The following is a 123,599-nucleotide window of genomic DNA, read 5'->3' as shown; positions in this document are numbered from 1 at the left end:
AAGCTGTGTAGGTATGTATATTTGCGTGTGTGGACGTATGTATATACATGTGTATGGGGGTGGGTTGGGCCATTTCTTTCGTCTGTTTCCTTGTGCTACCTCGCAAACGCGGGAGACAGCGACAAAGTATAATAAAAAAAAAAAAATATTTATTATTATACTTTGTCGCTGTCTCCCGCGTTTGCGAGGTAGCGCAAGGAAACAGACGAAAGAAATGGCCCAACCCCCCCCCATACACATGTATATACATACGTCCACACACGCAAATATACATACCTACACAGCTTTCCATGGTTTATATATATATATGGTATATATATAATATATATATATATATATATATATATATATATATATATTTTTTTTTTTATACTATTCGCCATTTCCCGTGTTAGCGAGGTAGCGTTAAGAACAGAGGACTGGGCCTTTGAGGGAATATCCTCACCTGGCCCCCTTCTCTGTTCCTTCTTTTGGAAAATTAAAAACGAGAGGGGAGGATTTCCAGTCCCCCGCTCCCTTCCCTTTTAGTAGCCTTCTACGAGGCGACTAAAAGGGAAGGGAGCGGGAAATCCTCCCCTCTCGTTTTTAATTTTCCAAAAGAAGGAACAGAGAAGGGGGCCAGGTGAGGATATTCCTTCAAAGGCCCAGTCCTCTGTTCTTAACGCTACCTCGCTAACACGGGAAATGGCGAATAGTATAATTCCTTCAGGTTCCATCCCTGCCAAAATCCACCCCCAGATATCTAAAACACTTCACTTCCTCCAGTTTTTCTCCATTCAAACTTACCTCCCAATTGACTTGACCCTCAACCTACTGTACCTAATAACCTTGCTCTTATTCACATTTACTCTCAACTTTCTTCTTTTCACACTTTACCAAACTCAGTCACCAGCTTCTGCAGTTTCTCACATGAATCAGCCACCAGCGATGTATCATCTGCGAACACCAACTGACTCACTTCCCAAGCTCTTTCATCCACAACATACTGCATATTTGCCCCTCTTTCCAAAACTCTTACATTCACCTCCTTAACAACCCCATCCATAAACATGGAGACATCACACACACCTGCCGCCAACCTACATTCACTGAGAGCCAATCACTTTCCTCTCTTCTTACACGTACACATGCCTTACATCCTCGATAAAAACTTTTCAGTGCTTCTAACAACTTGCCTCCCACGCCATATATTCTTAATACCTTCCACAGAGCATATCTATTAACTCTATCATATGCCTTCTCCAGATCCATAAATGCTTCCTACAAATCCATTTGCTTTTCTAAGTATTTCTCACATACATTCTTCAAAGCAAACACCTGATCCACACATCCTCTACCACTTCTGAAACCACACTGCTCTTCCCCAATCTGATGCTCTGTACATGCCTTCACCCTCTCAATCAATACCCTCCCATATAATTTACCAGGAATACTCAACAAACTTATACCTGTGTAATTTGAGCACTCACCTTTGTCCCCTTTGCCTTTGTACAAAGGCACTATGCAAGCATTCCGCCAGTCCTCAAGCACCTCACCATGAGTCATACATACATTAAATAACCTTACCAACCAGTCAACAATACAGTCACCCCCTTTTTTTAATAAATTCCACTACAATACCATCCAAACCCGCTGCCTTGCCGGCTTTCATCTTCCACAATGCTTTTACTACCTCTTCTCTGTTTACCAAATCATTTTCCCTAACCCTCTCACTTTGCACACCACCTTGACCAAAACACCCTATATCTGCCACTCTATCATCAAACACATTCAACAAACCTTCAAAATACTTACTCCATCTCCTTCTCACATCACCACTACTTGTTACCACCTCCCCATTAGCCCCCTTCACTGAAGTTCTCATTTGTTCCCTTGTCGTATGCACTTTATTTACCTCCTTCCAAAACATCTTTTTATCCTCCCTGAAATTTAATGATACTCTCACCCCAACTCTCATTTGCCCTCTTTTTCACCTCTTGCACCTTTCTCTTGACCTCCTGCCTCTTTCTTTTATACATCTCCCACTCATTTGCATTATTTCCCAGCAAAAATTGTCCAAATGCCTCTCTCTTCTCTTTCACTAATAATCTTACTTCTTCATCCCACCACTCACTGCCCTTTCTAATCTGCCCACCTCCCACGCTTCTCATGCCACAAGCATCTTTTGCGCAAGCCATCACTGCTTCCCTAAATAGATCCCATTCCTCCCCCACTCCCCTTACCTCCTTTGTTCTCACCTTTTTCAATTCTGTACTCAGTCTCTCCTGGTACTTCCTCACACAAGTCTCCTTCCCAAGCTCACTTACTCTCACCATTGTCTTCACCCCAACATTCTCTCTTCTTTTCTGAAAACCTCTACAAATCTTCACCTTCGCCTCCACAAGATAATGATCAGACATCCCTCCAGTTGCACCTCTTAGCACATTGACATCCAAAAGTCTCTCTCTCGCACGCTTATCAATTAACACGTAATCCAATAAAGCTCTCTGGCCATCTCTCCTACTTACATACGTATACTTATGTATATCTCTCTTTTTAAACCAGGTATTTCCCATCACCAGCCCTTTTTCTGCACATAAATCTACAATCTCTTTACCATTTCCATTTACAACACTGAACACCCCATGTATACCAATTATTCCCTCAACTGCCACATAACTCACCTTTGCATTCAAATCACCCATCACTATAACCCGGTCTCGTGCATCAAAACCACTAACACACTCATTCAACTGCTCCCAAAACACTTGCCTCTCATGATCTTTCTTCTCATGCCCAGGTGCATATGCACCAATAATCACCCATCTCTCTCCATCAACTTTCAGTTTTACCCATATCAATCTAGAGTTTACTTTCTTACACTCTATCACATACTCCCACCACTCCTGTTTCAGGAGTAGTGCTACTCCATCCCTTGCTGTTGTCCTCTCACTAACCCCTGACTTTACTCCCAAGACATTCCCAAAACACTCTTTCCCCTTTACCCTTGAGCTTCGTTTCACTCAGAGCCAAAACATCCAGGTTCCTTTCCTCAAACATACTACCTATCTCTCCTTTTTTCTCATCTTGGTTACATCCACACACATTTAGACACCTGAATCTGAAGCCTTCGAGGAGGATGAGCACTCCCCGTGTGACTCCTTCTGTTTCCCCTTTTAGAAAGTTAAAATACAAGGAGGGGAGGGTTTCTAGCCCCCCGCTCCCTTTAGATGCCTTCTACGACATGTGAGGAATGCGTGGGTAATATTCTTTCTCCCCTATCCCCAGGGATATATATATATTATTTATTTATTTATTTTGCTTTGTTGCTGTCTCCTGCGTTAGCGAGATAGAGCAAGGAAACAGACGAAAGAATGGCCCAACCCACCCACATACACATTATACATACACGTCCACACACGCAAATATACATACCTATACATCTCAATGTATACATATATATACACACACACACACATATACATATATACACGTACATAATTCATACTGTCTGCCTTTATTCATTCTCATCGCCACCTCACCACACATGGAATAACAACCCCCTCCCCCCTCATGTGTGCGAGGTAGCGCTAGGAGAGACAACAAAGGCCACATTCGTTCACACTCAGTCTCTAGCTGTCATGTAATAATGCACCGAAACCACAGCTCCCTTTCCACATCCAGGCCCCACAAAACTTTCCATGGTTTACCCCAGACGCTTCACATGCCCTGGTTCAATCCATTGACAGCACGTCGACCCCAGTATACCACATCGTTCCAGTTCACTCTATTCCTTGCACACCTTTCACCCTCCTGCATGTTCAGGCCCCGATCACTCAAAATCTTTTTCACTCCATCTTTCCACCTCCAATTTGGTCTCTCACTTCTCCTCGTTCCCTCCACCTTTGACACATATATCCTCTTGGTCAATCTTTCCTCACTCATTCTCTCCATGTGACCAAACCATTTCAAAACACCCTCTTCTGCTCCTTCAACCACACTCTTTTTATTACCACACATCTCTCCTACCCTTTCATTACTTACTCGATCAAACCACCTTACACCACGTACTGTCCTCAAACATCTCATTTCCAGCACATCCACCCTCCTCTGCACAACTCTATCCATAGCCCATGCCTCACAACCATATAACATTGTTGGAACCATAATTCCTTCAAACATACCCATTATACTTGATCGCTGTTTCCCTCATCAGAGAGGTAGCCCTAGGAAACTAACGAAGAATGACCCATTCAGTCATATACAAACATATATACATAAATGCCCATACTTGCACATATGTATACACATTCATATCACCATATGTACATACATACATATATACAAACATAAATAAACATGTGTGGAAGTCGAGAACATTATCTCGGAAAGCAAAAATGGGTATGTTTGAGGGAATAGTGGTTCCAACAATGTTGTATGGTTGCGAGGCGTGGGCTATGGATAGAGATGTGCGCAAGAGGATGGATGTGCTGGAAATGAGATGTTTGAGGACAATGTGTGGTGTGAGGTGGTTTGATCGAGTAAGTAACGTAAGGGTAAGAGAGATGTGTGGAAATAAAAAGAGCGTGGTTGAGAGAGCAGAAGAGGGTGTTTTGAAATGGTTTGGGCACATGGAGAGAATGAGTGAGGAGAGATTGACCAAGAGGATATATGTGTCGGAGGTGGAGGGAACGAGGAGAAGAGGGAGACCAAATTGGAGGTGGAAAGATGGAGTGAAAAAGATTTTGTGTGATCGGGGCCTGAACATGCAGGAGGGTGAAAGGAGGGCAAGGAATAGAGTGAATTGGAGTCATGTGGTATACAGGGGTTGACGTGCTGTCAGTGGATTGAATCAAGGCATGTGAAGCGTCTGGGGTAAACCATGGAAAGCTGTGTAGGTATGTATATTTGCGTGTGTGGACGTGTGTATGTACATGTGTATGGGGGGGGGGTTGGGCCATTTCTTTCGTCTGTTTCCTTGCGCTACCTCGCAAACGCGGGAGACAGCGACAAAGTATTAAAAAAAAAAAAAAAAAAAAAAAAAAAAAAAAAAAAAAAAAAACATGTACATATTCATACTTGCTTGCCTTCGTCCATTCCTAGCACTACCCTGCCCCACAGGAAACAGCATTGCTATCCCCTGCTTCAGTGATGAAGAGCCAGGAAAACTAGAAAAAAAAAAAAAAAAAGGCCACATTCAGTATAGCTGTCATGTGTAATGCACCATAACCTATCCACATCCAGGCCCCACAGGCCTTTCCATGGTTTACTCCAGATGCTTCACATGCCCTTGTTCAGTCTGTTGACAGCCTGTCAATCCGGGTATACCAAATTGTTCCAATTTACTCTATTCCTTGCACACCCCTCACCTTCCTGTATGTTCAGGCCCCAATCACTCAAAATCTTTTTCACTCCATCCTTCCACCTTCAATTTGGTCTCCCACTTCTTGTTCTCTCCACCTCTTAACACACATCCTCTTTGTCAGTCTTTCCTCACTCATTCTCTCCATATGTCCAAATCATTTCAACACACACTCTTCTGCTCTCTCAACCACACTCTTTTTATTACCAAACATCTCTCCTACCCTTTCATTACTCACTCGATGAAACCACCTCACACCACATGTTGTCCTCAAACATTTCATTTCCAACACATCCACCTTCCTCTGCACAACTCTATCTATAACCCATGCCTCACAACCATATAACATTGTTGGAATCACTATTCCTTCAAACATACCTATTTTTGCTCTCCAAGCTAATGTTATCCCTTTCCACACATTCTTCATAGCTCCCAGAACCTTTGCCCTTCATGTATGTTTGCTTGAATGGATGCTTGATAAAATATACAATACAGACAAGTGCTAAATTTGTGTAAAAACACCACAGGCAATGCTAAATTTGAGTTCATGATAGAATTTGTTTATTACAAATTTCATTCATGTCAAAAAATAAACAATGCAGAAGATTCTAACATGTAGGCCTTCATGATTTAAATGTTAAGATTGTATTGTGTTATCTAGTGCTAACTGAATTTCATATGGTTTTTATGAGGCTACTTTGAGAAAGTTGTCAGTAAGCATGTAACTTTATTGTCACTAGAGTGGATATTATAGGACATCCATTTTTAAAACTTCAATATTTACAAGATTTAAAAGGAAAGTTTATTGCATATAATACATGAAATAAATTTCCATTCACTATGTTTTATAAAAGCCCTTCCTCCTGAAAAGTATGACACCCATGAATGTTTTGAATAACGTAAACACAGTCAACAGTAAGCCTTGCAAACTACAAACTAACTCGAATTCTCTATTCTTTTTCCTTGGGTAACACCATGATATTATTTTCTCCGTTTTAGCTTTTATTTTCTTAACATATTTTTAAACACAAACTTCAATAAATAATGCTCCTGTCCTATCTTTTTGCATCTCCTAAATACATGTTTATAACCAGAAAAATAGTAATAGATGAACAGGACAATTTTGCGTCCATGCCCAAAGTCACGAAAAATACATATGACATTTGTACTTGTCAATCCTAAATTACAAATATTATAGAAATTTGCTACTTGGATCTCTTGTACTTTAACGAAAGAATATCTTGGTCTTTTCACATAGGCATAAAAGCAGCTTTAGCCAATATATTTTGTACCAATCCTGCACAACTAAATGTTGTCCTTAAGGCAATAGCATTGCTGATAGTTTCTTTGATGTCATAATTTAGTAAAATTATTTACAAAGCTGATATCCAAAGTAGAGCATATCCTGAATATTTGCAATAGATTTCCAGTAGTCAGATATTTCATTCTATGATAAGTTAGAACAATTTTCTCAAAATAAGCACTATTTTCTCTGCACTTATAAAGCTGATAATTGCAAAAACCATAGTTGTGTGAGCACAAATTCAAAACATACTAATACCACAAGTAATACCAGTCAATGCAAAACCATGTACTTTTAAAATGGAAAACAAATCCATTTTAATTGAAAATACCTGAAAAATAAGTACTAACTAGTATTTCTGGTACAAGGATATAATTACAATCTGGTTATCACTTGCTCTGTGTATTATAGCTATAAAAAAGTAGCACTTTGAATATCAAAGTAATTTTGTATAAAGATGTCTTCTCTGTAAATTGGAGGTGATTTCCTAATGAACATTAATTCTTAAGAGATAACATATCTCAATATATATATATATATAAACCATCAAACTTGACAGGTTAACAATTTAGATAATGAAATCCCTCCCATTTTCTTTCAAAACCAACAACACCATTCTTTGACAACCAACTGCTGCTTATAGAAAAGATGCACTAGTGTGCGAGTAAATTCCTTTTTACATTAAAAGATTTTGTCATCTTGATCATATTACATATTTCAGTCATCTTCATCCACTTCCATACTTATGCTCATAAAATGAGTCATATCTATTGTTGGATCACGTGCTGAAGTTTCAGATGCTTCTGATGGCAGCATACCACTCAGGGCAATGTTGCTGAGGCCAAGGTTAGCAAGAGATAATGGTCCTCCAGTCACATGGTCTCCATGGTACACCATTGCATCCAATACTGATGGATAAGCAGATTTTCTTCCACCTTCACAAAGAGCAAGATGCCGTGCTGTGGTAAGAAAAACATCAAATAATGAGAAAAGGCAAAGTTCCACCATACATTTGACAATCATATCATCTCAATGTGTTCTCAGAAAATCTTCTTAATTCATAAAATTCACAATCCTCTCAACCTGAAGCAAGATCTGGAAATCATGTGTTCTTTACATATAAAAATAGATGAGGAAAAAGAACCATAAATTTACAAAAACTTATTACAGCCACAAGATAGTAATTCTTAACAGCATGTTTATAAATTTTTGAGATTTCTTAATTTCTATTTCCTCCCTTATAAGAACTTAGTGTTATCTTTTGTTGCCATATAATATCATACCCTCAGGATAAAGGGAAGTTTAAGGGCACCTACGCACTTATAATGAATGATATGAAAAACACATACATCTTTGCTCAACTAGAATTTCTCTACTTGTTTATGTTACAACTTCCTTTATTTGCTTTCAGTGCCCTTATATGCTCTATGATCTCTTAACCTCTCTAAAACCCATGATGCAACTACCAAATACCCTTCATCGCAATGACTTCATTAACCTGTCATAACTTCCTTCACTATACATCCACATGTTGGGAATCCAAAATCCTAGGGGGTAAGATGTGTTTTGGAACTTGGAATTTTTCTGTTTTTGGATTATCAGCATAATTACTGCGGCTACACTCAGTGGGGTTCCACACTTTGTCCTTGATTTTCTGATAAAATCACAGAATGATTTTCCTTGCTAAGCAAAAGTCTCGTTTTTGAAAACCCGCTCTGAACCACCAGGAACTATCCAAAATAAAATCAATTAAACATTTGAATGGATTTTTTGTCCTTCGTTCCACAAGTTGTGTTTTTTTTTTTGTTCTTGTTCACTTGTCACAAAGACTTGTGAAGTGGCAAAGATTCAAATACCTGAAATAGTTCTCCAGAACCCTCATTTGAAGCTTATTAATCTTTCTGATCAAGCCAAATCTCTCACTCCACCATGCTTCCTTCATCCATTTGGTGGCTTAGCTAACATTCTTGACAGGTTGAAAATAAGTAGATAAATAGCAAAATTTTACCTATTGAAAAAAATAATAACGGACTACTATATTCTGCAAAACACACCTCCAGTAAAAAAAAAAAATATGAAATCATACACAGCACATTTGGTAACATTATATATATAGATGCTCCCTAACATATGCAAGGGTTACGATCCTGTTTATGGTAAATACAGATTTCATTTCCAGAAGGTGAAAACCACGTAATTTCACCCAAACTGCCACTGCCAAGAATAGTCGAGCCTCCCCTCCCAAGATACTAGTTTGTTTTCGCTCTTACAATGTCATGCAGGTGCCTGTTTTCTATAGCTATCAGAGGCCACACACACAACTAAACTTGCCCACCACACTTATAACACCCAAAACTCCAGACTACACCATCATCACATTTAAAACATCACAACAATGAGCAACAGATATATGGGAAAGAAATTACTTACTACAAAAAAGAATCATGAAAGAAATTATTGAACCAGAAAAAATTCCACTTAACAATTTAGAAAATAGCACAAGCCTGAAATCAACTGAATCATCCATGATAGGCAACAAATGACTGTACTTTCCTTTAACGTCTTTAAAAGGATTTAGCCTTTACTTATATTACAATGAGACTTGCAATACACATCACTAAATCTGATCTTCCATCCACAAAGTCAGCAATTTCTCTATCTCATAGATAGTACCAGTTTGCTTCTTGCTTATGACAGCTGATTTTAAGGGAGTCAAAACTTTTACATGTTCTTTAATGAACTAAATGTCTTAAAATTGCTCATTGTTGAGGAAGCCAACCCAAGCTCACCTGTGAAAAAATAGGGCGTTTTCCTGACTGTGCTTTACGCTATTCATATTCATCTCTAAATCAATCACATTATATTTGTGAGGAGGTCCTCCTTAAATCATCTCTCAGTCATTTTGCAGTCATTATGAATTCAAAAGAAGGGTGAGATTATAACAAAAAGTCACTGAAAGTTTCAGAACAATGTGGCAGAGATAGGCACAGAACTACTACAAGTGAGTCATTGTTTATGTAAGATGCGCAACTTAGTAAAGATGCTGCCCACCTAACACATCCCACCACCGCACTCCTCTGCACGTGCTACATAGTGTTTCTGTTACTAATGCATTTTTTTCCTTGTCTTGAAAAAATAATGCATTTGAGTTTTGGGAAAATTTGCTAAAGTAGGATTTCCATAGGTCAAGTTTAATGTAAACTGGGGAGCCTATGTATTCCCACCAGTTCTTATTTTCAAAGAATCAATAATTTCATTATATACTTCAAAAAATATTAAATGTTCCTTTACAATGAACTGAATAACAATCATGGACAAAACAATCTAATGTTATCATATCCAAGGGATTTTAGATTGTTCAAAGCCATGTCCATGCACAATGTGATTTAGTAATGAATTCATTTGGGAACATCAAAAATAATTGATGTATTTAGCCAGGAAAGAAAATTTTGAAAGGCAATGTGTGCTGCATGCCACAAATTTGTCTCAAGAGCCACTTGGGCACATGTGCCATGGGTATGCCAGTCCTACCCCAAACAATGTATCCCTTATCAGCTATTTACTGAAATAAATGTGTGCAGACGATTCTTTACAGAAATACAATATTTGTTTACAAATGCACAACATTTTCAGTCACACTGTATGGTTACATTTTTAGAATAGAACCAAATGGTCATTTGCCTTTCACTGATTTTGAGGTTTTATCTATTGTTTGTTATCCCTGGGGATAGGGGATTAAGAATACTTCCCACGTATTCCCTGCGTGTCGTAGAAGGCGACTAAAAGGGGAGGGAGCGGGGGGCTGGAAATCCTCCCCTCTCGTTTTTTTTTTAATTTTCCAAAGGAAGGAACAGAGAATTGGGCCGGGTGAGGGTAGTCCCTCAGGGGCTCAGTCCTCTGTTCTTAACGCTACCTCGCTAATGCGGGAAATGGCGAATAGTTTGAAAGAAAAAGAAAATCTATTGTTTGTATACTGAAACATTTAGATTTGCTGAGATTTTATAGGTAATAATGATAACACAAGAATGGATGCATTAAAATAACTCAGCAATTTAGGGGAAGATTGAATTCAAAGTCAGTATCATGCAAAATAATAAGTTTTGTACAGCTATACACAAATAGAAGACTTAACATTTTCCATCTACAAAGCTAAATACAATCAATGCAGTATATTAATGCAGTATATAACATTTGGCTTCAGGAACCTGTGGAAGAAGGTTCACTGTCATCATCAGCCAGGACATATGAAGATGAGCCAGGAACTGAATTGTCTTGTGATGAAGGAGCAGTGTGAAGGGTGGCCTTTTTGAAAAAATGTTCCCATGTTGTTTCTGTCCAAGCAGTCTCCCTCTCATTGAATAAACTGCCATAGTCTCTTACTCACTGATAAATGCATGTTGTTCAAGGCCATCATTTAACATTTCACATACATTCACCATATCATCTATGGGTACTTTTTCAACTGTGTTCACAATATCATCATCAGTCCTTTCCCCTTGTTTGATTTAACTTCAATTCAGCAATCTTCTGATCACTCAAAAATGCAACACGGAACATCCTTTTCAATATTCAACACTTCTCCAATGTCCCATCAGTCTTCATCTGGTGGATCATCTTTGTTACACATTGCCGAAAGCAAAGCATAAGCAGCTGCATAGATGGCTTCCCTAATGCTAAACTCTTTTTTAAAAACTTGCACTCCATGCTCATAAAATTCCTTTGTTACAAGGCTGAGTTAAAGATGTCACATTGGTAGGAGGTAAATGCAGAAAATGTTAGTTTTCTTTCAAACTTGCTTCCCAACAATGAGGTTGTGCCACTGGTTAAGTGGTTGTTGAACCAGTAAGAAAATATGTCCCTTGATTATCCATGCTTCCTTATTGGTATAATAAAGAATAGGTTAACTTTGTACACGCTTAAAGCACCTTGCACATTTGCTTTTCCTCACCACTAGCCATTTACATTAATACATACCTGCTGCATTTGCACACCAAAAAACAGTTAGCCTGTCCTTCGTGTTCTTAATTCCAGATGGTGCCCATTCATCAGCCATTGTTAAAACATTTGCAGTCACCTTCAATTTCCAGTTCATGATATATCTTAGTTTATTTCATGATGGACATACCATTTAAAGTCAGAGGCAAATGTTCATGCCTAAGCTGATGAATGCACTCTTTCAACAACATAAAGATCATCATTTTTTGCCCTATGCAATGTTTTCTTGTTTTTCACTCATTTCTGTTCATCACTTTCAGCATAAAACTTCAAAATCTTGTCTTTTTCTTTAAATCATAAACTGTGGTAATTCCCGGTCCACACTCCACAGTCGGATGCCTCACAGAAACACCACAATCAAGTTTCTGCAGTAACTCCATTTTCCTCGCTATTGGTAATGAAGGAATGCTTTCTTTTCTTCTCTGTTATCCAAAGGGATATATATATATATATATATATATATATATATATATATATATATATATAAGAGTGAGTGCACAAATTACAGAGGTATAAGTTTGTTGAGTATTCCTGGTAAATTATATGGGAGGGTATTGATTGAGAGGGTGAAGGCATGTACAGAGCATCAGATTGGGGAAGAGCAGTGTGGTTTCAGAAGTGGTAGAGGATGTGTGGATCAGGTGTTTGCTTTGAAGAATGTATGTGAGAAATACTTAGAAAAGCAAATGGATTTGTATGTAGCATTTATGGATCTGGAGAAGGCATATGATAGAGTTGATAGAGATGCTCTGTGGAAGGTATTAAGAATATATGGTGTGGGAGGCAAGTTGTTAGAAGCAGTGAAAAGTTTTTATCGAGGATGTAAGGCATGTGTACGTGTAGGAAGAGAGGAAAGTGATTGGTTCTCAGTGAATGTAGGTTTGCGGCAGGGTTGTGTGATGTCTCCATGGTTGTTTAATTTGTTTATGGATGGGGTTGTTAGGGAGGTGAATGCAAGAGTTTTGGAAAGAGGGGCAAGTATGAAGTCTGTTGGGGATGAGAGAGCTTGGAAAGTGAGTCAGTTGTTGTTCGCTGATGATACAGCGCTGGTGGCTGATTCATGTAAGAAACTGCAGAAGCTGGTGACTGAGTTTGGTAAAGTGTGTGAAAGAAGAAAGTTAAGAGTAAATGTGAATAAGAGCAAGGTTATTAGGTACAGTAGGGTTAAGGGTCAAGTAAATTGGGAGGTAAGTTTGAATGGAGAAAAGCTGGAGGAAGTGAAGTGTTTTAGATATCTGGGAGTGGATCTGGCAGCGGATGGAACCATGGAAGCGGAAGTGAATCATAGGGTGGGGGAGGGGGCGAAAATTCTGGGAGCCTTGAAGAATGTTTGGAAGTCGAGAACATTATCTCGGAAAGCAAAAATGGGTATGTTTGAAGGAATAGTGGTTCCAACAATGTTGTATGGTTGCGAGGCGTGGGCTATGGATAGAGTTGTGCGCAGGAGGGTGGATGTGCTGGAAATGAGATGTTTGAGGACAATATGTGGTGTGAGGTGGTTTGATCGATTAAGTAATGTAAGGGTGAGAGAGATGTGTGGAAATAAAAAGAGTGTGGTTGAGAGAGCAGAAGAGGGTGTTCTGAAATGGTTTGGTCACATGGAGAGAATGAGTGGGGAAAGATTGACCAAGAGGATATATGTGTCTGAGGTGGAGGGAACGAGGAGAAGTGGGAGACCAAATTGGAGGTGGAAAGATGGAGTGAAAAAGTTTTTGAATGATCGGCGCTTGAACATGCAGGAGGGTGAAAGGCGTGCAAGGAATAGAGTGAATTGGAACGATGTGGTATACCGGGGTTGACGTGCTGTCAATGGATTGAACCAGGGCATGTGAAGCGTCTGGGGTAAACCATGCAAAGTGTGTGGGGCCTGGATGTGGAAAGGGAGCTGTGGTTTCGGTGCATTATTACATGACAGCTAGAGACTGAGTGTGAACGAATGGGGCCTTTGGTGTTTTTCCTAGCGCTACCTCGCACATATGAGGGGGGAGGGGGTTGTTATTCCATGTGTGGCAGGGTGGCGATGGGAACAAATAAAGGCAGACTATGAATTATGTACATGTGTATATATGTATATGTCTGTGTGTGTATATATATGTGTACATTGAGATGTATAGGTATGTATATTGTGCTTGGGTGGACATGTATGTATATACATGTGTATGTGGGCGGGTTGGGCCATTCTTTCGTCTGTTTCCTTGCACTACCTCGCTAACGCAGGAGACAGCGACAAAGCAAATAAATAAAATAATTTCTTTCTTTCATACTATTTGCCATTTCCCGCATTAGCCAGGTAGTGTTAAGAACAGACGACTGGGCCTTTGAGGGAATATCCTCACCTGGCCCCCTTCTCTGTTCCTTCTTTTGGAAAATTAGAAAAAAAATGAAAGGGGAGGATTTCCAGCCTCCCGCTCCCTTCCCTTTTAGTCGCCTTCTACGACACGCAGGGAATATGTGGGAAGTATTCTTTCTCCCCTATCCCCAGGGATATATATATATATATATATATATATATATATATATATATATATATATATATATATATATATATATATATTTTTTTTTTATTTATTTATTTATTTATTTTGCTTTGTCGCTGTCTCCCGCGTTTGCGAGGTAGCGCAAGGAAACAGACGAAAGAAATGGCCCAACCCACCCCCATACACAATGTATACACACACACACGTCCACACACGCAAATATACATACCTATACATCTCAGTGTACACATATATATACATACACAGACACATACATATATGCCCATGCACACAATTCACACTGTCTGCCCCCACTCACTCCCATCGCCACCTCGCCACACATGGAATACCATCCCCCTACCCCCTCATGTGTGCGAGGTAGCGCTAGGAAAAGACAACAAAGGCCCCATTCGTTCACACTCAGCCTCTAGCTGCCACGCAATAATGCCCGAAACCACAGCTCCCTTTCCACATCCAGGCCCCACACAACTTTCCATGGTTTACCCCAGACGCTTCACATGCCCTGATTCAATCCACTGACCACGTCAACCCCGGTATACCACATCGATCCAATTCACTCTATTCCTTGCCCTCCTTTCACCCTCCCGCATGTTCAGGCCCCGATCACACAAAATCTTTTTCACTCCATCTTTCCACCTCCAATTTGGTCTCCCACTTCTCCTCGTTCCCTCTACCTCCGATACATTTATCCTCTTGGTCAATCTTTCCTCACTCATTCTCTCCATGTGCCCAAACCATTTCAAAACACCCTCTTCTGCTCTCTCAACCACACTCTTTTTATTTCCACACATCTCTCTTACCCTTACATTACTTACTCGATCAAACCACCTCACACCACACATTGTCCTCAAACATCTCATTTCCAGCACATCCACCCTCCTGCGCACAACTCTATCCATAGCCCACGCCTCGCAACCATACATGTTCACCCCTATCCCCAGGGATAGGGGTGAACATGTATATGATTATCAATTCATGCATTACATATGAACCTACTGAAAATAATCATATAGATAAAATATATAAAACAGAATTTACCTTATCATTCACATGGTAAAAGATGTGCTTTGGAGTGAAAAATGACCCCCAACTGTATGATGCTGTACTGAACATATTTCTCTATGTAAGGTACTTTTAGTGTACAAATTAGTCAAGAACATATTAAAGAAAACTGTTGAATAAATATATAAAAACACACTTTACCATATCATAGGGGTTTAGGGCCAAAAGGCAAAATTGCTGGAAATAATTCTCAAAAACCTTTTGTACACAACTGAAATGATATACAGTACTGTGCAAAATAATACACTAAATATCGAATAAATAAAAATAATATAAAAAAAAACATGCAGAAAATAATCGTCAGCTATTGTTTCTGCCCCTATTTTCAAACTAACTTATCATCTGGCCTAAACTCTAAAGCCAGCATCAGTTTGGGATGTGACAAACCCTGAAATATGCCAAAACCAGCTTAAATGTAAAGAATAACAAAATGTAAGCAATCTAAATTGCCTAGGTTTTGTTAAAATGAGCTTGTAGAACAATGTTTGATAGGGGGAAAAAAGTAACCAAAGAAAAAGTAATAATTTTACTTTAATACCCTAACCAGAATGGTCTCCCACACATCAATCAATGCAAATCTTTAAGAAAAAAAATCCATAAAAGAAGTTATATCATAAGCCTAAACATAACCTTGGAGAAATGAAAATCTTGTGGTGGTAGCATAATGGTAAAAAAGCATCAAAAATTTCACTGTGCTGACATGTCTCCCAAAAGGTCATTTGCCTACTGTGGTATTATCATATGCAGTTTCAAGTATACATTCTCAAGAAAGTGTATACCATTTTGCCAACTATGGCATGTAGTTCTAAGTACTTATATTTATTTATCATACTTAGTTGCTGTCTCCCACATTAGCAAGGTAGCGCAAGGAAACAGACGAAAGAATTGCCCAACCCACCCACATACACGTATAAACATAAAATGCCCACACACGCACATATACATACCAATACATTTCAACGTATACCTACAAAGACATATATACACATGCACATATCCATACTTGCTGCCTTCATCCATTCCCGTCACCCCCCCCCCCCCCCCCCCCCCACACACACACACACACACACACACACACCACACACGCACATTTGTTCACACTCAGTCTATAGCTGTCATGTGTATCACACCAAAACCACAGCCCCCTTTCAAAATCCAGACCCCACAAAATTTTCCATGGTTTACCCCAGATGCTTCACATGCCCTGGTTCAATCCATTGACAGCACCTCAGCCCCGGTATACCACATTGTTCCAATTCACTCTATTCCTTGCATGCCTTTCATCCACTTCTCATTCCCTTAACCTCTGACACATATATCCTCTTTGTCAATTTTCCTCACTCATTCTCTCTATGTGACCAAACCATTTCAATACACTCTTCTGCTCTCACAACCACACTCTTTATTATCACACATCTCTCTTATCCTTTCATTATTTACTCGATAAAACCAAATATTGTCCTCAAACGTTTCATTTCCAACACATCCACCCTCCTCCACACAACCCTATCTTTAGCCCACACCTAGCAACCATAACATTGTTGGAATGACTATTCCTTCAAACATACCAATTTTTGCTCTACAAGATAACGTTCTCGCCTTCCACACATTTTTTAATGCTCCTAGAACCTTTGCCCCCTCCCCCTCCCTGTGACTCACTTCCGCTTCCATGGTTCCATCTGCTGCTAACTCCACTCCCAGATATCTAAAACAATATGTGGTGTGAGATGGCTTGATCGAGTAGGTAATGAAAGGGTAAGAGAGATGTGTGGTAATAAAAAAGAGTATGGGTGAGAGAGATGAGGATGTTTTGAAATGGTCTGATCACATGGAGAGAATGAGTGACGAAAGATTGACAAAGAGGATATATGTATCAGAGGTGGAGGGAACGAGGAGAAGTGGGAGACCAAATTGGAGGTGGAAAGATGGAGTGAAAAAGATTCTGAGTGATCGGGGCCTGAACATGCAGGAGGGTGAAAGGCACGCAAGGAATAGAGTGAATTGGAACGATGTGGTATACCAGGGTCGACGTGCTGTCAATGGATTGAACCAAGGCATGTGAATTGTCTGGGATAAACCATGGAAAGTTTTGTGGGGCCTGGATGTGGAAAGGGAGCTGTGGTTTCGGTGCATTATACATGACAGCTAGAGATTGAGTGTGAACGAATGTGGCCTTTGTTGTCTTTTCCTAGCGCTACCTTGCGCACATGCAGGGGGAGGTGGTTGTCATTTCATGTGTGGCGGGATGGCGACGGAAATGAATAAGGGCAGACAGTATGAATTATGTACATGTGCATATATGTATATGTCTGTGTGTGTGTGCATATATATGTATATGGTGAGATGTATAGGTATGTATATGTGCATGTGTGGACATGTATGTGGGTGGGTTGGGCCATTCTTTTGTCTGTTTCTTTGCGCTACCTCGCTAACGTAGGAGACAGTGACAAAGTATAATAAATAATAAATCTTCAGTAAATATGGAGAAATTTTATTAGCACCATGAGCTTAGTATGGGTTATGACCTTTCAGAATTCTGCTAAGTCTTTTCTGGATATCTTGGTGTTTTCTAAACCCTCTTACCCATTCCATTAACTAATGTTGGGGCTACAGAGTCCTCCACTATGAAAATCCTTTTGAATTTGCCATTCAGTTCCTTACATCATCTACAATTCTTCTCTCTCAGACTCTTAGCCTGATCACTTGCTCTATAACTGCTAAATTATTCCTGATAAAATGAAAGAAAAGTTTTGGATCTTCTCTGGTCTTGTCAACAATATTCATTTTAAAGTTACTCTGTTCCTCCTTTCTTATCCTCCTATACTCATTCCTTGCAAATGCTGGCTAGATGAAGTGAGCAATAACCTATCCATACACTCTGGGAAGGGAGTTCTAGTCACAGGATCTAGCCTCTTAAATTTTTTCTATAATCAGATGACATTCTACACACCTGTATGCTGTCCACTCAGGTTTACTCCATTCATCCAGTACTCTAAAATTAACCAAATACTTTTCTATATCTTTTCTAACAAGATTCTTTAATTTCATGTTATGGCTGCTCTATTCCTGCATCTTTCATAGAACTGTTCACTATCTACTTCATCAAGTTACGTGCATGTTTGTAAGAGTATGTACAAGAATGTGAAGAATAAGTAGGTCGAGACAGGAGGGATTTTTTTTAATACATATTCGCCACCTCCTACATCAGCGAAGTAATATCAAGAACAGATAACCGAGCCTAAGAGGGAAAAAATCCTCACTTGGCCCACTTCTCTGTTCCATCTTTTGAAAAAGTAAAAACAGAAGGGGAAGATTTCTAGCCCTCAGTTCTCACTCCTTTTAGTCGCCTTCTATGACACGCAAGGAATACATGGGTAGTACGCCTTCTCCCTATCCACAGATAAGCAGAGGATGGGTAGTTATCTGGTTATAAATTAGACAAGCAGAAAACTAATTCAAAGTATTGCTTCAACAAAACTCTCACCAAGATGATTGCCACTGCGAGTGCTGAATCCACAGATGCAGAATAACTGTCGAGGAAGCGTAATTGGTGGACCAATTGTGTAGTATCCTCGTTTGCTTCTTCCAGCAGGATGAAATACTTGTGCATGCTTGCTAATCATATTTCGGCAACATGTTGCATAGTCACACTTAGTGCACTTTTGATAAGCCCTGATGGGAAAGATAAAAAATTGATAAAATATGACCCTGAACATGTTCATCAAGGTTCAATAAAACTTCACTAGTTATTAGTATCATTAATTTGTAAATCAAGGAGAACTGAACTAAAAAAAAATTCCCAGCAGTCTGAAAACTTTACAAAAGGTTCATTACTCCTAAGTGTTTCAGCAAGTTGTATATAACAGCTAGAGAGGTTGGGTGAAAATGACATCATTGTTCAGCTGTTTATACTACCTCTTTAAGACAGGAGAAGCAACTGGGAAAAAATGAATATATTTACTATCTTAGCTGCATAAGTGCACTTTTGATTAGTAACCTAGATTTACACAGTATGTGAAAAAGTATGTACTTTTATATTCTTACTGTAGATGTGAAATTGACTGCCAGTAAAACAATCAAACAGATACATATAACCCGGTGAGTGTTGAGCTTGATATCATGGGTGAAAGGCCTGCAAAGAGTGTTGTTGGGACCATAAGATGGAGAAATATTCAGAGGGATCTCTCTCTTTCTCACTATGCTTTCTCTTTTGATCAGAAGAGCAAAGGAGATACAAAAAGATTTAAGACACAATCTACAAGTGGGCAGAGGTGAACCAAATGGAATAAAAAATGAGCATAAATGTATCTTTTTATCTATATCTTTGATGCCCATTCCCTTGGGAAACTTCCTCAAAGTGGAGGCCACAGCAAGTCTCCATAACTGAACTCCAATGCTGCTTCTTAGCCTTTAAGGGTCTAATTCTTAACTAGCCAGAGGCACAGGGAAACTAGTACAGTCTTCAAAGGTTCCTGCTTAAAGTTGCAACTGATTACTTCTACATGCTGTATCTACCTAATGCTACTGCCTGATGTTCCAACCTACTTCTACCAAATGCTCGTATCTAATGTTCTTACTACTTCTATCTATTGCTCCTACCAGAGAGAGAGAGAGAGAGAGAGAGAGAGAGAGAGAGAGAGAGAGAGAGAGAGAGAGAGAGAGAGAGAGAGAAAGAAAGAGAGAGAAAGAAAGAGAGAGAAAGAGAGAGAGAGAAAGAGAGAGAGAAAGAAAGAGAGAGAGAAAGAAAGAGAGAGAGAGAGAAAGAAAGAGAGAGAGAGAAAGAAAGAGAGAGAAAGAAAGAGAGAGAGAAAGAAAGAGAGAGAGAGAAAGAAAGAGAGAGAGAGAAAGAAAGAGAGAGAAAGAAAGAGAGAGAGAGAGAGAGAGAGAGAGAGAGAGAGAGAGAGAGAGAGAGAGAGAGAGAGAGAGAGAGAGAGAGAGAGAGTTTCCAGCCCTCCTAGTCCCACCCACTTTAGTTGCCAAAGAGAGAGAGAGAGAGAGAGAGAGAGAGAGAGAGAGAGAGAGAGAGAGAGAGAGAGAGAGAGAGAGAGAGAGAGAGAGAGAGTGAGTTTCCAGCCCTCCTAGTCCCACCCACTTTAGTCGCCTTCTACAACACATAGGGAATTAGTATACTTCTTTCACTCATACTTAATGATACAACATCAAGAGAAAACTGAGCCTTAGAAAAATGATCATTGCTTGACTCTGTTCTCTGTTCAAAGGAAATACGGATATAGATGAACAACTTTTTCAGTCAAAAATCTGTGACATCCAATTTACCCCACACTTCTTCAACACTTGAAAAACATTTTCCTTTTCTCCAAGATCTTCCATCAATTTGCAGTATTTATCTATTCATTATACTTATTCGCTGTCTCCCACGTTAGTGAGGTAGCACAAAGAAACAGACGAAAGAATGGCCCAACCCACCCACATACACATAACCCGCCCACATATACATAAACGCCCACACACGCACATATACATACCAATATATTTCAATATATACAAATATATACATACACAGACATATACACATATACACTTGTACATATTCATACTTGCTGCCCCATCCATTCCTGTTGCCACCCTACCACAAATGAAAAAGCATCCCCCTCCCCCCGTGAGCGCACGAGGTAGCGCTAGGAAAAGACAACAAAGGCCACATTCGTTCACACTCAGTCTCTAGCTCTCATGTGTAATGCACTGAAACCACAGCTCCCTTTCCACTTCCAGGCCCCACAAAACTATCCATGGTTTACCCCAGATGTTTCACATGCCCTGGTTCAATCCACTGACAGCAAGTTGACCCAGGTATACAACATCGTTCCCATTCACTCTATTCCTTGCACACCTCTCACCCTCCTATATGTTCAGGCCCCGATCACTCAAAATCTTTTTCACTCCATCCTTCCACCTCCAATTTGGTCTCCCACATCTCGTTCCCTCAACCTCTGACACATATATCCTCTTTGTCAATCTTTCTTCACTCATTCTTTCCATGTGTCCAAACCATTTCAGTACACCCTCTTCTGCTCTCTCAACCACATTCTTTTCATTACCACACATCTCTCTTACTCTTTCATTACTTACTCGATCAAACCACCTCACACCACATATTGTCCTCAAACATTTCATTTCCAACACATCCACACTCCTCCGCATAACCCTATCTATAGCCCACGCCTCGCAACCATATAACATTGTTGGAACCACTATTCCTTCAAACATACCCATTTTTGCTCTCTGAGATAAAGTTCTCACCTTCCACACATTCTTCAGCACTCCCAGAACCTTCGCCCCTTCCCCCACCCTGTGACTCACTTCCACTTCCCATGATTTCATCCGCTGCTAAATCCACTCCCAGATATCTAAAACACTTCACTTCCTTCAGTTTTCTCCATTCAAACTTACCCCCCAATTAACTTGTCCCTCAACCCTACTGAACCTAATAACATTACTCTTATTCACATTTACTCTCTGCTTTCTCCTTCACACACTTTACCAAACTCAGTCACTATAAGGATACATAACAGTTTTGACAAAAATGTTATATTCATCCTGCTTTCATATGTCTGTAGAACACTTTAGGCATTAAAATTCATTAGTTTCATCAATTTCAGTGAATGCAATGGAAATTGACAATTAGCAGGAAAAAATCATTACAAAGTTTCTGATGTCGTATTAGTAAAATTCAAAAAACGTTAAAAAATAAATCAAGAACATGCTATATAGTAAAAATAATATCAAATAAAGACTTTCATATCATGGGGATAATTGGTCATTTTGAGATAACCTCCTGAAATCTCTACAGTGAAAGGATTAAAGATAACATACAAGGGCTAACTACATAAGCATTCAACACTTTTCTAAATCATAAAGCACCTACTTGAAATGATTTTCAAACATAAGATTTGCATCACACTCAATGCAATAGTAGCTGGAATCTTCACCAGTTACTATCTCTAGGTTATCCATTATCTCAATGGTTGAGGATATAGCCACAATATTATTTGATCGACTGCTTGCAAAGAAAGTTACATTCTGATTTGGTGTTGTGGATGGCTGGCGTTTCACCCAAGGTCTAAACATAATTCGATTCTGGCTTGCAGGTACTTTATAACGTTGCAGACCTGAAAAGATAAAAAGGAAACAATTCAGTTCTGAATTTCTTAAACATAAAAACTTACAGGATATTCATCTGAAACAACAACCTAGTTTTCCTTACCTGTGACAAGAGAACGACTGACATGATCCCTTTTTTTGTGTTCATCAAGGAGGTATTTACTATAAAAGCTCAGCACACAGAACTTGCATTTCCCTTGTTGCGTAGAATGTTTCTGAGGAGAAAATAAGAAAGGATCAAATTCATCATCAAATCCAAATGTGCTACAGACGACGAAATGATAATCCTGACCTATATATACTTGTCTCTGAAGTTTACTTAAAAAAAAGAAAAAAAAAATAGACAAAAACAAGTTATCATGTGATGCAACAGTTTGCCAAGTATTGCATGGTCTAGCTAGGAATGGGTGTATACAAACGGCCAGCTCTTGGGAGCAAAAACCAAAATAATACCTACTGAAAAGGGAAAAATAATCAACATTGGGCATAGATCATGTGGGTCAACTTGTGAAGTTAGCCTACGAAAGTCAGTATGTTGAACGGCTTTTGACACAACTCTGACATGTAAGGAGGCAGAGTTCAAACCATCCCAGATGTAAGAGCAGTACTCCATACAAGGATGGGTCAATCCTTTGTACAAACTCAGAATTGCTAAGTGGAGCAACTGTTTGGAAGGAAAGAAATTCTAACATCTAAACAGGACTCCCAGTTCCTTAAGAGGCAGACTTAGCTATTTATGTAATGTGGGGTTTCCAAGGTAGTGTGGATATTCATCATATAATACCCTGGACCCCTTTCACAGGGTTCTTGCAGCTTTAAGGCTGTACTAAAATCAGAAGCATTGAAGGTGGGCTCCTTCAGAGCAAAAAGTTCCTTGGCAAGACTGGTATTCCCTTTTGTCAACTTACAATAACATGGCCCCACCCTGATCCTCAGTTCTTTTGTGAATGATTAACGAGTGACTATTAAGACCCCACCCCCTCCCCAGTTCTGTAGTACAAGTACACCACCGAATTTCTGGCAACTGATGGTCTGGCATCTTTTGTCTGGACAAAATTACGTGAGGGAACTTGAAATTACTACAGTCACCAGACTAGGTTACTGGGCAGCCACAGATGGCATTGTGTGTTGGGCACACTTATTAACATTCTTTTACACTGCACTTGGATACCACAATTCTGAGAGATTCTTAGCTTATTTTGCTTAAATCTAACCCTGGCTATGATTTCTAAGACATATGAAAGTGTCAGTCATGGTGTCAAATTTAAACACCATTCCATATTGATCCAAGATAAAGGAGAGCTGTTGAAAAAAAATGGACCCTGGTGTTTTGGTGTGTAAGCTGTGTGATATCTACAGTATTGGTTCATCAACTGTTTATGATATAAAGAAGTAAAGGGAGAAAACATTGAAATTCTATGCAGACAGCGATTCCAAGAAGCAAAGGACGATTAGAAAAACTATGAAAAGATGGTAAGAGTACTGAGCACAATCGAGTGATGATGGAATGGTTTCGACAGTGTCAGAGTGATGGAGTGGACTCATCAGGTAGCATGATAATGGACCACACTAAGTTGTTCCATAAAGAACTTAAATTACAACATGAGCATGGCTATATAGTGAAGGATAGTGTTATGAAATTTCCATGAATAAAGTGTGCAGAGAAAAGCGGTTTGCAAACCACAAAGGAGCTGCCAAGTATGTGGACGAATTTGCGAAATTTGTAGCTGACGAGCACCTCAGTCCTAAGCAAGTGTACAAGTATCTGTATTTCATTCATTCATTTAATTTACATTTAATATTTAATTCAAATTTCTAGCAGTCCATGGTATACTTTAGACATATGGAAGATGTATAATTAGTGGGTTAGAGGTGTGTTGATGAATTATCATTGCGTGACCATGGTTGGTCCAGCAAAATAGTTAATCCAGCAAGGCTTTGGAACCAAGAGTGCCGGAAAATAAGTGGTGTACCTGTATCTCATCTGTATACCTTCAACTGAAAGGCTGCCTGAATTCAACAAGATGTTCTTTCATTCCAATTAGTCATTCATTCATAAAATCCACAGAGATCCTTTGAGGAAGGTATTATCAATATATGGTGTGGGAAGAAAGCTATCAGATGCAATGAGGAGTTTTTACCATAAGTCTAAGATGTGTGTGCGAATTGGTAGAGAGGAGGGTGAGTGGTTTCATCTGCAGCAAAGGCATGTGATGTCAACATGGTTGTTTAATTTGTTAATTGATGGGGATGAGGAGGATAAATACAAGGGTCTTGGAGAGAAGGGGAAGTATACAGCCTGAAGGGGGTAAGGAGGCCTGGCAAGTTAGTTAGTTGTTATTTACTGATGACAGAACTGGTGGCAAATTTGAGTGAGAAACTGTAGAGTTGGCATGTGAGTTTGTGAGTGGATGTGAAGGGAGGAAGTTGAGTTACTAGTAAAGTGACTAAAAGTATGTGTAGCAGTACAGAGGGACAAGTTAGGGTGCGAGATTGAATGGAAAACATTTGGAGGAAGTGGGGTGTCTTGAAAACCTGGGAGTGGACTTGACAGTAAACAAAATCATAGAAGCAGAAGTGAGTCATACAGTAGATGAAGGCAAAGGTTCTAAGTGTACTGAGGAGTGTATGGAAAGACAGGTCATCTGGTATGGTAAAAATAGGTATGTTTCAAGGTATAGTAGTCCCAACGACATTGTATAAAGTATGTATGAGAATGTACGGAGGGGAGCTCATGTGGTGGACATTAAAGTTTAGGATAATAGTGATGTGAGGAAAGTTGACCGAGTAAGGAATGTTTGTCTAACATAATGGTATGGTAATAAGATGGGTGTGGTAAAGAGAGATACATAGGGTGTGTTGATATGGCTTGGACGTATGGAGAGAATAAGTGGGGAGAAGGTAATAAAGAGGATATATGCACCAGAAGAGGTAGACAAGATGAGAGATGGAGAGATTGAGTGAAAAAGATTTTTGATGCTTGGGGCCTGAACAAGAAGGAGGGTGAAAAATGTTCATGGGATAGAGTAAACTGGAGCTATGTGGTATATAAGGGTTGAAGTTCTGTCAATGGATGGAACCAAGGTATATGAAGAAGCCACAGGAAACCATGGAAAGGTCTTTGAGGCCTGGTTGTGGATAGGGAGCTGTGGTTTGGTTCCTTACACATGACAGCTGGAGAAAATGGGTATACATATAGGTATAATATTTCTAATGATGTTATATAAGGGTAATGATGAGAATCTGTGGAGGGGGTGCATGTGTTGAAAATGATGTGTTTGAGACAACATGAGGTTTGAGGAAGGTTAACCGAATAAGTAATGTTAGGGTAAGATAGAGGTGTGGTAATAAGAACAGTGTAGTTTACAGAGCCAGAGGGTGAGAATGAATGGGGAGAGACTAAGAAAGAGGATATATGTGTCAGAAGTGGATGGGAATGGAGAAGGGGTACATTAAATATGAGATGGAAGGAATGAGCAAAAAAGATTTTGAGTGCTTGAAGCCTGAACGGCATGCATGGGATAAAGTAAACTGGAGTCATGGAGTATATCCAGGTTGGCGTGCTATCAATGGACGGAACTAGGCCATGTGAAGCAGCCAGGGGAAACACTGAAAGGTCTATGGGGTCTGGTTGTAGGGACCTGTGTTTTTGGTTCATTATACATGAAGGCTAGAGAACGGATGTAAGTGAATGAGGCCTGTGCTTCTAGCTATACCTGCTAATGCAGAAAATGGCAAACGAGTGTGAAATAAAAATCACATATATCGTAGTTAGTCAAGCTTGTGTCATTCTCAGAAGGTTAATGATGGAGTTTCCAATGGAGCACTTCCTTCTCTCACCCTCTACAATTTCTTCTAACATTACCTCCCATTACCACCATTAGACCACAGTGCAAAAGTCCTCTCATGTACAAATATCCTCACCACCACATTACAGGACCTCAACTCTACTCAAGCAGCACTACACCACAATCAGAACACTAGGAAACCAATAACATATTGGATGCAGCCCTCCAGAAATCCACAGTTACCCTCTTAATCCAAAATGGACATGAATCCAGCCTACAACTTCCCATCACTCCAAATGGTCAATCACTCCCACTTAAAATGGTACCAACAATTCTACATATCACATCAGAAGCACAACATTCACTCCTAACACTACAAACATCAATATGGATGCAATAAACATTTTTAGTATCACATCAGTGAGAAGGAGATGGAGTGAGTATTTTGAAGGTTAATTGAATGTGTTTGATGATAGAGTGGCAGATATAGGGTGTTTTGGTTGAGGTGGTGTGGGAAGTGAGAGGGTCAGGGAGAATGGTTTGGTAAACAGAGAAGAGGTAGTGAAAGCTTTGCGGAAGATGAAAGCCAGTTTGGATGGTATTGCAGTGGAATCTATTAAAAAAGGGGGTGACTGTGTTGTTGACTGTTTAGTTAGGATATTCAATGTATGTATGGTTCATGGTGAAGTGCCTGAGGATTGGCAGAATGCATTCATAGGGCCAGTGTACAAAGACAAAGGGAATAAAGGAGAGGGTTCAAATTACAGAGGCATAAGTTTGTTGATTATTCCTGGGAATTTATATGGGAGGGTATTGCCTGAGAGGGTAAAAGCATGTACAGAGCATCAGATTAGGAAAGAGCAGTGTGGTTTCATAAGTGGTAAAGGATGTGTGGATCAGGTGTATGCTTCGAAGAATCTATGCGAGAAATACTGAGAAAAACAGATGGATTTGTACGTAGCATTTAGGGATCTGGAGAAGGCATATGATACAGATGCTCTGTGGAAGGTATCAAGAGTATATGGTGTGGGAGGTAAGTTCCTAGAAGCAGTGAAAAGTTTTTATCAAGGATATAAGGCATGTGTACGAGTAGGAAGAGTAGAAAGTGATTGGTTCTCGGTGAATGTCAGTTTGCAGCTGGGATGCGTGGTGTCTCCATGGTTGTTTAATTTGTTTATGGATGGGGTGGTTAGAGAGGTGAATGCAAGAGTTTTGGAGTGAGGGGCAAGTATGCAGTCTGTTGTGGGTGAGAGGGATTGGGAAGTAAGTCAGTTCTTGTTCACTGATGATACAGCACTGGTGGCTGATTCAGGTGAGAAGCTGCAGAAGATGGTGACTGAGTTTGGTAAAGTGTGTGAGAGAAGAAAGCTGAGAGTAAATGTGAATAAGAGCGAGCTTATTAGGTTCAGTAAGGTTGAGGGACAAGTTAATTGGGAGGTAAGTTTGAATAGCGATTATGTATAATGATATATATATATATATTATTATTTTTTTTTTTATTATACTTTGTCGCTGTCTCCCGCGTTTGCGAGGTAGCGCAAGGAAACAGACGAAAGAAATGGCCCAACTCCCCCCATACACATGTATATACATACGTCCACACACGCAAATATACATACCTACACAGCTTTCCATGGTTTACCCCAGACGCTTCACATGCCTTGCTTGAATCCACTGACAGCACGTCAACCCCGGTATACCACATCGCTCCAATTCACTCTATTCCTTGCCCTCCTTTCACCCTCCTGCATGTTCAGGCCCCGATTACACAAAAGCTTTTTCACTCCATCTTTCCACTTCCAATTTGGTCTCCCTCTTCTCCTTGTTCCCTCCACCTCCGACACATATATCCTCTTGGTCAATCTTTCCTCACTCATCCTCTCCATGTGCCCAAACCACTTCAAAACACCCTCTTCTGCTCTTTCAACCACGCTCTTTTTATTTCCACACATCTCTCTTACCCTTACGTTACTCACTCGATCAAACCACCTCACACCACACATTGTCCTCAAACACCTCATTTCCAGCACATCCATCCTCCTGCGCACAACTCTATCCATAGCCCACGCCTCGCAACCATACAACATTGTTGGAACCACTATTCCTTCAAACATACCCATTTTTGCTTTCCGAGATAATGTTCTCGACTTCCACACATTCTTCAAGGCCCCCAGGATTTTCGCCCCCTCCCCCACCCTATGATCCACTTCCGCTTCCATGGTTCCATCCGCTGCCAGATCCACTCCCAGATATCTAAAACACTTCACTTCCTCCAGTTTTTCTCCATTCAAACTCACCTCCCAATTGACTTGACCCTCAACCCTACTGTACCTAATAACCTTGCTCTTATTCACATTTACTCTTAACTTTCTTCTTCCACACACTTTTCCAAACTCAGTCACCAGCTTCTGCAGTTTCTCACATGAATCAGCCACCAGCGCTGTATCATCAGCGAACAACAACTGACTCACTTCCCAAGCTCTCTCATCCCCAACAGACTTCATACTTGCCCCTCTTTCCAAAACTCTTGCATTTACCTCCCTAACAACCCCATCCATAAAGAAATTAAACAACCATGGAGACATCACACACCCCTGCCGCAAACCTACATTCACTGAGAACCAATCACTTTCCTCTCTTCCTACACGTACACATGCCTTACATCCTCGATAAAAACTTTTCATATATATATATATATATGAAAAGTTTGTTTTCTAAATTGTTTCTTACATTTTTCATATGTATATATATGTATGTGTGTGTGTGTGTGTGTATGTGCGTGTGTGTGTGTATGTGTGTGTGTGTGTATATGTATATATATATGTATATTATCCCTGGGGATAGGGGTGAAAGAATACTTCCCACGTATTCCTCGCGTGTCGTAGAAAGCGACTAGAGGGGACGGGAGCGGGGGGCCGGAAATCCTCCCCTCCTTGTATTAACTTTCTAAAATGGGAAACAGAAGAAGGAGTCACGCGGGGAGTGATCATCCTCCTCGAAGGCTCAGAGTGGGGTGCCTAAATGTGTGTGGATGTAACCAAGATGTGAAAAAAGGAGAGATAGGTAGTATGTTTGAGGAAAGGAACCTGGATGTTTTGGCTCTGAGTGAAACGAAGCTCAAGGGTAAAGGGGAAGAGTGGTTTGGAAATGTCTGGGGAGTGAAGTCAGGGGTTAGTGAGAGGACAAGAGCAAGGGAAGGAGTAGCAATACTCCTGAAACAGGAGTTGTGGGAGTATGTGATAGAATGTAAGAAAGTAAATTCTCGATTAATATGGGTAAAATTGAAAGTTGATGGAGAGAGGTGGGTGATTATTGGTGCATATGCACCTGGGCATGAGAAGAAAGATCAGGAGAGGCAAGTGTTTTGGGAGCAGCTGAATGAGTGTGTTAGCGGTTTTGATGCACGAGACCGGGTTATAGTGATGGGTGATTTGAATGCAAAGGTGAGTAATGTGGCAGTTGAGGGAATAATTGGTATGCATGGGGTGTTCAGTGTTGTAAATGGAAATGGTGAAGAGCTTGTAGATTTATGTGCTGAAAAAGGACTGATGATTGGGAATACCTGGTTTAAAAAGCGAGATATACATAAGTATACTTATGTAAGTAGGAGAGATGGCCAGAGAGCGTTATTGGATTACGTGTTAATTGACAGGCGTGTGAAAGAGAGACTTTTGGATGTAAATGTGCTGAGAGGTGCAACTGGAGGGATGTCTGATCATTATCTTGTGGAGGCTAAGGTGAAGATTAGTATGGGTTTTCAGAAAAGAGGAGTGAATGTTGGGGTGAAGAAGGTGGTGAGAGTAAGTGAGCTTGGGAAGGAGACCTGTGTGGGGAAGTACCAGGAGAGACTGTGTACAGAATGGAAAAAGGTGAGAACAATGGAAGTAAGGGGAGTGGGGGAGGAATGGGATGTATTTAGGGAATCAGTGATGGATTGCACAAAAGATGCTTGTGGCATGAGAAGAGTGGGAGGTGGGCTGTTTAGAAAGGGTAGTGAGTGGTGGGATGAAGAAGTAAGAGTATTAGTGAAAGAGAAGAGAGAGGCATTTGGACGATTTTTGCAGGGAAAAAATGCAATTGAGTGGGAGAAGTATAAAAGAAAGAGACAGGAGGTCAAGAGAAAGGTGCAAGAGGTGAAAAAAAGGGCAAATGAGAGTTGGGGTGAGAGACTATCAGTAAATTTTAGGGAGAATAAAAAGATGTTTTGGAAGGAGGTAAATAGGGTGCGTAAGACAAGGGAGCAAATGGGAACTTCAGTGAAGGGCGTAAATGGGGAGGTGATAACAAGTAGTGGTGATGTGAGAAGGAGATGGAATGAGTATTTTGAAGGTTTGTTGAATGTGTCTGATGACAGAGTGGCAGATATAGGGTGTTTTGGTTGAGGTGGTGTGCAAAGTGAGAGGGTTAGGGAAAATGATTTGGTAAACAGAGAAGAGGTAGTAAAAGCTTTGCGGAAGATGAAAGCCGGCAAGGCAGCAGGTTTGGATGGTATTGCAGTGGAATTTATTAAAAAAGGGGGTGACTGTATTGTTGACTGGTTGGTAAGGTTATTTAATGTATGTATGACTCATGGTGAGGTGCCTGAGGATTGGCGGAATGCGTGCATAGTGCCACTGTACAAAGGCAAAGGGGATAAGAGTGAGTGCTCAAATTACAGAGGTATAAGTTTGTTGAGTATTCCTGGTAAATTATATGGGAGGGTATTGATTGAGAGGGTGAAGGCATGTACAGAGCATCAGATTGGGGAAGAGCAGTGCGGTTTTAGAAGTGGTAGAGGATGTGTGGATCAGGTGTTTGCTTTGAAGAATGTATGTGAGAAATACTTAGAAAAGCAAATGGATTTGTATGTAGCATTTATGGATCTGGAGAAGGCATATGATAGAGTTGATAGAGATGCTCTGTGGAAGGTATTAAGAATATATGGTGTGGGAGGCAAGTTGTTAGAAGCAGTGAAAAGTTTTTATCGAGGATGTAAGGCATGTGTACGTGTAGGAAGAGAGGAAAGTGATTGGTTCTCAGTGAATGTAGGTTTGCGGCAGGGGTGTGTGATGTCTCCATGGTTGTTTAATTTGTTTATGGATGGGGTTGTTAGGGAGGTAAATGCAAGAGTCCTGGAAAGAGGGGCAAGTATGAAGTCTGTTGGGGATGAGAGAGCTTGGGAAGTGAGTCAGTTGTTGTTCGCTGATGATACAGCGCTGGTGGCTGATTCATGTGAGAAACTGCAGAAGCTGGTGACTGAGTTTGGTAAAGTGTGTGGAAGAAGAAAGTTAAGAGTAAATGTGAATAAGAGCAAGGTTATCAGGTACAGTAGGGTTGAGGGTCAAGTCAATTGGGAGGTGAGTTTGAATGGAGAAAAACTGGAGGAAGTGAAGTGTTTTAGATATCTGGGAGTGGATCTGGCAGCGGATGGAACCATGGAAGCGGAAGTGGATCATAGGGTGGGGGAGGGGGCGAAAATTTTGGGAGCCTTGAAAAATGTGTGGAAGTCGAGAACATTATCTCGGAAAGCAAAAATGGGTATGTTTGAAGGAATAGTGGTTCCAACAATGTTGTATGGTTGCGAGGCGTGGGCTATGGATAGAGTTGTGCGCAGGAGGATGGATGTGCTGGAAATGAGATGTTTGAGGACAATGTGTGGTGTGAGGTGGTTTGATCGAGTAAGTAACGTAAGGGTAAGAGAGATGTGTGGAAATAAAAAGAGCGTGGTTGAGAGAGCAGAAGAGGGTGTTTTGAAATGGTTTGGGCACATGGAGAGAATGAGTGAGGAAAGATTGACCAAGAGGATATATGTGTCGGAGGTGGAGGGAACGAGGAGAAGAGGGAGACCAAATTGGAGGTGGAAAGATGGAGTGAAAAAGATTTTGTGTGATCGGGGCCTGAACATGCAGGAGGGTGAAAGGAGGGCAAGGAATAGAGTGAATTGGAGCGATGTGGTATACAGGGGCTGACGTGCTGTCAGTGGAGTGAATCAAGGCATGTGAAGCGTCTGGGGTAAACCATGGAAAGCTGTGTAGGTATGTATTTTTGCGTGTGTGGACGTGTGTATGTACATGTGTATGGGGGGGGGGGGGAGACAGCGACAAAGTATATATATATAAAAAAAAAAAAAAAAAAAAAAAAAAAAAAAAAAAATATATATATATATATATATATATATATATATATATATATATATTTTTTTTCATACTATTTGCTATCTCCCGCGATAGCGAGGTAGCGTTAAGAACAGAGGACTGGGCCTTTGAGGGAATATCCTCACCTGGACCTCTTCTCTGTTCCTTCTTTTGGAAAAAAAAAAAAAAAAAAAAAAAAAAAAAAAAAAAAAAAAGAGAGGGGAGGATTTCCAGCCCCCCCGCTCCCTTCCCTTTTAGTCGCCTTCTACGACACGCAGGGAATACGTGGGAAGTATTCTTTCTCCCCTATCCCCAGGGAAATATATATATATATATATATATATATATATATATATATATATATATATATATATATATATATATATATATATGTATGTATATATATATATATATATATATATGTATATATATATACATATATATATATATATCCCTGGGATAGGGGAGAGGGAATGCTTCCCATGTGTTCCCTGCGTGTTGTGGAGGGCGACTAGGGGGGAGGGGAGCGGGGGGCTGGAAATCCTCCCCTCTCATTTTTTTTTTAGTTTTCCAAAAGAAGGAGCAGAGAGGGGGCCGGGTGAGGTTGTTCCCTCAGAGGCCCAGTCCTCTGTTCTTGGCGCTACCTCGCTGGTGCGGGAAGTGGCGAATGGTGTGAAAAAAAAAAAAAAAGTTTGAATAGAGAAAGACTGGAGGAAGTGAAGTGTTTTAGATATCTGGGAGTGGATTTAGCACCAGTTGGAACCATGGAAGCAGAAGTGAGTCACAGGGTGGGGGTGGGGGCAAAGGTTCTGGGAGCACTGAAAAATGTGTGGAAGGTGAGAAGGCTATCTTGGAGAGCAAAAATGGGTATTTTTAAAGGAATAGTGGTTCCAACAATCTTATAATGGTTGCAAGGCATGGGCTGTAGTTAGGATTGTGCGCAGGAGGGTGTATGTGTTGGAAATGAAATGTTTGAGTACAATATGTGGTGTGAGGTGGTTTGATCGAGTAAGTAATGGAAGGGTAAGAGAGATGTATGGTAATAAAAAGTGTGGTTGAGAGAGCAGAAAAGGGTGTGCTGTAATGGTTTGGTTATATGGATACAATGAATGAGGAAAGATTGACGAAGAGGATATATATGTGTCACAGAGGTGGAGGGAATGAGAAGTGGGAGACCAAATTGGAGGTGGAAAGATGGCGTGAAAAAGATTTTGAGTGACCGGGGCCTGAACATAAAGGAGGGTGAAAGGTATGCAAGGAATAGAGTGAACTGGAACAGTGTGGTATACTGGGGTCGACGTGCTGTCAATGGATTGAACCAGGGCATGTAAAGCGTCTTGGGTAAACCATGGAAAGTTTTGTGGGGCCTGGAAGTGGAAAGGGAGCTGTGGATTTGGTACATTACACATGACAGTTAGAGACTGAGTGTGAACGAATGTGGCCTCTGTTGTCTTTTCCTAGCACTACCTTGTGCATGCACAGGGGGAGGGGGGTGTCATTTCATGTGTGGCAGGGTAGCGACGAGAATGGATGAAGGCAGCAAGTATGAATATGTACAAGTGTATATATGTATATGTCCATGTATGTATATGTATGCATATATTGAAATGTATAGGTATGTATATGTGTATGTGGGCGTTTATGTGTATCATGTGTATGTGGGTAGATTGGGCTATTCTTTCGTGTTTCCTTGCAATACCTTGTGAACGCAGGAGACAGTAACTAAGTAAAAAAAAAAAAAAAAAGGAACACACCATTCACTTACAACACCACTAACATTAACAAGGATACTATACACATTTTAGGTATCACTTAAGAAACAACATTTACACCCAACACGACAAATATAAATAAGGATGCCATAAATATCTACATATTTACTAGGAAAACATTCACTTCCAACATCATTAAGGATGCCATAAACATTCTAGGCATAACACAAGAAACACATGAAATTCATTCCCAACATCATTAAGGATGGAATAAACATTCTGAGTATTGCATGAGAAAAATATAACATTCACTCCTAACACTACCAACATAATAAGGATACCATAAACAAACAAAATGCCCTAACACTATTTACCAACACTATACCAATCTACAGGATATGCCTGGTGAGCACAAAATTTAATCCCCGTTATGGGCAAATTGGTGCTGTAAGAGAGTTGTGAAAAATTAATGTCTTGGAAAAAAATACCTGTAAGTGTTGGAACATCCGCTGAGAAAAGGTGCTTGCTGAGGACGAGTTAATGGACTTCACACTAAGACAGTAGTGGCACTGCACATAAGGTGTATCTTTGTGTTCCTGTTGACAAAAAACAAAGAACATTAAAAACATCTTGTAAAACTACAGAATACCTAACATTATTCCCATCAACCCATATTGCGTCAACTTATGGCACAACTGCTATTTACATAATTTCATTCATGAACTAAACTAATGAGTAAGAAATCCTAAGTATTCCAATCATGTGTAATGCACCGAAACCACATCTCCCTATCCACATCCAGGCCTGACAGACCTTTCCATGGTTTAACCCAGACGTTTCATTTGCCCTGGTTCAGTCCATTGACAGCACATCAACCCCAGTATACCACATCGTTCCAATTCACACTATTCCTTGCACTTCTCTCATCCTCCTGTGTGTTTAGGCCCTGATCACTCAAAATCTTTTTCACTCCATCCTTCCACCTCCAATTTAGTCTCCCACTTCTCCTTGTTCCCTCTACCTGACACATATATCTTCCTTGTCAGCCTTTCATCACTCATTCTCTCTATATGTCCAAACTATTTCAACACACCCTCTTCTGCTCCCTCAACCATACTCCCCTTATTTCCACGCATCTCTGTTACCCCTTCATTACTTGTTCGATCAAACCACCTAGCACGTATTGTCTTCAAACATCTCCTTTCCAACACATACACCCTTCTCCATATAATCCCATCTATAGCTCATGCTTCACAACCATATAACATTGTTGGAACTACTATTCCTTCAAACATACCCACCTCTGCTCTCCGAGATAACGTTCTCTCCTTCCAAACATTCTTCATCACTCCCAGAACCTTTGCATCCTCCCCCGCCCTGCAACTCATTTCCGCTTCCATGGTTCCAATCACTGCTAAGTCCAATCCCAGATATCTAAAACACTTCACTTCCTCCAATTCTTCTCTATTCAAACTTACTTCTCAACTAACTTGTCCCTCAACCCTATTGATCCCAACAACCTTGCTTTAATTCACATTTACTCTCAACTTTCTCCTTTCACACACTTCTCCAAATTCAGTCACCAACTTCTGTCATTTCCTGCATCAGCAAGGTAGCCCCCAGGAAACAGACAAAGAATGGCCCAAACACTCGTATACATATACATATTTTATCATTATTTATTATACTTTGTCGCTGTCTCCCATGTTAGCGAGTTAACACAAGGAAACAGACGAAAGAATGGCCCAACCCACCCACATACACATGTATATACACACACGTCCACACACGCACATTTACATATCTATACATCTCAACGTATACATATATATACACACACAGACATACAAATATATACACATGTACACAATTCATACTGTCTGCCCTTATTCATTCCCATCACCACCCCGCCAAACATGAAATAACAACCCCCTCCCCCCACTTGTGTGCGAGGTATCACTAGGAAAACACAACAAAGGCCACATTCATTCACACTCAGTCTCTAGCTGTCATGTATAATGCACTGGAACCGCAGCTCCCTTTCCACATCCAGGCCTCACAAAACTTTCAATGGTTTACCCCAGACGCTTCACATGACCTGGTTCAATCCACTGACAGCATGTTGACCCCGGTATACCACATTGTTCCAATTCACTCTATTCCTTGCATGCCTTTCACCCTCCTGCATGTTCAGGCTCTGATCGCTCAAAATCTTTTTCACTTCATCCTTCCACCTCCAATTTGGTCTCCCATCTCTCTTCATTCCCTCCACCTCTGACACATATATCGTATTTGTCAACCTTTCCTCACTCACTCTCTCCTTGTGACCAAACCACTTTCAAACACCCTCTTCTGCTCTCTCAACCACACTCTTTTCATTACCACACATCTCTCCTACCTTTTCATTACTTACTCGATCAAACCACCTAACACCACATATTGTCCTCAAACATCTCATTTCCAGTACATCCACCCTCCTCCGCACTACTCTATCTATAGCCCATGCCTCGCAACCATATAACATTATTGGAACCACTATTCTTTCAAACATACCCATTTTTGCTTCCCAAGATAACGTTCTCGACTTCCACACATTTTTCAACGCTCCCAGAACTTTCTCCCCCTCCCCCAACCTCTAAGTCACTTCCGCTTCCATGGTTCCATCCGCTGCCAAATCCACTCCCAGATATCTAAACCACCTCACTTCCTACAGTTTTTCTCTATTCAAACTTTCCTCCCAATTGACTTGTCCCTCAACCCTACTGTACCTTATAACCTTGCTCTCATTCACATTTACTCTCAGCTTTCTTCTTTCACAGAGAAGAGGTAGTAAAAGCTTTGCGGAAGATGAAAGAGGTAGTAAAAGCTTTGCGGAAGATGAAAGCCGGCAAGGCAGCGGGTACTGCAGTGGAATTTATTAAAAAAGGAGGTGGCTGTATTGTTGACTGGTTGGTAAGGTTATTTAATGTATGTATGACTCATGGTAAGGTGCCTGAGGATTGGCAGAATGCTTGCATAGTGCCATTGTACAAAGGCAAAGGGGATAAAAGTGAGTGCTTAAATTATAGAGGTATAAGTTTGTTGAGTATTCCTGGGAAATTATATGGGAGGGTATTGATTGAGAGGGTGAAGGCATGTAAAGAGCATCAGATTGGGGAAGAGCAGTGTGGTTTCAGAAGTGGTAGAGGATGTGTGGATCAGGTGTTTGCTTTGAAGAATGTATGTGAGAAATACTTAGAAAAGCAAATGGATTTGTATGTAGCATTTATGGATCTGGAGAAGGCATATGATAGAGTTGATAGAGATGCTCTGTGGAAGGTATTAAGAATATATGGTGTGGGAGGCAAGTTGTTAGAAGCAGTGAAAAGTTTTTATTGAGGATGTAAGGCATGTGTACGTGTAGGAAGAGAGGAAAGTGATTGGTTCTCAGTATATGTAGGTTTGTGGCAGGGGTGTGTGATGTCTCCATGGTTGTTTAATTTGTTTATGGATGGGGTTGTTAGGCAGGTGAATGCAAGAGTTTTGGAAAGAGGGGCAAGTATGAAGTCTGTTGGGGATAAGAGAGCTTGGGAAGTGAGTCAGTTGTTGTTCGCTGATGACACAGCGCTGGTGGCTGATTCATGTGAGAAACTGCAGAAGCTGGTGACTGAGTTTGGTAAAGAGTGTGAAAGAAGAAAGTTAAGAGTAAATATGAATAAGAGCAAGGTTATTAGGTACAGTAGGGTTGAGGGTCAAGTCAGTTGGGAGGTAAGTTTGAATGGAGAAAAACTGGAGGAAGAAAAGTGTTTTAGATATCTGGGAGTGGATCTGGCAGCAGATGGAACCATGGAAGTGGAAGTGGATCATAGGGTGGGGGAGAGGGCGAAAATCCTGGGAGCCTTGAAGAATGTGTGGAAGTCGAGAACATTATCTCGGAAAGCAAAAATGGGTATGTTTGAAGGAATAGTGGTTCCAAAAATGTTGTATGGTTGCGAGGCGTGGTCTATGGATAGAGTTGTGCGCAGGAGGATGGATGTGGTGGAAATGAGATGTTTGAGGACAATGTGTGGTGTGAGGTGGTTTGATCGAGTAAGTAACGTAAGGGTAAGAGAGATGTGTGGAAATAAAAAGAGCGTGGTTGAGAGAGCAGAAGAGGGTGTTTTGAAATGGTTTGGGCACATGGAGAGAATGAGTGAGGAAAGATTGACCAAGAGGATATATGTGTCGGAGGTGGAGGGAACGAGGAGAAGTGGGAGACCAAATTGGAGGTGGAAGGATGGAGTGAAAAAGATTTTGTGTGATCGGGGCCTGAACATGCAGGAAGGTGAAAGGAGGGCAAGGAATAGAGTGAATTGGATCGATGTGGTATACCGGGGTTGACGTGCTATCAGTGGATTGAATCAGGGCATGTGAAGCGTCTGGGGTAAACCATGGAAAGCTGTGTAGGTATGTATATTTGCGTGTGTGGACGTATGTATATACATGTGTATGGGGGTGGGTTGGGCCATTTCTTTCGTCTGTTTCCTTGCGCTACCTCGCAAACGCGGGAGACCGGAAAAAAAAAAAAACATATATATGTAAGGGGAGTGGGGGAGGAATGGGATGTATTTAGGGAATCAGTGATGGATTGCGCAAAAGATGCTTGTGGCATGAGAAGAGTGGGAGGTGGGTTGATTAGAAAGGGTAGTGAGTGGTGGGATGAAGAAGTAAGAGTATTAGTGAAAGAGAAGAGAGAGGCATTTGGACGATTTTTGCAGGGAAAAAATTAAATTGAGTGGGAGACGTATAAAAGAAAGACAGGAGGTCAAGAGAAAGGTGCAAGAGGTGAAAAAAAGGGCAAATGAGAGTTGGGGTGAGAGAGTATCATTAAATTTCAGGGAGAATAAAAAGATGTTCTGGAAGGAGGTAAATAAAGTGCGTAAGACAAGGGAGCAAATGGGAACTTCAGTGAAGGGCGCAAATGGGGAGGTGATAACAAGTAGTGGTGATGTGAGAAAGAGATGGAGTGAGTATTTTGAAGGTTTGTTGAATGTGTTTGATGATAGAGAGGCAGATATAGGGTGTTTTGGTCGAGGTGGTGTGCAAAGTGCGAGGGTTAGGGAAAATGAGTTGGTAAACAGAGAAGAGGCAGTAAAAGCTTTGCGGAAGATGAAAGCCGGCAAGGCAGCAGGTTTGGATGGTATTGCAGTGGAATTTATTAAAAAAAGGGGGTGACTGTATTGTTGACTGGTTGGTAAGGTTATTTAATGTATGTATGACTCATGGTGAGGTGCCTGAGGATTGGCGGAATGCGTGCATAGTGCCATTGTATAAAGGCAAAGGGGATAAGAGTGAGTACTCAAATTACAGTGGTATAAGTTTGTTGAGTATTCCTGGCAAATTATATGGGAGGGTATTGATTGAGAGGGTGAAGGCATGTACAGAGCATCAGATTGGGGAAGAGCAGTGTGGTTTCAGAAGTGGTAGAGGATGTGTGGATCAGGTGTTTGCTTTGAAGAATGTATGTGAGAAATACTTAGAAAAGCAAATGGATTTGTATGTAGCATTTATGGATCTGGAGAAGGCATATGATAGAGTTGATAGAGATGCTCTGTGGAAGGTATTAAGAATATATGGTGTGGGAGGCAAGTTGTTAGAAGCAGTGAAAAGTTTTTATCGAGGATGTAAGGCATGTGTACGTGTAGGAAGAGAGGAAAGTGATTGGTTCTCAGTAAATGTAGGTTTGCGGCAGGGGTGTGTGATGTCTCCATGGTTGTTTAATTTGTTTATGGATGGGGTTGTTAGGGAGGTAAATGCAAGAGTTTTGGAAAGAGGGGCAAGTATGAAGTCTGTTGGGGATGAGAGAGCTTGGGAAGTGAGTCAGTTGTTGTTCGCTGATGATACAGCGCTGGTGGCTGATTCATGTGAGAAACTGCAGAAGCTGGTGACTGAGTTTGGTAAAGTGTGTGAAAGAAGAAAGTTAAGAGTAAATGTGAATAAGAGCAAGGTTATTAGGTACAGTAGGGTTGAGGGTCAATTCAATTGGGAGGTGAGTTTGAATGGAGAAAAACTGGAGGAAGTAAAGTGTTTTAGATATCTGGGAGTGGATCTGGCAGCGGATGGAACCATAGAAGCGGAAGTGGATCATAGGGTGTGGGAGGGGGCGAAAATTCTGGGAGCCTTGAAGAATGTGTGGAAGTCGAGAACATATCTCGGAAAGCAAAAATGGGTATGTTTGAAGGAATAGTGGTTCCAACAATGTTGTATGGTTGCGAGGCGTGGACTATGGATAGAGTTGTGCGCAGGAGGATGGATGTGCTGGAAATGAGATGTTTGAGGACAATGTGTGGTGTGAGGTGGTTTGATCGAGTAAGTAACGTAAGGGTAAGAGAGATGTGTGGAAATAAAAAGAGCGTGGTTGAGAGAGCAGAAGAGGGTGTTTTGAAATGGTTTGGTCACATGGAGAGAATGAGTGAGGAAAGATTGACCAAGAGGATATATTTGTCGGAGGTGGAGGGAATGAGAAGAGGGTGACCAAATTGGAGGTGGAAAGATGGAGTGAAAAAGATTTTGTGTGATCGGGGACTGAACATGCAGGAGGGTGAAAGGAGGGCAAAGAATAGAGTGAATTGGATCGATGTGGTATACCGGGGTTGACGTGCTGTCAGTGGATTGAAGCAGGGCATGTGAAGCGTCTGGGGTAAACCATGGAAAGCTGTGTAGGTATGTATATTTGCGTGTGTGGACGTATGTATATACATGTGTATGGGGGGGGGGGTTGGGCCATTTCTTTCGTCTGTTTCCTTGCGCTACCTCGCAAACGCGGGAGACAGCGACAAAGTATAATAATAAATAAAATAACATTTTTTTTTTTTTTTTTTTTAATACTTTGTCGCTGTCTCCCGCGTTTGCGAGGTAGCGCAAGGAAACAGACGAAAGAAATGGCCCAACCCCCCCCCCCATACACATATACATACACACGTCCACACACGCAAATATACATACCTACACAGCTTTCCATGGTTTACCCCAGACGCTTCACATGCCTTGATTCAATCCACTGACAGCACGTCAAACCCTGTATACCACATCGCTCCAATTCACTCTATTCCTTGCCCTCCTTTCACCCTCCTGCATGTTCAGGCCCCGATCACACAAAATCTTTTTCACTCCATCTTTCCACCTCCAATTTGGTCTCCCTCTTCTCCTCGTTCCCTCCACCTCCGACACATATATCCTCTTGGTCAATCTTTCCTCACTCATTCTCTCCATGTGCCCAAACCATTTCAAAACACCCTCTTCTGCTCTCTCAACCACGCTCTTTTTATTTCCACACATCTCTCTTACCCTTACGTTACTTACTCGATCAAACCACCTCACACCACACATTGTCCTCAAACATCTCATTTCCAGCACATCCATCCTCCTGCGCACAACTCTATCCATAGCCCACGCCTCGCAACCATACAACATTGTTGGAACCACTATTCCTTCAAACATACCCATTTTTGCTTTCCGAGATAATGTTCTCGACTTCCACACATTTTTCAAGGCTCCCAAAAATTTTCGCCCCCTCCCCCACCCTATGATCCACTTCCGCTTCCATGGTTCCATCCGCTGACAGATCCACTCCCAGATATCTAAAACACTTCACTTCCTCCAGTTTTTCTCCATTCAAACTCACCTCCCAATTGACTTGACCCTCAACCCTACTGTACCTAATAACCTTGCTCTTATTCACATTTACTCTTAACTTTCTTCTTCCACACACTTTACCAAACTCAGTCACCAGCTTCTGCAGTTTCTCACATGAATCAGCCACCAGCGCTGTATCATCAGCGAACAACAACTGACTCACTTCCCAAGCTCTCTCATCCCCAACAGACTTCATACTTGCCCCTCTTTCCAGGACTCTTGCATTTACCTCCCTAACAACCCCATCCATAAACAAATTAAACAACCATGGAGACATCACACACCCCTGCCGCAAACCTACATTCACTGAGAACCAATCACTTTCCTCTCTTCCTACACGTACACATGCCTTACATCCTCGATAAAAACTTTTCACTGCTTCTAACAACTTGCCTCCCACACCATATATTCTTAATACCTTCCACAGAGCATCTCTATCAACTCTATCATATGCCTTCTCCAGATCCATAAATGCTACATACAAATCCATTTGCTTTTCTAAGTATTTCTCACATACATTCTTCAAAGCAAACACCTGATCCACACATCCTCTACCACTTCTGAAACCGCACTGCTCTTCCCCAATCTGATGCTCTGTACATGCCTTCACCCTCTCAATCAATACCCTCCCATATAATTTACCAGGAATACTCAACAAACTTATACCTCTGTAATTTGAGCACTCACTCTTATCCCCTTTGCCTTTGTACAATGGCACTATGCACGCATTCCGCCAATCCTCAGGCACCTCACCATGAGTCATACATACATTAAATAACCTTACCAACCAGTCAACAATACAGTCACCCCCTTTTTTAATAAATTCCACTGCAATACCATCCAAACCTGCTGCCTTGCCGGCTTTCATCTTCCGCAAAGCTTTTACTACCTCTTCTCGGTTTACCAAATCATTTTCCCTAACCCTCTCACTTTGCACACCACCTCGACCAAAACACCCTATATCTGCCACTCTGTCATCAGACACATTCAACAAACCTTCAAAATACTCATTCCATCTCCTTCTCACATCACCACTACTTGTTATCACCTCCCCATTTACGCCCTTCACTGAAGTTCCCATTTGCTCCCTTGTCTTACGCACCCTATTTACCTCTTTCCAGAACATCTTTTTATTCTCCCTAAAATTTACTGATAGTCTCTCACCCCAACTCTCATTTGCCCTTTTTTTCACCTCTTGCACCTTTCTCTTGACCTCCTGTCTCTTTCTTTTATACTTCTCCCACTCAATTGCATTTTTTCCCTGCAAAAATCGTCCAAATGCCTCTCTCTTCTCTTTCACTAATACTCTTACTTCTTCATCCCACCACTCACTACCCTTTCTAAACAGCCCACCTCCCACATATATATATATATATATCGAGGATGTAAGGCATGTGTACGTGTAGGAAGAGAGGAAAGTGATTGGTTCTCAGTGAATGTAGGTTTGCGGCAGGGGTGTGTGATGTCTCCATGGTTGTTTAATTTGTTTATGGATGGGGTTGTTAGGGAGGTAAATGCAAGAGTTTTGGAAAGAGGGGCAAGTATGAAGTCTGTTGGGGATGAGAGAGCTTGGGAAGTGAGTCAGTTGTTGTTCGCTGATGATACAGCGCTGGTGGCTGATTCATGTGAGAAACTGCAGAAGCTGGTGACTGAGTTTGGTAAAGTGTGTGGAAGAAGAAAGTTAAGAATAAATGTGAATAAGAGCAAGGTTATTAGGTACAGTAGGGTTGAGGGTCAAGTCAATTGGGAGGTGAGTTTGAATGGAGAAAAACTGGAGGAAGTGAAGTGTTTTAGATATCTGGGAGTGGATCTGGCAGCGCATGGAACCATGGAAGCAGAAGTGGATCATAGGGTGGGGGAGGGGGCGAAAATTCTGGGGGCCTTGAAGAATGTGTGGAAGTCGAGAACATTATCTCGGAAAGCAAAAATGGGTATGTTTGAAGGAATAGTGGTTCCAACAATGTTGTATGGTTGCGAGGCGTGGGCTATGGATAGAGTTGTGCGCAGGAGGATGGATGTGCTGGAAATGAGATGTTTGAGGACAATGTGTGGTGTGAGGTGGTTTGATCGAGTGAGTAACGTAAGGGTAAGAGAGATGTGTGGAAATAAAAAGAGCGTGGTTGAGAGAGCAGAAGAGGGTGTTTTGAAGTGGTTTGGGCACATGGAGAGGATGAGTGAGGAAAGATTGACCAAGAGGATATATGTGTCGGAGGTGGAGGGAGCAAGGAGAAGAGGGAGACCAAATTGGAGGTGGAAAGATGGAGTGAAAAAGATTTTGTGTGATCGGGGCCTGAACATGCAGGAGGGTGAAAGGAGGGCAAGGAATAGAGTGAATTGGAGCTATGTGGTATACCGGGGTTGACGTGTTGTCAGTGGATTGAATCAAGGCATGTGAAGCGTCTGGGGTAAACCATGGAAAGCTGTGTAGGTATGTATATTTGCGTGTGTGGACGTATGTATATACATGTGTATGGGGGTGGGTTGGGCCATTTCTTTCGTCTGTTTCCTTGCGCTACCTCGCAAACGCGGGAGACAGCGGAAAAAAAAAAAAAAATATATATATATATGGAGGGAACAAGGAGAAGAGGGAGACCAAATTGGAGGTGGAAAGATGGAGTGAAAAAGATTCTGTGTGATCGGGGCCTGAACATGCAGGAGGGTGAAAGGAGGGCAAGGAATAGAGTGAATTGGAGCGATGTGGTGTGCCGGGGTTGACGTGCTGTCGGTGGATTGAGGCGGGGCATGTGGGGCGTCTGGGGTAAACCATGGAAAGCTGTGTAGGTATGTATATTTGCGTGTGTGGACGTATGTATATACATGTGTATGGGGGGGGGGGTTGGGCCATTTCTTTCGTCTGTTTCCTTGCGCTACCTCGCAAACGCGGGAGACAGCGACAAAGTATAATAAATATAAAAAAAAAATAAATATACATATATATATATATATATATATATATATATATATATATATATATGGGGAGGTGATAACAAGTAGTGGTGATGTGAGAAGGAGATGGAGTGAGTATTTTGAAGGTTTGTTGAATGTGTTTGATGATAGAGTGGCAGATATAGGGTGTTTTGGTCGAGGTGGTGTGCAAAGTGAGAGGGTTAGGGAAAATGATTTGGTAAACAGAGAAGAGGTAGTGAAAGCTTTGCGGAAGATGAAAGCCGGCAAGGCAGCAGGTTTGGATGGTATTGCAGTGGAATTTATCAAAAAAGGGGGTGACTGTATTGTTGACTGGTTGGTAAGGTTATTTAATGTATGTATGACTCATGGTGAAGTGCCTGAGGATTGGCGGAATGCGTGCATAGTGCCATTGTACAAAGGCAAAGGGGATAAGAGTGAGTGCTCAAATTACAGAGGTATAAGTTTGTTGAGTATTCCTGGTAAATTATATGGGAGGGTATTGATTGAGAGGGTGAAGGCATGTACAGAGCATCAGATTGGGGAAGAGCAGTGTGGTTTCAGAAGTGGTAGAGGATGTGTGGATCAGGTGTTTGCTTTGAAGAATGTATGTGAGAAATACTTAGAAAAGCAAATGGATTTGTATGTAGCATTTATGGATCTGGAGAAGGCATATGATAGAGTTGATAGAGATGCTCTGTGGAAGGTATTAAGAATATATGGTGTGGGAGGCAAGTTGTTAGAAGCAGTGAAAAGTTTTTATCGAGGATGTAAGGCATGTGTACGTGTAGGAAGAGAGGAAAGTGATTGGTTCTCAGTGAATGTAGGTTTGCGGCAGGGGTGTGTGATGTCTCCATGGTTGTTTAATTTGTTTATGGATGGGGTTGTTAGGGAGGTAAATGCAAGAGTTTTGGAAAGAGGGGCAAGTATGAAGTCTGTTGGGGATGAGAGAGCTTGGGAAGTGAGTCAGTTGTTGTTCGCTGATGATACAGCGCTGGTGGCTGATTCATGTGAGAAACTGCAGAAGCTGGTGACTGAGTTTGGTAAAGTGTGTGGAAGAAGAAAGTTAAGAGTAAATGTGAATAAGAGCAAGGTTATTAGGTACAGTAGGGTTGAGGGTCAAGTCAATTGGGAGGTGAGTTTGAATGGAGAAAAACTGGAGGAAGTGAAGTGTTTTAGATATCTGGGAGTGGATCTGGCAGCGGATGGAACCATGGAAGCGGAAGTGGATCATAGGGTGGGGGAGGGGGCGAAAATTCTGGGGGCCTTGAAGAATGTTTGGAAGTCGAGAACATTATCTCGGAAAGCAAAAATGGGTATGTTTGAAGGAATAGTGGTTCCAACAATGTTGTATGGTTGCGAGGCGTGAGCTATGGTTAGAGTTGTGCGCAGGAGGATGGATGTGCTGGAAATGAGATGTTTGAGGACAATGTGTGGTGTGAGGTGGTTTGATCGAGTGAGTAACGTAAGGGTAAGAGAGATGTGTGGAAATAAAAAGAGCGTGGTTGAGAGAGCAGAAGAGGGTGTTTTGAAGTGGTTTGGGCACATGGAGAGAATGAGTGAGGAAAGATTGACCAAGAGGATATATGTGTCGGAGGTGGAGGGAACGAGGAGAAGAGGGAGACCAAATTGGAGGTGGAAAGATGGAGTGAAAAAGATTTTGTGTGATCGGGGCCTGAACATGCAGGAGGGTGAAAGGAGGGCAAGGAATAGAGTGAATTGGAGTGATGTGGTATACCGGGGTTGACGTGCTGTCAGTGGATTGAATCAAGGCATGTGAAGCGTCTGGGGTAAACCATGGAAAGCTGTGTAGGTATGTATATTTGCGTGTGTGGACGTATGTATATACATGTGTATGGGGGGGGTTGGGCCATTTCTTTCGTCTGTTTCCTTGCGCTACCTCGCAAACGCGGGAGACAGCGACAAAGTATAAAAAAAAAAAAAAAAAAATATATATATATATATATATACATATATTATTTCTATTATATATATATATATATATATATATATATATATATATATATATATATATATATATATTTCTTTTTCTTTTAAACTATTCGCCATTTCCCGCGTTAGCGAGGTAGCATTAAGAACAGAGGACTGGGCCTTTTTTGGAATATCCTCACCTGGCCCCCTCTGTTCCTTCTCTTGGAAAATTAAAAAAAAAACGAGAGGGGAGGATTTCCAGCCCCCTGCTCCTTCCCCTTTTAGTTGCCTTCTACGACATGCAGGGAATACGTGGGAAGTATTCTTAATACTCTATCCCCAGGGATAAATATACAAACATATATAAAAAAGTCATCAAAAACACATATAAGAACACACACACACACAGACCTATATATGTATACATTATTTTTTATTTATATACTTTTTTTATTATACTTTGTCGCTGTCTCCCGCGTTTGTGAGGTAGCGCAAGGAAACAGACGAAAGAAATGGCCCAACCCCCCCCCATACACATGTATATACATACGTCCACACACGCAAATATACATACCTACACAGCTTTCCATGGTTTACCCCAGACGCTTCACATGCCTTGATTCAATCCACTGATAGCACGTCAACCCCGGTATACCACATCGCTCCAATTCACTCTATTCCTTGCCCTCCTTTCACCCTCCTGCATGTTCAGGCCCCGATCACACAAAATCTTTTTCACTCCATCTTTCCACCTCCAATTTGGTTTCCCTCTTCTCCTCGTTCCCTCCACCTCCGACACATATATCCTCTTGGTCAATCTTTCCTCACTCATTCTCTCCATGTGCCCAAACCACTTCAAAACACCCTCTTCTGCTCTCTCAACCACGCTCTTTTTATTTCCACACATCTCTCTTACCCTTACGTTACTCACTCGATCAAACCACCTCACACCACACATTGTCCTCAAACATCTCATTTCCAGCACATCCATCCTCCTGCGCACAACTCTATCCATAGCCCACGCCTCGCAACCATACAACATATGTATACATATGTACATATTTATACTTGCCTTCATCCACTCCTGGCACTACCCCAACCCACAGGAAACAGCATTGCTACCCCGTTTCAGCAAAATGGCATCAGAAAAATAGACAAAAGAGGCCACATTTGTTCCCACTCAGCCTCTAGCTGTCATGTGTAATGCACAAAGTATGAGCAGCCATATGTTTTGTCACCTATATTACGACAGTAATGATGAAAGCATAAAATCTGCAGGCATTTATAATATCAGTCAATCAATAATGTCTTTGAACTGATTACAAAATAAAGGCTATTTCACACTTACTGAATTGAAGTGGTCAATGACACTGAAGTAAATAGATGTGGCAAAGTTGCAGACCTCACAACGATATGGTAGTTCACTCTCATAATGCTTTTTTGCCATGTGGTTCACTAACTGGTATTCTCCAGTGAAACCTTCTGAGCAGATTCTGCACCAAGTATATCTTGAATCCAACTGCATATGCTTCTGAAAAATATAAGAAAGGTACAATGTTACTTCTTAGTTAACAGGTTAAACTTTAATCACTAGATCTGAACATAAATCTAAAGATATGTACAGTTTGTATTTACTAATCTTTTTTGCCTTCATCCCTCACCCTCCCTGACATTTGCCTCCCCTTTTGTATCAATCTATCACTTGCATAACCTCTTTTACTTTCAAAATTCTCATGAATTCCAAAGCATCTCTCACTCTTAGACAAAAAGTAATACTCAGAATCTAAATAAAATAAAGGAACACTTGGGGAATCATGGTCTCATTAGGGACTTTCAACATGGGTTTACAAATAGGAAGTCATGTCTCAGTAAACTTCTCTCATTTAATTAAGTTTTTGAAACTGTTGATCAGGGTAAGAGTTATGATATTGTATACTTTGACTTAACTAACACTTTTGGCAGAGTACCTTACGAGCATCTGCTTAGAAAAATGGCAGCACACATAGGGGGTTGGGCATTTAATCGGATCAGGGCATGGCTCACCAACAGAAAACAAAGGGTATGCATCACTGGAAGCACATCAGACTGGGGTAATGTAGCTAGTGGTATCCTTCAGGGGTCAGTCTTGGGACCGCTCTTGTTCATTACATATATTAACGATTTGGACACGGGAATAACCAGCAACTTAAGTAAATTTGCCGATGATACAAAAACAGGGGCCGTAATTGACTTAGATGAAAATTCAGTAAATTAGCACATGGACTTAAATCAGAATGAGCAAGTACATGGAAAATGGATTTCAGAACACTTGGCATGGGTAAAGACAGGGTCACTAACTACAAACTGGATAATATTACTACTGGTAAACAGAATGCAAAAGATATTTAGGAGTACTGGTAAGCAAGGATCTTAGGCTGCAGTAACAATGTATTAAAGAGTGTAATAGGGCTAAAAGGATGTTATGATTCATATTAAAGAGTGTAATAGGGCTAAAAGGATGCTAGGATTCATTAATATTACTGTTAGCAATAAAATTTCTACAGTATTATTGCAACTTTATCTTGCATTGGTGAGACCACATATGGATTATGCAGTACAGTTTTGGGCTAAGTACTATGCAGTTGATATAAATTGTTTGGAGAGAGTACAAAGGCAAAAGACATAAATGATACCTGGAATTAGAAACCTTACTTGTGAAGAAAGGTTAAAAAGACTGAATTTACACTGACTTAAGAGGAGGAGGGCTAGAGGTGAAGAGCATTAATAAAGGTAACCTGAATAAAGTCCTTAGAATGGCACCACCAGATTGGACTAGAAATACTGGATTTAAAAGAGCATTAATAAAGGTAACATGAATAAAGTCCTTAGAATGGCACCACCAGATTGGACTAGAAATACTGGATTTGAATTGGGAAAAAAATAGATTCTGGTCAGATGAGGGTAAGTAGTGGAAGGTAGGTCTTTAGATAGCTTCAAACAAAGGTTGGATGTGTTTATGGGTTCAGGCACTTGGTTGAAGGGTGGACAGACTCTGGATATGCCTAACATGGACCAACAAGCCTCCTGCAGTGTCCTCCCTTCTTATGTTAACTCACACAAAGTTAATAGTGGCAAACAGAACTATGTCTGAGGATGTCATATTTCAGGTAACACAAGAAACAGTATTAACTTCAAAGCATTTTATAAAAATGATGTCCAACAACAACAGCAATATAAAGGAAAACATATTAAGAACCTTTGTTGATGAACAAGGCTCATTTCTTCCCCCACAAGCACCTGACAAATAAGGCTCCTTGCCTCTCCCACCAGTACCAAAGTAAAAAAGTTTCTCACCTCCCCATCAGTATCAGAGGAACAAGGCTTCTCACCTTCCTTACCAGTACCAGAGAAACAAGCCTCCTCACCTTCTCCACCATATTAGTACCTGAGGAACACAGATAATTGCTACCCCATAAGTACCAGAGTAGGGCTCCTTGCCCCTCCCACAGGTACCTAAGAAACAAGGATTCTCACATCCCCCACCAATTCCAAAGGAACATGGCTCCTCGTCTCTCCTAACAGTAACTAAGGAAGGTTTCTCACCTTCACCACCAATACCAAAGGAACAAGGCTGGTTCATCACCTCCCCCTTTATGATGTGAATGTTACACTAATTAATGCTACAATGGTGAGAAACAGCTGAAGAGCTAGAGCCACACTCAAGTTTATTCAGTATCTTTGAACAGGCTCATTTGCAGTAGGAGTACTTGCTGGATGCTTAGGCATAGTGGAGCCTGGTTCAAGTGGTAAGAAGGAGAAATGAATGACTGGTAAAATATGTCCTTGCTTTGTGAACTCTACCAGAGAAATGACGAGGCGGATAACCTAGCAAGGACAGCTTTGGCACCATGCACCTGGCTAGACTCGAGTTATATTGCAACAGTTCATGTTATGGAGGGAGCGGGGGGCTGGAAATCCTCCCCTCTCGTTTTTTTTTTAATTTTCCAAAAGAAGGAACAGAGAATTGGGCCAGGTGAGGGTATTCCCTCAAAGGCCCAGTCCTCTGTTCTTAATGCTACCTCGCTAACGCGGGAAATGGCGAATAGTTTAAAAGAAAAGAAAAAGTTCATGTTATGTATAAACATGTGTATGTGGGTGGGTTGGGCCATTATTTTGTTTGTTTCCTTTCTTTGTGCTACCTCGCTAACGTGGGAGACAGCGACTAAGTATAATAAAAAATATATATATATGTGTTATTTATTTTATTATACTTTGTCGCTGTCTCCCGCGTTAGCGAGGTAGCGCAAGGAAACAGACGATATGAGAGAGGGGAAAAGAATACTTCACACATATTCCCGCGCGTCGTAGAAGGCGACTAAAGGGGATGGGAGCAGGGGGCTAGAAACCCTCCCCTCCTTGTATTGAAACTTTCTAAAAGGGGAAACAGAAGGAGTCATGCAGGGAGTGCTCATCCTCCTCGAAGGCTCAGATTGGGGGTGTCTAAAAGTGTGTGGATGTAACCAAGATGAGAAAAAAGGAGAGATAGGCAGTATGTTTCAGGAAAAAAACCTGGATGTTTTGGCTCTAAGTGAAACGAAGCTCAAGGGTAAAGGGGAAGAGTGGTTAGGGAATGTTTTGGGAGTAAAGTTTGGGGTTGGTGAAAGGACAAGAGCAAGGGAGGAATTGCACTACTCCTGAAGCAGGAGTTGTGGGAGTATGTGATAGAGTGTAAGAAAGTAAACTCCAGATTGATATGGGTAAAAGTGAAAGTGGATGGAGAGAGATGGGTGATTATTGGTGCCTATGCACCTGGTCATGAGAAGAGAGATCATGAGAGGCAAGTGTTTTGGGAGCAGCTGAGTGAGTGTGTTAGCAGCTTTGATGCACAAGACCAGCTTATAGTGATGGGTGATTTGAATGCAAAGATGAGTAATGTGGCAGGAGAGGGTATAACTGGTGTACATGGGGTGTTCAGTATTGTAAGTGGAAATGGTGAAGAGCTTGTAGTTTTGTGTGCTGAAAAAGGACTGGTGATTGGGAATACCTGGTTTAAAAAGAGGGATATACATAATTATACATATGTAAATAGGAGAGATGGCCAGAGAGCGTTATTGGATTATGTGTTAATTGATAGGAGTGTGAGAGGTAGACTTTTGGATGCTAATGTGTTGAGAGGGACAGTCTGATCATTATCTTGTGGAGGCAAAGGTGAAGATTTGAAGAGGTTTTCAGAAAAGAAGTGAGAATGTTGGGGTGAAGAGAGTGGTGAGAGTAAGTGAGCTTGGAAAGGAGACTTGTGTGAGGAAATACCAGGAGAAATTGAGTGCAAAATGGAAAAAGATGAGAGCAAAGGACGTTAGAGGAGTGGGGAGGAATGGGATGTATCTAGGGAAGCTTGCACAAAAGATGCCTGTGGCATGAGAAAGGTGGGAGGTGGGCAGATTAGAAAGGGTAGTGAGTGGTGGGATGAAGAAGTAAGATTGTTAGTGAGAGAAGAGAAGCGACTGGACGATTTTTGCAGTGAAGTAGTGCAAATGGCTGGGAGATGTATAAAAGAAAGTGGCAGGAGGTCAAGAGAAAGGTGCAAGAGGTGAGAAAAGGGGCAAATGAGATTTGGAGTGAGAGAGTATCAATAAATTTTAGGGAGAATACAAAGATGTTTTGGAAGGAGGTAAATAACATGCATAAGACAAAAGAACAAATGGGAACATCTTAATGGGGGCAAGGGGAAGGGATAACAAGTAGTGATGAAGAAGGAGATGGAGTGAGTATCATGAAAGTCTGTTGAATGTGTTTGATGATAAGAGAGGCAGATATAGGGTGTTTGGGTCGAGGTGGTATGGGAAGTGAGAGGGTCAGGGAGAATGGTTTGGTAAACAGAGAAGAGGTAGTGAAAGCTTTGCGGAAGATGAAAGCTGGCAAGGTGGTGGGCTTGGATGGTACAGCAGTGAAATTTATTAAAAAAAAGGGGGGTTACTGTGTTGTTGATTGGTTGGTAAGGATATTCAATGTAGGTATGGTTCATAGTGAAGTGCCTGAGGATTGGCGGGATGCATGCATAGTGCCAGTGTACAAAGGCAAAGGGGATAAAGGGGAGGGTTCAAATCACAGAGGCATAAGTTTGTTGAGTATTCCTGGGAAATTATATGGGAGGGTATTGATTGAGAGGGTGGAAGCATGTACAGAGCATCAGACTGGGGAAGAGCAATGTGGTTTCAGTAGTAGCAGAGGATGTGTGGATCAGGTGTTTGCTTTGAAGAATGAATGTGAGAAATACTTAGAAAAACAGATGGATTTGTACGTAATATTTATGGATCAGGAGAAGGAATATGATAGGGTTGATAGAGATGCTTTATGGAAGGTTTTAAGAGTATATGGTGTGGGAGGTAAGTTGTTAAAAGCAGTGCAAAGCTTTTACCAAGGATATAAGGCATGTGTATGAGTAGGAAGAGAGGACAGTAATTAGTTCCCATGGTTTACCCCAGACGTTTCACATGCCCTGGTTTAATCCACTGACATTATGTCGATCCCAGTATACCACATTATTCCAATTCAATCTATTCCTTGCACGCCTCTCACCCTCCTGTATGAATATTGATGAGCAATAACGTAACTGCAGAAATAAATCATATGAAAAAAGCCGCTTAAAAAATTAACGAACAATCCATGTTAATCAGGCAATAACAACTACAGTCAGTGAAAAAATCAGTTTACACCACTTGAAAGAGAACTAAATATATCAGTTAATTCAGCTATGATAAACACATACAAGTACCAATAATAAAAGTTCAGATATGAGAATGTTGACATCGATCTGCATCTAAATGTCAAGTACTGTATACGGCATTTCATAATTCATAGTGCATTACTTTGCTTCACCAAAGATTATAATTGTGCTTATGATTTTTTGCTAACAAAGATATGCTTTTTCTTTACATTGCGTTAAAAGTACAAATACTCGATCAACCAGAAAACTCCCTCAACTGGAAGGATTCCAGTCCTAACTGATCTGGATAACCAAGACTTCAATGCATTCCCTAATTTTCATTTTCATTAAACTCTCCTGCAGTCTTTCATCCTTTTACTCTGATGCACTTACTCATCTACATTCTCTCTCTTTCAGATATATTTGGAATAATAATAAAAAAAAGTATACTTACAAATTTATGGTGGTAGTCTCTTTTTTCTTCAGTTTCAAAATGCTCCATACAGTAACTGCAGCAGTACTTGAGGCTTGCATTCATGCTGCGATTCACATTCATGCTGCGATTCAAGTGAAACTTCAAATGTGTGTAAAACTGCACATTACTAGTGTAAACTTCCTGGAAAAACAAGGGAGAAAAGATGTCTTTTCTGACATTAATCAAGTACCTAGCATGAAAACTTACAAAAAAGTTTTATCATATGGCATTCAACTAACCAGAAAATTCTCGTATCCTGAATCCCTAATATCTCCAAATACAAAAACATAATAATGTAGTAACTAATATACACATGATACTATTTAGCATGATTTAGTCAGCTATTAATGCTGGTTTGCTAATGTACTGTACATGTTGAACCTTTATAATCCAACAACTTCTGAACCAAACCAGATATCTTTATATCATATAAGGGAACTCTTTACATCCTAATGTGTTGGAGTAGTTCCACAATTCAACCTTTTTGACCCATATGAAGATAAGTACCTAAAAAGTGTGGAAAAACAAGCTAACAGTGAGAGGAAGATGCAGAAGACAGTATGACACCCTTTGGTCTCGTACCCATTCTCAGCATAGTCCTGGATACCACACCCCACTCTACCCTTTCAAGTTTTCTTAAACATTAATCAGCAATTTCTACACCAGTATACAGTAATAACTTGCTTAAGCAGGATTACTGCAGTGGATCTTTATACTAATAAACTTACTGCTTACTCAAGGTTTTGGGTTGATAGAAGTTTTTCTGCTTTTTTTTTTTTTTTTTTTGTCGCTGTCTCCCGCGTTTGCGAGGTAGCGCAAGGAAACAGACGAAAGAAATGGCCCAACCCACCCCCATACACATGTATATACATATGTCCACACACGCAAATATACATACCTACACAGCTTTCCATGGTTTACCCCAGACGCTTCACATGCCTTGATTCAATCCACTGACAGCATGTCAACCCCGGTATACCACATCGCTCCAATTCACTCTATTCCTTGCCCTCCTTTCACCCTCCTGCATGTTCAGGCCCCGATCACACAAAATCCTTTTCACTCCATCTTTCCACCTCCAATTTGGTTTCCCTCTTCTCCTCGTTCCCTCCACCTCCGACACATATATCCTCTTGGTCAATCTTTCCTCACTCATTCTCTACATGTGACCAAACCATTTCAAAACACCCTCTTCTGCTCTCTCAACCACGCTCTTTTTATTTCCACACATCTCTCTTACCCTTACGTTACTTACTCGATCAAACCACTTCATACAACACATTGTCCTCAAACATCTCATTTCCAGCACATCCATCCTCCTGCGCACAACTCTATCCATAGTCCACGCCTCGCAACCATACAACATTGTTGGAACCGCTATTCCTTCAAACATACCCATTTTTGCTTTCCGAGATAATGTTCTCGACTTCCACACATTCTTCAAGGCTCCCAGAATTTTCGCCCCCTCCCCCACCCTATGATCCACTTCCGCTTCCATGGTTCCATCCGCTGCCAGATCCACTCCCAGATATCTAAAACACTTCACTTCCTCCAGTTTTTCTCCATTCAAACTCACCTCCCAATTGACTTGACCCTCAACCCTACTGTACCTAATAACCTTGCTCTTATTCACATTTACTCTTAACTTTCTTCTTTCACACACTTTACCAAACTCAGTCACCAGCTTCTGCAGTTTCTCACATGAATCAGCCACCAGCGCTGTATCATCAGCGAACAACAACTGACTCACTTCCCAAGCTCTCTCATCCCTAACAGACTTCATCCTTGCCCCTCTTTCCAAAACTCTTGCATTCACCTCCCTAACAACCCCATCCATAAACAAATTAAACAACCATGGAGACATCACACACCCCTGCCGCAAACCTACATTCACTGAGAACCAATCACTTTCCTCTCTTCCTACACGTACACATGCCTTACATCCTCGATAAAAACTTTTCACTGCTTCTAACAACTTGCCTCCCACACCATATATTCTTAATACCTTCCACAGAGCATCTCTATCAACTCTATCATATGCCTTCTCCAGATCCATAAATGCTACATACAAATCCATTTGCTTTTCTAAGTATTTCTCACATACATTCTTCAAAGCAAACACCTGATCCACACATCCTCTACCACTTCTGAAACCACACTGCTCTTCCCCAATCTAATGCTCTGTACATGCCTTCACCCTCTCAATCAATACCCTCCCATACAATTTGCCAGGAATACTCAACAAACTTATACCTCTGTAATTTGAGCACTCACTTTTATCCCCTTTGCCTTTGTACAATGGCACTATGCACGCATTCCGCCAATCCTCAGGCACCTCACCATGAGTCATACATACATTAAATAACCTTACCAACCAGTCAACAATACAGTCACCCCCTTTTTTAATAAATTCCACTGCAATACCATCCAAACCTGCTGCCTTGCCGGCTTTCATCTTCCGCAAAGCTTTTACTACCTCTTCTCTGTTTACCAAATCATTTTCCCTAACCCTCGCACTTTGCACACCACCTCGACCAAAACACCCTATATCTGCCACTCTATCATCAAACACATTCAACAAACCTTCAAAATACTCACTCCATCTCCTTCTCACATCACCACTACTTGTTATCACCTCCCCATTTGCACCCTTCACTGAAGTTCCCATTTGCTCCCTTGTCTTACGCACTTTATTTACCTCCTTCCAGAACATCTTTTTATTCTCCCTAAAATTTAATGATACTCTCTCACCCCAACTCTCATTTGCCCTTTTTTTCACCTCTTGCACCTTTCTCTTGACCTCCTGTTTCTTTCTTTTATACGTCTCCCACTCAATTTCATTTTTTCCCTGCAAAAATCGTCCAAATGCCTCTCTCTTCTCTTTCACTAATACTCTTACCTCTTCATCCCACCACTCACTACCCTTTCTAATCAACCCACCTCCCACTCTTCTCATGCCACAAGCATCTTTTGCGCAATCCATCACTGATTCCCTAAATACATCCCATTCCTCCCCCACTCCCCTTACTTCCATTGTTCTCACCTTTTTCCATTCTGTACTCAGTCTCTCCTGGTACTTCCTCACACAAGTCTCCTTCCCAAGCTCACTTACTCTCACCACCCTCTTCACCCCAACATTCATATACATAAGTATACATAAGTATACTTATGTAAGTAGGAGAGATGGCCAGAGAGCGTTATTGGATTACGTGTTAATTGACAGGCGCGCGAAAGAGAGACTTTTGGATGTTAATGTGCTGAGAGGTGCAACTGGAGGGATGTCTGATCATTATCTTGTGGAGGCTAAGGTGAAGATTTGTATGGGTTTCCAGAAAAGAAGAGTTTCTGCTTCTATATCTTAGTTTTATTTTATCATCTTCATGCACCTGGTTTAAATGAAACTTATAATATTAACTGGAAATAGTAACTACAGTCAAATAAAAAATTACTCATTTCCATAACAGTATTCAATAGAAATCAGAAATTATTCATTACACTGACACCAAAAATGTTCATACTTTTAAGACACTTACTGTGTGCAATAGTACAAGAGTAATGCTTTTTATGCATATTCTGCTTATATATTTGATAATTCTATTTCTTACATTTTTCATATAAATATATATCATATTATTATTATTATTATTATTATTATTATTATTATTATTTTGCTTTGTCGCTGTCTCCCGCGTTTGCGAGGTAGCGTAAGGAAACAGACAAAAGAAATGGCCCAACCCACCCCCATACACATGTATATACATACATGTCCACACATGCAAATATACATACCTATACATCTCAATGTACACATATATATACACACACAGACACATACATATATACCCATGCACACAATTCACACTGTCTGCCTTTATTCATTCCCATCGCCACCTCGCCACACATGTAATACCATCCCCCTCCCCCTCATGTGTGCGAGGTAGCGTTAGGAAAAGACAACAAAGGCCCCATTCGTTAACACTCAGTCTCTAGCTGTCATACAATAATGCCCGAAACCACAGCTCCCATTCCACATCCAGGCCCCACACAACTTTCCATGGTTTACCCAAGACGCTTCACATGCCCTGATTCAATCCACTGACAGCACGTCAACCCCGGTATACCACATCGATCCAATTCACTCTATTCCTTGCCCGCCTTACACCCTCCTGCATGTTCAGGCCCCGATCACTCAAAATCTTTTTCACTCCATCTTTCCACCTCCAATTTGGTCTCCCACTTCTCCTCGTTCCCTCCACCTCCGACACATATATCCTCTTGGTCAATCTTTCCTCACTCATTCTCTCCATGTGACCAAACCATTTCAAAACACCCTCTTCTGCTCTCTCAACCATGCTCTTTTTATTTCCACACATCTCTCTTACCCTTACATTACTTACTCGATCAAACCACCTCACACCACACATTGTCCTCAAACATCTCATTTCCAGCACATCCACCCTCCTGCGCACAACTCTATCCATAGCCCACGCCTCGCAACCATACAACATTGTTGGAACCACTATTCATTCAAACATACCCATTTTTGCTTTCGGAGATAATGTTCTCGACTTCCACACATTCTTCAAGGCTCCCAGGATTTTCGCCCCCTCCCCCACCCTATAATTCACTTTCGCTTCCATGGTTCCATCCGCTGCCAGATCCACTCCCAGATATCTAAAACACTTAACTTCCTCCAGTAAACAACCATGGCGACATCACACACCCCTGCCACAAACCTACATTCACTGAGAACCAATCACTTTCCTCTCTTCCTACACGTACACATGCCTTACATCCTCGATAAAAACTTTTCACTGCTTCTAACAACTTGCCTCCCACACCATATATTCTTAATACCTTCCACAGAGCCGGCTTTCATCTTCCGCAAAGCTTTTACTACCTCTTCTCTGTTTACCAAATCATTTTCCCTAACCCTCTCACTTTGCACACCACCTCGACCAAAACACCCTATATCTGCCACTCTATCATCAAACACATTCAACAAACCTTCAAAATACTCACTCCATCTCCTTCTCACATCACCACTACTTGTTATCACCTCCCATTTGTGCCCTTCACTGAAGTTCCCATTTGCTCCCTTATCTTACGCACTTTATTTACCTCCTTCCAGAATATCTTTTTATTCTCCCTCAAATTTAATGATACTCTCTCACCCCAACTCTCATTTGCCCTCTTTTTCACCTCTTGCACCTTTCTCTTGACCTCCTGTCTCTTTCTTTTATACATCTCCCACTCAATTGTATTTTTTCCCTGCATGCGTGCATAGTGCCATTGTACAAAGGCAAAGGGGATAAGAGTGAGTGCTCAAATTACAGAGGTATAAGTTTGTTGAGTATTCCTGGTAAATTATATGGGAGGGTATTGATTGAGAGGGTGAAGGCATGTACAGAGCATCAGATTGGGGAAGAGCAGTGTGGTTTCAGAAGTGGTAGAGGATGTGTGGATCAGGTGTTTGCTTTGAAGAATGTATGTGAGAAATACTTAGAAAAGTAAATGGATTTGTATGTAGCATTTATGGATCTGGAGAAGGCATATGATAGAGTTGATAGAGATGCTCTGTGGAAGGTATTACGAATATATGGTGTGGGAGGCAAGTTGTTAGAAGCAGTGAAAAGTTTTTATCGAGGATGTAAGGCATGTGTACGTGTAGGAAGAGAGGAAAGTGATTGGTTCTCAGTGAATGTAGGTTTGCGGCAGGGGTGTGTGATGTCTCCATGGTTGTTTAATTTGTTTATGGATGGAGTTGTTAGGAAGGTGAATGCAAGAGTTTTGGAAAGAGGGGCAAGTATGAAGTCTGCTGGGGATGAGAGAGCTTGGGAAGTGAGTCAGTTGTTGTTTGCTGATGATACAGCGCTGGTGGCTGATTCATGTGAGAAACTGCAGAAGCTGGTGACTGAGTTTGGTAAAGTGTGTGAAAGAAGAAAGTTAAGAGTAAATGTGAATAAGAGCAAGGTTATTAGGTACAGTAGGGTTGAGGGTCAAGTCAGTTGGGAGGTAAGTTTGAATGGAGAAAAACTGGAGGAAGTGAAGTGTTTTAGATATCTGGGAGTGGATCTGGCAGCGGATGGGACCATGGAAGCGGAAGTGGATCATAGGGTGGGGGAGAGGGCGAAAATCCTGGGAGCCTTGAAGAATGTGTGGAAGTCGAGAACATTATCTCCGAAAGCAAAAATGGGTATGTTTGAAGGAATAGCGGTTCCAACAATGTTGTATGTTTGCGAGGCGTGGGCTATGGATAGAGTTGTGCGCAGGAGGATGGATGTGCTGGAAATGAGATGTTTGAGGACAATGTGTGGTGTGAGGTGGTTTGATCGAGTAAGTAATGTAAGGGTAAGAGAGATGTGTGGAAATAAAAAGAGCGTGGTTGAGAGAGCAGAAGAGGGTGTTTTGAAATGGTTTGGGCACATGGAGAGAATGAGTGAGGAAAGATTGACCAAGAGGATATATGTGTCAGAGGTGGAGGGAACGAGGAGAAGTGGGAGACCAAATTGGAGGTGGAAGGATGGAGTGAAAAAGATTTTGTGTGATCGGGGCCTGAACATGCAGGAAGGTGAAAGGAGGGCAAGGAATAGAGTGAATTGGATCGATGTGGTATACCGGGGTTGACATGCTGTCAGTGGATTGAATCAGGGCATGTGAAGCGTCTGGGGTAAACCATGGAAACCGTGTAGGTATGTATATTTGAGTGTGCGGACGTATGTATATACATGTGTATGGGGGTGGGTTGGGCCATTTCTTTCGTCTGTTTCCTTGCGCTACCTCGCAAATGCGGGAAATGGCGAATCGTATGAAAAAAAAAATATATATATATATGCATTATCCCTGGGGATAGGAGAGAAAGAATACTTCCCACGCATTAATCACGTGTCGTAGAAGGCGACTAGAGGGGACAGCAAAGGGGGGCCAGAAATCCTCCCCTCCTTGTATTTTAACTTTCTAAAATGGGAAACAGAAGAAGGAGTCACATGGGGAGTGCTTATCCTCCTTGTAGGCTCTGTTTGGGGTGTCTAAATGTGTGTGGATGTAACCAAGATGTGAAAAATGGAGAGATAGGTAGTATGTTTGAGGAAAGGAACCTGGATGTTTTGGCTCTGAGTGAAACGATCCTCAAGGGTAAAGGGGAAGAGTGGTTTGGAAATGTCTTGGGAGTAAAGTCAGGGGTTAGTGAGAGGACAAGAGCAAGGGAAGAAGTAGCACTACTCCTGAAACAGGAGTTGTGGGAGTATGTAATAGAATGTAAGAAAGTAAATTCTAGATTAATATGGGTAAAACTGAAAGTTGATGGAGAGAGATGGGTGATTATTGGTGCATATGCACCTGGGCATGAGAAGAAAGATCATGAGAGGCAAGTGTTTTGGGAGCACCTGAATGAGCGTTAGTGGTTTTGATGCACAGGACCGGGTTATAGTGATGGGTGATTTGAATGCAAAGGTGAGTAATGTGGCAGTTGAGGGAATAATTGGTATACATGGGGTGTTCAGTGTTGTAAATGGAAATGGTGAGGAGCTTGTAGATTTATGTGCTGAAAAAGGACTTGTGATTGGGAATACCTGGTTTAAAAAGTGAGATATACATAAGTATACGTATGTAAGTAGGAGAGATGGCCAGAGAGCGTTATTGGATTACGTGTTAATTGACAGGCGCGCGAAAGAGAGACTTTTGGATGTTAATGTGCTGAGAGGTGCAACTGGAGGGATGTCTGATCATTATCTTGTGGAGGCTAAGGTGAAGATTTGTATGGGTTTTCAAAAAAGAAGAGTGAATGTTGGGATGAAGAGGGTGGTGAGAGTAAGTGAGCTTGGGAAGGAGACTTGTGTGAGGAAGTACCAGGAGAGACTGAGTATAGAATGGAAAAAGGTGAGAACAAAGGAGGTAAGGTGAGTGGGGGAGGAATGGGATGTATTTAGGGAAGCAGTGACGGCTCGCGCAAAAGATGCTCGTGGCATGAGAAGCGTGGGAGGTGGGTTGATTAGAAAGGGTAGTGAGTGGTGGGATGAAGAAGTAAGATTATTAGTGAAAGAGAAGAGAGAGGCATTTGGACAATTTTTGCAGGGAAAAAATGCAATTGAGTGGGAGATGTATAAAAGAAAGAGACAGGAGGTCAAAAGAAAGGTGCAAGAGGTGAAAAAGAGGGCAAATGAGAGTTGGGGTGAGAGAGTATCATTAAATTTTAGGGAGAATAAAAAGATGTTCTGGAAGGAGGCAAATAAAGTGCGTAAGACAAGGGAGCAAACAGGAACTTCAGTGAAGGGGGGTAATGGGGAGGTGATAACAAGTAGCAGTGATGTGAGGAGATGGAGTGAGTATTTTGAAGGTTTGTTGAACGTGTTTGATGATAAGAGTGGCAGATATAGGGTGTTTTGGTCGAGGTGGTGTGCAAAGTGAGAGGGTTAGGGAAAATGATTTGGTAAACAGAGAAGACGTAGTAAAAGCTTTGCGGAAGATGAAAGCCAGCAAGGCAGCAGGGTTGGATGGTATTGCAGTGGAATTTATTAAAAAAGGGGGTGACTGTATTGTTGACTGGTTGGTAAGGTTATTTAATGTATGTATGATTCATGGTGAGGTGCCTGAGGATTGTCGGAATGCATGCATAGTGCCACTGTACAAAGGCAAAGGGGATAAGAGTGAGTGCTCAAATTAAAGAGGTATAAGTTTGTTGAGTATTCCTGGTAAATTATATGGGAGGGTATTGATTGAGAGGGTGAAGGCATGTACAGAGCATCAGATTGAGGAAGAGCAGTGTGGTTTTAGAAGTGGTAGAGGATGTGTGGATCAGGTATTTGCTTTGAAGAATGTATGTGAGAAATACTTAGAAAAGCAAATGGATTTGTATGTAGTATTTATGGATCTGGAGAAGGCATATGATAGAGTTGATAGAGATGCTCTGTGGAAGGTATTCAGAATATATGGTGTGGGAGGCAAGTTGTTAGAAGCAGTGAAAAGTTTTTATCGAGGGTGTAAGGCTTGTGTACGTGTAGGAAGAGGGGAAAGTGATTGGTTCTCAGTGAATGTAGGTTTGCAGCAGGGGTGTGTGATGTCTCCATGGTTGTTTAATTTGTTTATGGATGGGGTTGTTAGGGAGGTGAATGCAAGAGTTTTGGAAAGAGGGGCAAGTATGAGGTCTGTTGGGGATGAGAGAGCTTGGGAAGTGAGTCAGTTGTTGTTTGCTGATGATACAGCGCTGGTGGTTGATTCATGTGAGAAACTGCAGAAGCTGGTGACTGAGTTTGGTAAAGTGTGTGAAAGAAGAAAGTTAAGAGAAAATGTGAATAAGAGCAAGGTTATTAGGTACAGTAGGGTTGAGGGTCAAGTCAATTGGGAGGTAAGTTTAAATGGAGAAAAACTGGAGGAAGTAAAGTATTTTAGATATCTGGGAGTGGATCTGGCAGCGGATGGAACCATGGAAGCGGAAATGGATCATAGGGTGGGGGAGGGGGCGAAAATCCTGGGAGCCTTGAAGAATGTGTGGAAGTCAAGAACATTGTCTCCGAAAGCAAAAATGGGTATGTTTGAAGGAATAGTGGTTCCAACAATGTTGTATGGTTGCAAGGCGTGGGCTATGGATAGAGTTGTGCGCAGGAGGGTGGATGTACTGGAAATGAGATGTTTGAGGACAATGTGTGGTGTGAGGTGGTTTGATCGAGTAAGTAATGGAAGGGTAAGAGAGATGTGTGGAAATAAAAAAAGCGTGGTTGAGAGAGCAGAAGAGGGTGTTTTGAAATGGTTTGGGCACATGGAGAGAATGAGTGAGGAAAGATTGACCAAGAGGATATATGTGTCAGAGGTGGAGGGAACGAGGAGAAGTGGGAGACCAAATTGGAGGTGGAAAGACTGAGTGAAAAAGATTTTGAGTGATCGGGGCCTGAACATGCAGGAGGGTGAAAGGCGGGCAAGGAATAGAGTGAATTGGATCGATGTGGTATACCGAGGTCGATGTGATGTCAATGGATTGAATCAGGGCATGTGAAGCGTCTGGGGTAAACCATGGAAAGTTCTGTGGGGCTTGGATGTGGAAAGGGTGCTGTGGTTTCAGTGCATTATTACATGACAGCTGGAGACTGAGTGTGAACGAATGAGGTCTTTGTTGTCTTTTCCTTGCACTACCTTGCACACATGAGGGGGGAGGGGGTGGTTATTCCATGTATGGCAGGGTGGCGATGGGAATAAATAAAGGCAGACAGTATGAATTATGTACATGTGTATATATGTATATGTCTGTGTGTGTATATATATGTGTACATTGAGATGTATAGGTATGTATATTTGCATGTGTGGACGTGTATGTATATACAAGTGTATGTGGGTAAGTTGGGCCATTCTCTCGTCTGTTTCATTACGCTACCTCGCTAATGCGGGAGACAGCGACAAAGCAAAATAAATAAAAAAATAAGTAAATTTAATATCACACTGAAGTTTTACATCTTATCTGCCTCTTCATAAAACCAAACTTCTACATATAAGCCAATGAGATGAATAATTTTAGTATCATTATCATCCAAAACCAACTTTACAATTTCTTACATGTTTATCCTCTCAATTCTTTTTTCCAATTTTTACTTAAAACAATAGTGAATGCTTCAGTGTTATGTTCAAACAATTCCTTGCACTCTGTTGTATGGTGTACTTACATTACAAAGGTGACATGTGAAAGAATATGAATTGATTTCTCGTCCCAAAGATGAATCTCCTAGGATCTGACCATAGTAAAAAGGCTCCAGTTCTACCGCCTCTGGTTTCAGAGAAGCTGGTACTATTGGAACCTTATTTGCTGGTACTCCTAATGGGGAGCTGAAATGAAGATAATAACTAATAATACAAATTCATTTATAATCACACCAAGACTTATATCTATGAAAGAGTCCTGATGTTACCCATGACCTTTGTGAAGGTTCCTACTTCCAGAGGCATAGAAAAGCAAAATCCTTTAAAGTGAGAAATTCTTTGTTGAGACTGTACTCCCAATGATACAACCTTGCCCAAGGTGACTTTTCACACATGGTGTAATATCATCCATGCAAAGCCAGTACAACCCAATAACATGTATAATAGGATACACACATATAAGTGAGAATATATATATATACTATTTTCTTGCTGATACAAGGAGCCTTTCTATCCCAAAGAGGCTCCTGCAGCAACCAGGAAGCTGGCTACACCCAATGCTCAAGACCATAGGTCATAAAGTATTGTGATAAGTGCATTTATGGGCAAAGAGTGCAAGACAATTGAAAAGTGCTTGGTGTCTTCTTCAAGGAAACTGCATCATGTAGTGAAGAGTTTTGGGTTATGCTGAAAAGGTGTCTGTACTGTTGTAGAGATGTGTGATGTCCAGAGTGTAAGCAGGAGAATGTGACTTGGTGTTTGTCTCAAAGTTGCAGTTTCCGATGGCTGTATGTCTGATGGATTGGACACTGAGTGGTGAGGTCAGCTGTTTAATGCTTGTAAGGATATTTCAGGGTGTATGTGTTTTATCAGTCATATTTGTTGAGGTGGCAGGATCTGTGAGTACAGGTTACTAAAGTGTGAGGCAGGGGTGGGTAGGTGGGAGTGTGTTTATCTATTTCTTCATATTTGTTTGCTGCTCCTGTGTCAGCAAGGTAGCACCAGGAACACACAAAACTGTTTCATATTCTGTTTCATGGTTTTCCAAGTTACTCATATGCCCTGCTTTAGTCTACTGACCAAACATTGCATCCTGTTTACCACATTGCTCCAGTTCACGCAATCCTGCGCATGCCAATCACCTCTTGCATGCTGAGGCCCACAACAATCAAAATCCTACTTCTTGTTCCTTCAACTTCTGACAATCATCATCTTTGTCAACCTCTCCTCACTTATTCTCTCAAGTCAAAACCATTTCAGCACAGTCCTCTCTCTCTCTCTCTCTCTCTCTCTCTCTCTCTCTCTCTCTCTCTCTCTCTCTCTCTCTCTCTCTCTCTCTCTCTCAGCTTTGGTGGCTGATTCAAGTGAGAAACTGCAGAAGTTGGTGACTGAGTTTGGAAAAGTGTGTGAAAGGAAAGTTGAGAGTAAATGTGAATAAGAGCAAGGTTAAGAGGTTCAGTAGGGCTGAGGGACAAGTTAATTGGAATGTAAGTCTAAATGGAGACACATTGGATGAAGTGAAGTGTTTTTGATATCTGGGAGTGGACTTAGCAGTGAATGGAACCTTGGAAGCGGAAGTGAGTCACAGGGTTGGGGTGAGGGCAAAGGTTCTGAGAGCGATGAAGAATGTGTGGAAGTAGAGAATGTTATCTTGTAGAGCAAAGATGGGTATGTTTGAAGGAATAGTAGTTCCAACAATATCATATGGTTGCAAGGCATGGGTTATACATAGGGGTATAAGGAGGAGGGAGGATGTGTTGGAAATGAAATGTTTGAGGACAATATGTGGTGTGAGGTGGTTTGATCAAGTAAGTAACAAAAGGGTAAAAGAGATGTGTGGAAATAAAAAGTGTGTGGAGAAGAAATCAGAAGAAGGTGTGTTGAAAAGGTATGGACACATGGAGAAAATGAGTGAAGAAAGACAGACAGAGGTGGAGGGAACGAGGAGAAGCAGGAGACCAAACTGGAGGTGGAAGGATGGAGTAAAAAAGATTTTGAGTGATCGGGGCCTGAACATACAAGAGGGGAAGAGGCAGGCAAGGAATCGAGCAAACTGGAACAATATGGTATACAAGGGTTGATGTGTTGTCAATGGACTCGGTCACCAACCTCTGCAGCTTCTCCCTCAAATCAGCCATCAGAGCTGTATCGGCCAACAACAAATGACTCACTTCCCAGACTCTCTCATCCCCAACAGACTGCATACTCGCCCCTCTCTCCAAAACTCTTGCATTTACCTCCCTAACCACCCCCTCCACAAACAAATTAAACAACCATGGGGACATCACACACCTCTGCCACAGACCGTCCTTCACTGGGGACCAATCACTCTCCTCTCTTCCAACTCAATACACATGCCTTACATCTTTGGTAAAAACTTTTCACTGCTTCTAGCAGCTTTACTCCAACACCACGTACTCTTCTACAAAGTATCTCCATCAACCCTATCATATGGCTTCTCCAGATCTATAAATGCTACATATAAATCCAACTATTTTTTAAGTATTTCTCAGTCTCTAGCTGTCATGTGTATATGCACCATAACCCCAGCTCCCTATCCACATCCAGGCCCCTCACATCTTTCCATGGTTTACCCCAGACGCTTCTTCAATACCCTTGGTCAGTTCCATTGACAGCTTATCGATTTTGGTATACCTCATTCTTTCCAATTCACTCTATTCCTTGCAAGTCTCTTACCTCCTGTATGTTCACGCTCCTGATTTGCTCCAATATCTTTTTCACTCCATCTTTCACCTCCAATTTGGTCTCCCACTTCTCCTTCGTTCCTCCTCCTCCGACACATATATACTTTGGGTCAATCATTTCTCACTCTTTCTCTCCATGTGACCAAACCTTTCAAAAACACCCTCTTCTGCTCTCTGCAACCATGCTCTTTTTATTTCCACACATCTCTCTTACCTACATTACTTACTCGATCAAACCACCTCACACCACACATTGTCCTCAAACATCTCATTTCCTGCTATCTTCCACATCTCCGGCGCACAACTCTATACATTGCCCACAGCCTCGCTAACATTACAACATTAGTTGGAATCACTATTCCATTCAAAAACATACCCATTTTTGCTTTCGGAGATAATGTTCTCGACTTCCACAATTCTTCAATGGCTCCCAGGATTTTTAGCCCCCTCCCCCTCCCTATAATTCACTTTCGCCTTCCAAGGTTCCATACGACTGCAGATCCACTCCCAGATATCTAAAAACACGAACTTCATCCAGTATCAACCATGGCGACATACACAACCCTGCCACAAATTCCTACATTCACGGAGCAAACAATCTCTTTCCTCTTTCCATCACGTACACATGTCCTTACTTCTCGATAAAAACTTTTTCTACTGCTATTTTAAAACTTGCCTCCCTCACCATTTATTCTTTAAAAACCTTCCACAGAGCCGGCTTTCATCTTCCGCAATGCTTATTCTAATTCTTCTCTGTTTACCAAATCATTTTCCCTAACCCTCTAACTTAGCACACCACCTCGACCAAAACACCCTATATCTGCACTCTACATCAAAACAACATTCATCAAACCTTCAAAATACTCCTCCATTCCTTCTCACATCACCTCTACTTGTTTATAACCTCCCATTTGTGCCCTTCTCTGAAGTTCACATTTGCTCCCCTTTCTTACGCAATTTATTTACCTCCTTACAGTTATCTTTTTATTTCTCCCTCAAATTTAATGATACTCTCTCACCCCAACTCTCATTTGCCCTCTTTTTCTCTCTTGCACCTTTCTCTTGACCTCCTGTCTCTTTCTTTTATACTTCTCCCACTTCAATTTGTATTTTTTCTGCATGCGTGCATTGTGCCATTGTACAAAGGCAATGGGGATAAGAGGGAGTGCTCAAATTACAGAGGTATAAGGTTGATGAGTATTCCTGGAAATTATATGGGAGGGTATTGATTGAGAGGGTGAAGGCATGTACAGAGCATCAGATTGGGGAAGAGCAGTGTGGTTTCAGAAGTGGTAGAGGATGTGTGGATCAGGTGTTTGCTTTGAAGAATGTATGTGAGAAATACTTAGAAAAGTAAATGGATTTGTATGTAGCATTTATGGATCTGGAGAAGGCATATGATAGAGTTGATAGAGATGCTCTGTGGAAGGTATTACGAATATATGGTGTGGGAGGCAAGTTGTTAGAAGCAGTGAAAAGTTTTTATCGAGGATGTAAGGCATGTGTACGTGTAGGAAGAGAGGAAAGTGATTGGTTCTCAGTGAATGTAGGTTTGCGGCAGGGGTGTGTGATGTCTCCATGGTTGTTTAATTTGTTTATGGATGGAGTTGTTAGGAAGGTGAATGCAAGAGTTTTGGAAAGAGGGGCAAGTATGAAGTCTGCTGGGGATGAGAGAGCTTGGGAAGTGAGTCAGTTGTTGTTTGCTGATGATACAGCGCTGGTGGCTGATTCATGTGAGAAACTGCAGAAGCTGGTGACTGAGTTTGGTAAAGTGTGTGAAAGAAGAAAGTTAAGAGTAAATGTGAATAAGAGCAAGGTTATTAGGTACAGTAGGGTTGAGGGTCAAGTCAGTTGGGAGGTAAGTTTGAATGGAGAAAAACTGGAGGAAGTGAAGTGTTTTAGATATCTGGGAGTGGATCTGGCAGCGGATGGGACCATGGAAGCGGAAGTGGATCATAGGGTGGGGGAGAGGGCGAAAATCCTGGGAGCCTTGAAGAATGTGTGGAAGTCGAGAACATTATCTCCGAAAGCAAAAATGGGTATGTTTGAAGGAATAGCGGTTCCAACAATGTTGTATGTTTGCGAGGCGTGGGCTATGGATAGAGTTGTGCGCAGGAGGATGGATGTGCTGGAAATGAGATGTTTGAGGACAATGTGTGGTGTGAGGTGGTTTGATCGAGTAAGTAATGTAAGGGTAAGAGAGATGTGTGGAAATAAAAAGAGCGTGGTTGAGAGAGCAGAAGAGGGTGTTTTGAAATGGTTTGGGCACATGGAGAGAATGAGTGAGGAAAGATTGACCAAGAGGATATATGTGTCAGAGGTGGAGGGAACGAGGAGAAGTGGGAGACCAAATTGGAGGTGGAAGGATGGAGTGAAAAAGATTTTGTGTGATCGGGGCCTGAACATGCAGGAAGGTGAAAGGAGGGCAAGGAATAGAGTGAATTGGATCGATGTGGTATACCGGGGTTGACATGCTGTCAGTGGATTGAATCAGGGCATGTGAAGCGTCTGGGGTAAACCATGGAAACCGTGTAGGTATGTATATTTGAGTGTGCGGACGTATGTATATACATGTGTATGGGGGTGGGTTGGGCCATTTCTTTCGTCTGTTTCCTTGCGCTACCTCGCAAATGCGGGAAATGGCGAATCGTATGAAAAAAAAAAATATATATATATATGCATTATCCCTGGGGATAGGAGAGAAAGAATACTTCCCACGCATTAATCACGTGTCGTAGAAGGCGACTAGAGGGGACAGCAAAGGGGGGCCAGAAATCCTCCCCTCCTTGTATTTTAACTTTCTAAAATGGGAAACAGAAGAAGGAGTCACATGGGGAGTGCTTATCCTCCTTGTAGGCTCTGTTTGGGGTGTCTAAATGTGTGTGGATGTAACCAAGATGTGAAAAATGGAGAGATAGGTAGTATGTTTGAGGAAAGGAACCTGGATGTTTTGGCTCTGAGTGAAACGATCCTCAAGGGTAAAGGGGAAGAGTGGTTTGGAAATGTCTTGGGAGTAAAGTCAGGGGTTAGTGAGAGGACAAGAGCAAGGGAAGAAGTAGCACTACTCCTGAAACAGGAGTTGTGGGAGTATGTAATAGAATGTAAGAAAGTAAATTCTAGATTAATATGGGTAAAACTGAAAGTTGATGGAGAGAGATGGGTGATTATTGGTGCATATGCACCTGGGCATGAGAAGAAAGATCATGAGAGGCAAGTGTTTTGGGAGCACCTGAATGAGCGTTAGTGGTTTTGATGCACAGGACCGGGTTATAGTGATGGGTGATTTGAATGCAAAGGTGAGTAATGTGGCAGTTGAGGGAATAATTGGTATACATGGGGTGTTCAGTGTTGTAAATGGAAATGGTGAGGAGCTTGTAGATTTATGTGCTGAAAAAGGACTTGTGATTGGGAATACCTGGTTTAAAAAGTGAGATATACATAAGTATACGTATGTAAGTAGGAGAGATGGCCAGAGAGCGTTATTGGATTACGTGTTAATTGACAGGCGCGCGAAAGAGAGACTTTTGGATGTTAATGTGCTGAGAGGTGCAACTGGAGGGATGTCTGATCATTATCTTGTGGAGGCTAAGGTGAAGATTTGTATGGGTTTTCAAAAAAGAAGAGTGAATGTTGGGATGAAGAGGGTGGTGAGAGTAAGTGAGCTTGGGAAGGAGACTTGTGTGAGGAAGTACCAGGAGAGACTGAGTATAGAATGGAAAAAGGTGAGAACAAAGGAGGTAAGGTGAGTGGGGGAGGAATGGGATGTATTTAGGGAAGCAGTGACGGGTCGCGCAAAAGATGCTCGTGGCATGAGAAGCGTGGGAGGTGGGTTGATTAGAAAGGGTAGTGAGTGGTGGGATGAAGAAGTAAGATTATTAGTGAAAGAGAAGAGAGAGGCATTTGGACAATTTTTGCAGGGAAAAAATGCAATTGAGTGGGAGATGTATAAAAGAAAGAGACAGGAGGTCAAAAGAAAGGTGCAAGAGGTGAAAAAGAGGGCAAATGAGAGTTGGGGTGAGAGAGTATCATTAAATTTTAGGGAGAATAAAAAGATGTTCTGGAAGGAGGCAAATAAAGTGCGTAAGACAAGGGAGCAAACAGGAACTTCAGTGAAGGGGGGTAATGGGGAGGTGATAACAAGTAGCAGTGATGTGAGGAGATGGAGTGAGTATTTTGAAGGTTTGTTGAACGTGTTTGATGATAAGAGTGGCAGATATAGGGTGTTTTGGTCGAGGTGGTGTGCAAAGTGAGAGGGTTAGGGAAAATGATTTGGTAAACAGAGAAGACGTAGTAAAAGCTTTGCGGAAGATGAAAGCCAGCAAGGCAGCAGGGTTGGATGGTATTGCAGTGGAATTTATTAAAAAAGGGGGTGACTGTATTGTTGACTGGTTGGTAAGGTTATTTAATGTATGTATGATTCATGGTGAGGTGCCTGAGGATTGTCGGAATGCATGCATAGTGCCACTGTACAAAGGCAAAGGGGATAAGAGTGAGTGCTCAAATTAAAGAGGTATAAGTTTGTTGAGTATTCCTGGTAAATTATATGGGAGGGTATTGATTGAGAGGGTGAAGGCATGTACAGAGCATCAGATTGAGGAAGAGCAGTGTGGTTTTAGAAGTGGTAGAGGATGTGTGGATCAGGTATTTGCTTTGAAGAATGTATGTGAGAAATACTTAGAAAAGCAAATGGATTTGTATGTAGTATTTATGGATCTGGAGAAGGCATATGATAGAGTTGATAGAGATGCTCTGTGGAAGGTATTCAGAATATATGGTGTGGGAGGCAAGTTGTTAGAAGCAGTGAAAAGTTTTTATCGAGGGTGTAAGGCTTGTGTACGTGTAGGAAGAGGGGAAAGTGATTGGTTCTCAGTGAATGTAGGTTTGCAGCAGGGGTGTGTGATGTCTCCATGGTTGTTTAATTTGTTTATGGATGGGGTTGTTAGGGAGGTGAATGCAAGAGTTTTGGAAAGAGGGGCAAGTATGAGGTCTGTTGGGGATGAGAGAGCTTGGGAAGTGAGTCAGTTGTTGTTTGCTGATGATACAGCGCTGGTGGTTGATTCATGTGAGAAACTGCAGAAGCTGGTGACTGAGTTTGGTAAAGTGTGTGAAAGAAGAAAGTTAAGAGAAAATGTGAATAAGAGCAAGGTTATTAGGTACAGTAGGGTTGAGGGTCAAGTCAATTGGGAGGTAAGTTTAAATGGAGAAAAACTGGAGGAAGTAAAGTATTTTAGATATCTGGGAGTGGATCTGGCAGCGGATGGAACCATGGAAGCGGAAATGGATCATAGGGTGGGGGAGGGGGCGAAAATCCTGGGAGCCTTGAAGAATGTGTGGAAGTCAAGAACATTGTCTCCGAAAGCAAAAATGGGTATGTTTGAAGGAATAGTGGTTCCAACAATGTTGTATGGTTGCAAGGCGTGGGCTATGGATAGAGTTGTGCGCAGGAGGGTGGATGTACTGGAAATGAGATGTTTGAGGACAATGTGTGGTGTGAGGTGGTTTGATCGAGTAAGTAATGGAAGGGTAAGAGAGATGTGTGGAAATAAAAAAAGCGTGGTTGAGAGAGCAGAAGAGGGTGTTTTGAAATGGTTTGGGGCACATGGAGAGAATGAGTGAGGAAAGATTGACCAAGAGGATATATGTGTCGGAGGTGGAGGGAACGAGGAGAAGTGGGAGACCAAATTGGAGGTGGAAAGACTGAGTGAAAAAGATTTTGAGTGATCGGGGCCTGAACATGCAGGAGGGTGAAAGGCGGGCAAGGAATAGAGTGAATTGGATCGATGTGGTATACCGAGGTCGATGTGATGTCAATGGATTGAATCAGGGCATGTGAAGCGTCTGGGGTAAACCATGGAAAGTTCTGTGGGGCTTGGATGTGGAAAGGGTGCTGTGGTTTCAGTGCATTATTACATGACAGCTGGAGACTGAGTGTGAACGAATGAGGTCTTTGTTGTCTTTTCCTTGCACTACCTTGCACACATGAGGGGGGAGGGGGGTGGTTATTCCATGTATGGCAGGGTGGCGATGGGAATAAATAAAGGCAGACAGTATGAATTATGTACATGTGTATATATGTATATGTCTGTGTGTGTATATATATGTGTACATTGAGATGTATAGGTATGTATATTTGCATGTGTGGACGTGTATGTATATACAAGTGTATGTGGGTAAGTTGGGCCATTCTCTCGTCTGTTTCATTACGCTACCTCGCTAATGCGGGAGACAGCGACAAAGCAAAATAAATAAAAAAATAAGTAAATTTAATATCACACTGAAGTTTTACATCTTATCTGCCTCTTCATAAAACCAAACTTCTACATATAAGCCAATGAGATGAATAATTTTAGTATCATTATCATCCAAAACCAACTTTACAATTTCTTACATGTTTATCCTCTCAATTCTTTTTTCCAATTTTTACTTAAAACAATAGTGAATGCTTCAGTGTTATGTTCAAACAATTCCTTGCACTCTGTTGTATGGTGTACTTACATTACAAAGGTGACATGTGAAAGAATATGAATTGATTTCTCGTCCCAAAGATGAATCTCCTAGGATCTGACCATAGTAAAAAGGCTCCAGTTCTACCGCCTCTGGTTTCAGAGAAGCTGGTACTATTGGAACCTTATTTGCTGGTACTCCTAATGGGGAGCTGAAATGAAGATAATAACTAATAATACAAATTCATTTATAATCACACCAAGACTTATATCTATGAAAGAGTCCTGATGTTACCCATGACCTTTGTGAAGGTTCCTACTTCCAGAGGCATAGAAAAGCAAAATCCTTTAAAGTGAGAAATTCTTTGTTGAGACTGTACTCCCAATGATACAACCTTGCCCAAGGTGACTTTTCACACATGGTGTAATATCATCCATGCAAAGCCAGTACAACCCAATAACATGTATAATAGGATACACACATATAAGTGAGAATATATATATATACTATTTTCTTGCTGATACAAGGAGCCTTTCTATCCCAAAGAGGCTCCTGCAGCAACCAGGAAGCTGGCTACACCCAATGCTCAAGACCATAGGTCATAAAGTATTGTGATAAGTGCATTTATGGGCAAAGAGTGCAAGACAATTGAAAAGTGCTTGGTGTCTTCTTCAAGGAAACTGCATCATGTAGTGAAGAGTTTTGGGTTATGCTGAAAAGGTGTCTGTACTGTTGTAGAGATGTGTGATGTCCAGAGTGTAAGCAGGAGAATGTGACTTGGTGTTTGTCTCAAAGTTGCAGTTTCCGATGGCTGTATGTCTGATGGATTGGACACTGAGTGGTGAGGTCAGCTGTTTAATGCTTGTAAGGATATTTCAGGGTGTATGTGTTTTATCAGTCATATTTGTTGAGGTGGCAGGATCTGTGAGTACAGGTTACTAAAGTGTGAGGCAGGGGTGGGTAGGTGGGAGTGTGTTTATCTATTTCTTCATATTTGTTTGCTGCTCCTGTGTCAGCAAGGTAGCACCAGGAACACACAAAACTGTTTCATATTCTGTTTCATGGTTTTCCAAGTTACTCATATGCCCTGCTTTAGTCTACTGACCAAACATTGCATCCTGTTTACCACATTGCTCCAGTTCACGCAATCCTGCGCATGCCAATCACCTCTTGCATGCTGAGGCCCACAACAATCAAAATCCTACTTCTTGTTCCTTCAACTTCTGACAATCATCATCTTTGTCAACCTCTCCTCACTTATTCTCTCAAGTCAAAACCATTTCAGCACAGTCCTCTCTCTCTCTCTCTCTCTCTCTCTCTCTCTCTCTCTCTCTCTCTCTCTCTCTCTCTCTCTCTCTCTCTCTCTCAGCTTTGGTGGCTGATTCAAGTGAGAAACTGCAGAAGTTGGTGACTGAGTTTGGAAAAGTGTGTGAAAGGAAAGTTGAGAGTAAATGTGAATAAGAGCAAGGTTAAGAGGTTCAGTAGGGCTGAGGGACAAGTTAATTGGAATGTAAGTCTAAATGGAGACACATTGGATGAAGTGAAGTGTTTTTGATATCTGGGAGTGGACTTAGCAGTGAATGGAACCTTGGAAGCGGAAGTGAGTCACAGGGTTGGGGTGAGGGCAAAGGTTCTGAGAGCGATGAAGAATGTGTGGAAGTAGAGAATGTTATCTTGTAGAGCAAAGATGGGTATGTTTGAAGGAATAGTAGTTCCAACAATATCATATGGTTGCAAGGCATGGGTTATACATAGGGGTATAAGGAGGAGGGAGGATGTGTTGGAAATGAAATGTTTGAGGACAATATGTGGTGTGAGGTGGTTTGATCAAGTAAGTAACAAAAGGGTAAAAGAGATGTGTGGAAATAAAAAGTGTGTGGAGAAGAAATCAGAAGAAGGTGTGTTGAAAAGGTATGGACACATGGAGAAAATGAGTGAAGAAAGACAGACAGAGGTGGAGGGAACGAGGAGAAGCAGGAGACCAAACTGGAGGTGGAAGGATGGAGTAAAAAAGATTTTGAGTGATCGGGGCCTGAACATACAAGAGGGGAAGAGGCAGGCAAGGAATCGAGCAAACTGGAACAATATGGTATACAAGGGTTGATGTGTTGTCAATGGACTCGGTCACCAACCTCTGCAGCTTCTCCCTCAAATCAGCCATCAGAGCTGTATCGGCCAACAACAAATGACTCACTTCCCAGACTCTCTCATCCCCAACAGACTGCATACTCGCCCCTCTCTCCAAAACTCTTGCATTTACCTCCCTAACCACCCCCTCCACAAACAAATTAAACAACCATGGGGACATCACACACCTCTGCCACAGACCGTCCTTCACTGGGGACCAATCACTCTCCTCTCTTCCAACTCAATACACATGCCTTACATCTTTGGTAAAAACTTTTCACTGCTTCTAGCAGCTTTACTCCAACACCACGTACTCTTCTACAAAGTATCTCCATCAACCCTATCATATGGCTTCTCCAGATCTATAAATGCTACATATAAATCCAACTATTTTTTAAGTATTTCTCAGTCTCTAGCTGTCATGTGTAATGCACCAAAACCCCAGCTCCCTATCCACATCCAGGCCCCACACATCTTTCCATGGTTTACCCCAGACGCTTCACATACCCTGGTTCAGTCCATTGACAGCATATCGATTTTGGTATACCACATCTTTCCAATTCACTCTATTCCTTGCAAGTCTCTTACCCTCCTGTATGTTCACGCCCTGATTGCTCAAAATCTTTTTCACTCCATCCTTCCCCCTCCAATTTGGTCTCCTGCTTCCCTTTGTTCCCTTCAACTCCGACACATATATCTTCTTTGACAATTTTCCTCACTCATTCTCTCCATACGTCCAAACCATTTCAATACACCCTCTTCTGCTCTATCAACCACACTCTTCTTACTACCACACATCTCTCTTACCCTTTCATTATTACTCGATCAAACCACCTCACACCACATATTGTCCTCAAACATTTCATTTCCAAGACATCCACCCTCCTCTGTACAACTCTATCAACAGCCCATGCTTCGCAACTATATAATATTGTTGGAACTACTATTCCTTCAAACATACCCATTTTTGCTTTCCGAAATAACATCCTCTCTTTCCGCACATTCTTCATCACTCCTAGAACCTTCACCCCCTCTCCCAACCTGTGACTCATTTCCACTTACATTGTTCCATTTGCTGCCAAGTCCTCTCCCAGATATCTATAACACTTCACTTCCTCCAACCTTTCTCCATTCAAACTTACATAACAGTTAACTTGTACCTTAACCCTATAGAACCTAATAACCTTGCTCTTATTCACATTTGCTCATAACTTTCTCCTTTCACATACTTCTCCAAACTCAGTCTCCAACTTCTGAAGTTTCTCACTTAAATCAGCCAACACTGCAGTATCAACAGTGAACAACAACTGACTCACTTCTCAGGCCCTCTCATCCCCATCAGACTGCATACTCACCCCTCTCTCCAAAACTCTTGCATATACCTCCCTAACTAACCCATCAACAAACAAATTAAACAACCATGGAGACATCACACATTCTTGCTGCAGACCGACATTCACTGGAAACCAGTCACTCTCCTCTTCCTACTCATATACATGCCTTACATCCTTGTTAAAAACTTTCCACTGCTCCTAACAGCTTATCTCCCACACCATATACTCTTAAAACCTTCACAAAGCATCTCTATCAACCCTATCATACACCTTCTCCTCATTGATAAATGCCACATACAAATCCATCTGTTTTTCTAAATATTTCTCACACATTCTTCAAAGCAAACAACTGATCCACACATCCTCTATCACTTCTAAAACCACACTGCTTCTCCACAATTTGATGCTCTGTAAATGCCTTCATCCTCTCAATCAATACCCTCCCATACAATTTTCCAGGAATACTCAACAAACCTATGCCTTTGTAGTTTGAACACTCACCTTTATCCCCTTTGCCTTTGTACAATGGCACTATACATGCCTTCTGCCAATCCTCAGGCACTTCACCATGATCCACACATACATGGAATATCCCTAACAACCAATCAATAACACAGTCAACACCTTTCTTAATAAATTCAACTGCAATACCATCCAATCCTGCTACCCTGCCCTGCCCTACCCTGCTACCCAAACCATTCTCCCAGACCCTCTCACTTCGTACACCACCCCAACCAAAACACCCTACATCTACGACTCAATCATCAAACGCATTCAACAAACATTCAAAATACTCACTCCATCTCCTTCTCACTTCCTCACTACCTGTTATCACTTCCCCCCTTGCCTCCTTCACCGATGTTTCCATTTGTTCTCATCTTTTGCACATTATTTAGCTCCTTCCAAAACATCTTTTTATCCTTCCTAAAGTTTAATGATACTCTCTCACCGCAACTCTCATTTTACCTCTTTTTCAACCCTTGCACCTTCCTCTCGAACTCCAGCTGCTTTCTCTTATACATCTGCAAGTCATTTGCACTCCTTCCATGTAAGTACTGTCCAAACGTCTCCCTTTTCTCTTTCACTAGCAACTTTACTCCTTCATCCCACTACTCACTACCCTTTCTAATCTGTCCACCACCCACTATTCTCATGCCACATGCATCTTCTGCACATGCCATCAATGTTTCCCTAAATACATCCAATTCCTCATCCACTCCCCTCACTTCATTTCCTCTCAACTTTTTTAAATTTACATTCATTGAAACAAGTCTCCTTTCCAAGCTCACTTACTCTCACCACTCTCTTCTCCCCACCATTTTGAAAACCTCTAGAAGTCTTCACCTTTGCCTCCACAAGATAAACATCAGACATCCAACCAGTTTCCCCTCTCAGCACATTAACATCCAAAAGTCTCTTTTACATGTCTATCAATTAATACTTAATCTAATAATGCCCTCTGACAATTTCTCTTACTCACATATGTATAATTGTGTATATATCTCTCTTTTCAAACCAGGTATATCCAATGACCAGTCTTTTTTCAGCACACAAATCCAAAAGCTCTTCACCATTCCCATTCATAACATAATACCCCATGCACACCAATTGTACCCTCAAATGCCACATTACTCACCTTCGCATTCACATCACCCATCACTAATACCTGGTCTCATGCTCCAAAATCAAAGGCACACTCACTCAACTGCTCCAAAAACACTTGCCTCTCCAGATCATTCTTCTCAGACCAGGTGCATAAACAATAATCACCTATTTCTCACCATCCACTTTCAGCTTTACCGACATCAATCTAGAATCGACTTTCTTATACTCCATCACTCACTCCCACAACTGCTTCAGTAGTGCTACTCCATCCTTAGCTCTTGACTTCTCACCAACCCATGACTTTATTCCCAAGATGTTCCCAAACCATTCTCTCTCTTTACCCTTGAGCTTCGTTTCACTCAAGATCCAGAACATCCCAGTTTCTTTCATCAAACATATTACCTAAATAAGTAATAAGTAAAGTGTGTGAAAGAAGAAAGTTGAGAGTAAATGTGAATAAGAGCAAGGTTATTAGGTACAGTAGGGTTGAGGGTCAAGTCAATTGGGAGGTAAGTTTGAATGGAGAAAAACTGGAGGAAGTGAAGTGTTTTAGATATCTGGGAGTGGATTTGGCAGCGGATGGAACCCTGGAAGTGGAAGTGAATCATAGGGTGGGGAAGGGGGCAAAAATTCTGGCAGCCTTGAAGAATGTGTGGAAGTCGAGAACATTATCTCCGAAAGCAAAAATGGGTATGCTTGAAGGAATAGTGGTTCCAACAATGTTGTATGGTTGCGAGGCGTGGGCTATGGATAGAGTTGTGTGCAGGAGGGTGGATGTGTTGGAAATGAGATGTTTGAGGACAATATGTGGTGTGAGGTGGTTTGATAGAGTAAGTAATAACAGGGTAAGAGAAAAGTGTGGTAATAAAAAGTGTGCGGTTGAGAGAGCAGAAGAGGGTGTTTTGAAATGGTTTGGTCACATGGAGAGAATGAGTGAGGAAAGATTGACCAAGAGGATATATGTCAGAAGTGGAGGGAACGAGGAGAAGTGGGAGACCAAATTGGGGCCTGAACATGCAGGAGGGTGAAAGGCATGCAAGGAATAGAGTGAATTGGAACGATGTGGTATACCAGGGTCGATGTGCTGTCAATGGAGTGAACCAGGGCATGTGAAGCGTCTGGGATAAACCATGGAAAGTTCTGTGGGGCCTGGATGTGGAAAGGGAGCTGTGGTTTTGGTGCATTATTACATGACAGCTAGAGACTGAGTGTGAACGAATGGGGCCTTTGTTGTCTTTTCCTAGCGTTACCTCGCACACATGAGGGGGGAGGGGGTTGTTATTTCATGTGTGGCGAGGTGGCGATGGGAATGAATAAAGGCAGACAGTATGAATCATGTATATGTGTATATATGTATATGTCTGTGTGTGTATATAAATGTATATGTTGAGATGTATAGGTATGTACATTTGCATGTGTGGATGTGTATGTATATACATGTGTGTGTCGGTGGGTTAAGCCGTTCTTTCGTCTGTTTCCTTGCGCTACCTCGCTGGCGCGGGAGGCAGCGACAAAGCAGAATAATAATAAAAAAAAAAAAAAATACATATATAGATTAAATGTGAGTAGATGTAATCACAATGAGAAGAGGGGTAAGATAGGTAGCATGTTGAGAAAAGAAACCTGGATGTTCTGGCTCTGGGCAAAACAAGGCACAAGGGTAAAGGTGTTGAATGGTTGGGTAATGTCTTGGGAGTAAAGTCAGGGGTTAGAGAAAAGACAAAAGCTAAGGAAAGAGAAACACTGCTCCTGAAGCAGGGGTCATAGGAATTTGTAATTGAGCGTAAGGGAGAAATTTCTAAATAGTGGAGCAGGGGGGTTGGTGGAAGAGCATGGGTGTTGGTGGTACAGTAAGTGTTGGTGTTTCAATAAAGACTGCTCATGGCACAGAACTGTTGGTAGTACAGCAAAGGGTGCTTATGGTTTATCTAATGTTTTGATGAGAAAGTAGAATATGTACAAACGCAGTAACTGTCCAGTTGTTCCCGATGCTACCATGCTAAAGAGAAAAACTGAAAAGTATAAAGAGTAAATTTATAACTAGATAATTTTTATACCTGACTGCCTTTCCTATCTTTACATGTCACAGTAAGAAATAAATTAACTGCAGTCTACTATGCTGTTCCAGAGTCTGTTCTCAGCAAAAATCAGTTTACCTTATCCCCTTCAAAACCCCTGGCTCAGCCAATTTACAGTATGCTGCCCTAAAATGCTAAACTCTTCCAGTTCTTTCTACTTACTACAAATTTATACATTCTATCTACCATTAACGTCAAAAAATATTCAACTTACGACTGGATGCGACGAGGAGCTAAATTCACTTTGTTGGTATGTTCCAAGGGTGTTTGAGTCTGGGGATGTAAAACATATTATTAGCACAATTTCTTACAAATAGTTTCTTTAGTGCTTTATGCTTCATGTAAAATCATTTAAAAACATGAAAAAATTACAGATTCATGGTAGGCTGCCAACGACCAGAGAGGTATTTCACCAGTACTAACTACCTAGGTATAGAGAGGTTTAATGACATCTGCTTAGTGAACCAGCTCTTCAGTGGTTGTAAAGATGCATTCCTCTGAACCAAGTAGCTGTCGTTTCTTTCTGCCTGACTACCATGTGGACTACTGGCATTCTGTTCTCAAATGTAAAATCTCTCCTTGCCATACATAATGCTTGACAACACTTAACTAAAACAGCTCATTCTTCACAACACTAGATTTTCCTGCAGTGAGTACTATGTGCTATTTCTGTCTTTTGGCAAAATGGTAGGAGCAGTTGATAGAAGAAGTAGGTAGAAACATTTAGGCAAGAGCATAAGAAAGAAATTTTAGGTAGATGTAATTGTAAAGAGTATTAGATAAAAGTAGTCAGTAGGAACATTACGTAGGAGCCTCACCAAAAACTGTGATAGAGTTGCCCCCTGCCAGTGGCCTGATAAGGGTGAGGCACTAATGGCTAAGAAGTGGCACTAAAGTTCACTAGTAATGGAGACTACTGCTGTGGTCTCCCTTTTGAGGGAGTGCCTATTGGAAAGGGTGTCAAAGGATGTAGAAAGATAGATTACTATTCATTTATTATTTTGCTTTGTCGCTGTCTCCTGCGTTTGCGAGGTAGCGCAAGGAAACAGACGAAAGAAATGGCCCAACCCACCCCCATACACAATGTACATACATACATGTCCACACACGCAAATATACATACCTATACATCTCAATGTACACATATATATACACACACAGACACATACATATATACACATGAACAAAATTCACACTCTCTGCCCCCATTCACTCCCATTGCCACCTTGCCACACATGGAATACCATCCCCCTCCCCCTCATGTGTGCGATGTAGCACTAGGAAAAGACAACAAAGGCCCCATTCGTTCACACTCAGTCTCTAGCTGTCATGCAATAATGCCCGAAACCACAGCTCCCTTTCCACATCCAGGCCCCACACAACTTTCCATGGTTTACCCCAAACGCTTCACATGCCCTGATTCAATCCAATGACAGCACGTCAACCCCGGTATACCACATCGATCCAATTCACTCTATTCCGTGTCCTCCTTTCACCCTCCTGCATGTTCAGGCCCCGATCACACAAAATCTTTTTCACTCCAGCTTTCCACCCCCAATTTGGTCTCCCACTTCTCCTCGTTCCCTCCACCTCCGACACATATATCCTCTTGGTCAATCTTTCCTCACTCATTCTCTCCATGTGCCCAAACCATTTCAAAACACCCCTTCTGCTCTCTCAACCATGCTCTTTTTATTTCCACACATCTCTCTTACCCTTACATTACTTACTCGATCAAACCACCTCACACCACACATTGTCCTCAAACATCTCACTTCCAGCACATCCACCCTCCTGCGCACAACTCTATCCATAGCCCACGCCTCGCAACCATACAACATTGTTGGAACCACTATTCCTTCAAACATACCCATTTTTGCTTTCGGAGATAATGTTCTCGACTTCCACACATTCTTCAAGGCTCCCAGGATTTTTGCCCCCTCCCCAACCCTATGATTCACTTCCGCTTCCATGGTTCCATCCGCTGCCAGATCCACTCACAGATATCTAAAACACTTTACTTCCTCCAGTTTTTCTTCATTCAAACTAACCTCCCAATTGACTTGACCCTCAACCCTACTGTACTTAATAACCTTGCTCTTATTCACATTTACCCTTAACTTTCTTCTTTCACACACTTTACCAAACTCAGTCACCAGCTTCTGCAGTTTCTCACATGAATCAGCCACCAGCGCTGTATCATCAGCGAACAACAACTGACTCACTTCCCAAGCTCTCTTATCCACAACAGACTTCATACTTGCACCTCTTTCCAAAACTCTTGCATTTACCTCCCTAACAATCACATCCATAAACAAATTAAACAACCATGGAGACATCACACACCCCTGCCGCAAACCTACATTCACTGAGAACCAATCACTTTCCTCTCTTCCTACACGTACACATGCCTTACATCCTCGATAAAAACTTTTCACTGCTTCTAACAACTTGCCTCCCACACCATATATTCTTAATACCTTCCACAGAGCATCTCTATCAACTCTATCATATGCCTTCTCCAGATCCATAAATGCTACATACAAATCCATTTGCTTTTGTAAGTATTTCTCACATACATTCTTCAAAGCAAACACCTGATCCACACATCCTCTACCATTTCTGAAACCACACTGCTCTTCCCCAATCTGATGCTCTGTACATGCCTTCACCCTCTCAATCAATACCCTCCCATATAATTTACCAGGAATACTCAACAAACTTATACCTCTGTAATTTGAGCACTCACTCTTATCCCCTTTGCCTTTGTACAATGGCACTATGCACGCATTCCGCCAATCCTCAGGCACCTCACCATGAGTCATTTTTTTTTTTTTTTTTATACTTTGTTGCTGTCTCCCGCGTTTGCGAGGTAGCGCAAGGAAACAGACGAAAGAAATGGCCCCCCCCCATACACATGTACATACACACGTCCACACACGCAAATATACATACCTACACAGCTTTCCATGGTTTACCCCGGACGCTTCACATGCCTTGATTCAATCCACTGACAGCACGTCAACCCCTGTATACCACATCGCTCCAATTCACTCTATTCCTTGCCCTCCTTTCACCCTCCTGCATGTTCAGGCCCCGATCACATAAAATCCTTTTCACTCCATCTTTCCACCTCCAATTTGGTCTCCCTCTTCTCCTCGTTCCCTCCACCTCCGACACATATATCCTCTTGGTCAATCTTTCCTCACTCATTCTCTCCATGTGCCCAAACCATTTCAAAACACCCTCTTCTGCTCTCTCAACCACGCTTTTTTTATTTCCACACATCTCTCTTACCCTTACGTTACTTACTCGATCAAACCACCTCACACCACACACTGTCCTCAAATATCTCATTTCCAGCACATCCATCCTCCTGCGCACAACTCTATCCATAGCCCACGCCTCGCAACCATACAACATTGTTGGAACTACTATTCCTTCAAACATACCCATTTTTGCTTTCCGGGATAATGTTCTCGACTTCCACACATTTTTCAAGGCTCCCAAAATTTTCGCCCCCTCCCCCACCCTATGATCCACTTCCGCTTCCATGGTTCCATCCGCTGACAGATCCACTCCCAGATATCTAAAACACTTTACTTCCTCCAGTTTTTCACCATTCAAACTCACCTCCCAATTGACTTGACCCTCAACCCTACTGTACCTAATAACCTTGCTCTTATTCACATTTACTCTTAACTTTCTTCTTCCACACACTTTACCAAACTCCGTCACCAGCTTCTGCAGTTTCTCACATGAATCCGCCACCAGCGCTGTATCATCAGCGAACAACAACTGACTCACTTCCCAAGCTCTCTCATCCCCAACAGACTTCATACTTGCCCCTCTTTCCAAAACTCTTGCATTTACCTCCCTAACAACCCCATCCATAAACAAATTAAACAACCATGGAGACATCACACACCCCTGCCGCAAACCTACATTCACTGAGAACCAATCACTTTCCTCTCTTCCTACACGTACACATGCCTTACATCCTCGATAAAAACTTTTCACTGCTTCTAACAACTTGCCTCCCACACCATATATTCTTAATACCTTCCACAGAGCATCTCTATCAACTCTATCATATGCCTTCTCCAGATCCATGAATGCTACATACAAATCCATTTGCTTTTCTAAGTATTTCTCACATACATTCTTCAAAGCAAACACCTGATCCACACAACCTCTAACACTTCTGAAACCACACTGCTCTTCCCCAATCTGATGCTCTGTACATGCCTTCACCCTCTCAATCAATACCCTCCCATATAATTTACCAGGAATACTCAACAAACTTATACCTCTGTAATTTGAGCACTCACTCTTATCCCCTTTGCCTTTGTACAATGGCACTATGCACGCATTCCGCCAATCCTCAGGCACCTCACCATGAGTCATACATACATTAAATAACCTTACCAACCAGTCAACAATACAGTCACCCCCTTTTTTAATAAATTCCACTGCAATACCATCCAAACCTGCTGCCTTGCTGGCTTTCATCTTCCGCAAAGCTTTTACTACCTCTTCTCTGTTTACCAAATCATTTTCCCTAACCCTCTCACTTTGAACACCACCTCGACCAAAAAACCCTATATCTGCCACTCTATCATCAAACACATTCAACAAACCTTCAAAGTACTCACTCCATCTCCTTCTCACATCACCACTACTTGTTATCACCTCCCCATTTGAGCCCTTCACTGAAGTTCCCATTTGCTCCCTTGTCTTACGCACTTTATTTACCTCCTTCCAGAACATCTTTTTATTCTCACTAAAATATAATGATACTATCTCACCCCAACTCTCATTTGCCCTCTTTTTCACCTCTTGCACCTTTCTCTTGACCTCCTGTCTCTTTCTTTTATACATCTCCCACTCAATTGCAATTTTTCCCTGCAAAAATCGTCCAAATGCCTCTCTTCTCTTTCACTAATAATCTTACTTCTTCATCCCACCACTCACTACCCTTTCTAATCAACCCACCTCCCACTCTTCTCATGCCACAAGCATCTTTTGCGCAAGCCATCACTGATTCCCTAAATACATCCCATTCCTCCCCCACTCCCCTTACTTCCATTGTTCTCACCTTTTTCCATTCTGTACTCAGTCTCTCCTGGTACTTCCTCACACAAATCTCCTTCCCAAGCTCACTTACTCTCAAAAACCCTCTTCACCCCAACATTCACTCTTCTTTTCTGAAAACCCATACAAATCTTCACCTTAGCCTCCACAAGATAATGATCAGACATCCTCCAGTTGCACCTCTCAGCACATTAACATCCAAAAGTCTCTCTTTCGCGCGCCTGTCAATTAACACGTAATCCAATAACGCTCTCTGGCCATCTCTCCTACTTACATACGTATACTTATGTATATCTCGCTTTTTAAACCAGGTATTCCCAATCACCAGTCCTTTTTCAGCACATAAATCTACAAGCTCTTCACCATTTCCATTTACAACACTGAACACCCCATGTATACCAATTATTCCCTCAACTGCCACATTACTCACCTTTGCATTCAAATCACCCATCACTATAACCCGGTCTCGTGCATCAAAACCACTAACACACTCATTCAGCTGCTCCCAAAACACTTGCCTCCCCTCCTTGTATTTTTAACTTTCTAAAATGGGAAACAGAAGGAGTCACGCGGGGAGTGCTCATCCTCCTCGAAGGCTCAGACTGGGGTGTCTAAATGTGTGTGGATGTAACCAAGATGTGAAAAAAGGAGAGATAGGTAGTATGTTTGGGGAAAGGAACCTGGATGTTTTGGCTCTGAGTGAAACGAAGCTCAAGGGTAAAGGGGAAAAGTGGTTTGGGAATGTCTTGGGAGTAAAGTCAGGGGTTAGTGAACGGACAAGAGCAAGGGAAGGAGTAGCAGTACTCCTGAAACAGGAGTTGTGGGAGTATGTGATAGAATGTAAGAAAGTAAATTCTCGATTAATATAGGTAAAACTGAAAGTTGATGGAGAGAGATGGGTGATTATTGGTGCATATGCACCTGGGCATGAGAAGAAAGATTACTAATATATTTTATTTATTTTGCTTTGTCGGTCTCCCGCGTTTGCGAGGTAGTGCAAGGAAACATACGAAAGAAATGGCCCAACCCACCCCCCTACACATGTATACATATACACGTCCACACACGCAAATATACATACCCATACATCTCAATGTACACTTATATATACACACACAGACACATACATATATACACATGCACACAATTCACACTGTCTGCCTTTATTCATTCCCATCGCCACCTCGCCACACATGGCATAACATCCCCTCCCCCTCATGTGTGCGAGGTAGCGCTAGGAAAGGACAACAAAGGCCCCATTCGTTCACACTCAGTCTCTAGCTGTCATGCAATAATGCCCGAAACCACAGCTCCCTTTCCACATCCAGGCCCCACACAACTTTCCATGGTTTACCCCAGACGCTTCACATGCCCTGATTCAATCCATTGACAGCATGTCGACCCCGGTATACCACATCGATCCAATTCACTCTATTCCTTGCCCGCCTTTCACCCTCCTGCATGGTCAGGCCCCGATCACTCAAAATCTTTTTCCCTCCATCTTTCCACCTCCAATTTGGTCTCCCTCTTCTCCTCGTTCCCTCCAACTCTGACACATATATCCTCTTGGTCAATCTTTCCTCGCTCATTCTCTCTATGTGACCAAACCATTTCAAAACACCCTCTTCTGCTCTCTCAACCATGCTCTTGTTATTTCCACACATCTCTCTTACCCTTACATTACTTACTTGATCAAACCACCTCACACCACATATTGTCCTCAAACATCTCATTTCCAGCACATCCACCCTCCTGCGCACAACTCTATCCATAGCCCACGCCTCGCAACCATACAACATTGTTGGAACCACTACTCCTTCAAACATACCCATTTTTGCTTTCCGAGATAATGTTCTCGACTTCCACACATTCTTCAAGGCTCCCAGAATTTTCGCCCCCTCCCCAACCCTATGATTCACTTCCGCTTCCATGGTTCCATCTGCTGCCAGATCCACTCCCAGATATCTAAAACACTTTACTTCCTCCAGTTTTTCTCCATTTAAACTTACCTCCCAACTGATTTGACCCTCAACCCTACTGTACCTAATAACCTTGCTCTTATTCACATTTACTTTTAACTTTCTTCTTTCACACACTTTACCAAACTCAGTCACCAGCTTCTGCAGTTTCTCACATGAATCAGCCACCAGTGCTGTATCATCAGCGAACAACTACAGACTCACTTCCCAAGCTCTCTCATCCATAACAGACTTCATACTTGCCCCTCTTTCCAAAACTCTTGCATTCACCTCCCTAACAACCCCATCCATAAACAAATTAAACAACCATGGAGACATCACACACCCCTGCCGCAAACCTACATTCACTGAGAACCAATCACTTTCCTCTCTTCCTACACGTACACATGCCTTACATCCTCGACAAAAACTTTTCACTGCTTCTAACAACTTGCCTCCCACACCATATATTCTTAGTATCTTCCACAGAGCATCTCTATCAACTCTATCATATGCCTTCTCCAGATCCATAAATGCTACATACAAATCCATTTTCTTTTCTAAGTATTTCTCACATACATTCTTCAAAGCAAACACCTGATCCACACATCCTCTACCACTTCTGAAACCACACTGCTCTTCCCCTATCTGATGCTCTGTACATGCCTTCACCCTCTCAATCAATACCCTCCCATATAATTTACCAGGAATACTCAACAAACTTATACCTCTGTAATTTGAGCACTCACTCTTATCCCCTTTGCCTTTGTACAATGGCACTATGCACGCATTCCGCCTATCCTCAGGCACCTCACCATGTATCACACATACATTAAATAAACTTACCAACCACTCAACAATACAGTCACCCCCTTTTTTAATAAATTCCACTGCAATACCATCCAAACCTGCTGCCTTGCCGGCTTTCATCTTCCGCAAAGCTTTTACTACCTCTTCTCTGTTTAACAAATCATTTTCACTAACCCTCTCACTTTGCACCAAAACACCCTAAATCTGTCACTCTATCATCAAGCACATTCAACAAACCTTCAAAATACTCACTCCATCTTCCCACATCACCATTACTTGTTATCACCTCCCCATTTGCCCCCTTCTCTGAAGTTCCCATTTGCTCCCTTGTCTTATGCACTTTATTTACCTCCTTCCAGAACATCTTTTTATCCTCCCTAAAATTTAATGATACTCTCTCACCTCAACTCTCATTTGCCCTCTTTTTCACCTCTTGCACCTTTCTCTTGACCTCCTGTCTCTTTCTTTTATACATCTCCCACTCATTTGCTTTTTTTCCCTGCAAAAATCGTCCAAATGCCTCTCTCTTCTCTTTCTCTTCATCCCACCACTCACTACCCTTTCTAATCAACCCACCTCCCACGCTTCTCATGCCACAAGCATCTTTTGCTCAAGCCATCACTGCTTCCCTAAATACGTCCCATTCCTGCCCCACTCCCCTTACCTCCTTTGTTCTCACCTTTTTCAATTTTGTACTCAGTCTCTCCTGGTACTTCCTCACACAAGTCTCCTTCCCAAGTTCACTTACTCTCACCACTCTCTTCACCCCAACATTCTCTCTTCTTTTCTGAAAACCCATACAAATCTTCACCTTCGCCTCCACAAGATAATGATCAGACATCCCTCCAGTTGCACTTCTCAGCATATTAACATCCAAAAGTCTCTCTTTCGCGTGCCTGTCAATTAACGCGTAATCCAATAACACTCTCTGGCCACCTCTCCTACTTACATACGTATACTTATGTATATCTCACTTTTTAAACCAGGTATTCCCAATCACCAGTCCTTTTTCAGCACATAAATCTACAAGCTCTTCACCATTTCCATTTACAACACTGAACACCCCATGTATACCAATTATTCCCTCAACTGCCACATTACTCACCTTTGCATTCAAATCACCCATCACTATATATATATATATATATATATATATATATATATTTCAAAACACCCTCTTCTGCTCTCTCAACCACGCTCTTTTTATTTCCACACATCTCTCTTACCCTTACGTTACTTACTCGATCAAACCACCTCACACCACACATTGTCCTCAAACATCTCATTTCCAGCACATCCATCCTCCTGTGCACAACTCTATCCATAGTCCACGCCTCGCAACCATACAACATTGTTGGAACCACTATTCCTTCAAACATACCCATTTTTGCTTTCCGAGATAATGTTCTCGACTTCCACACATTCTTCAAGGCTCCCAGAATTTTTGCCCCCTCCCCCACCCTATGATCCACTTCCGCTTCCATCCGCTGCCAGATCCACTCCCAGATATCTAAAGCACTTCACTTCCTCCAGTTTTTCTCCATTCAAACTCACCTCCCAATTGAATTGACCCTCAACCCTACTGTACCTAATAACCTTGCTCTTATTCACATTTACTCTTAACTTTCTTCTTTCACACACTTTACCAAACTCAGTCACCAGCTTCTGCAGTTTCTCACATGAATCAGCCACCAGCGCTGTATCATCAGCGAACAACAACTGACTCACTTCCCAAGCTCTCTCATCCCCAACAGACTTCATACTTGCCCCTCTTTCCAAAACTCTTGCATTCACCTCCCTAACAACCCCATCCATAAACAAATTAAACAACCATGGAGACATCACACACCCCTGCCGCAAACCTACATTCACTGAGAACCAATCACTTTCCTCCCTTCCTACACGTACACATGCCTTACATCCTCGATAAAAACTTTTCACTGCTTCTAACAACTTGCCTCCCACACCATATATTCTTAATACCTTCCACAGAGCATCTCTATCAACTCTATCATATGCCTTCTCCAGATCCATAAATGCTACATACAAATCCATTTGCTTTTCTAAGTATTTCTCACATACATTCTTCAAAGCAAATGGTTTGGTCACATGGAGAGAATGAGTGAGGAAAGATTGACCAAGAGGATATATGTGTCGGAGGTGGAGGGAACGAGGAGAAGAGGGAGACCAAATTGGAGGTGGAAAGATGGAGTGAAAAAGATTTTGTGTGATCGGGGCCTGAACATGCAGGAGGGTGAAAGGAGGGCAAAGAATAGAGTGAATTGGAGCGATGTGGTATACCGGGGTTGACGTGCTGTCAGTGGATTGAATCAAGGCATGTGTATGGGGGTGGGTTGGGCCATTTCTTTCGTCTGTTTCCTTGCGCTACCTCGCAGACGCGGGAGACAGCGGCAAAAAAAAAAAAAAAAAAAAAAAAAAAAAAAAAAAAAAATATATATATATATATATATATATATATATATATATATATATATATATATATATATGCAAGAGTCCTGGAAAGAGGGGCAAGTATGAAGTCTGTTGGGGATGAGAGAGCTTGGGAAGTGAGTCAATTGTTGTTCGCTGATGATACAGCGCTGGTGGCTGATTCATGTGAGAAACTGCAGAAGCTGGTGACTGAGTTTGGTAAAGTGTGTGGAAGAAGAAAGTTGAGAGTAAATGTGAATAAGAGCAAGGTTATTAGGTACAGTAGGGGTGAGGGTCAAGTCAATTGGGAGGTGAGTTTGAATGGAGAAAAACTGGAGGAAGTGAAGTGTTTTAGATATCTGGGAGTGGATCTGTCAGCGGATGGAACCATGGAAGCGGAAGTGGATCATAGGGTGGGGGAGGGGGCGAAAATTTTGGGAGCCTTGAAAAATGTGTGGAAGTCGAGAACATTATCTCGGAAAGCAAAAATGGGTATGTTTGAGGGAATAGTGGTTCCAACAATGCTGTATGGTTGCGAGGCGTGGGCTATGGATAGAGATGTGCGCAGGAGGATGGATGTGCTGGAAATGAGATGTTTGAGGACAATGTGTGGTGTGAGGTGGTTTGATCGAGTAAGTAACGTAAGGGTAAGAGAGATGTGTGGAAATAAAAAGAGCGTGGTTGAGAGAGCAGAAGAGGGTGTTTTGAAATGGTTTGGGCACATGGAGAGAATGAGTGAGGAGAGATTGACCAAGAGGATATATGTGTCGGAGGTGGAGGGAACGAGGAGAAGAGGGAGACCAAATTGGAGGTGGAAAGATGGAGTGAAAAAGATTTTGTGTGATCGGGGCCTGAACATGCAGGAGGGTGAAAGGAGGGCAAGAAATAGAGTGAATTGGAGTCATGTGGTATACAGGGGTTGACGTGCTGTCAGTGGATTGTAGCAAGGCATGTGAAGCGTCTGGGGTAAACCATGGAAAGCTGTGTAGGTATGTATATTTGCGTGTGTGGACGTGTGTATGTACATGTGTATGGGGGGGGGGGTTGGGCCATTTCTTTCGTCTGTTTCCTTGCGCTACCTCGCAAACGCGGGAGACAGCGACTAAGTATAAAAAAAAAAAAAAAAAAAAAAAAAAAAAAAAAAAAAATATATATATATATATATATATATATATATATTTGCTTTGTCGCTGTCTCCCGCATTTGCGAGGTAGCGCAAGGAAACAGAAGGCCACACACACAAATATACATACCTATACATCTCAATGTACACATATATATACACACACAGACGCATACATATATACCCCATGCACACAATTCACACTGTCTGCCTTTATTCATTCCCACCGCCATCTCGCCACACATGGAATACCATCCCCCTCCCCCTCATGTGTGCAAGGTAGCGCTAGGAAAAGACAACAAAGGCCTCATTCGTTCACACTCAGTCTCTAGCTGTCATGCAATAATGCCCGAAACCACAGCTCCCTTTCCACATCCAGGCCCCACACAGCTTTCCATGGTTTACCCCAGATGCTTCACATGCCCTGATTCAATCCACTGACAGCACGTCAACCCCGGTATACCACATCGATCCAATTCAATCTATTCCTTGCCCGCCTTTCACCCTCCTGCATGTTCAGGCCCCGATCACTCAAAATCTTTTTCACTCCATCTTTCCACCTCCAATTTGGTCTCCCACTTCTCCTCGTTCCCTCCACCTCTGACACATATGTCCTCTTGGTCAATCTTTCCTCACTCATTCACTCCATGTGACCAAACCATTTCAAAACAACCTCTTCTGCTCTCTCAACCACACTCTTTTTATTACCACAAATCTCTCTTACCCTATTATTAATTACTCGATCAAACTACCTCACACCAAATATTGTCCTCAAACATCTCATTTCCAGCACATCCACCCTCCTCCGCACAACTCTATCTATAGCCCATGCCTCGCAACCATATAACATTGTTGGAACCATTATCTATATCCTATCATACTTTGCCGCAGTCTCCCGCATTAGCGAGGTAGCGCAAGAAAACAGATGAAAGAATGACCCAATCCACCCACATACACATGTATATACATAAACGCCCACACACGCACATATACATTTCAAGATATACATACACAGATATATACATATATACACATGTACATACTCATACTTGCTACCTTCATCCATTCCCATTGCCACCGTGCCACACATGAAATACACTCCCAATCCTTCCACATCCAATTTGGTCTCCCGCTTCTTCCCTCCACCTCTGACAAATATAACCTCTTTGTCAACTGTTCCTCACTCATTCTCTCCATGTGTCCAAACCATTTCAACATACCCTCTTCTACTTTATCAACCACACTCTTTTTATTACTACACATCTCTCTTACCCTTTCATTACTTACTTGATCAAAGCACTTCGCACCACATATTGTCCTCAAACATTTCATTTTCAACACATCCTCCCTCCTCCGCACAACCCTATCTATAGCCCATGCATTGCAACCATATAACATTGTTGGAAACACTATTCCTTCAAACATACCCATTTTTGCTCTCTGAGATAATGTTCTCACCTTTCACACATTTTTCAACACTCCTAGAACCTTCGCCTCCTATCCCACCCTGTGGCTCACTTCCACTTCCATGGTTATATCTGTTGCTAAGTTCACTCCCAGACATCTAAAACACATCACTTCCTCAAATTTTTCTCCATTCAAATTGACCTTCCAATTAACTTGTCCCTCCACCCGACTGAACTTAATAACCTTGCTCTTATTCACATTGACTCTCCAATTTTCTCCTTTCAAACACTTTTCTAAACTCAGTCACCAATTTCTGCAGTTTCTCACTCAAATCAACCATCAGAGCTGCATCATCGGCGAACACCAACTGACTCACTTCCCAGGCCCTTTCATCTCCAACAGATGGCATACTCACCCTTCTCTCCAAAACTCTAGCATTTACCTCCCTAACCACCCCATCCATAAACAAATTAAACAACCATGGGGACATCATGCACCCCTGCCGCAAGCCAACATTCACTGGGAACCAATCACTCTCCTCTCTTCCTACTCGTACACATGCCTTACATCCTTGGTAAAAAACTTTTCACTGCTTCTAGCAACTTACTTCCCACACCATATGCTCTCATTATTATCTATTCATTTATTTTACTTTGTCGCTGCCTCCCGCATTAGCGAGGTAGCGCAAGGAAACAAACGAAAGAATGCCCCAACCCACTACACATGTATATACATACACGTCCACACACGCACATACATATACCTATACATCTCAGCATATACATATATATACACACACAGACATATACATATATAAACATGTACATAATTCATAATGTCTCCCTTGATTCATTCCCATCGCCACCCTGCCTCACATGAAATTACAACCCCCTTCCCCTGCATGAGCACGAGGTGGCGCTAGGAAAAGACAACAAAGGCCACATTCGTTCACACTGTCTCTAGCTGCCATGTATACTGCACCGGAACCACAGCTCCCTTTCCACATCCAGACCCCACACAACTTTCCATGGTTTACCCCAGACGCTTCACATGCCCCGGTACAATCCATTGACAGCACGTCGACCACGGTATACCACATCGTTCCGGTTCACTCTATTCCTTGCATGCCTTTCACCCTCCTGCATGTTCAGGCCCTGATCACTTAAAATCTTTTTCATTCCATCTTTCCACCTCCAATTTGGTCTCCCACTTCTCTTCGTTCCCTCCACCTCCGACACATATATCCTCTTGGTCAATCTTTCCTCACTCATTCTCTCCATGTGACCAAACCATTTCAAAACACCCTCTTCTGCTCTCTCATCCACAATCTTTTTATTACCATACATCTCTCTTACCCTATCATTACTTAATCAAACCTCACACCACATACTGTCCTCAAACATCTCATTTCCAGCACGTCCACCCTCCTCCGCACATCTCTATCTATTGCCCATGCCTCGCAACCATATAACATTGTTGGAACCATTGTTCCTTCAAACATACCCACTTTTGCTTTCCGAGATAATGTTTTCGACTTCCACACATTCTTCAACGCTCCCAGAACTTTCGCCCCCTCCCCCACCCTATGATTCACTTTCACTTCCATGGTTCCAACCGCTACCAAATCCACTCCCAGATATCTAAAACACTTCACTTCCTCCAGTTTTTCTCCATTCAAACTTACCTACCAACTGACTTGTCCCTCAACCCTACTGTACCTAAGATCCTTGCTCTTATTCACATTTACTCTCAGCTTTCTTCTTTAATACACTTTACCAAACTCAGTCATCAGCTTCTGCAATTTCTCACACTCACCTTTGTCCCCTTTGCCTTTGTACAATGGCACTATGCAAGCATTCTGCTAATCCTCAGGCACCTCACCAAGAATCATACATGCATTAAATAACCTTACTAACCAGTCAACAATACAGTCACTCCCTTTTTTAATAAATTCCACTGCAATGCCATCCAAACCCGCTGCCTTGCCGGCTTCCATCATCCGCAAAGCTTTTACTACCTCTTCTCTGTTTACCAAATCATCCTCCCTAATCCTATCACCACCCTATATATGCCACTCTATCATCAAACACATTCAACAAACCTTCAAAATACTCACTCCATCTCCTTCTCACATCACCACTACTTGTTATTACCTCCCCATTAGCCACTTTCACTGAAGTTCCCATTTGTTCCCTTGTCTTACGCACTTTATTTACCTCCTTCCAAAACATCTTTTTATTCTCCCTAAAATTTAATGATACTCTCTCACCCCAACTCTCATTTGCCCTCTTTTTCATCTCTTGCGCCTTTCTCTTGACCTCCTGCCTCTTTCTTTTATACATCTCCCACTCATTTGCATTTTTTCCCTGCAAAAATCATCCAAATGCCTCTCTCTTCTCTTTCACTAATACTCTTACTTCTTCATCCCACCACTCACTACCCTTTCTAATCTGCCCACCTCCCACGCTTCTCATGCCACAAGCATCTTTAGCGCAAGCCATCACTGCTTCCCTAAATACATCCCATTCCTCCTCCACTCCCCTTACCTCCTTTGCTCTCACCTTTTTCCATTCTGTACTCAGTCTCTCCTGGTACTTCCTCACAAAAGTCTCCTTCCCAAGTTCACTTACTCTCACCACTCTCTTCACCCCAATATTCTCTCTTTTCTGAAAACCTCTACAAATCTTCACCTTCACCTCCACAAGATAATGATCAGACATCCCTCTAGTTGCACCTCTCAGCACATTAACATCCAAAAGTCTCTTTTTCCCGCGCCTATCAATTAGCACGTAATCCAATAACGCTCTCTGGCCATCTCTCCTACTTACATACGTATACTTTTTTTCTTTCATACTATTTGCCATTTCCCGCATTAGCGAGGTAGCGTTGAGAACAGAGGACTGGGCCTTTGAGGGAATATCCTCACCTGGCCCCCTTCTCTGTTCCTCTTTTGGAAAATTAAAAAAAAAAGTGAGAGGGGAGGATTTCCAGCCACCCGCTCCCTCCCCTTTTAGTCACCTTCTACGACATGCAGGGAATACGTGGGAAGTATTCTTTCTCCCCTATCCCCAGGGATACGTATACTTATGTATACATAAATCTACAAGCTCTTCACCATTTCCATTTACAACACTGAACACCCCATGTACACCAATTATTCCCTCAACTGCCACATTACTCACCTTTGCATTGAAATCACCCATCACTATAACCCGGTCTTGTGCAACAAAACTACTAACACACTCATTCAGCTGCTCCCAAAACACTTGCCTCTCATGATCTTTCTTCTTATGCCCAGGTGCATATGCACCAATAATTACCCATCTCTCTCTATCCACTTTCAGTTTTAGTCATATCAATCTAGAGTTTACTTTCTTATACTCTATCACATACTCCCACCACTCCTGTTTCAGGAGTAGTGCTACTCCTTCCCTTGCTCTTGTCCTCTCACTAACCTCTGGCTTTACTCCCAAGACATTCCCAAACCACTCTTCCCCTTTACCCTTGAGCTTCGTTTCACTTAGAGCTAAAACATCCAAGTTCCTTTCCTCAAACATACTACCTATCTCTCCTTTTTCTCATCTTGGTTATATCCACTTACATTTAGACACCCCAATCTGAGTCTAAATGTGTGTGGATGTAACCAAGATGATGCTCTCATTATATATAGACAAATATTCCAAAACAAAAAAAAATCCAAAACACTTCTTGTCCCAGGTATTTCAGATAAGGGATACCTAACCTGTAGTTCACATGTGAGTGAGGCAGAAGGAAAAGACAGCTACATGGGCCAAAGGCGTACAACTAGACAACCAATGAAGTGCTGGCTCACTAGGCATCTGTCATTGACCTTCCCAATACCCAGGTGGGTTGTAGTACTATTAACATTTAGTCACTATAAAAAACCTACACACTTTTTCAGATATGGAAAATAAAAAGGTAAGTACCTCTAAATGAATTGAACGACAAATACTTTATATAGTTACCGTTGGAGTAGTTTCCACATCCAGCTGAGGAGTAATAGTTCCACTATTGGGAGAACATATAACAATAGATGGTTGCAGAGATGTAGGTCCCTTTGGGAAATGCTGACTTTTATACCTCCAGTTGTGCTGTGGCTTCTGAGCCACATAGTCTAAGAGGTGTAACACCCCTGGATCTGAAAGATAAAACATTACCCATTAAAAACAAACTATAGTGAACTCTTTCTTTCACATGATTGTTATTTCCCACATCAGCAAGGAAGCACCAGGAACAAAGAAATGACCTCATTCGCAAGCATCCATTCTCTAGCTGTCATATACAGTGCAATGGAACCCAAGCCCTTAACCAGAATCAGGCCACAGAGACCTTTCTGTGGTTTCCCCAATCTGCTTCATATACCCTGGTTCAGCCCACTGTAATCCCCTGTATACCACATCACTCCACTTCACTCTATCCCTTGCATGCCTCATACCCTCCTGTATGTTTGGGTCATCAATATTCAAAGCATCTTTTACTTTATCCCTCCTGGTTTCCCTTTTTCTTTGTTCCCTCTATTTCTGAAATGTATACCCTCTTAATAAACCTCTCCTTGGGTACAACCCATTTCAGCACACCTTGCATTTAAACTGCACCAATTGGACTCCTGTACCATCAAACATACCCATCTTTGTGCAAGACAGCAGCCTCTCTCCACATATTCCTCAATGTGCCAAGGATCACTTCCCCTCCTCACACACCCTATGGCTCACTTCAGATCTCATGATTCCATTTGCTGCCATGTCCACTCTCATGTATATACAACACTTCACTTACTCCAAGTTCTCTCCTCTTAATCTTACACTCCAAATAACCTTTGTCTTTTCACTGCTAAATCTAATACCTTATTATCATTCACATTTACTCTCAACTCTTTCCTTTCACACACTCCTAGACTAAGTCGACAGCTTCTGTAGTTTCTCACTTGATACTGCCACCAACACCATGTCATCAGTAAACAAGTGACTCACCTCCCATGCCACTCCCACCCCAAATAGATTGCATACCTATTTTCAGCTACATCATGACCTTACAGTACCTATTTCTCCATTCTACTCATCTGCAATACATACCAAGACATTCTGACACTCCAGCCTGAGCCTTTGAGGAGAATGAGCACTCCTCACTTACCTCCTTCTTCAGTTACTATCTATCTATATCTCTGATGCCCGTTCCTTCAGGATGGTACGCAAAGGGAGAGAGTTATGGGGAGAGGTTCAGTGACGAAAGAAGAGGTGGTGAAAGCCTAATGTACAATGAAATGTGGCAAGGCAGCTAGAGTGGATGGTACTGCCGTTGTATTTCTAAGAAAGGGGGTGCTTGTGTTGTTGATTGGTTAATTAGGATTTTCTATGTATGTATGGATCAGGCTTAGGTGGTTGAGGATTGATGGTATGCAGGTATAGAGCCACTGCATAAAGGTAAGGGGGACAAAGGTGAGTGTTCAAACTACAGAGGTAAAAGTTTGTAGTGTACCTGGTAAGTTTTATGGAAGGGCAGTGACTGAGAGTGAAGGGATGTACACAGCATTACATTACTTCCCAGGTTGCTTAAATCCTTTAACGTGAATGTAGCCTTTGCAATAAAAATACAATAAAGAACATCTTAATAAAAAACTCACCAGAAAATTATATGGGCTGTATTTATACAATACCTTATAAAAATTGTAGCATGTTTTATGTTGAGCAGACTGGTAAGGATCTTTATGTTAAACTCAAGCAACATCAATATTGTATAAGACCAAGAAGAGAATCATATGTTTTGTTTAATCATAATAAAAATTATGACCACTGTACTGACTGGAGTAACATCAATTCAGTTATTACCTGTAACTTCTTTACAACAAGGAATATCACTGACTAAGGAATGAAAGGGTAAGAGAGATGTGTGCAAATAAAGAGTGTAGTTGTGAGAGCAGGGTGTGTTGAAATGGTTTGGAGACATGGAGAGAATGAGCGAGGAAACATTGACAAAGAGGATACATGTGTCACAGGAGGAGGGAACAAGGCGAAGTGGAAGACAAAATTGCAGATGGAAGGATGGAGTGAAAAAATGTTTGAGCAATTGGGGCCTGAACATACAGGAGGGTGAGAGGCGTGCAAGGAATAGAGCAACTGAGTGAAATGGAATGACATGGTATACTGGTGATGACGTGCTGTCAATGGATTGAACCAGGGCATGCAAACCATGGAAAGTTTTGTGGGGCCTGGATGTGGAAAGGGAGCCGTGGTTTCGGTGCAATACACATCACAGCTAGAGAATGAGTGTGAACGAATGTAGCAATTGTTGTCTTTTCCCAGCACTACCTCTGTGCACGCATGGGGAGGTGGGTGCCATTTCATATGTGGCAGGGTGGCAGCAGGAATGGATGGAGGCGGCATGTATGAATAAGTACATGTGTATATATATATGTATATGTCTGTGTATTTTTTTTTTCATAAATTACACTGCATTACCAACCAAACCCATGGCCCTGCTGGCTTTCATCTTCCGCAAAGCCTTTACTACCTCTTCTCTGTTTACCATACCATTTTCCCTAACCCTCTCACTTTGCACACCATCTCGACCAAAACACCCTATATCTGCCACTCTATCACCAAACACATTCAACAAACCTTCAAAATACTCACTCCATCTCATTCTCACATCACCACTACTTGTTATCACCTCCCCATTAGCCCCCTTCACTGAGGTTCCAATTTGTTCCCTTGTCTTACACACTTTATTTACCTCCTTCCAAAACACCTTTTTATTCTCCCTAAAATTTAATGATACTCTCTCACCCTAACTCTCAATCCCATCTTTTTCACCTATTGCACCTTTCTCTTGACCTCCTGCCTCTTCCTTTTATACATCTCCCACTCATTTGCATTATTTCCCTGCAAAAATCGTCCAAATGCCTCTCTCTTCTGTTTCACTAATACTATTACTTCTTCATCCCACGACTCACTACCCTTTCTAATCTGCCCACCTCCCATACTTCTCATGCCACAAGCATCTTTTGCACAATCCATCAATGCTTCCCTAAATACATCCCATTCCTCCCCCACTCCCCTTACCTCCTTTGTTCTCACCTCTTTCCATTCTGTACTCAGTCTCTCCTGGTACTTCCTACCACAAGTCTCCTTCCCAAGCTCACTTAATCTAACCATTCTTTTCACCCTAACAGTCTTCTTTTCTGAAAACCTCTACAAATCTTCACCTTCGCCTCCACAAGATAATGATCAGGCATCCCTCCAGTTGCACCTCTCAGCACATTAACATCCAAAAGTCTCTCTTTCGCATGCCTATCAATTAATACATAATCCAATAATGCTCTCTGGCCATCTCTCCTACTTACATACGTATACTTATGAAAGCCGGCAAGGCAGCAGGTTTGGATGGTATTGCAATGGTTTTTATTAAAAAAGGGGGTAACTGTATTGTTGACTGGTTGGTAAGGTTATTTAATGTATGTATGACTCATGGTGAGGTGCCTGAGGATTGGCAGAATGCGTGCATAGTGCCATTGTACAAAGGCAAAGGGGATAAGAGTGAGTGCTCAAATTACAGAGGTATAAGTTTGTTGGACGATTTTTGCAGGGAAAAAATGCAACTGAGTGGGAGATGTATAAAAGAAAGAGACAGGTCAAGAGAAATGTGCAAGAGGTGAAAAAGAGGGCAAATGAGAGTTGGGGTGAGAGAGTATCATTAAATTTTAGGGAGAATAAAAAGATGTTCTGGAAGGAGGTAAATAAAGTGCGTAAGACAAGGGAGCAAATGGGAACTTCAGTGAAGGGCGCAAATGGGGAGGTGATAACAAGTAGTGGTGATGTGAGAAGGAGATGGAGTGAGTATTTTGAAGGTTTGTTGAATGTGTTTGATGATAGAGTGGCAGATATAGGGTGTTTTGGTCGAGGTGGTGTGCAAAGTGAGAGGGTTAGGGAAAATGATTTGGTAAACAGAGAAGAGGTAGTAAAAGCTTTGCGGAAGATGAAAGCCGGCAAGGCAGCAGGTTTGGATGGTATTGCAGTGGAATTTATTAAAAAGGGGGTGACTGTATTATTGACTGGTTGGTAAGGTTATTTAATATATGTATGACTCATGGTGAGGTGCCTGAGGATTGGCGGAATGCGTGCATAGTGCCATTGTATAAAGGCAAAGGGGATAAGAGTGAGTGCTCAAATTACACAGGTATAAGTTTGTTGAGTATTCCTGGTAAATCATATGGGAGGGTATTGACTGAGAGGGTGAAGGCATGTACAGAGCATCAGATTGGGGAAGAGCAGTGTGGTTTCAGAAGTGGTAGAGGATGTGTGGATCAGGTGTTTGCTTTGAAGAATGTATGAGAGAAATACTTAGAAAAGCAAATGGATTTGTATGTAGCATTTATGGATCTGGAGAAGGCATATGATAGAGTTGATAGAGATGCTCTGTGGAAGGTATTAAGAATATATGGTGTGGGAGGCAAGTTGTTAGAAGCAGTGAAAAGTTTTTATCGAGGATGTAAGGCATGTGTATGTGTAGGAAGAGAGGAAAGTGATTGGTTCTCAGTAAATGTAGGTTTGCGGCAGGGGTGTGTGATGTCTCCATGGTTGTTTAATTTGCTTATGGATGGGGTTGTTAGGGAGATGAATGCAAGAGTTTTGGAAAGAGGGGCAAGTATGAAGTCTGTTGGGGATGAGAGAGCTTGGGAAGTGAGTCAGTTGTTGTTCGCTGATGATACAGCGCTGGTGGCTGATTCATGTGAGAAACTGCAGAAGCTGGTGACTGAGTTTGGTAAAGTGTGTGAAAAAAGAAAGTTAAGAGTAAATGTGAATAAGAGCAAGGTAATAAGGTACAGTAGGGTTGAGGGTCAAGTCAACTGGGAGGTAAGTTTGAACGGAGAAAAACTGGAGGAAGTAAAGTGTTTTAGATATCTGGGAGTGGATCTGGCAGCGGATGGAACCATGGAAGCGGAAGTGGATCATAGGGTGGGGGAGGGGGCGAAAATCCTGGGAGCCTTGAAGAATGTGTGGAAGTCGAGAACATTATCTCGGAAAGCAAAAATGGGTATGTTTGAAGGAATAGTGGTTCCAACAATGTTGTACGGTTGCGAGGCGTGGGCTATGGATAGAGTTGTGCGCAGGAGGATGGATGTGCTGGAAATGAGATGTTTGAGGACAATGTGTGGTGTGAGGTGGTTTGATCGAGTAAGTAACGTAAGGGTAAGAGAGATGTGTGGAAAAAAAAGAGCGTGGTTAAGGGAACAGACGAGGGTGCTTTGAAATGGTTTGGGCACATGGAGAGAATGAGTGAGGAAAGATTGACCAAGAGGATATATGTGTCGGAGGTGGAGGGAACGAGGAGAAGTGGGAGACCAAATTGGAGGTGGAAAGATAGAGTGAAAAAGATTTTGTGTGATTGGGGGCCTGAACATGCAGGAGGGTGAAAGGAGGGCAAGGAATAGAGTGAATTGGATCAATGTGGTATACTGGGGTTGACGTGCTGTCAGTGGATTGAATCAGGGCATGTGAAGCGTCTGGGGTAAACCATGGAAAGCTGTGTAGGTATGTATATTTGCGTGTGTGGACGTATGTATATACATGTGTATGGGGGTGGGTCGGGCCATTTCTTTCGTCTGTTTCCTTGCGCTACCTCGCAAACGCGGGAGACAGCGGCAAAAGAAAAAAAAAAAAGTTTATTGAGTATTCCTGGTAAATTATATGGGAGGGTATTGATTGAGAGGGTGAAGGCATGTACAGAGAATCAGATTGGGGAAGAGCAGTGTGGTTTCAGAAGTGGTAGAGGATGTGTGGATCAGGTGTTTGCTTTGAAGAATGTATGTGAGAAATACGTAGAAAAGCAAATGGATTTGTATGTAGCATTTATGGATCTGGAGAAGGCATATGATAGAGCTGATAGAGATGCTCTGTGGAAGGTATTAAGAATATATGGTGTGGGAGGCAAATTGTTAGAAGCAGTGAAAAGTTTTTATCAAGGATGTAAGGCATGTGTACGTGTAGGAAGAGAGGAAAGTGATTGGTTCTCAGTGAATGTAAGTTTGCGGCAGGGGTGTGTGATGTCTCCATGGTTGTTTAATTTGTTTATGGATGGGGTTGTTAGGGAGGTGAATGCAAGAGTTTTGGAAAGAGGGGCAAGTATGAAGTCTGTTGGGGATGAAAGAGCTTGGGAAGTGAGGCAGTTGTTGTTCGCTGATGATACAGCGCTGGTGGCTGATTCATGTGAAAAACTGCAGAAGCTGGTGACTGAGTTTGGTAAAGTGTGTGAAAGAAGAAAGTTAAGAGTAAATGTGAATAAGAGCAAGGTTATTAGGTACAGTAGGGTTGAGGGTCAAGGCAATTGGGAGGTAAGTTTGAATGGAGAAAAACTGGAGGAAGTACAGTGTTTTAGGTATCTGGGAGTGGATCTGGCAGCGGATGGAACCATGGAAGTGGAAGTGAACCATAGGGTGGGGGAGGGGGCGAAAATCCTGGGAGCCTTGAAGAATGTGTGGAAGTTGAGAACATTATCTCGGAAAGCAAAAATGGGTATGTTTGAAGGAATAGTGGTTCCAACAATGTTGTATGGCTGCGAGGCGTGGGCTATGGATAGAGTTGTGTGCAGGAGGGTGGATGTGCTGGAAATGAGATGTTTGAGGACAACGTGTGGTGTGAGGTGGTTTGATCGAGTAAGTAACGTAAGGGTAAGAGAGATGTGTGGAAATAAAAAGAGAGTGGTTGAGAGAGCAGAAGAGGGTGTTTTGAAATGGTTTGGGCACATGGAGAGAATGAGTGAGGAACAATTGACCAAGAGGATATATGTGTCAGAGGTGGAGGGAACGAGGAGGAGTGGGAGACCAAATTGGAGGTGGAAAGATGGAGTGAAAAAGATTTTGAGTGATCAGGGCCTGAACATGCGGGAGGGTGAAAAGCGGGCAAGGAATAGAGTGAATTGGATCGATGTGGTATACTGGGGTTGACGTGCTGTCAGTGGGTTGAATCAAGGAATGTGAAGCGTCTGGGGTAAACCATGGAAAGTTGTGTGGGGCCTGGATGTGGAAAGGGAGCTGTGGTTTCGGGCATTATTGCGTGACAGCTGGAGACTGAGTGTGAACGAATGGGGCCTTTGTTGTCTTTTCCTTGTGCTACCTCGCACACATGAGGGGGGAGGGGGATGGTATTCCATGTGTGGCGAGGTGGCGATGGGAATGAATAGGGGCAGGCAGTGTGAATTGTGTGCATGGGTATATATGTATGTGTCTGTGTGTGTATATATATGTGTACATTGAGATGTATAGGTATGTATATTTGCGTGTGTGGGCGTGTGTGTGTGTACATTGTGTATGGGGGTGGGTTGTGCCATTTCTTTCGTCTGTTTCCTTGCGCTACCTCGCAAATGCGGGAGACAGCGACAAAGCAAAATAAATAAATAAATATATCTCTTTTTAAACCAGGTACTCCCAATCACCAGTCCTTTTTCAGCACATAAATCTACAAGCTCTTCACCATTTCCATTTAAAACACTGGACATCCCAGGTACACCAATTATTTCCTCAACTGTCACATTACTCACCTTTGCATTCAAATCACCCAACACTATAACCTGGTCTCGTGCATTAAAACTACTAACACACTCACTCAGCTGCTCCCAAAACACTTGCCTCTCATGATCTTTCTTCTCATGCCTAGGTGCATATGCACCAGTAATCACCCATCTCTCTCCATCAACTTTCAGTTTTACCCATATCAATCTAGCGTTTACTATCTTACACTCTATCACATACTCCCACCACTTCTGTTTCTGGAGTAGTGCTACTCCTTCCCTTGCTCTTGTCCTCTCACTAACCCCTGACTTTATTCCCAAGACATTCCTAAACCACTCTTCCCCTTTACCCTTGAGCTTCGTTTCATCTAGAGCCAAAACAACCAGGTTCCTTTCCTCAAACATACTACCTATCTCTCCTTTTTTCTCATCTTGGTTACATCCACACACATTTAGACACCCCAATCTGAGCCTTCGAGGAAGATGAGCACTCCCTGCGTGACTCCTTCTTCTGTTTCCCCTTCTACAAAGTCAAAATATAAGGAGGGGAGGGTTTCCAGCCCCCCGCTCCCGTTTCCTTAAGTCGCCTTCTACGACACGTAAGGAATGTGTGGGAAGTATTCTTTCTCCCCTATCCCCTATTCCCCTGTACTGTTGACTGGTTGGTAAGGTTATTTAATGTATGTATGACTCATGGTGAGGTGCCTGAGGATTGGCGGAATGCTTGCATAGTATCATTGTACAAAGGCAAAGGGGATAAGAGTGAGTGCTCAAATTACACAGGTATAAGTTTGTTGAGTATTCCTGAGAAATTATATGGAAGGGTATTGATTGAGAGGGTGAAGGCATGTAAAGAGCATCAGACTGGGGAAGAGCAGTGTGGTTTTAGAAGTGGTAGAGGATGTGTGGATCAGGAGTTTGCTTTGAGGAATGTATGTGAGAAATACTTAGAAAAGCAAATGGATTTGTATGTAGCATTTATGGATCTGGAGAAGGCATATGATAAGAGTTGACAGAGATGCTCTGTGGAAGGTATTAAGAATATATGGAGTGGGAGGCAAGTTGTTAGAAGCAGTGAAAAGTTTTTATCGAGAATGTAAGGCATGTGTACGTGTAGGAAGAGAGGAAAGTGATTGGTTCTCAGTGAATGTACGTTTGTGGCACGGGTGTATGATGTCTCCATGGTTGTTTAATTTGTTTATGGATGGGGTTGTTAGGGAGGTGAATGCAAGAGTTTTGGAAAGAGGGGCAAGTATGAAGTCTGTTGTGGATGAGAGAGCTTAGGAAGTGAGTCAGTTGTTGTTCGCTGTTGATACAGCGCTGGTGGCTGATTCATGTGAGAAACTGCAGAAGCTGGTGACTGAGTTTGGTAAAGTGTGTGAAAGAAGAAAGCTGAGAGTAAATATGAATAAGAGTAAGGATATTACGTGCAGTAGGGTTGAGGGACAAGTCAATTGGGAGGTAAGTTTGAATGGAGAAGAACTGGAGGAAGTGAAGTGTTTTAGATATCTGGGAGTGGATTTAGCAGATGATGGAACCATGGAAGCGGAAGAGAATCATAGGGTGGGGGAGGGGGCGAACGTTCTGGGAGCGTTGAAGAATGTGTGGAAGTCAAAAACATTATCTCGAAAAGCAAAAATGGGTATGTTTGAATGAATAGTGGTTCCAACAATGTTATATGGTTGCTAGGCATGGGCTATGGATATCATTGTGCGGAGGAGGGTGGATGTGCTGGAAATGAGATGTTTGAGGACAATATGTGGTGTGAGGTGGTTTGATTAAGTAATAATAGGGTAAGAGAGATTTTTTTTTTTTTTTTTTTTTTATACTTTGTCGCTGTCTCCCGCGTTTGCGAGGTAGCGCAAGGAAACAGACGAAAGAAATGGCCCAACCCCCCCCCCCATACACATGTACATACACACGTCCAGACACGCAAATATACATACCTACACAGCTTTCCATGGTTTACCCCAGACGCTTCACATGCCTTGCTTCAATCCACTGACAGCACGTCAACCCCTGTATACCACATGACTCCAATTCACTCTATTCTTGCCCTCCTTTCACCCTCCTGCATGTTCAGGCCCCGATCACACAAAATCTTTTTCACTCCATCTTTCCACCTCCAATTTGGTCTCCCTCTTCTCCTCGTTCCCTCCACCTCCGACACATATATCCTCTTGGTCAATCTCTCCTCACTCATTCTCTCCATGTGCCCAAACCATTTCAAAACACCCTCTTCTGCTCTCTCGACCACGCTCTTTTTATTTCCACACATCTCTCTTACCCTTACGTTACTTACTCGATCAAACCACCTCACACCACACATTGTCCTCAAACATCTCATTTCCAGCACATCCATCCTCCTGCGCACATCTCTATCCATAGCCCACGCCTCGCAACCATACAGCATTGTTGGAACCACTATTCCCTCAAACATACCCATTTTTGCTTTCCGATGTGTGATAATAAAAAGTGTGTGGTTGGGAGAGCAGAAGAGGGTGTTTTGAAATGGTTTGGTCAAATGGAGAGAATGAGTGAGGAAAGATTGACCAAGAGAATATATGTGTCAGAGGTGGAGGGAACGAGAAGTGGGATACCAAATTGGAGGTGGAAGGATGGAGTGAAAAAGATTTTGAGTGATAGGGGCCTAAACATGCAGGAGGGTGAAAGGCGTGCAAGGACTGATGTGGTATACCGGGGTCGACGTGCTGTCAATGGATTGAACCAGGGCATGTGAAGCGTCTGGGATAAACCATGGAAAGTTCTGTGGGGCCTGGATGTGGAAAGGGAGCTGTGGTTTCGGTGCATTATTACATGACAGCTAGAGACTGAGTGTGAACAAATGGGGCTTTTGATGTCTCTTCCTAGCGCTACCTCGCGCACGAGGAGGAGGGGGTTGTTATTTCATGTGTGGTGGGGTGGTGATGCGAAATTATATGGGAGGGTATTGATTGAGAGGGTGAAGGTATGTAGAGAGCATCAGATTGGGGAAGAGCAGTGTGGTTTCAGAAGTGGTAGAGGATGTGTGGATCAGGAGTTTGCTTTGAAGAATGTATGTGAGAAATACTTAGAAAAGCAAATGGATTTGTATGTAGCATTTATGGATCTGGAGAAGGCATGTGACAGAGTTGATAGAGATGCTCTGTGGAAGGTATTAAGAATATATGGTGTGGGAGGCAAGTTGTTAGAAGCAGTGAAAAGTTTTTATCGAGAATGTAAGGCATGTGTACGTGTAGGAAGAGAGGAAAGTGACTGGTTCTCAGTGAATGTAGGTTTGCGGCAGGGGTGTGTGATGTCTCCATGGTTGTTTAACTTGTTTATGGATGGGGTTGTTAGGGAGGTGAATGCAAGAGTTTTGGAAAGAGGGGCAAGTATGCAGTCTGTTCTGGATGAGAGAGCTTGGGAAGTGAGTCAGTTGTTGTTCGTTGATGATACATCGCTGGTGGCTGATTCATGTGAGAAACTGCAGAAGCTGGTGACTGAGTTTGGTAAAGTGTGTGAAAGAAGAAAGCTGATAGTAAATGTGAATAAGAGCAAGGTTATTAGGTACAGTAGGGTTGAGGGACAAGTCAACTGGGAGGTAAGTTTGAATGGAGAAAAACTGGAGGAAGTGAAGTGTTGTAGATATCTGGGAGTGGATTTGGCAGCAGATGGTATCATGGAAGTGGAAGTGAATCATAGGGTGGGGGAGGGGGCGAAAATTCTGGCAGCCTTGAAGAATGTGTGGATGTCGAGAACATTATCTCGGAAAGCAAAAAATGGGTATGTTTGAAGGAATAGTGGTTCTAACAATGTTGTATGGTTGCGAGGCGTGGGGTACAGATAGAGTTGTGCGTAGGAGGGTGGATGTGTTGGAAATGAAATGTTTGAGGACAATATGTGGTGTGAGGCGGTTTGATCGAGTAAGTAATGAAAGGGTAAGAGAGATGTATGGTAATAAAAAGAGCATGTTTGAGAGAGCAGAAGAGGGTGTTTTGAAATGGTCTGGTCACATGGAGAGAATGAGTGAAAAAAGATTGACAAAGAGGATATACGTGTCAGAGGTGGAGGGAACGAGGAGAAGTGGGAGACCAAATTGGAGGTGGAAAGATAAAGTGAAAAAGATTTTGAGTGATCGGGGCCTGAACATGCAGGAGGGTGAAAGGCGTGCAAGGAATAGAGTGAATTGGAACGATGTGGTATACCGGGGTCGACGTGCTGTCAGTGGATTGAATCAGGGCATGTGAAGCGTCTGGGGTAAACCATGGAAAGCTGTGTAGGTATGTATATTTGCGTGTGTGGACGTATGTATATACATGTGTATGGGGGTGGGTTGGGCCATTTCTTTCGTCTGTTTCCTTGCGCTACCTCGCAAACGCGGGAGACAGCAACAAAGCACAAAAAAAAAAATAAAATGTTGAGATGTATAGGTATATTTGCATGTGTGGACGTGTATGTATATACATGTGTGTGTGGGTGGGATGGACCATTCTTTTATCTGTTTCCTTGCTCTACCTCGCTAACGCGGGAGACAGCGACAAAGCAAAATAAATAAATAAATAAAATAAGATATGGAGAAAGTGGAGTGTTTTAGATATCTGGGAGTGGATTTGGCAGTGGATGGAACCATGGAAGCAGAAGTGAATCATAGGGTGGGGGAGGGGGCAAAAGTTCTGTGAGCATTGAAGAATGTGTGGAAGTTGAGAGCATTATTTCGGAAAGCAAAAAAGGGTATGTTTGAAGGAATAGTAGTTCCAACAATGTTATATGGTTGCGAGGCGTGGGCTACGGATAGAGTTGTGCGCAGGAGGGTGGATGTGTTGGAAATGAGATGTTTGAGGACAATATGTGGTGTGAGGTGGTTTGAACGAGTAAGTAATAATAGAGTAAGAGAGATGTGTGGTAATAAAAAGAGTGTGGTTCAGAGAGCAGAAGAGGGTGTTTTGAAATGGTTTGGTCACATGGAGAGAATGAGTGAGGAAAGATTGACAAAGAGGATATATGTGTCAGAGGTGGAGGGAATGAGAAGAAGTGGGAGACCAAATTGGAGGTGGAAAGATGGAGTGAAAAAGATTTTGAGTGATCGGGGCCTGAACATGCAGGAGGGTGAAAGGCGTGCAAGGAATAGCGTGAATTGGAACGATGTGGTATACCGAGGTTGACGTGCTGTCAATGGATTGAACCAGGGTATGTGAAGCGTCTGGGGTAAACCATGGAAAGTTCTGTGGGGCCTGGATTAGGATATGGAGCTGTGGTTTTGGTGCATTATACATGACAGGAAGAGACCGAGTGTGAACAAATGTGGTCTTTGTTGTCTTTTCCTGGGGCTACCTTGCGCACATGCGGGGGTAGGGGGTTGTTATTTCATGTGTGGCAGGGTGGCGATGGGAATGAATAAAGGCAGACAGTATGAATGATTTCTTTTTTTTTTTTTTGCTTTGTCACTGTCTTCCGCGTTTGCGAGGTAGCGCAAGGAAACAGACGAAAGAAATGGCCCAACCCACCCCCATACACATGCCTTGATTCAATCCACTGACAGCACGTCAACCCCGGTATACCACATCGCTCCAATTCACTCTATTCTTTGCCCTCCTTTCACCCTCCTGCATGTTCAGGCCCCGATCACACAAAATCTTTTTCACTTCATCTTTCCACCTCCAATTTGGTCTCCCTCTTCTCCTCGTTCCCTCCACCTCCGACACATATATCCTCTTGGTCAATCTTTCCTCACTCATTCTCTCCATGTGACCAAACCATTTCAAAACACCCTCTTCTGCTCTCTCAACCACGCTCTTTTTATTTCCACACATCTCTCTTACCCTTACGTTACTTACTCGATCAAACCACCTCACACCACACATTGTCCTCAAACATCTCATTTCCAGCACATCCATCCTCCTGCGCACAACTCTATCCATAGTCCACGCCTCGCAACCATACAACATTGTTGGAACCACTATTCCTTCAAACATACCCACTTTTGCTTTCAGAGATAATGTTCTCGACTTCCACACATTCTTCAAGGCTCCCAGAATTTTCGCCCCCTCCCCCACCCTATGATCCACTTCCGCTTCCATGGTTCCATCCGCTGCCAGATCCACTCCCAGATATCTAAAACACTTCACTTCCTCCAGTTTTTCTCCATTCAAACTCACCTCCCAATTGAATTGACCCTCAACCCTACTGTACCTAATAACCTTGCTCTTATTCACATTTACTCTTAACTTTCTTCTTTCACACACTTTACCAAACTCAGTCACCAGCTTCTGCAGTTTCTCACATGAATCAGCCACCAGCGCTGTATCATCAGCGAACAACAACTGACTCACTTCCCAAGCTCTCTCATCCCCAACAGACTTCATACTTGCCCCTCTTTCCAAAACTCTTGCATTCACCTCCCTAACAACCCCATCCATAAACAAATTAAACAACCATGGAGACATCACACACCCCTGCTGCAAACCTACATTCACTGAGAACCAATCACTTTCCTCTCTTCCTACACGTACATATGCCTTACATCCTCGATAAAAACTTTTCACTGCTTCTAACAACTTGCCTCCCACACCATATATTCTTAATACCTTCCACAGAGCATCTCTATCAACTCTATCATATGCCTTCTCCAGATCCATAAATGCTACATACAAATCCATTTGCTTTTCTAAGTATTTCTCACATACATTCTTCAAAGCAAACACCTGATCCAAACATCCTCTACCACTTCTGAAACCACACTGCTCTTCCCCAATCTGATGCTCTGTACATGCCTTCACCCTCTCAATCAATACCCTCCCATATAATTTGCCAGGAATACTCAACAAACTTATACCTCTGTAATTTGAGCACTCACTCTTATCCCCTTTGCCTTTGTACAATGGCACTATGCACGCATTCCGCCAATCCTCAGGCACCTCACCATGAGTCATACATACATTAAATAACCTTACCAACCAGTCAACAATACAGTCACCCCCTTTTTTAATAAATTCCACTGCAATACCATCCAAACCTGCTGCCTTGCCGGCTTTCATCTTCCGCAAAGCTTTTACTACCTCTTCTCTGTTTACCAACTCATTTTCCCTAACCCTCGCACTTTGCACACCACCTCGACCAAAACACCCTATATCTGCCACTCTATCATCAAACACATTCAACAAACCTTCAAAATACTCACTCCATCTCCTTCTCACATCACCACTACTTGTTATCACCTCCCCATTTGCGCCCTTCACTGAAGTTCCCATTTGCTCCCTTGTCTTGCGCACTTTATTTACCTCCTTCCAGAACATCTTTTTATTCTCCCTAAAATTTAATGATACTCTCTCACCCCAACTCTCATTTGCCCTTTTTTTCACCTCTTGCACCTTTCTCTTGACCTCCTGTCTCTTTCTTTTATACGTCTCCCACTCAATTTCATTTTTTCCCTGCAAAAATCGTCCAAATGCCTCTCTCTTCTCTTTCACTAATACTCTTACTTCTTCATCCCACCACTCACTACCCTTTCTAATCAACCCACCTCCCACTCTTCTCATGCCACAAGCATCTTTTGCGCAATCCATCACTGATTCCCTAAATACATCCCATTCCTCCCCCACTCCCCTTACTTCCAGTGTTCTCACCTTTTTCCATTCTGTACTCAGTCTCTCCTGGTACTTCCTCACACAAGTCTCCTTCCCAAGCTCACTTACTCTCACCACCCTCTTCACCCCAACATTCACTCTTCTTTTCTGAAAACCCATACAAATCTTCACCTTAGCCTCCACAAGATAATGATCAGACATCCTCCAGTTGCACCTCTCAGCACATTAACATCCAAAAGTCTCTCTTTCGCGCGCCTGTCAATTAACACGTAATCCAATAACGCTCTCTGGCCATCTCTCCGACTTACATAAGTATACTTATGTATATCTCGCTTTTTAAACCAGGTATTCCCAATCATCAGTCCTTTTTCAGCACATAAATCTACAAGCTCTTCACCATTTCCATTTATGTATATGTCTCTGTGTGTGTATGTATGTATACGTTGAGATGTATAGGTATGTATATGTGCGTGTGTGGACGTGTATGTATATACATGTGTATGTGGGTGGGTTGGGCCATTCTTTCGTCTGTTTCCTTGCACTACCTCACTGACGCGGGAGACAGTGACAAAGTATAATAAAATAAATAAATCATTTGGATTACAGTTGGTTTTGCTCAAAATATACTATTGGCTAATTTGTAGAAAGATTAGATAAAGATTTTGGCAGTATGTCTGGATATGTTCTAGTTCTAGGTAGTAATATGCAGGGCCTGCAGAATCTGAGACTGAGTAGTGGTATGACTATGAAGTAAAATTTTACTATGGAACCAAATATCTTGAATTTGCTTCTGTAAAAGATACCACTAAGTACAAATGAAATTTAATGTTCTTATTGAAAAGTTTTACTTCTTCATTTTAGGTAATTTTAAGACCATTAAATATTTTTTCACGAAGAAGAAAAGTGGAGCTGAAGGGTGAAAGAGATGAAAGATGGAGGCAGAGGAAGCCAAAAAATTAGCTAAGTTCTTCATGCCCTTCTTTGAAATACCTGGATCATGTAGTTTGACAAGTTCCATGTAGACACCTGCACCTGCTACAAGTTTGTTGGAATCTGGAGATGGATCTAGTACAAATGTGTCGCAAGCTAAAGAGGAAGTAAAGTCAGATAAAACTGAGTATGATGAGGTTAAGAGTGAGGGTGCAAGAGAGAATGTTAAAATGACAGGAAGGAAAGACAATGGAGTTGGTGATGATGTTGAATGTATTGGCAAAAATTTACCTGACAAGACTGAACCTGAACACACTGAACGCAGTGAAGTGGATGGTGTCAAAGAGTCTCGAACTGCCATACCAGAAATAATTAAACATGACACTGGACTTCTGAAGTTTGACAAGGATACCGGAAAAGTAATTCTGTCTAATGCATTAAGAACAGAAATTATAAAGTTGGGTTAAAAAGTATTTCCAGAACAGTGAGGGGCCTTTCCTACCAACAAACAACCACTAAATGAACAAAGCTTGGTTCAAGAGAAAACTGGGGAATGGTCATAATGAGGAAGTGACTTGCTCATGGCTGGTATACTCCCCTTCTAAAAAGTCAGCATTTCGCATCTGTTGTCTTCTCTATTCCAGGTCAGAACATCAATCCTCATTGGAGCAAAAAAATGGATTCAACCAGTGGAAAGCACCTGAAAGGCTTAGTGTTCATGAAAATGCCAAAAATCACCAGAAGTGCTTCATCGAGCAGAAAGAAATGGAAAGAAACTTAATTGAGGACAGAGTTATTGACATGGAACTTCAGTCACAGATTGAGAAGGAAAAGCAGAAGTGGCATGATATCTTGACAAGAATCACTGCATAAAAGTCCTTGCAACTCAGAACCTGGCTTCACAAGGACACAGAGTCACTTCAGCTAGACGATGATCATGATGCCAATGCGGGAAATTTTCTTGGCTTAGTGAAACTACTGGCCATTTTTGACCCTGTCATGAAAGAACACTTGACCTCTGTGAAAGGTCATGCTGAATCTACGTCTTATCTTTCATCAAGTGTCCAGAATGAAATCCACCTGACGGCATCCACTATTCGCCAGAGTTTACTGAGAAGCATTCATAGAGCCAAGTACTATGGTCTCATGTTTGACCTGACTCCTGATCAAGTACACCGTGAGCAGATGTCAGAAGCAGTGAGGTACATGGGAGTTGATTTTGAGAGGAAAGTAGTCTGTGTTAAAGAGTCCTTCCTTGGTTTTATCCAGATAAGCCAGAAGGATGCTGAGAGCTTGGTTGAAGACATCTTGAAACAACTAGAGAAAGAGAAAATGGAGCTACAAGATTGTCAGTCACAGCGCTATGACAATGCTGCTGTGATGGCTGGGCACAGAAGTGGTGTCCAACAAAGAATAAATGAGAAAAACAAGCTGGCGGTGTATGTCAACAGTGACAATCACTCACTCAACTTGGTAGGTGTACATGCAGCTTAGCAGGATCTCATGATGGTCACGTTTTAGCAACCATCCAAGCTCTCTATGTATTTTTCTCGCGCACATACGGGGGGAGGGGGCTTTCATTTCATGTGTGGCGGGGTGGCGATGGGAATGAATAAAGGCAGCAAGTATGAATTATGTACAGGTGTATATATGTACATGTCTGTGTGGGTATATATATGTATACGTTGAGATGTATAGGTATGTATATGTGCATGTGTGGACGTGTATGTATAAACATGTGTAAATGGGTGGGTTAGGCCTTTCTTTTGTCTGTTTCCTTGCAATACCTCGCTAATGCAGGTGACAGCGACAAAGTATAATAATAATCATAATAATCTCTCTTTAAACCATGTATTCCCAATCACCAGTCATTTTTCAGCACACAAATCTAAAAGCTCTTCACCATTTCCAATTACAACACCGAACACCACATTTACACCAATTATACCCTCAACTGTACATATATGTCTATTTTTTTTTTTTTCTGTCGCTGTCTCCCGCGTTTGCGAGGTAGCGCAAGGAAACAGACGAAAGAAATGGCCCAACCCACCCCCATACACATGTATGTACATACGTCCACACACGCAAATATACATACCTACACAGCTTTCCATGGTTTACCCCAGATGCTTCGCATGCCGATTCAATCCACTGACAGCACGTCAACCCCATTATACAACATCGATCCAATTCACTCTATTCCTTGCCCTCCTTTCACCCTCCTGCATGTTCAGGCCCCGATCATACAAAATCTTTTTCACTCCATCTTTCCACCTCCAATTTGGTCTCCCACTTCTCCTCGTTCCCTCCACCTCCGACACATATATCCTCTTGGTCAATCTTTCCTCACTCATTCTCTCCATGTGCCCAAACCATTTCCAAAACACCCTCTTCTGCTCTCTCAACCAAGCTCTTTTTATTTCCACACATCTCTCTTACCCTTATGTTACTTACTCGATCAAACCACCTCACACCACACGTTGTCCTCAAACATTTCATTTCCAGCACATCCATCCTCCTGCGCACAACTCTATTCATAGCCCATGCCTCGCAACCATACAACATTGTTGGAACCACTATTCCTTCAAACATACCCATTTTTGCTTTCAGAGATAATGTTCTCGACTTCCACACATTCTTCAAGGCTCCCACGATTTTCGCCCCCTCCCCCACCCTATGATCCACTTCCGCTTCCATGGTTCCATCCGCTGCCAGATCCACTCCCAGATATCTAAAACACTTTACTTCCTCCAGTTTTTCTCCATTCAAACTTACCTCCCAATTGACTTGACCCTCAACCCTACTGTACCTAATTACCTTGCTCTTATTCACATTTACTCTTAACTTTCTTCTTTCACACACTTTATCAAACTCAGTCACCAGCTTCTGCAGTTTCTCACATGAATCAGCCACCAGCGCTGTATCATCAGCGAACAACAACTGACTCACTTCCCAAGCTCTCTCATCCCCAACAGACTTCATACTTGCCCCTCTTTCCAAAACTCTTGCATTCACCTCCCTAACAACCCCATCCATAAACAAATTAAACAACCATGGAGACATCACACACCCCTGCCGCAAACCTACATTTACTGAGAACCAATCACTTTCCTCTCTTCCTACACGTACACATGCCTTACATCCTCGATAAAAACTTTTCACTGCTTCTAACAACTTGCCTCCCACACCATATATTCTTAATACCTTCCACAGAGCATATCTATCAACTCTATCATATGCCTTCTCCAGATCCATAAATGCTACATACAAATCCATTTGCTTTTCTAAGTATTTCTCACATACATTCTTCATAGCAAACACCTGGTCCACACATCCTCTACTTCTGAAACCACACTGCTCTTCCCCAATCTGATGCTCTGTACATGCCTTCACCCTCTCAATCAATACCCTCCCATATAATCTACCAGGAATACCCAACAAACTTATACCTCTGTAATTTCAGCACTCACTCTTATCCCCTTTGCCTTTGTACAATATATGTCTATACGTGCGTATTTGAGTGGATGGGGCTTTCTTTGTTTCTTGCTACTACCTTGCTAATGCGGGAAATGGTGATCAAGTTTAATAATAAAATAATATGTATATATATATATATATATATATATATTTTTTTTTTTTTTTTTTTTTTTATACTTTGTCGCTGTCTCCCGCGTTTGCGAGGTAGCGCAAGGAAACAGACGAAAGAAATGGCCCAACCCCCCCCCCCATACACATGTACATACACACGTCCACACACGCAAATATACATACCTACACAGCTTTCCATGGTTTACCCCAGACGCTTCACATGCCTTGATTCAATCCACTGACAGCACGTCAACCCCTGTATACCACATCGCTCCAATTCACTCTATTCCTTGCCCTCCTTTCACCCTCCTGCATGTTCAGGCCCCGATCACACAAAATCTTTTTCACTCCATCTTTCCACCTCCAATTTGGTCTCCCTCTTCTCCTCGTTCCCTCCACCTCCGACACATATATCCTCTTGGTCAATCTTTCCTCACTCATTCTCTCCATGTGCCCAAACCATTTCAAAACACCCTCTTCTGCTCTCTCAACTACGCTCTTTTTATTTCCACACATCTCTCTTACCCTTACGTTACTTACTCGATCAAACCACCTCACACCACACATTGTCCTCAAACACCTCATTTTCAGCACATCCATCCTCCTGCGCACAACTCTATCCATAGCCCACGCCTCGCAACCATACAACATTGTTGGAAACACTATTCCTTCAAACATACCCATTTTTGCTTTCCAAGATAATGTTCTCGACTTCCATACATTCTTCAAGGCTCCCAGGATTTTCGGTCCCTCCCCCACCCTATGACACACTTCCACTTCCATGGTTCCATCCGCTGCCAGATCCACACCCAGATATCTAAAACACTTTACTTCCTCCAGTTTTTCTCCATTCAAACTTACCTCCCAACTGACTTGACCCTCAACCCTACTGTACCTAATTACCTTGCTCTTATTCACATTTACTCTTAACTTTCTTCTTTCACACACTTTACCAAACTCAGTCACCAGCTTCTGCAGTTTCTCACATGAATCAGCCACCAGCGCTGTATCATCAGCAAACAACAACTGACTCACTTCCCAAGCTCTCTCATCCCCAACAGACTTCATACTTGCCCCTCTTTCCAAAACTCTTGCATTCACCTCCCTAACAACCCCATCCATAAACATATTAAACAACCATGGAGACATCACACACCCCTGCCGCAAACCTACATTTACTGAGAACCAATCACTTTCCTCTCTTCCTACACGTACACATGCCTTACATCCTCGATAAAAACTTTTCACTGCTTCTAACAACTTGCCTCCCACACCATATATTCTTAATACCTTCCACAGAGCATCTCTATCAACTCTATCATATGCCTTCTCCAGATCCATAAATGCTACATACAAATCCATTTGCTTTTCTACGTATTTCTCACATACATTCTTCAAAGCAAACACCTGATCCACACATCCTCTACCACTTCTGAAACCACACTGCTCTTCCTCAATCTGATGCTCTGTACATGCCTTCACCCTCTCAATCAATACCCTCCCATATAATTTACCAGGAATACTCAACAAACTTATACCTCTGTAATTTGAGCACTCACTCTTATCCCCTTTGCCTTTGTACAATGGCACTATGCACGCATTCCGCCAATCCTCAGGCACCTCACCATGAGTCATACATACATTAAATAACCTTACCAACCAGTCAACAATACAGTCACCCCCTTTTTTAATAAATTCCACTGCAATACCATCCAAACCTGCTGCCTTGCCGGCTTTCATCTTTCGCAAAGCTTTTACTACCTCTTCTCTGTTTACCAAATCATTTTCCCTAACCCTCTCACTTTGCACACCACCTCGACCAAAACACCCTATATCTGCCACTCTGTCATCAGACACATTCAACAAACCTTCAAAATACTCATTCCATCTCCTTCTCACATCACCACTACTTGTTATCACCTCCCCATTTACGCCCTTCACTGAAGTTCCCATTTGCTCCCTTGTCTTACGCACCCTATTTACCTCCTTCCAGAACATCTTTTTATTCTCCCTAAAATTTACTGATAGTCTCTCACCCCAACTCTCATTTGCCCTTTTTTTCACCTCTTGCACCTTTCTCTTGACCTCCTGTCTCTTTCTTTTATACTTCTCCCACTCAATTGCATTTTTTCCCTGCAAAAATCGTCCAAATGCCTCTCTCTTCTCTTTCACTAATACTCTTACTTCTTCATCCCACCACTCACTACCCTTTCTAAACAGCCCACCTCCCACTCTTCTCATGCCACAAGCATCTTTTGCGCAATCCATCACTGATTCCCTAAATACATCCCATTCCTCCCCCACTCCCCTTACTTCCATTGTTCTCACCTTTTTCCATTCTGTACACAGTCTCTCCTGGTACTTCCCCACACAGGTCTCCTTCCCAAGCTCACTTACTCTCACCACCTTCTTCACCCCAACATTCACTCCTCTTTTCTGAAAACCCATACTAATCTTCACCTTAGCCTCCACAAGATAATGATCAGACATATATATATATATATATATATATATATATATATATATATATATATATATATATATATGTGGGTGTAAGAGCAGATGTGGCCCTTCTTCATGTTTCCTGGTGATTCCTTACTAAAACAGGAAACTGATCACAAATGAAAAAAAATATATGCATTAAATATATATCAGGAGGGAGTGCAAATGACTGGGAGATGCATAAGAGAAAGAAGCAGTTCAAGATGAAGGTGCGGGGGCTGAAAAAGAGAGTGAATGAAAGCTGAGGTGAGCAAGTATCAGTAAACATTAGGGATTATAGGATTATATATTGTGGAAGTTTTCGAAGGAGGTTGATAATGTGCAACAAACAAGAGAACAAACAGGTACATCTGTGAAGGGGGCAAAAGGGGAAGTGGAAACAGGTAGTGATCAAGGGTAGGGGATGTGGGATGAGTATTTTGACAGACTGCTGAATGTGTTTGATGATGGGGTGGCAGACGGGGTTGTATGCAAAGTGATAGAGTCGTGGAGAGTGGTTTGGTGAAGAGAGAAGTGGTGACAGCTTTATGTGAAATGAAATGTGGCAAGGTAGTTGTTGTGGATGGTACTATAACTGAATTTATTAAGGAGTGACTGTGATGTTGACTGGTTTGTTAGGGTTTTCAATGTATGCATGGATGGATCATGGTGAGGTGCTTGAGGATCGTTGGAGTGCATGTACAGTGCCACTGTATAAAGGCAATGGAGATAAAGGTGAGTGTTCAAACTACAGAGGTATAAATTTGTGCCTGGTAAGTTGTATGGGAGAGCAGTGATTGAGAGGGTTATGGCTCATACAGAGCACCAGATTGGGGAGGAGTAATGTAGTTTCAGAAGTGATAGAGGATGTGTGGATCAGGTGTTTACTTTAAAGAATGCAAAATAGTTTGAGAAACAGATGGATTTGTATGTGGCATCTATAGGTCTGGAGAAAGCATATGACAGTATAATTAAAATACCTAGTGGCAGGTCTTAAGAATGTACTGTGTGGGATGATAGCTGCTAGAGGCAGTGAGGAATTTTCATCAAAGCTGTAAAGTAAGTGTATGAGTAGGAGTGAAGGTTGGTCTGGAGTAGGGGTGTGTGATATCATCATGATTGTTTAATTCATTTAAATTTGTCAAGTTGCACTCCTACCCAGGAAGCTGTCTTTTCTTCCTGCCTCACCCACATGTAAACCCCTAGCAAAATGTCCACAAATACAGAATCTCTCCTTGTCACACATAACACTTAAAATTCTTAGAATTTATGCACCTGACTATAAGAAAGATCTTCAGGTGCAGGTGTTTTGGGAGTAGCTGAGTGAGTGTGTCATCAGTTTTGCAACAAGAGATTGCATATTAGCGATGGATGATTTAAATGCTAAGGTGAGTGATGAGGCAGCTAAGGGTATAATCTATAAATAAGGTTGAAAGTTCCAGCATTCAACAATGAAGTAAATTTCCATATCTAAACCTACCATTACCTGAAATTTAGACAAAACTTACTCTCAGCCTCCCGTGCTGTAAGATATGTAATATATATATTTTTTTTTTTTTTTGCTTTGTCGCTGTCTCCCGCATTTGCGAGGTAGCACAAGGAAACAGATGAAAGAAATGGCCCAACCCACCCCCATACACATGTAAATACATACGTCCACACACGCAAATATACATACCTACACAGCTTTCCATGGTTTACCCCAGACGCTTCACATGCCCTGATTCAATCCACTGACAGCACGTCAACCCTGGTATACCACATCGATCCAATTCACTCTATTCCTTGCCCTCCTTTCACCCTCCTGCATGTTCAGGCCTCGATCACACAAAATCTTTTTCACTCCATCTTTCCACCTCCAATTTGGTCTCCCACTTCTCCTCGTTCCCTCCACCTCCGACACATATATCCTCTTGGTCAATCTTTCCTCACTCATTCTCTCCATGTGCCCAAACCATTTCAAAACACCCTCTTCTGCTCTCTCAACTACGCTCTTTTTATTTCCACACATCTCTCTTACCCTTACGTTACTTACTCGATCAAACCACCTCACACCACACATTGTCCTCAAACACCTCATTTTCAGCACATCCATCCTCCTGCGCACAACTCTATCCATAGCCCACGCCTCGCAACCATACAACATTGTTGGAAACACTATTCCTTCAAACATACCCATTTTTGCTTTCCAAGATAATGTTCTCGACTTCCATACATTCTTCAAGGCTCCCAGGATTTTCGGTCCCTCCCCCACCCTATGACACACTTCCACTTCCATGGTTCCATCCGCTGCCAGATCCACACCCAGATATCTAAAACACTTTACTTCCTCCAGTTTTTCTCCATTCAAACTTACCTCCCAACTGACTTGACCCTCAACCCTACTGTACCTAATTACCTTGCTCTTATTCACATTTACTCTTAACTTTCTTCTTTCACACACTTTACCAAACTCAGTCACCAGCTTCTGCAGTTTCTCACATGAATCAGCCACCAGCGCTGTATCATCAGCAAACAACAACTGACTCACTTCCCAAGCTCTCTCATCCCCAACAGACTTCATACTTGCCCCTCTTTCCAAAACTCTTGCATTCACCTCCCTAACAACCCCATCCATAAACAAATTAAACAACCATGGAGACATCACACACCCCTGCCGCAAACCTACATTTACTGAGAACCAATCACTTTCCTCTCTTCCTACACGTACACATGCCTTACATCCTCGATAAAAACTTTTCACTGCTTCTAACAACTTGCCTCCCACACCATATATTCTTAATACCTTCCACAGAGCATCTCTATCAACTCTATCATATGCCTTCTCCAGATCCATAAATGCTACATACAAATCCATTTGCTTTTCTACGTATTTCTCACATACATTCTTCAAAGCAAACACCTGATCCACACATCCTCTACCACTTCTGAAACCACACTGCTCTTCCTCAATCTGATGCTCTGTACATGCCTTCACCCTCTCAATCAATACCCTCCCATATAATTTACCAGGAATACTCAACAAACTTATACCTCTGTAATTTGAGCACTCACTCTTATCCCCTTTGCTTTTGTACAATGGCACTATGCACGCATTCCGCCAATCCTCAGGCACCTCACCATGAGTCATTTTTTTTTTTTTTTTTTTCTTTATACTTTGTCGCTGTCTCCCGCGTTTGCGAGGTAGCGCAAGGAAACAGACGAAAGAAATGGCCCCTCCCCCCCATACACATGTACATACACACGTCCACACACGCAAATATACATACCTACACAGCTTTCCATGGTTTACCCCAGACGCTTCACATGCCTTGATTCAATCCACTGACAGCACGTCAAACCCTGTATACCACATCGCTCCAATTCACTCTATTCCTTGCCCTCCTTTCACCCTCCTGCATGTTCAGGCCCCGATCACACAAAATCTTTATCACTCCATCTTTCCACCTCCAATTTGGTCTCCCTCTTCTCCTCGTTCCCTCCACCTCCGACACATATATCCTCTTGGTCAATCTTTCCTCACTCATTCTCTCCATGTGCCCAAACCATTTCAAAACACCCTCTTCTGCTCTCTCAACCACGCTCTTTTTATTTCCACACATCTCTCTTACCCTTACGTTACTTACTCGATCAAACCACCTCACACCACACATTGTCCTCAAACATCTCATTTCCAGTACATCCATCCTCCTGCGCACAACTCTATCCATAGCCCACGCCTCGCAACCATACAACATTGTTGGAACCACTATTCCTTCAAACATACCCATTTTTGCTTTCCGAGATAATGTTCTCGACTTCCACACATTTTTCAAGGCTCCCAAAATTTTCGCCCCCTCCCCCACCCTATGATCCACTTCCGCTTCCATGGTTCCATCCGCTGACAGATCCACTCCCAGATATCTAAAACACTTCACTTCCTCCAGTTTTTCTCCATTCAAACTCACATACATACATACATTAAATAACCTTACCAACCAGTCAATAATACAGTCACCCCCTTTTTTAATAAATTCCACTGCAATACCATCCAAACCTGCTGCCTTGCCGGCTTTCATCTTCCGCAAAGCTTTTACTACCTCTTCTCTGTTTACCAAATCATTCTCCCTAACCCTCTCACTTTGCACACCACCTCGACCAAAACACCCTATACCTGCCACTCTATCATCAAACACATTCAACAAACCTTCA

At 42.0% G+C, this 123,599-nt stretch overlaps 2 protein-coding genes across 5 annotated transcripts in view; both read right to left on the bottom strand.

Annotated features, from left to right (window-relative positions):
* Positions 1 to 6,048: 6,048 nt before the first annotated feature.
* LOC139754813 (uncharacterized) lies at positions 6,049 to 64,398 on the bottom strand. Its single transcript, XM_071672655.1, has 8 exons — positions 64,233 to 64,398; positions 53,563 to 53,724; positions 47,772 to 47,954; positions 34,423 to 34,530; positions 22,425 to 22,536; positions 22,086 to 22,329; positions 18,684 to 18,871; positions 6,049 to 7,603 (listed from the first exon to the last, which is right to left on the bottom strand). Exons 2-8 carry the CDS (start codon positions 53,662 to 53,664, stop codon positions 7,362 to 7,364), a joined length of 1,179 nt encoding a protein of 392 aa, XP_071528756.1. The 5' UTR covers positions 53,665 to 53,724; positions 64,233 to 64,398; the 3' UTR covers positions 6,049 to 7,361.
* Positions 64,399 to 73,352: 8,954 nt separating this feature from the next.
* LOC139754812 (uncharacterized) overlaps positions 73,353 to 123,599 on the bottom strand; it is a 218,887-nt gene continuing 168,640 nt past the window's right edge. For all 4 annotated transcript variants that reach the window (XM_071672651.1, XM_071672652.1, XM_071672653.1 and 1 more), the window contains 3 exons: positions 97,308 to 97,480; positions 80,714 to 80,772; positions 73,353 to 73,566 (listed from right to left, as the gene is read on the bottom strand). In XM_071672651.1, the coding sequence (XP_071528752.1) occupies positions 73,368 to 73,566; positions 80,714 to 80,772; positions 97,308 to 97,480 (431 nt within the window). In that variant the 3' untranslated portion in view covers positions 73,353 to 73,367. The remainder of the gene's footprint in view (positions 73,567 to 80,713; positions 80,773 to 97,307; positions 97,481 to 123,599) is intronic.

The sequence above is a fragment of the Panulirus ornatus genome, chromosome 17, assembly GCF_036320965.1.
Source record: "Panulirus ornatus isolate Po-2019 chromosome 17, ASM3632096v1, whole genome shotgun sequence".
In the NCBI taxonomy this organism is placed as follows: Eukaryota; Metazoa; Arthropoda; class Malacostraca; order Decapoda; family Palinuridae; genus Panulirus; species Panulirus ornatus.
This window is presented reverse-complemented; position numbering and strand designations above follow the sequence as displayed.

Bases quoted from the DNA above. Each gene is read 5' to 3' on its own strand.
- LOC139754813 (XM_071672655.1), bottom strand. From the start codon at position 53,664: ATGAATGTGAATCGCAGCATGAATGCAAGCCTCAAGTACTGCTGCAGT. The intron at 47,955-53,562 runs GTAAGTATACTT...TATATTTTTCAG, and splicing joins GAGACTACCACCATAAATTT to AAGCATATGCAGTTGGATTC. The intron at 22,537-34,422 runs GTATTTTTTTCC...TTTTCTCCTCAG, and splicing joins GGATGTTCCAACACTTACAG to AAACATTCTACGCAACAAGG.